Below are 124,289 nucleotides of genomic sequence, written 5' to 3'. Positions count from 1 at the left end.
TATAAATTACCAGCTGGGTGAAATAATAATCACAGTGGTTGTAGCGGGTGCAACAGGTCAGTACCTCGGGAGTAGTGGAGGCTGGTGACTTGAGAAATTGAGGAGGATGGGAGACCCATGGTATAGGCGCATAACACACGGAGATGAGTGTGTTTCAAAAATTGTCAAAGACTAATTATTTTAACCTAAAGCATTTAATAAAGACATTTATAGTACCATACTATGGGGAATGTGAATGAGAGGGCTACTTACACCGTGTTGGAAAGGGATCACAGCAGTGATTGAATGAGGGTATGAGGCATGAGCTGAGGTGTTCAGAGACTTGACCAGCGCAGGACGTTCAACACACTACACAGTTAGACACAAGAGCTAAGAATTACTTAGTCCAAGCAAGGAGTAAAATCATTGATGTGTAATAATGTAATTGTGTATGTGATTGACTCTACATACAGCAATGATAGAAAATGTATAGGGGTACTCACAGTGCTTGGAGGGGAAACATTCAATGTGCCAGTGGATGAGCGGGCACATGAGATGTGGCTTCAGTTCATGTCAGGATAAAGTTTACAAAGGTAGTGGAGTGGAGTAGTCATCACCTCTTAATCAAGGAACAGGAGGGGACTTAGCTGTAAATACAAATAGCAGATACATTCCATTACAGCTGCACCATTGTAGGTCTGGACAATGAGTTTCTCTATGAACTTAAACTCAGACATCTCAAAATTCATAAAGTCAAACAAACACAGGCAGCGCATCTCGCCCACTTGACACATCAAAGTATCCAAAGAAACATTCCTGAATAAAGCCTAGTTACCTGACGATAACTGACAACTGCAAGCAGACTGGTTCCACCATAGGTCCCAGAGCGGTGGTGCAGTTTTCACCCCCTGGGACCTGGAGTTTTCACCTAACTAGGAAAACTCTGGACCCTATAAGGTATGACAGTGATTAACCAGTTGTAAAAGGGTTTAATATGGACTATGGGACCAGTTTTTCCTAATCAGGTCACATATATATTTTTTACTCCTGAAAAAAACTCTTGGCCCTGTCTAACTGCAGCTACCTTATATTTGTTCATATAAATTATTTTTTAAACTAGATTAGGAGGGGGATTTCCTCTACCCAAACACATAGACAACAACTGATAGACAATAGAACTCACAGGGCTGAGCTTGCTTTATGCATGTTTGCATCATGCAGGCCTATGCAACTGTATGCTTTACAAAATATTTACTCACATCTGTCAGCACTATTATGTTGATTCCAGTTAATCATTATCGATTAAAACGTATAGACAGCCTAGCAAGCCCAATTTTGAATTTAAACTAAATTTGATCACATTTTCTCCTGACACACACATGGACTATAAATACATAACCTCACCAATTAGTTTACCTTGACCAGACGGATAGGGGCATAGGCTATATGCAGCTGCTCTTATTAGTAGCCTACAGTTGATCAAACGGAAAAATAGTCTCGTTTTCATCCCACACAGCATGTCAGATTTCTAATGTTTAGGTGTAGGCTAGGCTAGTCCCATTAGTTTTCTTTGTAGCCTCGTTTGAATGTTGCGGTTGTTCACATTTGTACGGAATGGGGTGAGTTTACGTTGTGTTATCATCTTTGCTAAATAAATACCGGAGGAAAGTGGAAAGCCCACTACAGCAAACGCAACGAAATGCGCAGCGTCAAACTCTTTCGAACACACCGACAGCGTCATTGCGCAAAATAGTACGCAGCATCATCTGGATATGTATGCAACAAAAGTTCAACATTCACCTTCTGCTACCATTTCTGTCAAGCCGTCTACCATACAGTTTTACGCACACGTTCGATAAATCCAACGTAGGCACTACAGCGAACGCACTCCAACTGCCTCTGCAACCGAATGCTGCAAGGCAAACGCAGTTTCATTGGCAATGAATGTAATTCTGGTCGGTGTGATAGAAGCGTTCATATTTTAATGGACGATGCGATGGAAGCTGTCAAATCATTCGGAATAGTTTTTGATATCCCAGAAAAGACAGTCGAACTTTCAGCAAGTAAAGCATCTTAGCGTGAAATTACCTCTGCAAGTTCCTTGTAGTTGTCCTTGTTGGCGGAACTTTCCATCTCATCGTGTCCTCTAAAAGCACATTCTTACATGTCCAAAAACGCAGTCAAGGCCAGCAATACAGGCAGCTTGATGAAAGGCTCCCTGTTAATCAGCTATACTTTTGATACCAGGTGATATTGAATGGCCTCACATTTTCATCCTTCTTCATGAAACTGATCTGAGGCAGAGGTCGACCCTCGCTTTTAATTCACACCTTTTCCGTGTACCCGAGAATGAAAGGGGTTCTTCAACAAAAAGTCCACAACATGTTCGGCAGAAAACTGCACACTCCCACTGGTACAGTTAGCAAGGCACATTTTTTAAAATTGCACTAACTGGACACAAAAAGAAAGTTCTAAAACCTTGAAAACAATTTATAATATACCTCCTCAGTCTCCTGTCATTTGAAATATATTTTTTAAATTGAATAATATCCCAAAAATGCTCAACTATCACTTTTCACTCTTAATCTCTATCCAACAATGTCACCATGATACTCAACACATAAAACCCCCAAAATGCTCTGTGGCACAATCCCAATACAACTCAATAGGTTAATTCTCTGATCCTAATTCTATGATTGGATGGACAACATGTCAGTTCATACTGCAAAAGCTTTGATTGGTTGGAGGATGTCCTCCGGAAGTGGTCATAATTACCATGTATGTCTATGGAAGGGGGTGAGGCCTACAAGCCTCCTAGGTTATGTATTGTAGTTAATGTAGCCAAAGGAGGATGGAAGCTAGCTGTCCTCCAGCTGCACCATGGCGCTACGCCAGACAGTGCTGTTGAAGTTACTGCAGGCCTTCGTCGCAAAAAAGTTTTATTTAATCAATTATTTGGTAATATATTTAATATAGTTTTATCTAAAAACGATAACTTTTTTATGTTTCACTATTTTTATTTTTATGAAATTTCACTAAGGAGGATGGTTCTCCCCTTCCTCCTCTGAGGAGCCTCCACTGCTCAGGAGTAAATGTCAGTTGGCTTTTCATAGCAGAGTATTCAGAGGTCAAGACAGCAGGTGTTGTAGAGAGAGTCGAAAACAGCAGGTCCGGGACAAGGTAGCACATCCGGTGAGGGAGCATACTTAAATTCACACAGAACACCAGATAAAACAGAATTACACCAGACAAAACAGAATGCCCCCCCCCCCCCCCCCCCCCCCACACACACACACACACACACACATAGACTATTGCAGGATAGATGCTGAAGGCTGAGACGGTGGTCGGGCTACATTACAAGCCTTATTTCATAGTAATTAGTACTATAAATTATTAATCTTGTGTAGAGATGTCACAGAGCAGACAGTACAAAAACCACCTGTGCAAAATTAAGCCATGCAGGGGCGGGGTTTGTCATGTGCGCAAAGGTGCAGGCGGGTAGTTGGCAGATTGTAACCGTTCACTTCGAGGACGAGGAGAGGAGAGGAGAGAGCTGTCTACATTTCAACTCTGGGAGCGAGGGGACGCCAGCACAAATGTAAGGATTTGTGGAGTGACAGGGGTAAACTCAAGAGAAACTGAGGTGACTTATCGATAAATGTTTACGTCTTTGACCGTGTACGGTGGAAGTGAACCAGCGATAGTGCGCTGCAATATTTTCTCGCAGGACGGGAAAACTGAAATAATTCAGAAACCATTACCTTTCCATACTGTCGAAGTTCTGCTTCCTGCGTTCACTTTCGCCAGATCCGAGCGGAGGACAGCCCATCGAACAGGAGACGAACTTCAAAAAGACAACTGACGCCTACTCCCAAATTCGCTGTTCGTCCTGTGGCTCGCACCGGGCACGTGCGTTTAATGTTGGGTGATGGCGATATCAGGGAGAGTCCGAGCGCTCCTGTCATTGTTATGGGTTTTTCAAGGTAAGCTCATTTTGTTCCACAACTAGTCAGTCTATTTAACATTTTGTTTTTTTGTATTATGTAAACAAGTTTGACACTTAACACTATTTCAAACATTATTGTCGTTCCAGCTCTGCGTCATTTATTTACACATAGGCGGTATGGTCATCAAAGGCTTGTGGTAGAAGTTATTTTTTCACATTGAACTACATTTGAGTCACTCTGTGTAGCTTTCAGAAGATGCGACATTGGAAAATTCCTCAGGCGATGTCAAACATGTCACAAATTGTTGAGCGGGATGTGAGGTAGGCTACCACCTGTTTTATAAACAGGATTGCACCTATGAATACCTAAATCACGTGTGAAGACCTCGCGCTCTAGTCTAGGGTTCTAGCCTGATGAAAAGCATATCTTGGCTCCAAATCTACATGATTAGATATCAACAGATCTATTAGATCGATTAGAAATGTGGGAACAACTGTCTGTCCCAAAACCATTTGCATGGTTTGTTACAATAGTGTTATATGTAATAGTGTTATAGTGTAATCTAGTTTTGTATTTTTTTTTTATCTTCAAAAAGTCAAATTACCCCGTGAGATTTAGCCCCTGAAATTAAGTTATCTAGTACATGGAATAATAAAATATATCCTACATGTTTTTTAGGTTGCAATTATTTGTCTTGTTTCAAAGCACCATTGAACCATGTGTTGGTTTCCTCAATGGTTGAGGGGAGAAAGGTGTGGTTTGCTTATAGCCTACCTATCTAACTGGCTACATAAATTTTTTTAACCTGTCAGGACAGTTGCAACTATCAAAAAGCACTGTGATTCTGATGGTAGAGATGTATATTTGAATCAGGTTTACTCACAGATAGCCTATTGCAGGGATCATCGACTAGATTCAGCTGCAGGCCGATTTCTTTTTCTTGAGCGGATGGTCAGGGGACCGGAACATAATTACAAATCATTTGTAGAGTGCAAATGGATCACAAGAAGCTCAAATAGATATAATATTTGACTAAAACAATCATGCCTAACCTTGCCTATATTTGTATACTATCACATATCTCTCTATTATACGTGAGAATACTTTGAAAAATATTTACAAAATTCAAAGCTTATATGCTGGTGTTTTTAGTCTTTTTAATCCCCCAAAGTAAAATGTAAATGATTTGTGGGGCCGAATAAAGCCACCTGCAGGCCGCCAGTTGGGAAACCCTGGCCTATTGTAACCCATGTTATGTTGCGGAACCCCCATACTAGATATGTGATTGACTCCCAGTAACAGTGAGATGAGCATTGTGGTTGTTACTAAACTGTCCAGACCACGCTGCTGAAGTCAAAGGAAGTTGTAATCCGCTGATTTGCCTTGGCGTTTTAACAAGGACAAGGTATAGCTTCACTGGCCGGCCTGGGTGGTGGTCTTGGCTGATGAGATTAAAGCGCCAGTGATGCTGACTGACTGGCTGGGGACTGGTATTAAAATGGCAAACATGGTGTTATAGAGGGGAAGAATGGAGAAAAGAAGCAGTGGAACTGGCTTAGATGTCCAGATTTGAATTTGAGGGCTCTAGGCCAGGGATTTTCAAACCTCTCCTCGGGGACCCTCAGCTGTTCCATGTATTTGAACTATTCCACAGTTAACACACCTGATTGTAGGATAGCCAAGATTAGGGTGACTAAATCTCAATGGAGGCCAGAAAAAAAAGAATGGTAAAAAATCAGGAAAATACCATTGTGTCAGCTCACGTTTGAACTCGTCATCTTTCTTCTCGAATACAGAGGACATAAAACAATATAGAGGTTAGATAGATATTGATTTTGAGACATTATATTATATTCTTTATATGTTAATGCTAAATTCCTGTTATTTTTCAAATATTTCTCAGAAAAACAAGCTGATCTCTGTGGAATGTCAACGGAGCTTTGAGTGTACGACAAGCCTTTTATTTTGTAACCCTTTTACATTTAATTCAGCTTGTATTATGCTAATTTAGCTTTTGGTTTTGTAACCCTTTTACATTTAATTCAGCTTGTATCATGCTAATTTAGCTGTTTATTTTGTAACCCTTTTACATTTAATTCAGCTTGTATCATGCTAATTTAGCTTTTTGCGACCTGTGGAAAGAACTTTGAAGACGACCACCACAACATGTAAAATCCCCAAAGTCGCTGCGAGAAGCAGGTTAGGTTATGAAATCTGACTTTTTGCATATAATGTTAATGATATGTTAGAGAAATACCCCACTGACAGATTCAGAACATGAAGAATCATATTTGTCTTTGTAAAATGCATTTTATAACATAAGGAAGGGAAATTTCAGAATCAAAACGTGTTTTTACCCACTCTAGGTAGAGTGGGTAGAAACCCTACACCCTCTATGTCAAACCATAACAGGAGATATACTGTACTGTCCTGAAATATGTGCATTTATGTTGGGTACATGTGATCAATTAATCACAAAGTAATCATAGTGCTTTATGGTAGGCAAAAATCTTTATGGTAGGCAAAAAAAGAAGCTTTACTTGTGTTCAGCAGTGTCTATATGTGAAGCAAAAGTGGATTTATTCCATTGTAACAGTGGAGGCGGCTGGAACAGAGGGAGCCAGCGCCTCAGAATTAGCTCCTCTCTCAGCAGAGATCATTATTAGCAAGGCTAATGCCCAGTTAGATGGGACAATTATATATATATATATATATATATATATATATATATATATATATATACCCCCCACAACGCAGCCAGGATGTGTAGCACCTACGCAGTCAATATTTCACCTCATTAACTACTACTGACAGTGAATAGCCGAACATGTTACACTGAGTTGTTTTAATATTTGAATATTTATGGTAGACTCCGTGTTTCTTTCCATTCTGTTAGTTGTTTGAGCTCCCTTCAGAATAGCATACAGTAGCCTTCTTTTATACACTGCCAATCTGTTGATGTGTCTGTCTGAATTAGCAGAAAGACAAAGTAGCCTACAATGGTTGTGTTTTTAATGGGTTGAAAATAGGCCTATAAATAGGCCTGTCTTTGTGGCATGAATAATACTCAGTCGAACATATAGTACTGCGATTTATGTTGTCTGTCGTGTCTACTATGGTACAGTGTAACTCTGGGGAAGGAAACAGAGGTTCTGATGGTGAAGCTAAGTCTGACAATTGAGTGCAGTGAAGCGAGCTGAGGCACACTGATTGACTGCCGTCAAGGTGGCGGTGTTGGTGCTGCCACAGCCTGACAGGAGCCCTTCACCACCACCACATCTCCATCTATATCCTGTCCTCATGTGACTAATGATGCAGTGGAGGGCAGGCAGGCATCAGGCAGGGAGGGGAGGGTGGGAATGTGGGAGAGGGCAGGAAAGGCAGGGCAGTTAGTGCAGGCAGCAGGCAGGGGAGGGAAGGTGGAGGAGGGCAGGCAGGGGAGTTAGGGAAGGTGGGGAAGGGCAGGCATCAGGCAGGGCAGGCATCAGGCAGGGCAGGTGGGAGAGGGTAGGTGTCAGGCAAGGGAGGGGGAGGGCAGTGATGGGGAGGGAAGTGGGGTGGGAGGGAAGGGAAGGGGATGGCAGACATCAGGCAAGGGAGGGCAGGTAGGGAAGGGGAGGGGGGAACGGAAGGCTCAGGTTGCCAGGGAGATGAGTTGAAACACAGGCCAGTGAGGCCATGCCACTATCATCCCACTCTATCAATTACTGACTGAGTCAATGTGCTCCTTGCTTTGGCCTCAATAGTGTTTCAGTTCATTTATTCACCTTTAGGTGTTGATTTTTATGTCATTTGGTTTGACTCAATTTCACTTTTCATACATTGATGTCCAGGGGTTAATAGTATCATATTGAAATGTTGGATGTTCTGGACATGTGACATTATGTAGAGGTAAGATGTGTAGCATGCCACACGCCATAGATCAGAACAAAACCACATTCAGTTGATGTATATTGTTTTGTTTTTTTTGCAATTCATTAAAATCGTCTTGAATCTAGTGGGAGGCTGGGGTGTTCTAGTCTCAGCTTCCTGAATATGTCATTAAGATAGAGGATGTACAACTGTTATTCCCCTCTATCTCTCATGCACCAACACAAACAGCCCTTTGTTAAAACGGAAACGTCTGGAAAAGCATCTTTCACTTACATTTTAAATTGTCTTGCCATTGATTTCCAAGGCAGGTTACAAAGGTGTGAAAACCTGCCTTTATTCTGTTGGCTTTGTTGTACAGTTAAGAGACGGGTTACCGGGTCAAAGAGTAGAGTTTTGTAGTGAGTTGGTGGAAGATTAGTTGTTTGTGTGTAATAGCAGAGGATGGGTCTGTGGTATAGAGCTGGTAGAGTTTGGTTAGCTCTTTAATGGTGAATGACAGGTTTGTAAAGCTAGATGGGTTGGTCAGGGGAAAGGGCAGAAGATGGCTGAGCTTGAATCGAGGAGGGGTTTTGGCTATGGGGAGATGAGAGATTTAGTATTCGTTGAGGAGTGAGAGAGTAGCATGCGTGATCCTCTCTGCAGGCCTCGGGGCCAGGTGGATGGGGTAGATTAGGTGTGTGACCTGGTTTTAGAAGGTGGCGCCTGGGTTTAGATCTTCCAGACCTGGTTTTGTGAGGCTAAGGCCCTTCTAAGGAGGGTTCCCGGGGGAAATCTGGGAGCCTACTACAGGGAGAGAGGGTGAGAGAAAGAGTGTGTTTTACATTTAGCTACAAATTCCCCTCCTGTGTGCTACCTTTCCCCCCTACTAGAATCCCAATACTTTAGTGAAGACAGCTTCTCCATCTTAGAGGGGGAGATCAATAATTTCCAGGGACATGTACTTATCTGCTGTGACCTAAATGCCGGAACTGGATAAGGGGACTCCTACAGTAGGTACACCTATAGCTTATCTCTTGGCATTAGTACTGTAGACTACTTTATCACTGACCTCAACCCAGAGTGGTTGGGTGGCAGGTAGCCTAGTGGTTAGAGCTTTGGACTAGAAACCGAAAGGTTGCAAGATTGAATCCCCGAGCTGACAAGGCAAAAAATCTGTTGTTCTGCCCCTGAACAAAGCCTAGGAACAGTGGGTTAACTGTCATCATTGAAAATACGAATTTGCCCTTAACTGACTTGCCTAGTTAAATAAAAAAAATACTCAGGTGTCAGTGGGCTGACTGAACGCTCTATCAGATCACAGCAAAATAAAAAATCACGGTCTACAGAGCAGTACTCAATCATGAGGCATCAAAGCCAAAGGAAGCATTTCAAAGCTGCAGGCTAAGTTTAAATCTAGACTTGGGTTTCCTCTATTGTAATCGCTCCTCTTTCACCCCAGCTGCCATACTAACCCTGATCCATGCTAGATTACGGAGACGTGATTTATAGATCAGCAGGTAAGGGTGCTCTGGAGCGGCTAGATGTTCTTTATCATTCGGTCACCAGATTTGCCACCAATGCTCCTTATAGGACACATCACTGCACTCTATACTCCTCTGTAAACTGATCAAATCAAATCAAATTTTATTTGTCACATACACATGGTTAGCAGATGTTAATGCGAGTGTAGCGAAATGCTTGTGCTTCTAGTTCCGACAATGCAGTAATAAGAAGTAATCTAACTAACAATTCCAAAACTACTGTCTTGTACACAGTGTAAGTGGATAAAGAATATGTACATAAGGATATATGAATGAGTGATGGTACAGAGCAGCATAGGCAAGATACAGTAGATGGTATCGAGTACAGTATGTACAAATGAGATGAGTATGTAAACAAAGTGGCATAGTTTAAAGTGGCTAGTGATACATGTATTACATAAGGATACAGTCGATGATATAGAGTACAGTATATACGTATGCATATGAGATGAATAATGTAGGGTAAGTAACATTATATAAGGTAGCATTGTTTAAAGTGGCTAGTGATCATCTCTGTATACCTGTCGCAAGACCCACTGGTTGATGCCTATTTATAAAACCCTCTTATGCTTCATTCCCCATTATCTGAGATAGCTGCTGCAGCCATCATCCTCCACATACGACACCCGTTCTGCCGTTAAAGGTCCCCAAAGCACCCACATGACTGGGTTGCTCCTCTTTTCAGGTTGCTGCAGCTAGCGACTGGAAGCTGCAAAAAACAGTCAAACACTGCAGTTTTATCTCCATCTCTTCAAAGACTAAATCATGGACACTCTTGCTGGCAGTTGTGGCTGCTTCGTGTGATGTATTGTTGTCTCTACCTTCTTGCCCTTTGTGCTGTTGTCTGTGCCCAATAATGTTTGTACCATGTTTTGTTCTGCTGCCATGTTGTTGTCATGTTCTGTTGCTACCATGCCGTATTGTCATGTGTTGCTGCCATGCTATTTTGTTGTCTTTAGGTCTCTCTGTTGTGGTGTCTCTTGCATGATGTGTGTTTTGTCCTATATTTGTACATTATTTTCAATCCCAGCCCCCGTCCCCGCAGGAGGCCTTTTGCCTTTTGGTAGGCTGTCATTGTAACTAAGAATTTGTTCTTAACTTCTTGATCCTACTTGAGATGCAGATGTCTCAACTAGGCACCTGGAAATGCACTACGCTAAATGCTAAATGTACTCGTTAAAACTCAAACGTTCATCAAAATACACATGCAAAGTATAGAATTAAAGCTACACTCGTTGTGAATCTAGCCAACAAGTCAGATTTTTAAAATGCTTTTCGGCGAAAGCATGAGAAGCTATTATCTGATAGCATGCAACACCCCAAAATGCCTGAATACGACGGAAACAAAAGATTTAGCGTAGCCGGCGATACACAAACGCAGAAATAAAATATAAAACATTCATTACCTTTGACGAGCTTCTTTCTTGGCACTCCTATATGCCCCATAAACATCACTATTGGGTCTTTTTTTCCGATTAAATCGGTCCATATATACCCAAAATAGCCATCTATGGAAGCTGTGTAATTCAGAAAAAAATTGTTTTAAAACGCAGCGTCATTTTTTAAAATTAAAAAAGTCGACGATATACTTTCACAAAACACTTCGAAATACTTTTGTAATCCAACTTTAGGTATTAGTAAACGTTTATAATCTATCAAAATGATTACAGGGCGATGTGTATTCAATAGCTCCTCGTCTTCAAATCAATGGCCGACAATGTGCACTTCAAAACATCCTGGCGGAGACCGGAAGAAATGGAATCCAGTTAGTTGGATTTACCAACAAAAAACTCCCCGGATAATGACGACAATGGCGACATCGTGTGGAATCTGTAGGAATTGCATGCAGGTCCATAATTAATTTTGTGCCCTTTTAACAATCCATGAAAGTGACGCATGGATATTATTTTTAGCTTTTAGTGAGCAGTTTTTCTTGCGCTTTTCGATGAAACACACGATCTGTTATAGTCACAGCCGTGATTTAACCAGTTTTAGAAACATCAGAGTGTTTTCTATCCACACATACTAATCATATGCATATACTATATTCCTGGCATGAGTAGCAGGACGCTGAAAAGTTGCGCGATTTTTAACAGAATGTTCGAAAAAGGAGGGGGTATGCTTAACAGGTTTTAACTGACTTGCCTAGATAAATAAATGTTAAATAAAAAATAAATTTGCACTCTGCCCACAAAATGAGGTGGAGACTGAGCTGCACATCCTTACCTCCTGCCAAATGTATGACCATGTTCGAGACATGTTAGAGACCCTTCAGATTACACAGACCCACAAAGAATTAGAAAACAAATGCAAATAGTCCGGGTAACCTTTTCAGGAGTCTTATGGCTTGGGGGTAAAAACTGTTGAGAAGCCTTTTTGTCCAAGACTTGGCACTCCGGTACTGCTTGCCATGCGGTAGTGGACAGAACAGTCTATGACTGGGGTGGCTGGGGTCTTTGACAATTTTTAGGGCCGCCTGGTGTAGAGGTCCTGGATGGCAGGCAGCTTTGCCCCAGTGATGTACTGGGCCGTACGCACTACCCTCTGTAGTGCCCTGCGGTCAGAGGCCGAGCATTTGCCGTACCAGGCAGTGATGCAACCGTTCAGGATGCTCTCAATGTTGCAGCTGTAGAACCTTTTGAGGATCTCAGGACCCATGCCAAATCTTTTTTGTTTCCTGAGGGGGAATAGGCTTTGTCGTGCCCTCTTCACGACTGTCTTGGTGTGTTTGGACCATTCTAGTTTGTTGTTGATGCGGACACCAATGAATTTGAAGCTCTCAACCTGCTCCACTACAGCCCCTTCGATGAGAATGGGGACGTGCTCTGTGCTCCTTTTCCTGTAGTCCACAATCATCTCCTTAGTCTTGGTTACATTGAGGGATAGGTTGTTATTCTGGCACCACCCGGCCAGGTCTCTGACCTCCTCCCTATAGGCTGTCTTGTCGTTGTCGGTGATCAGGTCTACCTCTGTGTCGTCAGCAAACTTAATGATGGTGTTGGAGTTGTGCCTGGCCATACAGTCGTGAGTGAACAGGGAGTACAGGAGGGGACTGAGCACGCACCCCTGGGGAGCTCCAGTGTTGAGGATCAACGTGGCAGATGTGTTGCAACCTACCCTCACCACCTGGGGGCGGCCTGTCAGGAAGTCCAGGATCCAGTTGCAGAGGGAGGTGTTTAGTCCCAGGATCCTTAGCTTGGTGATGAGCTTTGAGAGTACTATGGTGTTGAACGCTGAGCTGTAGTCAATGAATAGCATTCTTACATAGGTGTTCCTTTTGTCCAGGTGGGAAGGGGCAGTGTGGAGTGCAATAGAGATTGCATCATCTGTGGATCTGTTTGGCCGGTATGCAAATTGGAGTGGGTCTAGGGTTTCTGGGATAATGGTGTTGATGTGAGCCATTACCAGCCTTTCAAAGCACTTCATGGCTACAGACATGAGTGCTACGGGTCTGTAGTCATTTAGGCAGGTTGCCTTTGTTCTTGGGAACAGGGACTATGGTGGTCTGCTTGAAACATGTTGGTATGTCAGTGAAGACACCTGCCAGTTGGTCAGCACATGCCCGGAGCACACGTCCTGGTAATCCTTCTGGCCCCGCAGCCTTGTGTATGTTGACCTGTTTAAAGGTCTTACTCACGTCGGCTACGGAGAGCGTGATCACACAGTCGTCCAGAAAAGCTGATGCTCTCATGCATGCCTCAGTTTTGCTTGCCTCGAAGCGAGCATAGAAGTGATTTAGCTCGTCTGGTAGGCTCATGTCACTGGGCAGCTCGCGGCTGTGCTTCCCTTTGTAGTCTGTAATAGTTTGCAAGCCCTGCCACATATGACGAGCGTCGGAGCCGGTGTAGTATGATTATACCTTAGCCCTGTATTGACGCTTTGCCTGTTTGATGGTTCGTCGCAGGGCATAGCGGGATTTCTTGTAAGCTTCCGGGTTAGAGTCCCGCACCTTGAAAGTGGCAGTTCTACCCTTTAGCTCAGTGCGAATGTTGCCTGTAATCCATGGCTTCTGGTTGGGGTATGTACAGTCACTGTGGGGACGATGTCGTCAATGCACTTATTGATAAAGCCAGTGACTGATGTGGTGTATTCCTCATTGTCATCGGAAGAATCCCGGAACATGTTCCAGTCTGTGATAGCAAAGCAGTCCTGTAGTTTAGCATCTGCTTCATCTGACCAATTTTTTATAGATCGAGTCACTTGTGCTTCCTGCTTTCATTTTTGCTGGTAAGCAAGAATCAGGAGGATAGAGTTGATTTACCAAATGGAGGGCGAGGGAGAGCTTTGTACGCGTCTCTGTGTGGAGTACAGGGGATCTAGATTTTTTTTGCACATTATTTTTTTGCACATTTAACATGTTCATAGAGATTTGGTAGAACTGATTTAAGTTTCCCTGCATTAAAGTCTCCGGCCACTAGGAGTGCCGCCTCTGGGTGAGTGGTTTCCTGTTTGCTTATTTCCTTATACAACTGACTGAGTGCGGTATTGGTGCCAGCATCTGTCTGTGGTGGTAAATAAACAGCCAGGAAAAGTATAGCTCAGGCAAGTAGTGTGGCATGCAGTTTATCACAATATACTCAACTTCAGGCGAAAAAAAATCTAGAGATTTCCTTAGATTTCGTGCACCAGCTCTTGTTTACAAATATGCACAGACCGCCCCCCTCCCCCCTCGTCTTTGAGTGTGCTGTACTATCCTGCCGGTGCAGCGTGGATATTCAGGTAGCGGGATACATGTCGTCATTCAGCCACGATTCCATGAAGCATAGGATATTGCAGTTTTTTATGTCCCGTTGGTTGGATATTCATGATCTTAAATCGTCTAGTTTATTGTCCAATGATTGCATGTTGGAGAGTAATATTGACGGAATCGGCAGCTTTCCTAGTTGTTTTCTGCGGGTCCGGCCGAGGCATCCGGCTCTTCGTCCTCTGCGTCGCTTCCTTTTGCGAATAATTGGGATGTCTGCCCTGTGGGTTGTTTGGAGAATATCGTGTGAGTCCTGCTTACTGCTATTGTTGTTGTTGAAGAAATCTTTGTCTAATCCGAGGTGAGTGATCGCTGTCCTGATATCCAGAAGCTCTTTGTCTAATCCGAGGTAGTGATCTCTGTCCTGATATCCAGAAGCTCTTTGTCTAATCCGAGGTAGTGATCTCTGTCCTGATATCCAGAAGCTCTTTGTCTAATCCGAGGTAGTGATCTCTGTCCTGATATCCAGAAGCTCTTTGTCTAATCCGAGGTAGTGATCTCTGTCCTGATATCCAGAAGCTCTTTGTCTAATCCGAGGTAGTGATCTCTGTCCTGATATCCAGAAGCTCTTTGTCTAATCCGAGGTAGTGATCTCTGTCCTGATATCTAGAAGCTCTTTTCTGCCGTAAGATACGGTTGCAGAAACATTTTGTACAAAATAATTTACAAATATCGTGGGAAAAAACACATAGCACAATTGGTTAGGCGACCGTAATACGGTGGCCATCTCCTCCGGCGCCATCTTGAATCTAGCACCTGTACATAGCCCATCTGTAAATAGCCCATCCAACTACCTCATCCCCATACTGTATTTATTTATTTATCTTGCTCCTTTGCACCCCAGTATCTCTACTTGCACATTCATCTTCTGCACATCTACCATTCCAGTGTTTAATTGCTATATTGTAATTACTTCGCCACCATGGCCTATTTATTGCCTTACCTCCCTTATCCTACCTCATTTGCACACACTGTATATAGACTTTTTCTACTGTATTATTGACTGTTTGTTTATTCCATGTGTAACTCTGTTGTTGTATGTGTCGTACTGCTTTGCTGTATCTTGGCCAGGTCGCAGTTGTAAATGAGAACTTGTTCTCAACTAGCCTACCTGGTTAAATAGGTGAAAGGTAAAATAAAAAATACCATGTTCTGCAGCCCTGTGTGGGCAAATATCTGTCCGAGACCAGCATGACATGCAAAGTAGCAGGGCAGTGGAGAGGTGAGATGAATCATAACAGAAACATAGGCTACTGCGTGTAGTGGTTGCAGAGAATAGGGGCTTGCTCTCTCACTTCACGGTTCAATGGTTTGGCATTTAAAGATTTATAACTGTTACAAAAACTATATTCTTCTTTAGGCTATTGTTTACTGGTGCACTGTTAAAAAAGAAAGTGTTATAAAAAAAACACAAGATTAAATGTTTTAACATGCTGCCACTATTTTGTGTGTGTTGGGAACCTGAAAAAGTGTTATTACAGGTAGACCTAATTGATGTTCTGTTAAATTGAGTTAATTAAGATGAGCACTTTGGTCATCATGGACATGAAAGGAAGCTTTAGAGTAGTCCTGGGTGATATATCAAATGAATTTGAAGAATCCAAATATATGTTTTTCAATAATACATTTTAAATGTAGTAGGGTGGGTAAAAAATTGTTTTTTTAAACTTGTGCACAAATGCGCGCACACACACAAATCATAACCATGGACAGCCACATGATATTTAGCGCCATTGATTGGACTAAATAGTTTTTGGTATCGTTAAGTTTGTTTTCAGTGTATTAAACTAAGCATTATACAGTAGCCTTTGTTGATTTGATTGTTTAATTTGAAATGGTGCTTGAATAGCGGTGCTCCTGTTTTCTTTGTGCTGACTTGTGGTAACTCTGTGATTCTAGATTGATAGCTGTTTAGTAAACTGTAAGAACATTAACATTGTATGCAATATTTGCTTTGTGGACTTCACAGGACAGATGTTGCTCTCCGGTTTTGTGATGAGAAAAGTGTAGTTTAATTTATTCCGCCACTGTGTGACTGCTGTCTTTTTGTTGTCACGGCCTTATTATATATCACAGTGGCGTATGAACGAATGGGTTATATGCGTTGTTTGCTCTATCACAACAAAGGTTGTAATATGGCTTGTTTACTGGCTTGGCTTGTCTTCATTAGCGATTTTACCCCACGCACCGCTACTGGTATGGGCCAATAATTGTTTTTAGTTCAGGTGTAACACTTGGACTAAAAGTTGAGTAAACAACAAAAAAACTCAGTGGAAACAGTTATTTAATAACAGATTTAGTTTTACAGTGTAGGGGGCTTAGGTGTTTTTTTGTGACAGACTTGTAAAAGTGTGCTTTAAACAATGTACATTTTGTCAAAATACATTGAGTCGTCATAATTTACAGCAACATTTGTTAAAGTTGCCCAAGTTCAGAACGGCTGTCCAGTCAAAATCCACACAGCTCTGTGAAGTGCAGAGCCAGAGCTCTGACATCATGTATAAGTAATGTTACTGTACAGCCACTACATTCCAATTTAGGAGCTTATTACTGCCCAAATCAGCCAATTTTCAACCCGGGTACAAGTGTAAAGGGTTAACCTTTCTAACGATACCCTTTTTATGTCTCAACCCCGAAAATTGATGGAGAGCAAACCCTACTAAAACGTTACTATCAATGCCCAGTTTCTGTTGCGTGCGACACTGCGGTACCATGTACCACTAGCAGTATTTTAGCCACAGACTGTTATGTGCTAGCTGTTTAGTCTGTTTTTATAAATGTGCAATGAGCATAAAAATATGCATTTATATAAGCAATGGCAAATTGTTCTCATTCTGAGAAATAAGCATATTCTTATCCAGGTATGCCACTTTAAAAAACAAAACAAACTGGACAGCCTAGTATGGTGTTTAAACAGTTGGAGATGGACAGGAGGTGTGTTCATAACAGTTCAACTGTTCTGCCTTGTTAGCTAGCAAATGCATCCAAGTTGGCTAGACTTGGAAAATAAAGATTAGCTGGCAATTCACTAGCACGTGGGCTTGTGCTTAAGAGATTGTTTGAGACCAGTGTTAGTGTTCTATAATGCCTGCTACAAGACACTTGATCATTATTAGGGGATGTGCATTGTGCGTAGTTCTGGTAAATTTGTAACAAAAACATATTTTTTATAGACTTGAAAGCCAGATGAGTGGTAATTGCAAAAAAGCAGGTTAAACTATTTTGATAAAATTATAAAATAGTGGAACGTATGGTTGTGGAAGGCTTATATTTACCCTAGGTATAATTTCACAAGCCCTGAATTCATTAGATTATTTTTTGCCTGTTTGATATGCAATGTATTGAGCTTTAATTGTGCAACAACTTTATTTAGAGAAAACGTTAAATGTAGATATATCGTTAATCGCCCATCAGTTTGGAAAAAATAAGATGATTGTTACGCCACATCGCCCTACATTAGAGACAGGAAAACAACATGGTTTGTTTTAGAGACGTGGAGAAAAACTATTCCATTAGGTTTTCAGAACTTATTAGAACAGCCATTTCCTTGAATTTGCTTCAAGGCAGGGATAGACAGGATAGTTTAATCAAATTAGCAATGGCACGAGGTACACACTGTATAAGTGTGCTTGTGTGTGTCTGTGTGTATAGTTCACACTATGTCTTTTGAAGGTAGTCACATGATCTGTTTACATATTCCACTAATACTATTTATTTGGATTGTCTCCCAATCAAATTGTCTGTCCAGACTATAATAGTTAACTATGTATGAACTTGAATGTATTTGAACTTGAAGGTTCCAAGCCAATGTGTTATTTGAATCGGGCCTGCTTTCGCAAAGGTAAACCTTGTAGCGGGGATTAAATTATGGTAGACACTATAAATACAAATGTGGACACCCCATCTAATGAGTATATGTGGATATTTCAGCTGACAAGTGTAGAAAATTGAGTGCACAACCATGCAATCTCCATATACAAACATTGACAGTAGAATGGCCTTACTGAAGAGCTCTGACTTTCAACGCGGCACTGTCATAGGATGCTACCTTTCCAACAAGTCAGTTTGTCAAATTGCTAGAGCTGCCCAAGTCAACTGCAAGTGCTGTTATTGTGAAGTAGAAACGTCTAGAAGCAAAAACGTCTCAACTGTGAAATGGTAGGCCACACAAGCTTACAGAACGGGACCGCCTAGTGCTGAAGCGCATAGGTTGTAAAAAAGAATCTGTCCTCGGTTGCAACAGAAACTACCGAGTTCAAAAGTGCCTCTCGAAGCAACATCGACACAATAACTGTTCTTTGGGAGCTTCATTAAATGGGTTTCCATGGCCAAACAGCCACACACAAGCCTAAGATCACCATGCGCAATGCCAAGCGTCAGCTGGAGTGGTTTAAAGCTCGCCACCATTGGACTCTGGAGCAGTGGAAACGCGGTCTCTGGAGTGATTAATAACGCTTCACCATCTGGCAGTCCGTCTGACGAATCTAGTTTTGGCGGATGCCAGGAGGTCGCTACCTGTCCTAATGCATGTGCCAACTGTAAAGTTTGGTGGAGGAGGAATAAGGGCTGTTTTTCATGGTTCGGTCTAGGCCCCTTAGTTCCAGTGAAGGGAAATCTTACTGCTGTTCTAGACGATTCTGTGTTTGCGGCAACAGTTCCAAGTTTGCGGCAACAGTTTGGGGAAGGCCCTTTCCTGTTTCAGCAGAACAATGCCCCTGTGCACAAAGCAAGGTCCATACAGAAATGATTCGTCAAGATTGGTGTGGAAGAACTTGACTAGCCTGCAGTGAACCCTGACCTCAACCCCATCGAACACCTTTGGGACAAATTGGAACGCCAGGCCTAATCGCCCAACATCCGTGCACGACCTCACTAATGCTCTGGTGGCTGAATGGAATCAAGTCCCCGCAGCAATGTTCCAACATCTAGTGGAAAGCCTTCCCAGAAGAGTGGAGGCTCTTATAGCAGCAAAGGGGGGACCAACTCCATATTAATGCCCATGATTTGGGAATGAGATTTCCCACATGTAGTTTAGTTTGGCCATGTAGTTTAGCTTATTAAACTGGTATCCACGCACCCACCCAGGCTACCAGCAGCCAGCCATGTCCCGGTGCCTAATGCAACTGTGTTGGGAATCAAAGCGCAGCGCAGTGGCCAGATTAAGACGTGTTCTCTGTACGGTTGGGATCAGCCTGTCGCAAACTTCCTGCCTCCCCCTTAAAGCCAGCTTGGGCTGATAATAAGATTAGAGTGTGGAGAGACAGCTTAGTGACCTGTACTAAGATACATCAGCCATCCCTCATCTAATCTCCATGAGTGCCACAGGATTGAGCAGACTGGCTGGGGATGGGTTGGCTCTGAGATGTAGTTGGGGTTATGAGCAGTAAACATCTCTACTCAGCTTTAACACACAAGCATATGCAAATGTTGGCTTGGGCGGTATACTGTGTACAGTCGTGGCCAAAAGTTTTGAGAATGACACAAACATACATTTTCAGTCTGCTGCCACAGTTTGTATGATGGCAATTTTCATGTACTCCAGAATGTTATGAAGAGTGATCAGATGAAATGCAATTAATTGCAAAGTCCCTCTGCCATGCAAATGAACTGAATCTCCCAAAAACATTTCCACTGCATTTCAGCCCCGCCACAAAAGGACCAGCTGACATGTCAGTGATTTCTCTTGTTAACACAGGTGTGAGTGTTGATGAGGACAAGGCTGGAGATCACTCTGTCATGCTGATTGTGTTCGAATAACAGACTGGAAGCTTCAAAAGGAGGGTGGTGCTTGGAATCATTGTTCTTCTTCTGTCAACCATGGTTACCTGGAAGGAAACACGTGCCGTCATCATTGCTTTGCACAAAAAGGGCTTCACAGGCAAGGATATTGCTGCCAGTAAGATTGCACCTAAATCAACCATTTATCGGATTCTCAAGAACTTCAAGGCGAGCGGTTCAATTGTTGTGAAGAAGGCTTCAGGGCGCCCAAGAAAGTCCAGCAAGTGCCAGGATCGTCTTCTAAATTTGATTCAGCTGCGGGATCGGGCACCACCAGTACAGAGCTTGCTCAGGAATGGCAGCAGGCAGGTGTGAGTGCATCTGCACGCACAATGAGGCAAAGACTTTAGGAGGATGGCCTGGTGTCAAGAAGGGCAGCAAAGAAGCCACTTCTCTCCAGGAAAATCATCAGGGACAGACTCATATTCTGCAAAAGGTACAGGGATTGTACTGCTGACGACTGGGGTAAAGCCATGATCTCTGAATCCCCTTTTCGATTGTTTGGGGCATCTGGGGAAAAAAAGCCTGTCCGGAGAAGACAAGGTGAGCGCTACCATCAGTCCTGTCATGCCCACAGTAAAGGATCCTGAGACCATTCATGTGTTGGGTTGCTTCTCAGCCAAGTGCGTGGGCTCACTCACAATTTTGCCTAAGAACACAACCATGAATAAAGAATGGTACCAACACATCCTCCGAGAGCATCTTCTCCCAACCGTCCAGGAACAGTTTGGTGACAAACTATGCCTTTTCCAGCATGATGGAGCACCTTGATAACTAAGTGGCTTGGGGAACAAAACATCAGTATTTTTGGTGCATGGTCCGGAAACTCCCCAGACCTTAATTCCATTGAGAATTTGTGGTCAATCCTCAAGAGGCGGGTGGACAAACAAAAACCCACAAATTGACTAACTCCAAGCATTGATTATGCAAGAATGGGCTGCCATCAGTCAGGATGTGGCCCAGAAGTTAATTGACAGCATGCCAGGGCGGATTGCAGAGGTCTTGAAAAAGAAGGGTCAACACTGCAAATATTGACTCTTTGCATCAACTTCATGTAATTGTCAATAAAAGCCTTTGACACTTATGAAATGCTTGTAATTATACTTCAGTATTCCATAGTAACATCTGACAAAATATCTAAAGACACTGACGCAGCAAACTTTGTGAAAATGAATATTTGTGTCATTCTCAACTTTTGGCCACAACTGTATATATACCGGGGTAGTCCGTCATTGTAAATAAGAATTTGTTCTTAACTGACTTGCCCAGTTAAATAAAGGTTAAATACATTTGGAAATAACCATGGAATGTTTTTTCAATTCCGACAATACCAGTAATTTTTTGTTGACGAAGTTTTTGAATACATTTTAATATTTGTAGCTACTTTTGAAGTAAATACCTGCAGTCATTGCTGCTCTAATTCACTATATACAGTACCAGTCAAAGGTTTTGACAGGCCTACTCATTCAATGGTTTTTCTTTATTTTTGCTAATTTCTACATTGTAGAATAATACTGAAAACACAAACTATTAAATAACAGGTATGGAATCATGTTGCAACCAAAGAAATGTTAAACAAATCTAAATATATTTTAGATTCTTCAAAGTAGCCACCCTTTGGCTTGATGACAGCTTTGCACAGTCTTGGCATCTCTCAACCAGCTTCACCTGGCATGCTTTTCCAACCGTCTTGAAGGAGTTCCCACATATGCTGAGCACTTGTTGGCTGCTTTTCCTTCACTCTGCGGGCCAACTCATCCCAAACCCTCTCAAATGGCTTGAGGACGGGTGATTGTGGAGGCCAGGTCAACTAATGCAGCACCCCATCACTCTCTCCTTTTTGGTCAAATAGCCCTTACACAGCCTGGAGGTGTGTTTTTTTGGTCATTGTCCTATTGAAAAACCAATGATAGTCCCACTAAGCGCGAACCAGATGGGATGGTGTATTGCTCTAAAATGCTGTGGTTGCCATGCTGGTTAAGTGTGCCTTGAATTCTAAAGAAATCCCAGACTGTGTCATCAGCAAAGTATCCCCACACCATCACAACTCCTCCTCCATGCTTCACGGTGGGAACCACCCATGCAGAGATCATCCGTTCACCTACTCAGCGTCTAGCAAAGACACGGCGGTTAGAACCCAAAATCTCAAATTTGGACTCGTTTGACCAAAGGACAGATTTCCACCAGTCTATGTCCATTGCTTGTGTTTCTTGGCCCAAGGAAGTCTCTTCTTCTTATTGGAGATCTTTAGTAGTGGTTTCTTTGCAGCAGTTGGATCATGAATGCCTGATTCACCCAGTCTCCTCTGAACAGTTGATGTTGAGATGTGTCTGTTACTTGAACTCTGAAGCATTTTTTGGGGCTGCAATTTCTGAGGCTGGTAACTCTAATGAACCTTTTGTCTGCAGCAGAGGTACCTCTGGGTTTTCCTTTCCTGTGGCAGTCCTCATGAGAGCCAGTTTCATCAGCGCTTGATGCAGTTGCCACTGCACTTGAAGAAACTTTCAAAGTTCTTGACATTTTTTGAATTGACTGAACTTCATGTCTTAAAGTAGTGATGGATTGTTGTTTCTCTTTGCTTATTTGAGCTGTCCTTGCCATAATATGGACTTGGTCTTTTACCAAATAGGGCAATCTTCTGTATACCACCCGTACCTTGTCACAACACCACTGCTTGGCGCAAGCGCATTAAGAAGGGAAAGAAATTCCACAAATTAACATTTAACAAGGCACACCTGTTAATTGAAATGTATTCCAGGTGAAGCTGGTTGAGAGAATGCCAAGAGTGTGCAATGCTGTCATCAAGGCAAAGGGTGCCTACTTTGAATAATCTTGAATATAAAATAAAACTTTTTTGGTTGCTACATGATTCCATGTGTTATTTCATAGTTTTGATGTCTTCACTATTATTCTACAATGTAGAAAATAGTCAAAGTAAAGAAAAAAAACGTTCAATGACATGGTGTGTCCAAACTTTTGACTGGATCTGTATATATGTATAACTTTATGAGCTGGATTGCCTGTCTGCAATTTGATTATTTTCGTTTGCACTTGTTGCCACATTTAACTAGAAACTCTCTAAATTCTCTATTACTTGTGCTTATTTTGTTAGCATTCTGGTAGTAGACGCCCAATGGGGTTTTATGTTTTTGGCGCACCCTTGTGTACTGAACTGGTAATACCTTTAATTCCGACATAAAGGAAGGAATGTATGAGGATATTAATATCTGGATGGTGCCCAACACTGACTTCTTCACAGATACACCTCACACACATTCTCCCACACTATACACACTAACAACCGCAGATTGTATGCATTCACACACTTGACGTCGACCGATTAAATCGGAATAGCCAATTAATTAGGGCTGATGTCAAGTTTTCATAACAATCAGAAATCGGTATTTTTGGGTGCAGATTTTTTTTTTAATATTTTTTTATATACCTTTTTATTTAACTAAGCAAGTCAGTTAAGAACACATTCTTATTTTCAATGACGGCCTAGGAACGGTGGGTTTAACTGCCTTGTTCAGGGGCAGAACGACAGATTTTCACATTGTCAGCTCGGGGGACCCAATCTTGCAGCCTTAGTTAACTAGTCCAACGCAATAACGACCTGCCTCTCTCTCGTTGCACTCCACAAGGAGACTGACTGCCTGTTACGCGAATGCAGTATGCCAAGGTAAGTTGCTAGCTAGCTAACTTATTTTATAAAAAACAATCATAATCACTAGTTAACTACACATGGTGGTTGATATTATCTAGCGTGTCCTGTGTTGCATATAATATGACTGAGCATACAAGTATCTAAGTATCTGACTGAGCGGTGGTAGGCAGAAGCAGGCACGTAAACAGTCATCCAAACAGCACTTTCGTGCGTTTTGCCAGCAGCTCTTCATTGTGCTTCAAGCATTGCGCTGTTTATGTCTTCAAGCGAGATGAGGCTGGTGTAACCGAAGTGAAATGGCTGGCTAGTTAGTGCGAGCTAATAGCGCTTCAAACTTCACTCCCTCTGAGCCTTGGGGTGGTTGTTTCCCTTGCTCTGCATGGGTAATGCTGCTTCGAGGGAGGCTGTTGCTGGTTCGAGCCCAGGGAGGAGCGAGGAGAGGGACGGAAGCTATACTGTTACACTGGCAATACTAAAGTTACTATAAGAACATCCAATAGTCAAAGGTTAATGAAATACAAATGGTATAGAGGGAAATAGTCCTATAATTCCTATAATAACTAAAACTTCTTACCTGGGAATATTGAAGACTCATGTTAAAAGGAACCACAAGCTTTCATATGTTCTAATGTTCTGAGCAAGGAACTGAAACGTTAGCTTTCTTACATGGCACATAATTGCACTTTTACTTTCTTCTCCAACACTTTGTTTTTGCATTATTTAAGCCAAATTGGACATGTTTAATTATTTACTTAAGGTTAAATTGATTTTATTGATGTATTATGTTAAAATAAGTGTTCATTCAGTATTGTTGTAATTGTCATTATTACAAATAAATAAATAAAAATCGGCCAATTTCATCGGTATCGGCTTTTTTGGTCCTCCAATAATCGGTATCGGCGTTGAAAAATCATAATCGGTCGACCTCTACTTGACACACACAACTTCCACTAATCTCTGCTAATTATCTCTCTCTCTCTCTCTCTCTCTCACTCTCACTCTCACTCACACTCACTCACTTACTTCCCCCAACACACTAGGTTGCTAACTTATCTTCCCTGTTGAACTGTGGGAGAATTAAAGACTTAACCCCTCTGTCGCCAACTGTCAGACTGTCGTCACATAGGCTGTCAGTAATAGGATATTTAATGAACTAAATTTGCAAGCTTAATCGAGACCGAGTAAATTAGTGTTTACAGTAAACTATACTGTAACTCCCCGACCTTTTGGTTATGGCAGGTGCATACATGTTCACTCTGACAGTTGCATATACAGTGCATTCTGAAAGTATTCAGACCCCTTGACCTTTTCCACATTTTTGTTACGTTACAGCCTTATTCTAAAATGGATTACCAAGGAAAACAGATTATTCGACATTTTTGCAAATTTATTTTAAAAATCATCTGAAATATCACATTTACATAAGTATTCAGACCCTTTACTCAGTGCTTTGTTGAAGCAACTTTGGCAGCGATTACAGCCTCGAGTCTTGGGTATGACGCTGTAAGATTGGCACACCTGTATTTGGGGAGTTTCTTCCATTCTTCTCTGCAGATCCCCTCAAGCTCTGTCAGGTTGGATGAGGAGCATCTCTGCACAGCTATTATCATGTCTCTCCAGAGATGTTAGATCAGGTTCAAGTCTGGACTCTGGCAGGGCCACTCAAGGACATTCAGACACATGTCCCAAAGCCACTCCTGCGTTGTCTTTGCTGTGTGCTTAGGGTTGTTGTCCTGTTGGAAGGCGAACCTTTGCCCCAGTCTGAGGTCCTGAGCGCTCTGAAGTAGGTTTTCATCAAGGATCTCTGTACTTTGCTCCAATTATTTTTCCCTCGATCCTGACTAGTCTCCCAGTCTCTGCTGCTGAAAAACATCCCCACAGCATGGTGCTGCCACCACCATGCTTTACCGTAGGGAGGGTGCCAGGTTTCCTCCAGAAGTGACGCTTAGCATTCAGGCCAAAGAGTTCAATCTTGGTTTCATCAGACCAGAGAATCTTGTTTCTCATTGTCTGAGTCCTTTAGGTGCGTTTTTGGCAAACTCCAAGCAGGTTGTTGTGTGCCTTTTTACTGAGGAGTGGCTTGAGAAACATCTCAAGAATGATAAATGGAAACAGGATACACCTGAGCTCAATTTCAAGTATCATAGCAAAGGATCTGAATACTTATGTAAACAAGGTGCGTGTATATATGGGTGTGTGTTTATTATTTACATATTTGTATTAAATTAGCAAACATTTCTAAAAACCTGTTTTCGCTTATCATTATTTGGTATTGTGTGTGTATACCCCCCCTATTCATTTTAGAATAAGGCTGTAACGTAACAAAATGTGGAAGACGTCAAAGGGTCTGAATACTTTTCGAATGCACTGTATGTGCATATAGAAAGCCCTTTCTCCCTGTGAGTAGTAAGGGATTGTGAAAATACAGCACACTGTACAGTATCTTTTGTTTTCTGTATGTGTACATATGCACTCAGCTGTAAGATTACCCTCAGGTGACCCTGTGTCAAGAGTGATTGTGTTCCATGTGTGTGTGGTCTGTCCATCACACCTGTCCATTTTTATTTGATATTAAATACAAAATAGCTTCTACACCCCGTACCATCCGGCTGCTGAATAGCAACCACTAGGCAGCTATCTGCTTCATCTCCTGCCCCCTAGATTTCCATTTACTTCTCTTTTTGACCTGCACTGTTGGAGCTTAAGAATTTCACTGTACCCTGCAATTACATCTGTGACCCTGTGCATGTGACTAATAAACTCCTATCTCCTCAGTGGTGACCTGTAAATCTCAGGTGCCCATGTCTCTCCAGCTCTGGAGTTTGATGGAAAGATGGCTGAGCGCAATTAACGGTTGCCTGCCCAGTGCACCTGCAGTATATTCAGTGCCAGGTGTAGAGTGAAGGATAGGAGATGTGTTTGAACACTTATGATAATAGCCTCTTATTAATAGTCTATAGAGACTATATTCTATATCAGATAGACATGGCTGTTGCTTTATTCTTTCCTCAGTTGTTGGTCTTGTCGACAACTTGTTAACTTGTCTCTAAATCTAAAATAAGATCACAGTAAAATTGTTGGTCTTACATCCCCCAGGATGCTACTTTTACTGTGTGAATGTTTTTTTTTACAAAGTTATTGTTTAAGGTTGCATACATATAGTGGGGAGAACAAGTATTTGATAACCTGCAAAATCGGCAGTGTTTCCTACTTACAAAGCATGTAGAGGTCTGTAATTTTTATCATAGGTACACTTCAACTGTGAGAGACGGAATCTAAAACAACAATCCAGAAAATCACATTATGATTTTTAAGTAATTAATTTGTATTTTATTGAATGACATAAGTATTTGATACATCAGAAAAGCAGAACTTAATATTTGGTACAGAAACCTTTGTTTGCAATTACAGAGATCATATGTTTCCTGTAGTTCTTGACCAGGTTTGCACACACTGCAGCAGGGATTTTGTCCCACTCCTCCATACAGACCTTCTCCAGATCCTTCGATTTTCTATTGGGTTCAGGTCTGGAGACTGGCTTGGCCACTCCAGGATCTTGAGATGCTTCTTACGGAGCCACTCCTTAGTTGCCCTGGCTGTGTGTTTCAGGTCGTTGTCATGCTGGAAGACCCAGCCATGACCCATCTTCAATGCTCTTACTGAGGGAAGGAGGTTGTTGGCCAAGATCTCGCGATACATGGCCCCATCCATCCTCCCCTCAATATGGTGCAGTCATCCTGTCCCCTTGCAGAAAAGCATCCCCAAAAGAAATGTTTCCACCTCCATGCTTCACGGTTGGGATGGTGTTCTTGGGGATGTACTCATCCTTCTTCCTCCAAACACGGCGAGTGGAGTTGAGACCAAAAAGCTCTATTTTTGTCTCATCAGACCACATGACCTTCTCCCATTCCTCCTCTGGATCATCCAGATGGTCATTGGCAACTTCAGACGGGCCTGGACATGCGCTGGCTTGAGCAGGGGGACCTTGCGTGCGCTACAGGATTTTAGTCCATGACGGCGTAGTGTGTTACTAATGGTTTTCTTTGAGACTGTGGTCCCAGCTCTCTTCAGGTCATTGACCAGGTCCTGCCGTGTAGTTCTGGGCTGATCCCTCACCTTCTTCATGATCATTGATGCCCCGCGAGGTGAGATCTTGCATGGAGCCCCAGACCGAGGGTGATTGACCGTCATCTTGAACTTCTTCCATTTTCTAATAATTGTGCCAACAGTTGTTGCCTTTTCACCAAGCTGCTTGCCTATTGTCCTGTAGCCCATCCCAGTCTTGTGCAGGTCTACAATTTTATCCCTGATGTCCATACACAGCTCTCTGGTCTTGGCCATTGTGGAGAGGTTGGAGTCTGAGTGTGTGGACAGGTCTTTTTTTGTTTTAGATTCCATCTCTCATAGTTGAAGTGTACCTATGATAAAAAATTACAGACCTCTACATGCTTTGTAAGTAGGAAACACTGCCGATTTTGCAGGTTATCAAATACTTGTTCTCCCCACTGTACGTAAATATACATGTATAGATTCTCATCATGCATATGAATACTAACATTGTTTTATGTTTCTTGGGTGGCTGCATCTCATCTCCTAACAGAACTGAGTTTTGTCTCAATCCTCTGCTGCCTCACCCTCTTATAGCACATGCCTGTTGATCGATTAAACCATTGCTTGGTGTGGCAAGTTTCCCGATCTTCTCTGGAAAATTACACATGAAATCTAGTTAAAACATATATTTTTGGAACACTTCGCATGTGATCATGTTTTCAAATGTTGTCACGTGTTATCACATTAACTTCACATAAGATCACGTGATCACATGAAAACGTGTTATTTGAATAATTCACGTGAAATTATTTGTTTTTCCTCTAAGGGCGCAGCTGCTATCTTCAGCAGTTTGTAGAGAAAGCCAAAAACACAACAATTAATCACTTTTTGTCGTTGACTACTACAATGGTGAAATAGAATGTGTGTTGCGCACATTTGAAGAATTTTCGACATGTAAAGCTATCACCAAAGGATACACCCGTCAATCAAGAAATGCTTGACTAGCTTTTTTTTTTTTTTTCAAATCATCGATTCCATTATGCATTTTTCAGTGTGTGCTGCTTCTGTCTTCTCCCATCTATATCATAACTTAATGGGTCATGATTTAGTGATGAGTCTGGCTGATTTCATAGCAGGATATCTAGGCTAGTCAGAGAGCTGGGTCTATCCCACCAACTCTCCATCAATGGTTGGTGCAATAAAGGTTAAGGAGTCTCGAGGTCTCCATTCTCCTAATGAGGCAAAAGCTCTCCATTCTCCTAAGGAGGCTACAGGTCTCCATTCTACTACAAAGGCCCTTGAACCCGTCCTCTGTCGACCCACCACCTGGTACACACTTGGGGCGCTATTTGAACAAACCTAACACGATGGGCAATTTAAGCACTGGTGGTAGCGCTATAGGTCCGGGGGGTGGTGTCAGAAATACTTTAGCTATTTTCAGTTATTATGAGCTCGATAGCTGGCAGTAGTTCAGGAAGGCTGGGTTTTGATTAATAAAACAGTTATAGGTGTAACAAAGGCTCAGCCAATCAAGGCATTCAATGGCTTGATACTGCATGCATTTGTCTCAAGATCTGTAGGTTATTGACGGTCTTTGCGTTGTCATCTCCAATTCGGCTGGGGGCATCGAATATTATCATTTTAGACCATTGTGGATTGATACTACAGTTTATTAAATAGCATAGGCTACAGTAATGGGTGATAGCAACAGTAAAAAATAAAATAAACATGAAGTGTTTCCTCTGTTTGGTGTGTTGACAGTTAACATTGTTCTAATTGGCTTCAACGAGTATAGGCCTTTACGCATTGCACTTCTCCTCAAATAAAAAACACTAGGCTCCCGTAAATTGTATTTGTGAGGCACGTTATCAATAAGCAAGATCTAGCCTAGGACTACCGTTGATATGGCGTCATAGACTATTCAAATGTTTCAGTCCTATGTTTGTCAAGAGGAAATTGTCTTTGGTAACCAGAGGCACTCTTTGGAAATGAGGATGGAAACAAACCGAATGTGAATAATGCAAAAGCCTTTTATAGATAGGCTCGTTGGCTAATGCATGGTCAGGAGAAGACACCAGACTCATTGCTGTTGAACCAGCTTTCGTTATAGTAGTGTAAGGGTAGGTAGGGTAAGGGTAAGGGTAGGTAGGGTAAGGGTAGCCTAGTTTTTTTTTTTATCAAACGAAACGGAAAACAAGCAATTGTTACAGGAAAATAACTTAAATGTTTCTAAATACGAGTCACTGTATCTAATCTCTGGTTCTACAATGGGCATATAGCCTACAAAATAATAACAGGAGCTGTTTAAAATAATGTTCAATAGCCTAGATAGATTAAAAAAAGGCATGTCTGCTCACTGTTTTGCTGCTGTCAAACTTGATCTTTTATGAAAGCTTTGGTGATTTAAGATTTATTTCAAAGCGGTCTCACGAGTCTTCACTACTTGGCGAATGCATAGGGTATGACAAAAAAAACTCAATTGAGAGGATGGGAGGCTCTGCTTGGTTTTTAATTAAATTAAACAAAATGGGAAAACATATTTGTTTCTACATACAAGGTTTACAGTCACAAAAAGCACATCTCTTGTTCCATGTGCATATAGGCACTGTGCGTCACGGCTAGACAGGCTTCCACTGTCCAAATCCATGTCATAACCAACCACGTTACTGCTAAAACCAGCTTTCGGTTAGTATTAAATATCCCCACCAGCACATACTAAAATTGGCACTTGAACGCATGTTTTTAAGGACACACAAGCTCATAAAAAACAGATCAATTACCAATCCTGGCTGTAGGGTTTGGAAATAGAAGAGCGCCGGCTTTAACAGGTCGAAATTGCAAATGAGCCTGTGTTTGACAATTGAGCTGTCTTAACACCAGCTGAAAATAGAGCCCTTAGTGTGTCAGCCGGTTAGGCGAACCATAAAGACCCCCAAAGAGGATTGCGACCAAAAAAACCTTCATAATCTTAAGATTTTCACTCTCTTGTCTTTAAACATTACACAGAGACACAAGGTCGGAGAGAGGGAGAGAGCACTTAAGTTTACAATGCACTCTCTCATTCACGTGCTGCTGCTGCAGGTTGGTTAGCCTCAGTTAAAGACCGTGTGAGACCCAAGGGGCTTTAAAAGCCTGTCTCTGTTCATCTATTGCGACAGGGTGTGTGGACGAAACATTTGAATCCATTTAGGCTGTGACATCATCCATACTGATTACACTCCTCTCGCCACAACGAATTACACCGCCACCTAAATTAGTTTGAAAGGCTATTAGGAATTATTATTATCCGTCTCGTCTGTTTACCTCCTTGATTTAAATGTGATAATGTGCAGTCATGGACTGTGCACATGTTTATACAACATACTGTGACTTTATCATGCACCTTTGGTAAAACAGTATGTAAACTTGTTATAACAAACGAAGTACAGGATTAGACCTAGCTTCAATCTTTGATTTAGAATAATCCCCAGTGCCATTTAATGTAAAGTGGTCCCTATGGATTATTCTAAATGGTGAGCGCTGGTCTCTCCAATGAGATGTATTATCAGTGAGTGACATTCCTTGGTGATGTCCCTCATTAACCCCCTTGATTATCTCTCCTCTACATTCCTAGAGCTTGACAGACAGAGCAAAGGTCCTCTTAAATAATCTTTGATTTAATGTTCTTATCACATATTGACAATTAGTTAGGACCTCACCGTGTGTTCATTTATTTCAATATTAAACACTATAAATACAAAATGGTGCTTTGAAAACAGCCTAGGAAACTGGTTTAATTGGGAACTGAGTAGCAACAGCAGTTATCTGCAGGGCTCAGGTGGGGCAATGACTGACCAAAGTATGTCCAGTGTTTTCCAAGTACTAGGTTAAGCACTGTGTTGTCTCTCAGCGTTGGCTAAGCTCCACTGTGGGGGACACACAGCTCCACTGTGGGACACGTGTGTGTGTGTGTGTGTGTCTACTGGATTTGAGTGCTGGCTTGGCATTGATCATGGTGTGTCTGTGTTTAGTTTTCTGCGTCTACTGTGTGTGAGTACTGGCTTGGCACTTACCATGGTGCAGGGCCACCTGAGCCCTGCTCCTAGGGTTTTACTGCCTCCCAGCAGCATCCCAGCTAACTATTCTAGGGAGAGAGACTGTTTTTGTAATGTTCCCCTAATGTTCCAGTGTCCAGTTTTCCGTTAGTTAGGGGAAGATTCTATCTCTGTTAGCAAAAACCTTTAAAAAATGTATTTGCATATTTGGGTGTTAATGTTAGAACATTCCCTTTAATGTCAAGCAGAACTTATCTAGAACGTGGTTTTATGGGATGTTGCAATAACATTAATGTGTCCAGTTTTCTGAGGGTTAGGAGAATATTCCATCAATGTCCCAGCAAACATACACAGTAAATGGTTGCCATGTTCTCATAATATTAGATATTAATGTTGTAGACACATTTCATAAGAACATTGCAAGTACATTTATGTGTAAAATATAAGAGAGAATATTCATCAAACATGTTCTCAGAATATACAATATTAATGTTCTAGAAACGTTTCATGGGAAAGTTGCAAGAACATTTCTGTGTATCAGTTGTCAAGATGTCGCCTGATGGTCCCAAAGAGACGTTCTCTCCCCCCCAAAAATGTTTACACATCACGCCTTGTTGCCAAGCACATCAAGGGAACCACTCATCTATTCACAGCTCTTTTTTCATCCTGTTGGCAAGGTTAGGGATACTCACATACTGCTTTAAACACTGTTTTCAACTGACATATTTGACACACTTTGAGACACCTGATTACATTGTGCATGTTCATTTATACAATAATTATTATTCAGCATGTCCTTACCTGGGATTTGAACTCACAACCTCTTGGTTCCCGCCATTCAGGTCTTCCTGCTACTCTACCATGTCTGTCAGGTATCAGTTAATTTGACTTCTCTCTCTCATTGATTTGATTAACTTCTTTAAACATTTTAAGGGCTTTCTGTATAGTTGTCTAATGTTAGTGGGGCATATAAACCTACTTTAGTGATATTCCTGCATCACTATGATCAATACACGTTTGAGTGTACTTTAACAGAGCTGAGATTTACTTTAAGTGCATTCACCCAATTGCTTACACATATCAAGTTGTTTCAGATCAAAGTGCCTAGGGAGGAGGGGATAGGGTTTCTTCTGGACAGGGCCTAAGTATACTGGCCCAAGAAGTGCATGCCCTACAGATTAGAGGTCGAGCGATTAATCGGAATGGCCGATTTGAATTAGGGCCGATTTCAAGTTTTCAAAACAATCGAAAATCAGTATTTTTGGGCACAGATTTATTTATTTACACCTTTATTTAACTATGCAAGTCAGTTAAGAACACATTCTTATTTTCAATGACGGCCTAGGAACGGTGGGTTAACTGCCTCGTCCAGGGGCAGAAAGACAGATTTTCACCTTGTCAGCTCGGGGGATCCAATCTTGCAGCCTTACAGATAAGGCTCCACATGGAGACTGCCAGTTACGCAAATGCAGTAAGCCAAGGTAAGTTGCTAGCTAGCATTAAACTTATCTTAGAAAAAACAATCATAATCACTAGTTAACTACACATGGTTGATGATATTACTAGATATTATCTAGCATGTCCTGTCTTGCATATAATCTGACTAAGCATACAAGTATCTGACTCAGCGGTGGTAGGCAGAAGCAGGCGCGTAAACATGAATTCAAACAGCACTTTCATGCGTTTTGCCAGCAGCTCTTTGTTGTGCGTCAAGCATTGCGCTGTTTATGACTTCAAACCTATCAACTCCCGAGATGAGGCTGGTGTGACCTAAGTGAAATGGTTAGTTAGTGCTAGTTAGTGCGAGCTAATAGCGCTTCAAACTTCACTCCCTCTGATCCTTGGGGTGGTTGTTTCCCTTGCTCTGCATGGGTAACGCTTTGATGTGGTGGCTGTTGTCGTTGTGTTGCTGGTTCGAGCCCAGGGAGGAGCGAGGAGAGGGACGGAAGCTATACTGTTACACTGGCAATACTAAAGTGCCTATAAGAACATCCAATAGTCAAAGGTTAATGAAATACAAATGGTATAGAGGGAAATAGTCCTAAATAACTACAACCTAAAACTTCTTACCTGGGAATATTGAAGACTCGTGTTAAAAGGAACCATCAGCTTTCATATGTTCTGAGCAAGGAACTGAAACGTTAGCTTTCTTACATAGCACATATTGCACTTTTACGTTCTTCTCCAACACTTTGTTTTTGCATTATTTAAACCAAATTGAACATGTTTCATTATCTACTTGAGGCTAAATTGATTTTATTGATGTATTATATTAAGTTAAAATAAGTGTTCATTCAGTATTGTTGTAATTGTCATTATTACAAATACATTTGTTTATTTATTTATTTGATTGGCCGATTAATCGGTATCTGCTTTTTTGGTCCTCCAATATTCGGTATCGGCGTTAAAATCATAATCGGTCGATCTCTACTACAGATACACTATATATGTGGACACGACTTCAATTTTGTAAATGAGTATTTCAGCAACACCCATTGCTGACAGGTGTATAAAATTGAGCACACAGCCATGCAATCTCTATAGACAAACATTGACAGTAGAATTGTCTTACTGAAGAGCTCAGTGACTTTCAACTTGACAACGTCATACTGTAGGATGCCACCTTTCCAACAATTCAGTTAGTCAAATTTCTGCCCTGCTAGAGCTGCCCAGGTCAAATGTAAGTACTGTTATTGTGAAGTGGAAACATCTCGGAGCAACAATGGCTCTGCTGCGACGTGGTAGGCCACACAATCTCACAGAACGGGACCGCTGAGTGCTGAAGCGAGTCGCGGGTAAAAATCATCTGTCCTCGGTTGCAAAACTCACTACCGAGTTCCAAATTGCCTCTGGAAGCAACGGCAGCACAAGAACTGTTCGTCAGGAGCTTCATGAAATGGGTTTCCATGGCCGAGCAGTGATGTTAAGCTCACCGTTAATGGACTCTGGAGCAGTGGAAATGCTTTCTCTGGATTGATGAATCATGCTTCACCATCTGGCACTGTAACGGAAGAATCTGGGTTTGGCGGATTCCAGGGGAATGCTACCAGCCCCAATGAATAGTGCAAACTGTAAAGTTTGGTGGAGGATTAATGGTCTGGGGCTGTTTTTCGTGGTTAGGGCTAGGCCCCTTAGATCCAGTGAAGAGAAATCTTAACGCTACAGCATACAATTACATTCTAGGCGATTCTGTGCTTCCAAATTTGTGGCAACAGTTTAGGGAAAGGCCCTTTCTTGTTTCAGCATGACAGTGCCCCTGTGCACAAAGCAAAGTCCATACAGAGCCCGGACCTCAAACCCCATCGAACACTTTTGGGATGAATTGGAAAACCGACTGCGAGCCAGGCCTAATAGCACAACATCAGTGCCTGACCACACTAATGCTCTTGTGGCTGAATGGAAGCAGGTCCCAGCAGCAATGTCCCAACATCTCGTGGAAAGAATTCCCAGAAGAGTGTAGGCTGTTATAGCAGCAAAGGGGGGACCAACTCCATATTAATGCCTATGATTTTGGAATGAGATGTTCAACGAGCAGGTGTCCATATACTACATTACCAAAAGTATATCTCTCATTGGGACAGTGGTTAGGGTGTTTGTTGGTGCTGATGGCCTGGGTTCGAAACCTGCTAGGGGAGTCACCCTACTTTCACGTTCTTAGCAAAATACAGTTTATTAGGTACACCCATCTAGTACCAGGTCAGTGAATTTGGATGCCTTTGCCTCCAAAACAGCATGAGTTCTTCGGGGCAAGTAATGTCTGATAAATGCAATTCAAAACAGCAATAGTTACATTAACATACAGTACTGTGCCAGTCAAAAGTTTGGACAAACCTCAGTCAAGGAGTTTTTCTTTACTTTTACTATTTTCTACATTGTAGAATAATAGTGAAGACATCAAAACTATGAAATAGCACTTATGGAATAATGTATTAACCAAAAAAGTGTTAAATCAAAATAGATTGAGATTCTTCCAAATAGCCACCCTATGCCTTGATGACAGCTTTGTACATTCATGGCATTCTCTCAACGAATGTCATGAGTAATGCTTTTCCAACAGTCTTGAAGGAGTTCCCACATAATATGATTCATGCAGTCTCTTCTGAACAGTTAACGCTGAGATGTGTCCGATACTTGAACTCTGAAGCATTTTTTTCGGCTGCAATTTCTGAGGCTGGTAACTCTATTGAACTTATCCTCTGCAGCAGAGGTAACTCTGGGTCTTCCTTTCCTGTGGCGGTCCTCAGGAGAGCCAGTGTCATCATTGCGCTTGATGGTTTTTGCAACGGGACTTGATGAAATGTTCCACATTGACTGACCCCCATGTCTTCAAGTAATGATGGACTGTCATTTCTCTTTGCTTTTTTGAGCTGTTCTTGCCATAATATGGACTTGGTATTTTACCAAATAGGTCTATCTTCTGTATACCACCCCTACCTTGTCACAACACAACTGATCAAACGCTTTAAGAAGGAAAGAAATTCCACATTAACTTTTAGCAAGGTACACCTGTTAATTAAAATGCATTCCAGGTGACTACCTCATGAAGCTGGTTGAGAGAATGCCATGAGTGTGCTAAGCTGGCTACTTTGAGGAATCAAATTTAAACATTTGTTTAACACTTTTCTGGTTACTACATGATTCCATATGTGTTATTTCATAGTGTTGATGTCTTGTAAATTTAGAATTTGTTCTTAACTGACTTGCCTAGTTAAATGAAGGTTAATAAATAATAATTCACTATTATTCTACAATGTAGAGAATAGTAAAAATAAAGAAAAACCCTTGAATGAGTAGGTGTGTCCAAATTTTGACTGGTACTGTATATTGCCAAGAACATGAGAGTAGGGTGACTACTCTAGCAGATCTTCAACCCAGGCCACCAACAGCAAATGCCCTAACCACTCTCCCAATAAGGTATATCTCTAGGGCAGGGCTCTCCAACCCTGTTCCGGGAGAGCTACGGTTCTGTAGTTTTTCGCTCCAACCCTAATCTAGCACACCTGATTCTAATAATTAGCTGGTTAATAAACTGAATCAGGTTAGTTACAACTGGGTTTGGAGTGAATCTACAGGAGGATAGATCTCCAGGAACACGGTTGGAGAGAAATCAAATCAAATGTATTTATATAGCCCTTCGTACATCAGCTGATATCTCAAAGTGCTGTACAGAAACCCAGCCTAAAACCCCAAACAGCAAGCAATGCAGGTGTAGAAGCATGGTGGCTAGGAAAAACTCACTAGAAAGGCTAAAACCTAGGAAGAAACCTAGAGAGGAACCAGGCTATGTGGGGTGGCCAGTCCTCTTCTGGCTGTGCCGCGTGGAGATTATAACAGAACATGGCCAAGATGTTCAAATGTTCATAAATGACCAGCATGGTCGAATAAGTCATGCGCTAGGGCAGGGCTGTAATGCGCTAGGGCAGGGCTGTCTAACCCTCTTCCTGGAGATCTACTGTCCTGTGGATTTTCAGTCCAACCCTAATTTAACACACCTGATTCTACTAATTAGCTGCTCAACAAGACCTTAACTAGCTGACTCAGATATTGCTAAATTAGGGTTGGACTGAACCTACAGGACAGTAAATCTCCAGGAAGAGGATTGGGCAGCCCTGCGCTAGGGCATGTGGTTATTGGGCCAGTATACTTAGGCCCTCCTAAACCCTCTACCCTAGGCACTTGTGGGATCTGAAGCAACTTGATAGATGTGAGCAATATAGTATTTACTTCAAAGTGCATTTACTCTATCAGCTCTTTTTAAAAGTACACTCAAGAAAATATTTTATTTACCATGGTGATTCAGGAATATCGTTAAAACAGGTTAATATGCCCCACCAACATTAGACAACACTACTGAAAGCCCTTCAATTGCTAAATAAATAAAATAATAATAAGTAAATAAGTTATGAGAATAGTCAGATTAACTTGATTTACTTTTAGCGTTTTCTGTTTTAATGTTAGTCTTTAATCACTATGATGAATAAAATATGTTTTCTTGAGTGTACTTTTAACAGAGATTTACTTTGAAGTGCAAGGTGTAGGAATACAGGTGAAATCAGTGACTGATACGGACACGGTGGCGTAGCAGGAACATTTGAGTACTGTGAACTAGAGGTCGACCGATTTTTATGATTTTTCAACGCCGATACCGATTTATTGGAGGACCCAAAAAAGCAGATCCCGATTTAAAATCGGCCAATTTTTACTTTTTTTTTTTTTTTTGGTAATAATGACAATTACAACAATACTGAATGAACACTTATTTTAACTTAATATAATACATCAATAAAATCAATTTAGCCTCAAATAAATAATGAAACATGTTCAATTTGGTTTAAATAATGCAAAAACAAAGTGTTGGAGAAGAAAGTAAAAGTGCAATATGTGCCATGTAAGAAAGCTAACGTTTAAGTTCCTTGCTCAGGACATGAGAACATGTGAAAGCTGTTGGTTCCTTTTAACATTAGTCTTCAATATTACCAGGTAAGAAGTTTTAGGTTGTAGTTATTATAGGACTTTCTCTCTATACCATTTGTATTGGATTAACCTTTGACTATTGGATGTTCTTATAGGCACTTTAGTATTGCCAGTGTAACAGTATAGCTTCCGTACCTCTCCTCGCTCCTCCCTGGGCTCGAAGCAGGAACACAACGACAACAGCCACCCTCGAAGCAGTGTTACCCATGCAGAGCAAGGGGAACAACTACAAGTCTCAGAGCGAGTGACGTTTGAAACGCTATTAGCACACACCTCGCTAACTAGCTCGCCATTTCACATCGGTTACACCAGCCTCATCTCGGGAGTTGATAGGTTTGAAGTCATAAACAGCGCAATGCTTGACGCACGAAGAGCTGCTGGCAAACCGCACAAAAGTGCGGTTTGAATGAATGCTTACGAGCCTGCTGCTGCCTACCACCGCTCAGTCAGACTGCTCTATCAAATCATAGACTTAGTTATAACATAACACACAGAAATACGAGCCTTAGGTAATTAATATGGTCGAATCAGGAAACTATCATCTCAAAAACAAGACGTTTATTCTTTCAGTGAAATACGGAACCATTCCGTATTTTATCTAAGGTGTGGCATCATTAGTCTGACTATACACTGACTGCGTGCAATGAACGCAAGAGAAGTGACACAATTTCACCTGGTTAATATTGCCTGCTAACCTGGATTTCTTTTAGCTAAATATGCAGGTTTTAAAATATGTACTTCTGTGTATTGATTTTAAGAAAGGCATTGATGTTCATGGTTAGGTACACATTGGAGCAACGATACGCACCGCATCGATTTATGTAACGCAGGACACGCTAGATAAATTAGTAATATCATCAACCATGTGTAGTTAACTAGTGATTGATTGATTGTTTTTTTATAAGTTTAATGCTTGCTAGCAACTTAACTTGGCTTACTGCATTCGTAACAGGCAGTCTCCTCGTGGAGTGCAATGAGAGGCAGGTGGTTAGTGCGTTGGACAAGTTAACTGTAAGGTTGCAAGATTGAATCCCCCTAGCTGACAAGGCCGTCATTGAAAATAAGAATATGTTCTTAACTGACTTGCCTAGTTAAATAAAGGTGTAAAAAAAATATTAAACAATTCCAAATCGGTGTCCAAAAATTCAGATTTTCCAATTGTTATGAAAACTTGAAATCGGCCCTACTTAATTGGCCGTGTCGATTTAATCGGTCGACCTCTACTGTGAGCCAGGAGTTTGAGTTCAAGTCCCAGGTGAGGACATGTTAAATAATAATTTTGAGTATTGCATGATGGGCCCTGTAATTCCTCTCAGATAAGAGATCAGCTGAAATCAGATCACACAGCTTCTTAATTACAGGCCTGCATTAAGCTGTACCATGCTCCATGGTGTGATAGGCACATATGTAAAGAAGTGGCAAGGCAGAGACAGACTCCTCCAGCCTGCACTGACTCTCTCTGTCACTAGTCAGCCTGTCAGCATTACGGCCCTCTCACAGGGAAACGCATGACAGACCATGGAGATTAAAGGGCCACAATGTGCCCTCCCAATTATCTCCCCCCCCCACACACACACACACATTAATGACTTATAAATATCTCCTTCAGAGATTTTGTGTTAAACAGCTGCACATGTTTTTGTTTTTACTTACATACATTCATTTTAATCCTGAATGTATTTTTTATTGTCAATTGCATACATTGTCATCTGAATCACAGAGGTGCGTGGGGCTGCCACATTGGACACCCGGGGAGTTGTCCAACGCTCTAACCACTAGGCTACAAATAACCGGAAGGTTGCAAGTTCAAACCCCAGAGCCAACAAGGTACAAATCTGTCGTTCTGCCCCTGGTAGTTAACCCACTATTCCTAGGCCGTCATTGAAAATACGAATTTGTTCTTAACTGACTTGCCTAGTTAAATAAAGGTTAAAAGAAGAAAAAAAATTAAGATGGTTGCATCACTGCCTGGTATGGCAACTGCTCGGCCTCCGACCGCAAGGCACTACAGAGGGTAGTGCGCACGGCCCAGTACCTCACTGGGGCCAAGCTTCCTGCCATCCAGGATCTCTATACCAGGCAGTGACAGAGGAAGGCCCTAAAAATTGCCAAAGACTCCAGCTACCCCAGTCATAGACTGTTCTCGCACAGCAAGCTGTACCGGAGCACAAGTCTAGGTCCAAAAGGCTCTTTAACAGCTTCTACCCCCATGGAAAATGACCCCAAGCATACTTCCAAAGTTGTGGCAAAATGTCTTAAGGACAACAAAGTCAAGTTATTGGAGTGGCCATCACAAGGCCCTGACCTCAATCCTATAGAAAATTTGTGGGCAGTACCTGAAAAATTGTATGCGAGCAAGGAGGCCTACAAACCTGACTGTTACACCAGCTCTGTCAGGAGGAATGGGCCAAAATTCACCCAACTTATTGTGGGAAGCTTGTGGAAGGCTACCCAAAACGTTTGACCCAAGTTAAACAATTTAAAAGGCAATGCTACCAAATACTAATTGAGTGCATGTAAACTTCTAACCCACTGGGAATGTGATGAAAGAAATAAGAGGTGAAATAAATCATTCTCTCTACTATTATTCTGACTATTATTCTGACATTTCACATTCTTAAAATAAAGTGGTGATCCTAACTGACCGAAGACAGGGAATTTTTACTTGGATTAATTGTCAGGAATTGTGAAACTGAGTTTAAATGTATTTAGCTAAGGTGTATGTAAACTTCTGACTTAAACTGTACATTACCTCAATCACCTCAACTAACCGGTGCCCCGCACATTGACTCTGTACCGGTACCCCCTGTATATTGCCTCGCTATTGTTATTTTATTGCTGCTGTTTAATTATGTTACTTTTTTTCCCCTATTTAAAAAAATATATATATATTTTATTTAACACTTGTTTTTTCTTAACCAACAATGCTTTAAAAAGTTAAGGGCTTGTAAGTAAGCATTTCACTTTAAGGTCTACCTACACCGGTTGTATTCTGCACATATTACATAACATTTGATTTGATTTGTAACGGTCATGATCACGGTGATCAAGGGGAAGCTCGTTTCCTTCACGGTGATTTCCATCTCTTATTGGGATTAGCCACAATGCATTATTCAAGTCCAATCCATCTTCCTGTATCTCTGTGTGTGTGGGGGGAATAGTAAGTCTGGCACAGATTTTGATATAGGGAGGAAGACTGTGTCCTAGTGCCACAGGCAGTTAGGAGATTTGGTGAATGGTCCTCTTTCAGTCCTGTATAGTGTTTAAAAGGGCTGTTCTTCCCTCTACATAGAATAGCCCAATGTGGTTTCATAGCTTCATAGTCTCTGAAGCCATATGTCAACATCAATCATGCATCTCACCACATGGGCCAGCAGAAAAATGTGTCCACTTTGGGGTGGCGAAGGTTTTAATAGTCTTATCTTATTCTCCCCATTCCTATGAACACATTGATATATGATACCCACTTCAAAAAAATAGTTGCTTTCTATATTTTTCACACCTTTTATATGTCTTGCTGTATGGGAGTCTATGCAATGCTGTGAATGAAATGCATCAGAAATGTATTGTCAAGTTCAGGAAAATATCAGGGTGTGTGTGTGTAGAAGATCTGCATTGCTCTATTTGCCCTGACCCCTAACCATGAACTAGGTGACGCATTCAGTTGACTTCATTTATTTTAAACCGTCGCAGCAGGGCAAATGATTCAGGGCTGACCCTAAAGCCTGGTCCTGGTGACGTCCCTATAATGCTGTATTCCATGACCTTTTCCTCTCCTAAAACCTACCTGTATCCAACCTCTCCTTAGAAGGGACCTGAACTATTTTGATTTTATCTCTCACTGGCATGAATCTAAAATCAGCTTTGCTGGTGAAATATTTCTTTCTCCCTGAAGTGCTTTTCCTTAAGGTGTTTTTCCATTGATAAATGAATAATGTGATTTAGTGGTATTTGAGAGAGCCTGAGGGAGAGAGAGGTTGTGGGAGTTAGAGCCCATGTGTGCATGCAGAATCAATTTGAACACAATCAAAACTTTAAAGGGATTAAAGCGCCTGTGATGAGATAGCATACTCAAAATGGTTTAAAATAGCTGCAGAGATTTACGCTAATGTAATCCAATTTAAAGGAGCCTCCTTCAAATATTTATTATTTAAGAACCATCTGTTTGAAGCCCCGGGGGTCAGACATGTACAGTATATGCACACAGTCTTCCACAAAGAAGGCTATATTATTGTCCTACATCACTAACTGCCTCCCACCATCCAGAACCCAACTCACCCCCCATATACCTCACTCAGTGGAGGCTGCTGAGGGGAGAACGGCTCATAATAATGGCTGGAACAGAGCAAATGGAATGGCATCAAACACATGGAAACCATAGCTGTGTTTGAATACTCATACTAATGGTACTAACCATACTATTTGTGACATAAATTGAGTATGTAGTATGCTTATTGGTCATAGTATGGATATAGTTAGTATGCCAAAAGTTCCCGGATGTCGTACTAAATTCTCCAAAATACGAAGTATACACGCAGTGGACACTATTTCCGTACCTTTAGGGCCCATAATGCTATTCTTCAGAAAATGGGCCTGGTTTTACAACATGTTAAGAAAATGTTGAGCATTACAGCAGTATGTACCGCTGGTATGTTAAATAGTTACATAATGTTAGTTGTCTACTAATACATCTGGCTATCTACTCCGATTTCCGAACACTCGTCTGAGTGTGCCAGAGTGCAGAATAACTTATGAATTTATGAACGCTCACCACCTGTTGAATATGGCTGGTGTCAGTGAATGTCAGCAAAAAAAGCTTGATTAAATTGTTGCCAGCAGCACAGTTACAGTACAGTCACCAACGCTCTGGATAACATGAAAACAGCCCAACCAGCTCTGCTAGGGTGAGTGAAATGGTAAGAGAAAGGTGTTTTCTCATTTGTGTCTGGAAGTAGCTAGCCGATGTTACCCTGTTGGCTTGGGTGTTTGTCTACCTTTGTGAGGTCAGAACGCTCGGATCAACCCTACTCCTCGGCCAGAGCGTCCAGTGTGCGCCACGAGAGTGAAATTTACGAACACACTCAAAATCATAAAATGTCTAGCTAGTCATTTGTAATGCTAACAAGCTAGCATGAGGTTGTATTGCAACAGCGTCAACTTCCGGTATACAGGCGAAGCGCTAGAACGCTCAACTGAAATGATACCGTTCGTTTACAGTATACTAAAATATGCTAAGTATGTAGAATACAGTATGTTAGTATGGTTATTCTAACACAGCTCATGTGTTTGATGCATTTGATACCATTCCACTCATTCTGGTCCAGCCATTACCATGAGCCTGTTCTCCCCAATTAAGGTGTCACCAACCTCCTGTACTCTCACTTTACCTTAATCCTCTTTTTACATAGCCAAACACAGGTTTAGCTTTGTGGACTGTCAGGACACGTTTCGTAATAAAGCCTCATATTTTCCCATCATTGAATGCCACTCAGTCTGAAATGTTACATCGGCCACGGGCCATTTATAAACTGTAGCCACCTTGCCACTCATTGTGCTGTCAGTCAGTCTCGCCTAGTCAGTCCCCTGTGAATCCTTCCCTCAGTCTCGCCTAGTCAGTCCCCTGTGAATCCTTCCCTCAGTCTCGCCTAGTCAGTCCCCTGTGAATCCTTCCCTCTGTCTCGCCTAGTCAGTCCCCTGTGAATCCTTCCCTCTGTCTCGCCTAGTCAGTCCACTGTGAATCCTTCCCTCAGTCTCGCCTAGTCAGTCCCCTGTGAATCCTTCCCTCTGTCTCGCCTAGTCAGTCCCCTGTGAATCCTTCCCTCTGTCTCGCCTAGTCAGTCCCCTGTGAATCCTTCCCTCTGTCTCGCCTAGTCAGTCCCCTGTGAATCCTTCCCTCTGTCTCGCCTAGTCAGTCCCCTGTGAATCCTTCCCTCTGTCTCGCCTAGTCAGTCCCCTGTGAATCCTTCCCTCTGTCTCGCCTAGTCAGTCCCCTGTGAATCCTTCCCTCTGTCTCGCCTAGTCAGTCCCCTGTGAATCCTTCCCTCTGTCTCGCCTAGTCAGTCCCCTGTGAATCCTTCCCTCTGTCTCGCCTAGTCAGTCCCCTGTGAATCCTTCCCTCTGTCTCGCCTAGTCAGTCCCCTGTGAATCCTTCCCTCTGTCTCGCCTAGTCAGTCCCCTGTGAATCCTTCCCTCTGTCTCGCCTAGTCAGTCCCCTGTGAATCCTTCCCTCTGTCTCGCCTAGTCAGTCCCCTGTGAATCCTTCCCTCTGTCTCGCCTAGTCAGTCCCCTGTGAATCCTTCCCTCTGTCTCGCCTAGTCAGTCCCCTGTGAATCCTTCCCTCTGTCTCGCCTAGTCAGTCCCCTGTGAATCCTTCCCTCTGTCTCGCCTAGTCAGTCCCCTGTGAATCCTTCCCTTTGTCTCGCCTAGTCAGTCCCCTGTGAATCCTTCCCTCTGTCTCGCCTAGTCAGTCCCCTGTGAATCCTTCCCTCTGTCTCGCCTAGTCAGTCCCCTGTGAATCCTTCCCTCTGTCTCGCCTAGTCAGTCCCCTGTGAATCCTTCCCTCTCACCAGCAGCTTCAGATTAGTGGTTCATTTGAAGTCTCCGTCAGCACAGAAGAGGAGAGGGAGAGAGAGATGGAGGAGGGTAACTTGAACACAAGACCCTCAGGAGATAAAGACTATGGTGAAAAGAGTGATTATAGTGAAGGATAAACCAACTGTCATTTAACAGAACCACTTATCTTCGGCCCCGATGCTGGAGGGTGGGCATGGTTGTGTGTGTCAGCAAAGTACTGGAATCATTTTCATTGTTTTACAGGCAATTTGTATTTTTGAAGGAGCATCCAGGCTGTATCACATCCGGCCGTGATTGGGAGTCCCATAAGGCGGCGCACAATTGGCCCAGCGTCGTCTGGGTTTGGCCGGGGTAGGCCATCATTGTAAATAAGAATTTGTTCTTAACTGACTTGCCCAGTTCAATAAAGGTTAAATACAAAATATATGTTGTACTGATGGTGTTCAAAACGTAGGGAATATTGGTTTGTTGTGGATTTCAGAAGTTAAGCCTATATTTTTAACATGCTTGCTTGGATATAATTTAATTACTATCATGGATTATTATACATTATTGATCATCTAAAAATGGAGGCGCTAAACATTTTGCCTGGCTACCCATCCACATCGCTCCGGGCAAACGTCACACCCACTAACGTTTCTCCTCACGGTGAGTCTGGATTTGATCTCCTCCCCGACAACTCCTCGAATGCGAACACATTGAAACCATTTTGATTGGTCCCTGAAACCGATGGGTTGAGCCAGAACACACGTGGGTAGAGCTGCTTTTAGGATATAGTCATTGGCTTTGATACTCTGATTGGTTAGAGACGATCCAATCGCTGATGACTTGTTTTGTACAACGCTCCTCACTTAGACGTCAGCAGGAAAGGACTTCTATGGTGGCAGTCTAGCGATATATAGAGCAGTGGAATTAAATTCAGTATGCGTTACCAGGCTACAAAACATTGGCCATTGATATCAAATTAATCCACCACATCAATGTGATTCTAGTCTGTTGGTGATTCTTATAAAGATTTGCTGCCCCCTCTTGGCTGCTCATGGTAACTGACATTCTCAGCGGTCTCTTGTTTGAGTTCGACCAGCCTGATGGATCAGGCAACCAGCTCGGCATGACCATGACAGTAATTGCTGAGATATTTTTTCCACAGATTTTAGAATCCTACATTTGACCTTTTTTTTTAAAAATATGACTAAAGGGCCCACTATACTAATGCCTGTCTGTCATACATTTTTGGGGGAATAGATGAGTCTAGTTGTATTTCATAGGCAGGACGCATCTTTACAAAAAATATACCTTAATACAGTATAAAACCATGGTAGTTATTAAACATGCCAGTTGACAGTGATGCCCCGCCTACGTTGTTTTACAGTGGCAGCTTTTCAAGGGTTTATCTGTTGATGGATGTAGATTCATGATGATACACCTTACAGTGTGTCTCATCTCTCTGCAGCAAAACACAACCCAGATGGAGAGTGGAGACCGAGCCAGGGATTAGGGAAGATTTTCCTTCATTTAATAAGCAATTGAATGACAGTTCTGGGGATAAACCTAGTCCAAGAAGAAGCGCAAGAATAGTCACAGGAATATATAGCATTATCCTGCATTAAAGCGGAGTGTATCATTTAAAATAACCATTCATCATTCTAATCTACAACACAGTCCAATACTCGTTCGCATTAGGATACACTGTATTATTATCCACAAAGTCTGGAGGGCTTAGACTTAGCTGCAGATAGTTGTATAGAATTGTTCCCATAGGTATGCAAACTATGATAACAATTCATGTTCATAAAGTATCACTCTAAATACATTTTTCCATAATGACGCAATCCATCCTAATCCAATCACATCTTACATCTATTTTCCCATAGGGTTCCATTTAGAGTCCTCTGTGAAAAATGGTTTTACATAGATAACAAAAGGGTTCTATCTGAAACCAATAATGGTTCTCCTACACTCTAAAAAGAAAGGATTCTTCAAAATAAAACTGGGGGAACCTCTAAGTTCTTCAAAGAACCCCCTTTAATGGTTGCTCGAATAAACTTTTGGGGTTAATTTAAAAAAATAAAAAAAAATCGAGATGAGGTAAACTCCCAGCAGTTCAATCGGTATATTTTCTGGGGTGTTAATGTGTTGATATCCTTCGTATCCATAGCCAGAATGATTTTCTAGTGCTTGGTGATCGAACAGGTTTCCAGTTATATTAATCAGCCATGTAGGGAGGGTGAATTCTAGGAATACAAAAATAATAATTTTACAGACGTGCACACGACAGTATTCATGCAATGGTTTTTGTGGTAAATGTGAATGAAACCGCTGTTCACTTTTGACAACCGTTATCATACACGTACCTGGTCCATAATGTAGAGACCTCTGGGATCTTCATTGAAGAGGTCAGGGATGAGGAGGATGGCTGCTGTGACTGAGTCCTATAAAGTTTTAGAGGAACCAGTGGTATAAAGTACTTAAGTAAAAATACTACTTAAGTAGTTGAGGTATCTGTACTTTCCTATTAATATTTGACACTTTTACTCCACTACATTCCAAATTCCTAAGGCACTCGCACATCTAAGCAAACATTTTGCAGGTCAGTGATACTATCAAAAGCAGTGTGCGGTTTCCTTTTTCACTCCACTACATTCCTAAAGAAAATAATTAACTTTTTACTCCTTACATTTTCCCTGACATCCAAAAGTTACATTTTGAATGCTTAGCAGGACAGGAAAATTGTCTAATTTACACATTTATCAAGAGCGCATCCCTGGTCATCCCTACTGCCTCTGATCTGGCAGACTCACTGAACACAAATGCTTTGTTTGTAAATTATGTCTGAGTGTTGAACTGTGCTCCTGGGTATCAGTAAATTAAACACTTTTTAAACTAGAAAATCATGTTTGCTTAATATAAGGAATGTGAAATTATTTATACTTTTACTTTTGATACTTAAGTACATTTTAAAACAGAATATTTTTCGACTTTTACTCAAGTAGTATTTTACTGGGTGACTCACTTTCATTTCTTTTAAGGTATTTTTACTTTTACTCAAGTATGAAAATTGAGTACTTTTCCACTGAGAGAAACCATTCATAAAAATGTGATAACCTACATGTAATCTGCATAACATGTGACAAACCAATACCAATTGTACATACCTTTTTGTGCGCCTCCTCATCAGTATACCTGCAGAAATAAGTAGGAAGTTCAGTCATCTGGACCCAATGCAGCTATAGCCGTCATCATATTCTTACCACTTTGTTGATTGACATCCGTTGCATTATGTCCATTTCCTGTTTTAGAAATAATTTTAAAAGGGAGGACGTGCCAAACACAGCCATTTGCACAAATATGAAAGATAGAGGGTGTCATCATAAAACAATATCAATTTAGATCATACAAGGTAGAAACCTTACCTTAAATTGAGGCGATCTTAAAAATGTTCTGTTAAGTACCTGCACCTGCTGTTTTCGCAAATTAAAATCTCAATGTTTCAGTTGGGCAGGTAGTTCTTGGGGATTCTTGCAGGAACCTAAGGAGGTTCCTTGATGAACCCCACCTCCTATGGGGTTCTTGGAAGTACCTGGTGGGTGCATTTTTAGTGCCAAAGAACTTTGAGGATCTTAGAAGAACCCTTGTTGAACCCCTAACTTTTAGAGTGTATTGGGACAGGCGAAGAACCCTTTTATGTTTGCACCTTTTTATCTAAGAGTGTAGCACTGCTCCTTTAGAACACACTCATCATTTCTCAGTAAAGATAATGCCCCCATCTCAAGCAGAAAAAATGTGTTTTCATCCCTAACAGGATTAGAGAGTCACGCCAAATCAGAAAAAACAATCCAGGGTCTATTATTTTGTGGAATTACACAATGGCTGATACAATGATGATGCTATTAAACTCATGGGTCATCCACTTCAGTCAGTCTGACAGCATCAGCTTTGATGACTGTTATGGCAAGTTGGGACTTTCATTGGCGTAAGAGTGGACATTGGCATTCTCCATTGGCGCATTGGTTCTCATTTGTCTTGGGAATTTCTGTGGAACAACGGTCTCTAATAAACTTGCAGGTTCAGTACATGAATCAAGTAGTTTTATTTAGGACTATCCATTTCTGTTAGTATACAGTGCCTTGCGAAAGTATTCGGCCCCCTTGAACTTTGCGACCTTTTGCCGCATTTCAGGCTTCAAACATAAAGATATAAAACTATTTTTTTGTAAAGAAACAACAACAAGTGGGACACAATCATGAAGTGGAACGACATTTATTGGATATTTCAAACTTTTTTAACAAATCAAAAACTGAAAAATTGGGCGTGCAAAATTATTCAGCCCCTTTACTTTCAGTGCAGCAAACTCTCTCCAGGAGTTCAGTGAGGATCTCTGAATGATCCAATGTTGACCTAAATGACTAATGATGATAAATACAATCCACCTGTGTATAATCAAGTCTCCGTATAAATGCACCTGCACTGTGATAGTCTCAGAGGTCCGTTAAAAGCGCAGAGAGCATCATTAAGAACAAGGAACACACCAGGCAGGTCCGAGATACTGTTGTGAAGAAGTTTAAAGCCGGGTTTGGATACAAAAATATTTCCCAAGCTTTAAACATCCCAAGGAGCACTGTGCAAGCGATAATATTGAAATGGAAGGAGTATCAGACCACTGCAAATCTACCAAGACCTGGCCGTCCCTCTAAACTTTCAGCTCATACAAGGAGAAGACTGATCAGAGATGCAGCCAAGAGGCCCATGATCACTCTGGATGAACTGCAGAGATCTACAGCTGAGGTGGGAGACTCTGTCCATAGGACAACAACCAGTCGTATATTGCACAAATCTGGCCTTTATGGAAGAGTGGCAAGAAGAAAGTCATTTCTTAAAGATATCCATAAAAAGTGTAATTTAAAGTTTGCCACAAGCCACCTGGGAAACACACCAAACATGTGGAAGAAGGTGCTCTGGTCAGATGAAACCAAAATTGAACTTTTTGGCAACAATGCAAAACGTTATGTTTGGCGTAAAAGCAACACAGCTCATCACCCTGAACATACCATCCCCACTGTCAAACATGGTGGTGGCAGCATCATGGGCGGCAGGGTAGCCTAGTGGTTAGAGCGTTGGACTAGTAACCGGAAGGTTGCGAGTTCAAACCCCCGAGCTGACAAGGTACAAATCTGTCGTTCTGCCCCTGAACAGGCAGTTAACCCACTGTTCCCAGGCCGTCATTGAAAATAAGAATTTGTTCTTAACTGACTTGCCTGGTTAAATAAAGGTAAAATAAAAAAATAAAAATAAAAAAATGGTTTGGGCCTGCTTTTCTTCAGCAGGGACAGGGAAGATGGTTAAAATTGATGGGAAGATGGATGGAGCCAAATACAGGACCATTCTGGAAGAAAACATGATGGAGTCTGCAAAAGACCTGAGACTGGGACGTAGATTTGTCTTCCAACAAGACAATGATCCAAAACATAAAGCAAAATCTACAATGGAATGGTTAAAAAATAAACATATCCAGGTGTTAGAATGGCCAAGTCAAAGTCCAGACCTGAATCCAATCGAGGATCTGTGGAAAGAACTGAAAACTGCTGTTCACAAATGCTCTCCATCCAACCTCACTGAGCTCGAGCTGTTTTGCAAGGAGGAATGGGAAAAAATGTCAGTCTCTCGATGTGCAAAACTGATAGAGACATACCCCAAGCGACTTACAGCTGTAATCGCAGCAAAAGGTGGCGCTACAAAGTATTAACTTAAGGGGGCTGAATAATTTTGCACGCCCAATTTTTCAGTTTTTGATTTGTTAAAAAAGTTTGAAATATCCAATAAATGTCATTCCACTTCATGATTGTGTCCCACTTGTTGTTGATTCTTCACAAAAAGATACAGTTTTATATCTTTATGTTTGAAGCCTGAAATGTGGCAAAAGGTCGCAAAGTTCAAGGGGGCCGAATACTTTCGCAAGGCACTGTATGTCTTCAAAACCTGTGCAGGCTAAGAGACTTGTCTGAGATGAGAAAATACATGTAATTTAATGTAACTAATACTGCAAATATGAGAATCCAGTCATGGCAACAGCTAGCAGCAGAGACGGTTGTCAAAGTGACCATGTGTTAGCCTACCTCATCTCTGTGTCCAGCTGAGCTGTTGAACTTGGGTCACGTGAAGCAAGAGTCAGTCAGGTTTGAATTATTGAGCCAGGGATTGTTTAGGGATTAGTCAATAGGTGCTTCACGGCATAAATTAAACAAGGGCCACCATAGCAATGGGGTCACATGATACCAGGGGAAATAAGTCACTGCAACTATAAGCCCAGAACAAGATGCCAGCACTTACGTCATACCGATGCCCAGTTGCGCCCCCCCCCCCCCCCTCCCTCTTTATCGCTCTTGCTCACTCTCTCACTCTGTGTCACTCTCTCTAATTTGCTCAGCTGAATACACTTTAATTCCAGAAAGAAAATAACCGGGGTGCAGTCACACTAGCTGTTGAGCAGCCCCTAGCCTAGCTAGATGTGTGTGTGTGTGTGTGTGTGCGGACATGTCCCTCTTGCTGAACGTGTGTTTGCGTTTATGGGGACTGGGGGTTAAGACCCTCTTCTTATAGGGTTATTGTTTTTGTGGACTAGGGATTTGAGACCCTTGTCACGTCACGCTGAGGGGGTTGTCTGTCCGTGTGTGGAGGGGATTATTCTGTGTGTGTGTGTGGGACCTAGCTCCAAGCTGGCGGATCTGGAGGACTCAGATTGCTCGGATCAGATGATCCATCTTCAGCTGACCATCTCAGGGGACTGGCCAGCACCCTGTGAGTGAGCCTGCCCACCACCATAGTCTAGTTCAATCTCTCCTCTTTTTCTACTTTTTATCTCTCATTTCACTCTCATTCCATTCATTCAATTCTCATCATCCAATCTTTCTCATTCCAACTCTCCATGCTCCTCTACTTCTCCTCTCCACTTTTATTTTATCATCTGCTCTTCCTCTACCTCTTTTAAATGCTTTGGTTGTAGGCTGCTGGATGATACTTTAGGTTTTATTGCTCTGCCTTATGTCTTTATGATTATCCTGAGTGTAGTTATACAAGTTATTTATTGGCATATAGTCTTGATATTTTCTAGTAGGAGATATGGGCTAGACCTGGTCGTTAAATGAGATCTAGTGAGCAGTTCTCCAACAGTTCAATCAACTAAATGCTTGAGATTATTTTATGCATATCCATATATTTCAATCATTTCTAATGCTTGACATTAGCATATATCTCTTTAGAAATTTCAATCAACACAAATGTTTGACTATCTTATGTATTTTTTTGATATCCCAAATGGTTCAAATGTTTGACTATCTTATGTATTTTTTTGATATCCCAAATGGTTCAAATGTTTGACTATCTTATGTATTTTTTTGATATCCCAAATGGTTCAAATGTTTGACTATCTTATGTATTTTTTTGATATCCCAAATGGTTCAAATGTTTGACTATCTTATGTATTTTTTTGATATCCCAAATGGTTCAAATGTTTGACTATCTTATGTATTTTTTTGATATCCCAAATGGTTCAAATGTTTGACTATCTTATGTATTTTTTTGATATCCCAAATGGTTCAAATGTTTGACTATCTTATGTATTTTTTTGATATCCCAAATGGTTCAAATGTTTGACTATCTTATGTATTTTTTTGATATCCCAAATGGTTCAAATGTTTGACTATCTTATGTATTTTTTTGATATCCCAAATGGTTCAAATGTTTGACTATCTTATGTATTTTTTTGATATCCCAAATGGTTCAAATGTTTGACTATCTTATGTATTTTTTTGATATCCCAAATGGTTCAAATGTTTGACTATCTTATGTATTTTTTTGATATCCCAAATGGTTCAAATGTTTGACTATCTTATGTATTTTTTTGATATCCCAAATGGTTCAAATGTTTGACTATCTTATGTATTTTTTTGATATCCCAAATGGTTCAAATGTTTGACTATCTTATGTATTTTTTTGATATCCCAAATGGTTCAAATGTTTGACTATCTTATGTATTTTTTTGATATCCCAAATGGTTCAAATGTTTGACTATCTTATGTATTTTTTTGATATCCCAAATGGTTCAAATGTTTGACTATCTTATGTATTTTTTTGATATCCCAAATGGTTCAAATGTTTGACTATCTTATGTATTTTTTTGATATCCCAAATGGTTCAAATGTTTGACTATCTTATGTATTTTTTTGATATCCCAAATGGTTCAAATGTTTGACTATCTTATGTATTTTTTTGATATCCCAAATGGTTCAAATGTTTGACTATCTTATGTATTTTTTTGATATCCCAAATGGTTCAAATGTTTGACTATCTTATGTATTTTTTTGATATCCCAAATGGTTCAAATGTTTGACTATCTTATGTATTTTTTTGATATCCCAAATGGTTCAAATGTTTGACTATCTTATGTATTTTTTTGATATCCCAAATGGTTCAAATGTTTGACTATCTTATGTATTTTTTTGATATCCCAAATGGTTCAAATGTTTGACTATCTTATGTATTTTTTTGATATCCCAAATGGTTCAAATGTTTGACTATCTTATGTATTTTTTTGATATCCCAAATGGTTCAAATGTTTGACTATCTTATGTATTTTTTTGATATCCCAAATGGTTCAAATGTTTGACTATCTTATGTATTTTTTTGATATCCCAAATGGTTCAAATGTTTGACTATCTTATGTATTTTTTTGATATCCCAAATGGTTCAAATGTTTGACTATCTTATGTATTTTTTTGATATCCCAAATGGTTCAAATGTTTGACTATCTTATGTATTTTTTTGATATCCCAAATGGTTCAAATGTTTGACTATCTTATGTATTTTTTTGATATCCCAAATGGTTCAAATGTTTGACTATCTTATGTATTTTTTTGATATCCCAAATGGTTCAAATGTTTGACTATCTTATGTATTTTTTTGATATCCCAAATGGTTCAAATGTTTGACTATCTTATGTATTTTTTTGATATCCCAAATGGTTCAAATGTTTGACTATCTTATGTATTTTTTTGATATCCCAAATGGTTCAAATGTTTGACTATCTTATGTATTTTTTTGATATCCCAAATGGTTCAAATGTTTGACTATCTTATGTATTTTTTTGATATCCCAAATGGTTCAAATGTTTGACTATCTTATGTATTTTTTTGATATCCCAAATGGTTCAAATGTTTGACTATCTTATGTATTTTTTTGATATCCCAAATGGTTCAAATGTTTGACTATCTTATGTATTTTTTTGATATCCCAAATGGTTCAAATGTTTGACTATCTTATGTATTTTTTTGATATCCCAAATGGTTCAAATGTTTGACTATCTTATGTATTTTTTTGATATCCCAAATGGTTCAAATGTTTGACTATCTTATGTATTTTTTTGATATCCCAAATGGTTCAAATGTTTGACTATCTTATGTATTTTTTTGATATCCCAAATGGTTCAAATGTTTGACTATCTTATGTATTTTTTTGATATCCCAAATGGTTCAAATGTTTGACTATCTTATGTATTTTTTTGATATCCCAAATGGTTCAAATGTTTGACTATCTTATGTATTTTTTTGATATCCCAAATGGTTCAAATGTTTGACTATCTTATGTATTTTTTTGATATCCCAAATGGTTCAAATGTTTGACAATCTTATGTATTTTTTTGATATCCCAAATGGTTCAAATGTTTGAGGTAATCTTATGTATTTTTTTGATATCCCAAATGGTTCAAATGTTTGAGGTAATCTTATGTATTTTTTTGATATCCCAAATGGTTCAAATGTTTGAGGTAATCTTATGAATGTATTTTATTTATTTTGTATCTGAAAGGTGTCATTTTGTTTGAGGTCCTGTAGGCTATATCATCAATATAACTATGTTACAGTTCAAGTTTACAGCAAACAATTCAGGGTTGTCTGACTACACATAGGAACAAACAGAACTTGGTAACAGTGTACAACATCCCAAATGTGGGTAAATTATTGATTTGTGAGATCTGTGACCTCCATTTTGGTCTCTGTGGACCCGAGTCCAGCTGAATGTTGCCCAGATTACGTAAAAGCCCTCTCAAACAGCTGTGGGGGATGACATAATTTTATCCACTATTAATCAAGGCACTGTAATTATTCTGCTTTTGATCTTATTTTTTTTATATTTAAATGTGCTCCGTCTTCCCCTTCAATTGATCTCATCTGGGCTTTGTAAGTTTACATCTGGCCAGTATTTGTAGTGTTAGGGGGATTACCAGTAGCAGTGTTGAATTATGATAGCTGAATAAAAACAGATTGCAAGAGAGGGCTATACAGATATCAAGATGATTTCAAGGAAGACCTAAATGTGATTTTTGCTCCTGACCTCTTACTGTAGGTTGACTTTCAAGGGCTTCAAGGCTCGGTCATTTATGTGAAGCACCCTGTGACAAGTAGGGCTGGCATAATTACCGTGTCACCAACGGTTATGGATGAAGACAGAATGAAAGTAAAATAGGTTTTTATTGTGGAATGAACAGATGACTGGAGACGGGACATCCAGGCATTTGTGTGGATGAGTCCATTTCTGCTATAACATGGACTCTACAATGTGGTGAAACTTTGTTGCTCCTTGCTGAAAACATGCATGGTGTTGTAGCAAACGAGTCATCCGTGATCTAGGCGACCCCCCCCCCCCCCCCTCCCTGCAACAGTAGCATCAGCAGTCGGGAGCGGAGGAGAGGAGAAAATGTGCGTCTTAATGGTTATTATGGTGACTGGTTATTTGGCTGACCAATAACCGTCATCCACAATTCCATGACCGTCACAGCCCTAATGACAAGTGATGTCATACTTGAATATTTAACTGAACTGACAAGATTGGAAGAGTTTTGTTGACTGCAATTCACCGCTTAAAACAGTTCAATGTTGGCAGATCTGTGGAAGCAATATGGCGGAAGCTTCACAACTAAATCGCCTTTACCTAGGGCTGTGGCGGTCACGAAATTTGGTCAGCCAGTTATTGTCAAGCAAATAACTGTCGATCTCACTGTAATTCACTGTTTATTAACATAAACACATTTAGCATCTCCTGGCTTCCACACATAGCCTACAAGCCACTGATGCAGACCTTTGGAACATCTACATTTTAAAAAGTCTAATAAGTCCATGTAATATAGCCTACACCTTCACAATAAATACATGATTTATTTCAGACAGGTTTAAAGAAGCATGATATGAAGAACATGTAGTCTATTTCAGAAGAACAGAATAGCATACTCTTGAGCTGTCCTGATCTGGCTATGACAAATGGCTTTGGGCTACACTAGTTCATTTAGCAGATGAGATTTGCTTAGAATTCCGGTGCATTATTTTATAGTATGAAGAATACAATTGAACAAAGCTGAATAAAATAGAAAGGATATTTTCTTCAAGCGATTTTAGGGAGTGTGCACATGCGGCTATTCTGTGTTGAGTGGTTAACAAAGAAATAGGTACTTATATATGCTTAATTTAGAGTTACTAATGTAACTTTAGTTGTTCTAATAACTTTGGGCTATAGGTTTAGATTTTTTAATACATTGTAAGGCTGCATGATGCGACTAATAGTGATTTGAAAAACTATGCTTGAAAGGCATGAGCTCTGCTTTTGTTTTTTATGTGCTGTACACACCAGCCTATCATTAACAATTTGACAAGCACTTGGCAATGCCTCCAATTTCACTGCAGCATCCCCTTTGTGGCCGTAATGCACCCTCAAAACATCCATGCCTTCTGCGGCCATAGTGCCCTTGGCCCGGAATGCTGCATTGTACCCTTCTCCCTCGGTGCTGCGTGTTCCGAGGCATCTCTCACTCACATGACTCTCCATTATGTGATCGGGTCTTTCTCACAGGCTACAGGTGAAGACAGACACATTGGGGACGTAACTGTGTGAGTCCTTATCCAATTATGAGGTACATATTGAATATATTTACTTTTCGTCAGCCAACAAGATGAGTAGGCCTAACGAACAGCAAAAGCACTAGCCTATGTCAATCGACAGTCCCCCGTAGTACAAAAGTCAACCTATTCTGTACGAAAAATAAATACTCCAAACATAGTCTGGGACAGTTGTGGGATGCGATAGATCCCAAATGAATACAACCACTAGCATCAAAAAATAACTTTTTTATGCAATGTGGCTGATGCAACAGATCAGAACGTTTAGCTTAAAATGTTGATCAACTATTTCTTCACATTATAAGCACAGCAATGAGCACATGGCAGTAGGCTATATTCGCGAATGTTCCATTAGTGGAAAACACCATTATCAAAAGTGACAGCAAATGTGATTATGCATGTAATGCTTTTATTATAAAGGTGCATTGTTATGATGAAAATGATCTTCCCCAAACTTGACTCACTCGCTGCTTATGTACAGCACCTTGCAAAAGTATTCACCCCCCTTGGTGTTTTTCCTATTTTGTTGCATTACAACCTGTAATTTAAATGTATTTTTATTTGGATATCATGTAATGGAAATTAACAAATTAGTGAAGTGAAATAAAATAAAAAAATAGTTTCAAAAAATAACAAACTGGAAAGTGGTGGGTGAATATGTTTTCACCCCCTTTGCTATGAAGCCCCTAAATAAGATCTGGTGCAACCAATTTACCTTCAAAGATTGCACACAGGTGGATTGTACACAGGTGGACTTTATTTAAGTGTCACATGATCTCAGTATATATACACCAGTTCTGAAAAGCCCCAGAGTCTGCAACACCACTAACCAAGGGGCACCACCAAGCAAGCAGCACCACGAAGACCAAGGAGTTCTCCAAAGAGGTCAGGGACAAAGTTGTGGAGAAGTACAGATCAGGGTTGGGTTATAAACAAATATCAGAAACTTTGAGCATCCCACAGACATCCCACCATTAAATCCATTATTTGGAAAGAATATGGCACCACAACAAACCTGCCAAGAGGGCCGCCCACCAAAAATCACGGACCAGGCAAGGAGGGCATTAATCAGAGAAGCAACAAAGAGACCAAAAACAACCCTGAAGGAGCTGAAAAACTCCAAAGCAGAGATTGGAGTATGTGTCCATAGGACCAATTTTAAGCCATACACTCCACAGAGCTGGGCTGTACAGAAGAGTGGCAAGGGGGGGGTGAATAGTTACTCACGCTCAATGTTAACATTTTTTGTCTTGTTTGTTTCACAATAAAAAATATTTGGCATCTTCAAAGTGGTAGGCATGTTGTGTAAATCAAATTATACTAACCCCCCCCAAAAAAACATTTTCATTCCAGGTTGTAAGACAACAAAATAGGAAAAATGCAAAAAGGGGCTGAATACTTTCGCAAGCCACTGTATGCTGTATGCAAGTTAGGCTCTACACCCCTTGTATAGCGGATTTATGTGCTTTATTTTAAGAAGTTATTTGGCCACTTTAGTTGTGATACAAACCTTGTGAAAACATATAGGCCTATAGGCTAGACTACATGTGGTGATTTGAAAAGTCGCACAAATAGGCATTGTTCTGATGCTGGGCATCATTCACACTTGATAATATATAATTAACAAGTGATAGGCTAGTATTGTTACCCATCAGACTATTCTTGATTTAATCTGGTCTTTACGTATACTAAATAACATACAGTACATTCGGAAAGTTCAGACCCCTTGACTTCTTTCACATTTTGTTACGTTAGAGTTATTCTAAAATGAATTAGTTTTTTGCCAAAATCCCATAATGACAATCCAAAAACAGGTTTTTAGAAATGTTGGCAAATTTATTACAACAAAAAACTGAAATAACACATTTACAGTTGAAATCGGAAGTTTACATACACTTAGGTTGGAGTCAATAACTTGTTTTTCAACCACTCCACAAAGTGGAGTAATTTTTCCAACAATGTTTGCAGACAGATTATTTCACTTATAATTCACTATCACAATTCCATTGGGTCAGAAGTTTTACATTGTCGTGGCAGAATCAGGATTCTTGAGGTAACATTTATAAATAAGATGTTTTATTAATTTTATTGCATGCTTATGTGAGAGATGTCATTAGAATGTCTTTTGGATAATACTGTTTGCAGTTTGCAGTTATCCCTTTCCTGCTAGGGCTAAGTTACATTGGGTTAGTCTTATCTGTGAATGTGTCTGTAAACTATTCCTAAACCATGTGAAGGGATGGTGTGATAAATGGGGAACCAGATAGGTGGCTCCACAATGTCTGTGTGCCAGTCACTGTATCGCTGTGATCTTGTCCAGGAGGGAGTGTCTAAAATGACAATTGATATATATACACCATTGGATGATGTAATGTCTTGTTACTATTTTGTACCTAGAACGAGATAAGAGCTTCGTTTAGGAGACCAAACTGAACAATAATTTATAGCTAAATACTGTCTTGCGATGGGATACTCCTCAAGTAAAATCTTTATTTGTGTAATGTTCTTAAGATCTGTTATTTGTCATGTCGACTAGGGGGGTGGATCTTTGCTATAAAGGATCTCAGTTGCCATTATGTTGACACTCTCAGAGAATTCATTTATAGACACTGAATTGATCTGAGAGTCACATGGTTGTGATGGAGCTCATATAATAAAAAATGGACTTTATGATAACTGACTTGTGTGTGGTTTGCTCTCATGATTTGGTAATACAGGACATTTCCACGACAACATACAGTAAGTTGACTGTGCCTTTAAACAGCTTGGAAAATTACAGAAAATTATGTCATGTCTTTAGAAGTCTGATAGGCTAATTGACATCATTTGAGTCAATTGGAGGTGTACCTGTTGATGTATTTCAAGGCCTACCTTCAAACTCAGTGCCTCTTCGCTTGACATCATGGGAAAATCTAAATAAATCAGCCAAGACCTCAATGTTTTTAATTTTAATTTTATTTTTTTAGATCTCCACAAGTCTGGTTCGTCCATGGGAGGAATTTCCAAACGCCTGAATGTACCACATTCATATGTACAAACAATAGTACCCAAGTATCAACACCATGGGACCACGCAGCTGTCATACCGCTGAGGAAAGAGATGTGTTTTGTCTCCTAGAGATGAACGTACTTGGTGCGAAAAGTGCAAATCAATCCCAGAACAACAGCAAAGGACCTTGTGAAGATGCTGGGGGAAACGGGTACAAAAGTATCTATATCCACAGTAAAACGAGTCCTATATCGACATAACCTGAAAGGCCGCTCAGCAAGGAAGAACCCACTGCTCCAAAACCGCCATAAAAAAGCCAGACTACGGTTTACAACTGCACATGGGGCCAAAGATTGTACTTTTTGGAGAAATGTCCTCTGGTCTGATGAAACAGAAATTGAACTGTTTGGCCACAATGGCCATCGTTATGTTTGGAGGAAAAAGGGGGAGGCTTGCAAGCCGAAGAACACCATCCCAACCGTGAAGCACGGGGGTGGCAGCATCATGTTGTGGGGGTGCTTTGCTGCAGGAGGGACTGGTACACATAACAAAATAGATGGCATCATGAGGGAGGTAAATGATGTGGATATATTGAAGCAACATCTCAAGACATCAGTCAGGAAGTTAAAGCTTGTTTGCAAATGGGTCTTCCAAATGGACAATGACCCCAAGCATACTTCTAAAGTTGTGGCAAAATGGCTTTAAGGACAACAAAGTCTAGGTATTGGAGTGGCCATCACAAAGCCCTGACCTCAAGCCTATAGAAGATTTGTGGGCAGAACTGAAAAAGTGTGTGCCAGCAAGGAGGCCAACAAACCTAACTCAGTTACACCAGCTCTGTCAGGAGGAATGGGCCACAATTCACCCAACTTATTGTGGGAAGCTTGTGGAAGGTTACCCAAAATGTTTGACCCAAGTTAAACAATTTAAAAGCAATGCTAACAAACACTAATTGAGTGCATGTAAACTTCTGGGACCCACTGGGATGAAATAAATAAATGCTGAAATAAATCACTCTACTATTATTCTGACATTTCACATTAAATTAAAGTGGTGATCCTAACTGACCTAAGACATAGAATGTTTACTCAGATTAAATGTCAGGAATTGTGAAAAACTAAGTTTAAATGTATTTAGCTAAGGTGTATGTAAACTTCCGACTTCAACTGTACATAAGAATTTAGACCCTTTACTCAGTCCTTTGTTGAAGCACCTTTGGCAGCGATTACAGCCTGGAGTCTTCTTGGGTATGACACTACAAGCTTAGCACACTTGTATTTGGGGTGTTTCTCCCATTCTCTCAAGCTCTGTCAAGTTGGATGGGGAACGTCGCTGTACAGCTATTTTCAGGTCTCTCCAGAGATGTTAGATCAGGTTCAAGTCCGGGCTTTGGAAGGGCCACTCGAGGACATTCAGAGACTTGTCCCGAAGCCACTCCTGTGTTGTCTTGGCTGTGAGCTTAGGGTCGTTGTCCTGGTGGAAGGTGAACCTTCGCCCCAGTCTGAGATCCTGAGCGCTCTGGGGCAAGTTTTCATCAAGAATCTCTCTGTATTTTTGTTCCGTTCATTTTTCCTTAGATCCTGACGAGTCTCCCAGTCCCTGCTACTGAAAAACATCCCCATAGCATGACGCTGCCACCACCATGCTTCACCGTAAGGATGGTGCTCGGTTTCCTCTAGAAATGATGCTTGGCATTCAGGCCAAAGAGTTAAATCTTGGTTTCATCAGACCAGAGAATCATGTTTCTCATGGTCTGAGTGTCTTTAGGTGCCTTTTGGCAAACTCCAAGTGGGCTGCCATGTGCCTTTTTTCTGAGGAGTGGCTTCCGTCTGGCCATTCTGCCATAAAAGCCTGATAGGTGGAGTGCTGCGAGATGGTTGTCCTCCTGGAAGGTTATCCCATCTCCACAGAGGAACTCTGGAGCTCTGTCAGAGTAAACATCAGGTTCTTGGTCACGTCGCTGACCAAGCCCCTTCTCCCTTGATTGCTCAGTTTGGCCGGGAGGCCAGCTCTAGGAAGAGTATTGGTGGTTCCAAACTTCTTCCATTTAAGAATGATGGAGGCCACTGTGTTGTTTAATGCTGCCAACATTTTTTGGTACCCTTCCCCAGATCTGTGCCTTAACACAATCCTGTCTCGGAGCCCTACGGACAATTCCTTCGACCTCATGGCTTGGTTTTTGCTCTGACATGAATTGTCAACTGTGGGACCTTATGTAGACAGCTGTGTGCCTTTCCAAATCATGTCCAATCAATTGAATTTACCACAGGTGGACTCCAATCAAGTTACAGAAACATCTCAAGGATGATCAATGTGCTCAATTTCGAGTCTCATAGCAAAGGGTCTGAATACTGATTTAAATAAGGTTATGCATGCATGTATGTATGTGTGTGTGTATATATATTGTGGCAAACCTCTTCAAGGTTAGGAGCGTTTGTCACAAATTAAGTGGTAAACTGTCACCAAATCACCCAAGAATGAGAGTTCTTTCGAACAGGACAGTACCTGTGTTTTTGTTTCTCCGTCCTGGTCCACCCAGGCCGTAGGCGAGGTCAAGGATAGCAGGGTTCGGTACACAAATCGGGTTCTCGGTAGGTCCAGATCCAAACGCCAACAGGTAAGTCCAAAACAATCCAGCTCATACACGGTAAATCCAGCCAATCTCTATTGTCTCTTTCTCTATTGTTCATAGATCCTTCCAGCACTCTCTCTTTCTGGTTTTTCTTGACCCTTTATCTGTGTGTCGGCTCCACCTTCTGAGGGTTCCCCTTGCTTCTGGGACTTGTAGTTTTGGCGGTCGGCCATTTTGTGAGCTGTAGTTCTGACAGGGGTGGCCATTTTAGTGATCGGGCAGAGCCCGTTTATTAGTTCTGCTCTCACATATCTGCCATTTATCACTCGACCCCCTTCTTTGCCACAATATATATATATATATACACACACACACACAAACACATTTGCAAACATTTCTAAAAACTTGTTTTCACTTTGCCATTATGGGGTTTTGTGTGTAGATTGATGTAATTTAATCCATTGTAGAATAAGGCTGTAATTTAACAAAATGTGGAAAAAGGCAAGGGTACTTTTCGAATGCACTGTATGTGTGAAATTGGTTTTGATTTAGAATGGACCTTTACCATGCACCTGTATTGGAAAAAAAAAAAAAGGTGAGTAATAAATATAGAAGGCTTAGCCTATAGAAAGCTGATGGGATCCTCTTTTTAGTAGAGGCCATCACTCACACAATTGAATAGGCTATTGAATTGTTGCACAACATGTTTTCATGGGCTCTTATGAAGTGTTTGATTAGATTTTCGATTAGATTTTCATTGATGTCACAGTGATTAGAGGGACAATAGAGTGCTGTGTACCAGGCAGTTAGCAAGTTTGGTAGGCTACTAATGACCATCAGCAGCATCAGAGCTTGGAGAAGCCTAATTGCCATGACTCGTGACCGGCAGTGTGGCGGTAATACGGTCACCGCAACAGCCCTACTTATACCAATTCTTCACATATACCAACACTAAAGGATTAGGAGTAGGGAGTGTATTGGAACCAGCTGTGTGTTGATGCTGTGCCAGGTGAGTTTTAGTGACTGTCTGTGTGTTTGCTGTGTCAAGGTGACTCCCAGCGGGTGGAGATGCCCAGGAGAGAGATCGAGGTGGTGAAGGGTCAGATGGTGGTCCTACAGGCCTGGTACAGCCCCACATCTGATATTGGTAGGAACAGCGTCATCTGGAACTTCATGGCAAACGACTCCAAGCAGGTATGTAAGGGATCTCCTCTTGCTCAGACATCGGTTTCCACAGAAATCACTGTTGCTGGATCTTTTCTGATGAACTTTTCCCTGAGGTGTTGTGTCCCTCTCATTGGTGATTTGTTGGTGTGTGGTCTAAAGGAACAGACTAGTGTTGAAGAAACTGTTTATGAACTGTTGAAGAAGCTGGTTGATTATTTCAGGGCTGGGAGCCGTTCTGCTCAGGTATCAGTCAGTTTTAGTTTATTCTCTGAAGTACCGGACCAACCTCCCATTCTCAGTAATCCAATCCTCTTCTTGTAATCCCAGATTTGGCCAGGCATTTTAGCTGTTCAGCCATGCGGCAGGTAGCCTAGCAGTTGGAGGGTCCCACGTTTTTACTGGAAAAATCTGTCGACGTGAGCTGGATGCCATTCCCTGCTATTGAGCAAGGCATTTAACCCCCTACAACAACAGGTGCCCAGTGTGGCAACCTCCTACACCTCTCCAAGACCTGTATGTGTGTCTTGGTTGGGTTGGGTTAAAAGGATCTTGTGTGCAGTTGACCAATAAAATAATCTTAATCTTAATGGAATGTACAGTGCCTATAGTAAGTCTACACCCCCTTTTAACTTTTTTTTAAACATTTTGCTGCATATCATAATTGGATAAGTCTCCACCCCCTGAATTAAAACTTGGTGGAAGCACCTTTGGCAGCCACTAGAGCTGTGAATCATTTTCATTAAGATTCTACCAGCTTTGCACTCTTAGGGCAACCTATATCCATTGTTTTTGTCAAAATTGCTCAGGCTCAGTACATTTGGTTGGGGATCATTGATAGACAGCGATATGTAAGCCTTGTATCTGATTTTTTTTAAAAGCAGATTTAAGTCAGGACTGAGACTCAGGAACAGTCAACACCTCTTGGAAAGCCATTCTGGTGTGTCTTTTCAAAAAACATTAATGAAATTGTGTCGCAGAAAAATCAACCAATCCAAGGGTCTTCAGAAGACTGAGGTGGGTTTTTCTCTAACTTTTAACCTGGGTTTGCTCCTTTCATATTTCTTTTGATCCTAACAAACTCCCCAGTCCCTGCAGGTGACAAGCATACTCATAACAGGGTGCTACCACCACTGTACTTGAAAATACAAAGGGATCAACAACATTGCATTCACTCCATATTACTGGCCTGTATGACAAAGTGAAAAGAAAGAAACCTGTGTTAAAAAATCCACTCAATCATCCATTCTGTTCTATTTTTCAGTGAGACAACAACACACATTTTTATACCAAAGACACACCAGAATGGCTTTCCAAGAGATGTTGAGTGTTCTTGGGTGGTGTAGTCTCAGTCCTGACTGAAATCAGCTTAAAAAGGTTTGAATATCGCTGTCTATCAATGCTCTCCAACCAAATTTAATGAGCCTGAGCAATTTTGAAAATAGATGCATATATGTTGCTCTAAGATTTGTGTAAAGTTGGTAGGATCTTAATTAGAATGATTAGAATTTGCAATTGTAATGGCTGCCAAAGATGCTTCCACAAAGTATGATCTTAGTGGGGTGGAGACTTATTCAATTATGATATTGCAGTTATAGAACATTTTCATGTAAATGTGGAGTAGGTTGTGTAGGTCTTTTAGAAAAAAAATAAAATCTAATAAGGGATTAAATTCAAGACAACAAAATGTGAAAAAAGTTTAAGGGGTGTAGACTTTCTACAGGTATTGTATGTACATAGAGCAACTTTTTTTTATACACATTACAGACAACAAAAGGAGCTTCTTCACACTAGAATATGTAAAGCTGAACAGCTCAACATGGAACAATGCACTGATTGGAGACTACGCAGTTGAAAGCTGTCAGATCTTTTTTCTTTTTTTTTGTGCTTAAATATTTAAGTTTTCACACAAAATGAAAAAATATATGATGAAGAAGATTAATAGTTCAAAGTTGGTTGGTTTGCCTCTAATCTCGTCCACCAGCCGGCTCTCTCTGTCGAGCCGTCTGGTTTCACAGCACCTCAGTGCATCCCAATCTAGCATAACCCTTAGAACCTCCCCCTACATTGGGGAATTCAAAGTGCGTACGCATCTTAGAAAGTGGAAAATCTGAAAATACGCATCTTAGAAATAGTTTTCGCATATAAACTTTATGCCCGAACTCAGAATCAATTGGTCTTCCCAAAGATAACATGTGATAGAACATACATTTTGATTGGTCCCATCTAATACAGCTGTAGCAGGCTCGCTCCCATTCCCACCTCAATTTAAATAACCACACCCCTTTCAAGTCCCACTGTGGCACAGTGTTACCAGGCTCTATGTGCCAGAAATTTGAGCCTGGGGATGAGGTTAGTTTACCTCCACCTTTAGAGTTTAGCTTATTTATATATAAAAATAAATGTAACCATTATTTAAGTAGGCAAGTCAGTTTTAAGAACAAATTCTTGTTTACAATGATGGCCTACACATGTAGTTGTGAGACTATATTAGGATTATTCTCAACATCAAGCCTGATGGCTCCTTACTTTTATAGATCCAGACTAAATATGTGGTAACAATGTGGCCTTGTTGCATGTATGTCCTGTATGTTTAGAAAACGTGTGTGTGCATGTTTCTTCAGTGATAGTCTCAGTAGTTTCACTGGCCATGGCCTGTGAGCTTATCTCTAACAGAAAATCAGTCTAAAAATTCTAACTCCACCATCTGCACATACATATCAGGATTATCTTTATGAAGGACGTTGACTTCTGTTGTACGGTTAATCTGTGTGGCTGTGTAGACTGTCTATAGATGACACCAAAGATCGTATTTCAGCTCAATATCAGTATTGTATATCTAGAGAACCGGTATTTATGTAGTTACTTGCATTGGTTTTCATTACAACAAACTCTCGTGTTGCAAAAATGCTAGTCTCCCTCCTCGACAAGCAACACAAATGCTGGCTCGAAAAAGGCTAACAATATGTAGGGTTTAGATAGTGTGCTGGCGCTACTAGAAGGCTTCTATGGAATCGAGTACTCATCTGTGTAAATAATTGCTGACAGTACATTTGGTTCCTGAATTGCACAATCTACCATTGCGTTCCCTATTGTAAACTATTTATGTCTGTCCATGTCTGTCTGTCTGTCTGTCTGTGCAGGTCATCTCCTACAGTAACGGTGAGCCAGGGATAGGTAGTCCTGAGTTCAGGAAGCGTGTTGGGTTCAGCCTGTCCATGCCTTCGTCCAATCTCTCCATCTACATCAACAACACCCAGGAGTCAGACTCAGGACGATACCTCTGCAATGTCATCATCCCTGGAGCCGCCGGACTCTCTGGAGAAATGCGCCTCAATGTCAAAGGTACCGACCGGACGCCTAGATTCTGGCACTTTCCAAAAAAATGTTTTTTGGGCCAGGCCTCAGAGATGGAAACACAAACGTGTAAACTGTACAGTTTGTACATATGCACTAGGCTGTCTCTATAATATTTTCCCACAGCTTCAACAGATGGATAGTGTTGGCAAATTTCCTTTACCTTAGGCAGTGTGGCCACCATTCTTAGAAATACAATACCCTGTTCAATTGAAATGGATTAATACAATACTTCAGGAGGTCAAAAGGGGGTCAATTGTAGTAGACCAAATCCTTTCATTTGTTTCTCTCTTAACTCTTCTGTTGTTTCTAACTATCTGTTCTCTCTCGCTCTCAGTCCCTCCCTCGCCTCCAGTGTGCACGATGACTGGGTCATCTGTGCTGAATGGCAATGTGACACTAAGCTGTAAGTCCAGTTTGGGCGAACCCATCCCTCATTACAAATGGACCAAGAATGCCCCCATGTCAGAGGTCTTCTTTTCCCCCATGCAGAGTGAGTACTCCATTATCTTTACCAATAATGTTAGCCAATCACATTACCTCTCTGCCTCAGTTACGTTTCATCCTAATACTAAGTAGTCCCAATCAGTATGGATTCAATTCTTAATGAGTTTACAAAACACCTTTCTAATATTGAATTGCACTGCCTTTTGCTCACAGAACAGACTCAATTTGTTGGTGCATGGACTCTACCAGGTGTTGAAAGCATTCCACAGGGATGCTGGCCCATGTTGACTCCAATGGTTCCCACAGTTGTCAAGTTGGCTGTATGTGCTTTGGGTGGTGGTACATTACACACCGGAAACATTTGAGTGTGAAAAACCCAGCAACTTTGCAGATCTTGACACACTCGAACCGGTGTGCCTGACACCTACTACCATATCCTGCTCAATGGCACTTCAATATTTTGTCTTGCCCATTCACCCTCTGAATGGCACACACACAATCCATGTCTCAATCTGTCTCAAGTGACATCAATAAGGGATCGTAGTTTTCACCTGGTCAGTCTGTCATGTAAAGAGCAGGTGTTCCTAATGTTTTGTACACTCAGTGTATGTACTGTATGAGCTGAGGATCACAAAGGATAGCTCACCTCCATCAATCACCAATGTATAGCATTAAACCATGTGATGCAGAGTAGCCACAACTAACTAGCACTGAAAACACCTGCCACTACTGTGGATGGGTGCAATATATTTTTAGCCAATTCAAACTGTCCTCTTCACAGCAGCTCCATATGGGTTATTGTAGTAAGGAAACCTAGTCAGTTGTACATCTGAATGCATTCAACTGAAATGTGTCTTCTGCATTTAACCCAACCCCTCTGAATCACAACGTTGCGGGGGGATGCCATAATCGACATCCACGTCTTCAGTGCCCGGGGGAACAGTGGGTTAACTGACTTGCTCGGGGGCAGAACGACAGATTTTTACCTTGTCAGCTCTGGGATTTGATCCAGCAACCTTTCGTTACTGACCCAACACTCTAACCACTAGGCTAACTGCCGACCTGCCTGTCAATAAGATTGTCAAAATGAGAACTAAAATAGATAAATTGATACGCTCTTTAAGTAATACCTAGCTTCTAAATATCCATTAACATTGACATAAGATTCCGATAATTCCAAATAAATAACAAATATATACTTTCAGAGATTCAGATTGATCTGACAGCGTTTACACAGGCAGCCTATAATTCTGATATTTTTCCACTGATTGGTCTTTTGACCAATCAGATCAGCTCCTTGGCCAATAGAATCAGAATTGGGCGGCCTGTGTAAGCACAGCCATAGTGGCATATTGTTCTTCCATGTTTTTACTGGTAGATGTGTTCAGAAAATGTTGAGGACTAATGTGTGGTGTGTTGGTGCCTGGCGGTGGGATTGCGGATTGTCTTTTATAAAAACATTTCGGTGAGTTTTTTTTTTTCTTTGAAATGCCATAACATGCTTCACTTAATCCTCTTTATAGACTGGGAAACGTCACCACATACACACTGCATGCTCATGTCAGACTTGCAGAGGGAGAAAAATATCAAATTGAGGTTTATTTCTGATACGATACTGCACATATGCCTGTTATATTCTATTATTTTGTGAAGAGTTGTAGAAATACAGTGGAAACAATTATTGTGAAAGCACCAGCTGTTTCTGAGCAATAATGAGGCTTACACTGATTGACCCAAGTATTGGAATAGCTCTTTCTCTGATCTCGCTTCTTCTATAGATCACCCATCTAATACACTATCTGTTTCACTGCCTGATTGACACAATATCAAGGACTATGGGTTTGAATGCACCACCAAACACACACAGACAAATCTGCATAGTCTCTAGGAGTTGAAAACACTCTGATCCTCTGTATTTTTCTCTTTGACCTGGCATATGCTCTCTGTGACATTGAGCCTCCACCCCCGTGCTCTACTGGCATTCTAAAGGGCTCTACTTTTGACTAAGCGTAAGGGGTATTATCAAACGCAAGTGTTCATTTGGATTGTTTTGGTCCAGCAGCAGCAGTAGGCTAATTCTTTTTGCCAAATTTGGCAACTTTCAGTTGTTTTATGGTAATAACTTTGTCAGTGGTGGCACATTGTCTAGCCTAAATTGCCCATATGCCAATGGAACAAGAGATGTGATTTGACATCATGTGACCCGATTCTACCTAGAAGCATTGAAGCAAATAGTCTGCTTGTTTAATTTCATTTGATTTAAAACCAAGCTTATATAAAATATCTTTCGTAATGCTATATCAATGTAACTGCAAATGTAATCATGCTTATAGAACAATTGACATATCCATGCATGGCTCGCACATGATGCAATGCAATTTACCCTACTGTAGCCTATATTAGGCCTTTTCCGTGTACGAAAGTGCTGTGTAAGATAATTCCATATATACTTATAATATACATACATTTCTAACATATTTAGCAAATAAACTAGATACATTTGTTATTACTATTAGGGCCTATTAGGTCACTGTTGGTTTTGAAAAAACTATACTATACTATACTATACACCAATCACAATGGACTAGGACGAACATTCATGCCCTCCACTGAATTGGAATTAATGACACCACACAATGTCAGTCTGTGCATGCCTTGAATCCACCACATTTTATACCATAGAGCATGTTAAAATTAGCTATGGAGTGGTCAAGCCCTTGCCACACCTACAACTTACTAATTAATCAAAAGCCATCCCTTTTATGTCACCTCCAGGTATTGCGTTCCGCTGTGAAAATGGCAACAATATTTCTGACACACCGTGAGCTATTTTGGTTTGTTAAAATAGCGAGCTTCCCTCAATCAATCAGCATGTGTCTCTTGCTTCAATCTAAGATGCTGGGTTTCTATTGTGTTCCCAGTCTCTCCTTCTCTACTACCTCTGTCTCATCACTCTTTTCTTGCAAACTTTTGCAACTATCAACTCCTTTCAACTCCCTTGTAAGGGCTAGGGGTTGATGTCTCTTTTCCCTATTTAATCGCTCTCTCTGTACCAGCCCTTCTTCTCTCCGTCACTGTCTCTGTTACTCTTCTCTCCTGCATGACCACAGAATGGAGAGCCTGCCCCTCGCCCTTGCTTGTTCTAGGGTTCATGGGTAAGGGTTTCACAAATATACCCCCAACCCACTCTAGGATGCAGAAGCCTGTAGAGCCCCACAGCCAATATAATATTAGAGCTCGCCTGCTTGTAGTCCTAAAAAACGGAAGTGAGTTACCTCTGGTTTGTTCAGCCATTCCTATAGGGGAAATGAATTGAGAAAGAATGGGGTTTTGGGATAATTGGTGAAAATAAGGTCTGAGGTTAACACAGGTTTATATGTTTTGATCTATGAGATAATATCAGCCAGTTAACATGACTTTTAGAAATTATGAAGCCTTTAAGTTTGTGTTTTGATTACAACATTCACAAATGTGCTCTTAGCTGACAAAGATTATCTCATAGAACGAACCGTATAAGATATCCTAAGCCTGTGTTTACCACAAACCTTATTTTCGCTGTTTATCCTAAAACCCTCAAAAAGAAAACATTCACCCCCCCCCCCCCCCCCCCACCATAGACTTTGGTAAATGAGCCATAACTGAGTTTGTGCCTACGAAAAGATGCCATTACTATTGCTCTCTATAATCTTGCTGGTGTCACACACACCCCCCCCCCCCCCCCCATCCCCATCCCCATGTAAAACAAAACTGCCCCCCACTAGACAGACACAGCTGTAAAGTTGAACCTTTAGAATAATTTAATATGTTATTCATCCAAAAGCATGTCTGTGTTAATCCTTACCAATGACTTTGCCTTTTATACATCTGCATTGCCCTTATGAGCTCAGTCGATCTGAGATTACATGTCTTTGACCAGGCTGGTTAGACTTGCTTGATAGAACATTTTTCCTTTGGTATGGATCAACTGATACCACCCTTTGGTCCTTAGCCATCTGGCCTGAAGATGAAACTACTTAATAACATAGCAACCACTGAACTGTAGGTTAACCTGTTCATAACATGCTCCAATAATACAATGTAAAAGTATGAAAATCCACAGTAATTAATATACTAATATAAAATAAATGGTACATGACTGTAACAAAATGCGGCGTGTAGATTGCGAAGTAAACAAACGTAAAACACGAATCAAAATACAAACACTACAAAATAATAAACGTAATGAAGGTAAAGGTAGGCTACAATATGAAGGCCATCAGAGACAACGATAAACACCTGCCTCTGATTGAAAGCCCTCTAGAACACCCCACTAGCTACAATCCCCATACATACACACCACCTACAAAAACCCAATGGCCTGACCAAATAAATGATAAACACAAAATACTTTGACCAGGGTGTCCTAAGGTTCCCGAACGCACCTAAAGGGTCCGGGTGGGCGTCTGTCCATGGTTATATACATGTCTTAGTCCCTTCTCCTCGCGTCCCTGGATAGTCCACCCTCGCCGCCGACCATCAAGTCCTCACCCAGAACCCCACTGGACTGAGGAGCAGATCGGGACTTGAGGGGAAGCTCAGGAGTGAGAGGAAGCTCAGGAGTGAGAGGAAGCTCAGGCAGGTTGATGAATCTACCAGATCCTGGCTGGCTGGCGGTTTCGGCAGAGGTCGACTGGCAGCACTGGAAGAGTCTGGTCGACTGGCAGATCTGGAAGAGTCTGGTCGACTGGCAGATCTGTCGACTGGCAGCATCTGGAAGAGTTGGTCGCTGACTGGCAGCTCTGGCTGCTCCATGCTGATCCATGATGACTGGCAGCTCTGGCTGCTCCATGCTGACTGGCTGCTCCATGCTGACTGGCAGCTCTGGCTGCTCCATGCTGACTGGCTGCTCCATGCTGACTGGCAGCTCTGGCTGCTCCATGCTGACTGGCTGCTCTGGCTGCTCCATGCTGACTGGCTGCTCCATGCTGACTGGCTGCTCCATGCTGACTGGCGGCCCTGGCTGCTCCATGCTGACTGGCGGCCCTGGCTGCTCCACGCTGACTGGCGGCCCTGGCTGCTCCACGCTGACTGGCGGCCCTGGCTGCTCCACGCTGACTGGCGGCCCTGGCTGCTCCACGCTGACTGGCGGCCCTGGCTGCTCCACGCTGACTGGCGGCCCTGGCTGCTCCACGCTGACTGGCGGCCCTGGCTGCTCCACGCTGACTGGCGGCTCTGGCGGCTCCTTGCAGACTGGCAGCTCTGGCGGCTCCTTGCAGATGGCAGCTTTGGCGGCATCCTGCAGACAGGCAGCTCTGGCGGCTCCTTGCAGACTGGCAGCTCCTTGCAGACTGGCAGCTCCTTGCAGACTGGCAGCTCCTTGCAGACTGGCAGCTCCTTGCAGACTGGCAGCTCCATGCTAACTGGCAGCTCTATGCTAACTGGCAGCTCTAATGCTAACTGGCAGTGACAGCGCTTCCGACAGCGCTCGAGGCGCACTGTAGGCCTGATGCGTGGTGCTGGCACTGGTGGTTGGGCCGAGGACACGCACAGGAAGCCTGGTGCGGGGAGCTGCTACCGGAGGGCTGGGGTGTGGAGGTGGCACAGGATGGGTTAGACCGTGAAGGCGTACTGGAGATCTTGAGAGCGGTGCTGGCACAGGACGTGCAAGGCTAGGGAGGTGCACAGGAGGCCTGGTACGTGAGACTGGCACCATCTTCACCAGCCGACTGTCTTGCAAACTCCATTCTCCTATATCCTTCCGCGCACTGCTCCATACACTCTCCCTGGGTCGACCGCCCACCTGTCTATCTCCTCCCAAGAAGTAGACTCTGTATGTGAAGGAGAGTCGGACCAAAAATTAAACAAACGTAAAACACGAATCAAAATACAAACACTACAAAATAATAAACGATTGCAAACTAACACTAAGGACACTAAGGACAATCACCCACGACAAACTCAAAGAATATGGCTGCCTAAATATGGTTCCCAATGTCTTACCCTGGCCTGACCAAATAAATAAAGATAAACACATTCTGAAGTGTTTCCTTTCTGTCTTGTACGTAGACTAAGATTGTGTCTTAACATTCTGAATATGTATGAAACATGAGTAGGTGCACAATTAACTGTTGGCATAAATACTGTCAGTTTGTTTGTGTTCTTAGATCTTGGCTGTAGAAATGTTGGTGATAGTCACTTGCTACTGTAGTTTTACTGTAGTTATTTCCTAGTTTGATTTCAGTGTATTTTTATCAGTACAATACATTCTTGGTATAGACCTGTAGGTGATCTGATATCACCAATCTCTATGTCTTTGGATCTTGATTGCAGTGCAATTTAAAAAATCTGCCAAGTTTAAGAATGAGCTGATCTGTCGTTAATCTGTAGCAATTCTGTCTGGTTCCTCTCGTCAGAGTTAATAATGGCAGGTGCCTATTGAACACACCTACAGGCACGTCCATCTGGCACACAAATCACTGTCAGGCCATGTACTTAGTATAGTTGTATTGAATCCTCATTGACGCAAATTATATCTCCCCAATGAAAGTAGGTATTTGTATAGTTTATTATGGATAAATGGGTAAGGGTTGGCAGCAGCTACTCTTCCTGGGGACCAGCAAAATGAAGGCAGTTTGAAGTTAGTAGTAGCACCGTTGCGTTGTGTAGTCTGTGTGCTTTGCGTGCGTAATGATTTGCCCCCACCCTCCCAGAGAGAACAGCAGATGGTGCATGCTGAGTTTATCAAACAAGAATCCCAGCCAGCAGTTCACTCCTAGACTTTGGGACAGGGACAAACAGCTGTTTGTCACAATGACAATTTAGGACAGAGGACATTGTATGCAATAGTTTATTTATAGGATTTTCTAGTCTGGTCATTAGTAAAGGTACTGATATCCTATTGTGAACTTTAGCTTCTCTACTTGAGCGGCGCTGGTTGACTTACTGGGTTGCTTTGATAAACCATTTATGATATGCATCAGGACATATGATGAAGATATATCCATTTGTTTTCCCTCTTGATTCTTTATATTGGTATATATGGGTGGAGGCTCCAGCTGCTCAAGTCAGAGACTGTTCTCTCTGCTACTACACAGCTAGCGGTACCGATGCACCAAGTCTGGAACCAACAGGACACTGAACAGCTTCAACCCCCAAGCCATAAGACTACTAAATAGTTAACCAAATAGCAATGACCCCCCCCTTTGCACTAACTATTTTGACTCATCACATATTCTGCTGCTACTGCTTATTAACGATCATGTTGCCTAGTAACTTTAACCCTACCTATATGTACATATCTGCCTCAATTACCTCATACCCCTGCACAGTGGCTTGCGAAAGTATTCACCCCTGTAGTGGCTTCCTTTCGTCTTTACCATAGCCACTGCCCAAGCCTGAAGCGGGGTTGTTTGGTACGCATACAGTCCACACTCAAGGTTTCCAAACGGCTATACATTCAATGACATCCAGGGATATGGTGCAACAAAAATGTTTATTCTTCTTATATCTAACAAATAAATTATTCTCCAATCAACTTAAAGCATAGAATACTTGATATGGAAAATATATATTATGACCTGTCTGTATGTCTGTATGGTCAAAAAACTATACCGCTCCCGCATCTAGCAAGGACTCCCTCTCCCGAAGGCCCAACTTCCTGCCTTTATCCTAACACACTTACCACAATACAATGAATAGGCAAGGGGGGGGGGGGGGGGACTGTCCCAGTCTCAAATCTCTAGAAGACTGAAACAGGTTTTCCTCAAGGATTCCCCTATATTTAGAGCCATTCATAATTTCTTAAATTCTGACCAGTTTCCCAGTCCCTGCCGATGGAAAAACATCCCCACCACATGATGCTGCCACCATGCTTCACTGTGGGGTTGGTGTTCTCGGGGTGATGAGGTGTTGGGTTTGTACCAGACATAGCGTTTTCCTTGATGACCAAAAAGCTATATTTTTGTCTCATCTGACCAGAGTACATTCTTCCATATGTTTGGGGAGTCTCCCACATACCTTTTGGCGAACACCAAACGTATTGGCTTATTTTTTTTCTTTAAGCAATGGCTTTTTTTCTGGCAACTCTTCCGTAAAGCCCATCTCTGTAGAGTGTACGGCTTAAAGTGGTCCTATGGACAGATACTCCAATCTCCGCTGTGGAGCTTTGCAGCTCCTTCAGGGTTATCTTTGGTCACTTTGTTGCCTCTCTGATTAATGCCCTCCTTGCCTGGTCTGTGAGTTTTGGTGGACGGCCCTCTCTTGGCAGGCTTGTTGTGGTGCCATATTCTTTCCATTTTTTAATAATAGAATTAATGGTGCTCCGTGGGATGTTAAAAGTTTTGGATATTTTTTATAACCCAACCCTGATCTGTACTTCTCTACAACTTTGTCCCTGAACTGTTTGGAGAGCTCCTTAGTCTTCATGATGCCACTTGCTTGGTGGTGGCCCTTGCTTAGTGGTGTTGCAGGCTCTTGGGCCTTTCAGAACCGGTGCATATACAGTGAGGAGAACAAGTATATGATATGCTGCCGATTTTGCAGGTTTTCCTAATTACAAAGCATGTAGAGGTCTGTCATTTTTATCATAGGTACACTTCAACTGTGAGAGATGGAATCTAAAAAAAATCTAAAAAATCACATTGTATGATTTTTAAGAAATTAATTTGCATTTTATTGCATGACATAAGTATTTGATACATCAGAAAAGCAGAACTTAATATTTGGTACAGAAACCTTTGTTTGCAATTACAGAGACCATACGTTTCCTGTAGTTCTTGACCAGGTTTGCACACACTGCAGCAGGGATTTTGGCCCACTCCTCCATACAGACCTTCTCAAGATCCTTCAGGTTTTGGGACTGTCGCTGGGCAATACGGACTTTCAGGTCTGGAGACTGGCTAGGCCACTCCAGGACCTTGAGATGCTTCTTACGGAGCCACTCCTTAGTTGCCCTGGCTGTGTGTTTCGGGTCGTTGTCATGCTGGAAGACCCAGCCACGACCCATCTTCAGTGCTCTTACTGAGGGAAGGAGGTTGTTGGCCAAGATCTCGCAATACATGGCCCCATCCTTCCTCCCCTCAATACGGTGCAGTCGTCCTGTCCCCTTTGTAGAAAAGCATCCCCAAAGAATGATGTTTCCACCTCCATGCTTCACGGTTGGGATGGTGTTCTTGGGGTTGTACTCATCCTTCTTCCTCCTCCAAACACAGCGAGTGGTGTTTAGTCCAAAAAGCTATTTTTGTCTCATCAGACCACATTACCTTCTCCCATTCCTCCTCTGGATCATCCAGATGGTCATTGGCAAACTTCAGACGGGGCTGGACATGCGCTGGCTTGAGCAGGGGGACCTTGCGTGCGCTGCAGGATTTTAATCCATGAAGACGTAGTGTGTTACTAATGGTTTGCTTTGAGACTGTGGTCCCAGGTCTCTTCAGGTCATTGACCAGGTCCTGCCGTGTAGTTCTGGGCTGATCCCTCACCTTCTTTATGATCATTGATGCCCCACGAGGTGAGATCTTGCATGGAGCCCCAGACCGAAGGTGATTGACCGTCATCTTGAACTTCTTCCATTTTCTAATAATTGCACCAACAGTTGTTGCCTTCTCACCAAGCTGCTTGCCTATTGTCCTGTAGCTCATCCTAGCCTTGTGCAGGTCTACAATTTTATCCCTGATGTCCTTACACAGCTCTCTGGTCTTGGCCATTGTGGAGAGGTTGGAGTCTGTTTGATTGAGTGTGTGGACAGGTGTCTTTTATACAGGTAACGAGTTCAAACAGGTGCAGTTAATACAGGTAATGAGTGGAGAACAGGAGGGCTTCTTAAAGAAAAACTAACAGGTCTGTGAGAGCCAGACTTCTTACTGGTTGGTAGGTGATCAAATACTTATGTCATGCAATAAAATACAAATTAATTACTTAAAAATTATACAATGTGATTTTCTAGATTGTTTTAGATTCCGTCTCAGTTGAAGTGTACCTATGATAAAAGTTACAGACCTCTACATGCTTTGTAAGTAGGAAAACCTGCAAAATCGGCAGTGTATCAAATACTTGTTCTCCCCACTGTATACTGAGATCATGTGACACTTAGATTGCACACAGGTGGACTTTATATAAATAAATATGTGTCTTCTGAAGGTATTGGTTGCACCAGATCTTATTTAGGGGCTTCATAGCAAAGAGGGTGAATACATATTCACCCACCACTTTTCCGTAGCTTATTGTTTTCGAATATTTAGAAATAAGTAATTTTTCACTTCACCAATTTGGACTATTTTGTGTATGTTCATTACATGAAATCCAAATAAAAATCCATTTAAATTACAGGTTGTAATGCAACAAAATAGGAAAAAAGCCAAGGGGGATGAATACTTTTGCAATGCGCTGTAGTTATCGTTGTGTATTTATTCCTTGTGTTATTATCTTTCTATTATTTTTCTATTTTTCTCTCTGCATTGTTGGAAAGGGCCTGTAAGTAAGCATTTCACTGTTAGTCTTCACCTGTTTCTCTCTGCATTGTTGGAAAGGGCCCGTAAGTAAGCATTTCACTGTTAGTCTTCACTTGTTTTTTTTATGACGCGTGTGGGAAACACATCTGATGAAATTATTCTCTTGTGACGTTTCCAATCGGATTTTGAGAGGATTTGCTTGATAAGACCTGCCCCACATATGTTTATTATTCTCTAGTATCCCCAGTGTTACATATTTACAATAGAGCATCCCCATGCCAGCTATGAAAAGTGGACCACAGCAACTAGGATTATGTAAACTGAGTCCAGTTGTGAAAAGCCACAGGTTCTGATTCATCATTGTGGAGATTCTTTGTCTGGTGTTTAAACATTTGCTAGTGAAGTCTCTCCATATAACCACATTATTTGTCCCCGGGACAGAAAAGAGAGATATCATCAAAGAGGATCTGTACTGGTATAAAGAACAGCCCATCCCACTGGGCACATTGGTTGACTCAACATTGTTTCCATGTCATTTCAGTGAAATTATGTTGATCCAATGTGGAATAGACATTGAATTGACGTCTGTGCCCAGTGGGATGTGACTCCCTCGGACCAGGATACCCCTCAATACTTATAGCTTCGGAACCAAGAGAGTATTGTACTTGGTAGAGTGTGTGGTCTAATTATGTTTGTATACATACTGTAGCTACCCTTCTGTTACCTAGTGTAACTGTCTACATTACTGTAGATTGAGAGTGTGTTTGAAAGGTTCTGTGCACTGTACATCATCAACATATTAATGTACTGTAGAGGCAAGAGTGTGTAACACTGTCTTTCTCTTTCAGATGAGAGGCAAGGTACCCTAAGGTTGAGTAACCTCACTAAGAGCATGTCAGGGAAATATGTGTGCCGAGCTAGCAACACTGCCGGTTCTGACACTTGCTCTGTCAACCTGGAGGTCTTCACCTGTACGTGTAGGAAAGTAACACACACATTCTCATATTAGTACATACAGACTGCTAATGTTTCCTGTTTGAAGCCTTTCTGTGTGTCCTCTTCCACAGCCTCTAATTCTGGAGTGATTGCTGCTGCTACTCTGGGGTCCATCGTGGGACTGGTAGCCATCATACTCTTCCTCATCTTCATGCTGAGGAGGAGAGACCACGAAGAGGAGATAGCCAATGATATCAAGTGAGATTTTTTTTCTGTGTTTGTGTGTGTTATCAGAAAATCAGGTGCAGTTGTTAAACACCACGGGATGTACAACTACTAGGACTTTACCATGGACAATGCAGGTGTTCTAATTCAATTTCTGCAGGTTGATGGTTGGAGAATGTGTGTAGCATGTGATATGATCTTGTTTGGTGTTTTCTCATTAGCTGTCTGTCTGTCTATCCATCACAGGGAGGATGCCCAGGCACCCAAGCGTGTTTCCTGGGCAAAGAGTGGCACAGGCTCAGACATCATCTCCAAAAATGGCACGCTGTCATCCATAGCCACAAGCCCCCATCCGGGAGACCCCCAGCAGCTCAAAAACTTCCCCTACCCCACTGCACCGGCCTCTGACACAGGCTCTGTGCTCAACGCCTACCGCCTTCGGCCTGGAGAGCTCAACCCCCTGCAGGGCCTCCCAGGGTACATCAGTGGCACACTTCCACCCAGGCACACCAGACCCCTCTGTGTTGCTAACAACATTGATGCCACCTATCCACAAGGGCACAGTCGACCCCCCAGTTCTAATCACATCAGTGGGACTCCACCCCCTGGCCACACCCGGTTCCTCAGCACTAGTATCATTGTTGACACTCCTCCCCATGGGTTCAGTCAACCACCCAGTTTTAACCATGTTGGTGTCACCTCTCCACATGGGTACAGCAGACCCCATAGTTCTAACAACATTGGTGCCCCCTCCACCCAGGGGCACAGTCAACCCCCAAGTGCTAACAATATCGGCGCCCTCTCTCCACATGGGCACAGCAGACCACCAAGCTTGAACCACATCAGTGGCAGCTCTCCACACAGGCACAGCCGACCCCCCAGCATCAGTAGCATGCCTCACTATGGACACAGCAGATCCTCCAGTTCTAATGGTGCCCCACCTGGATCCCATTCCCCACCTGGCCACATGGTCACAGACCCCGACAAGACTGAGGGGGCCCAGCCCCAGGTACCACGCCCTCGCACCTCGCCCATCAGCTCCACCACCCTGGCCCGTATGGGGGCTGTGCCCGTCACGGTGCCCGCTCAGAGCCAGGCTGGATCACTGGTATAGCCCACTGGAGGGTCTCCCGTTTTACTACTGAACACAAACTGAAGCAAATGGATAAAGACTTCCTCAAAGGAAGATTGCATAGAGTAGAGAAGGATTTGCTTGGAATTAAAAACACTTTTTATTGTGATTGTTCAAAATGATGTTCGGAGTAGAAAGAAGAGCTGAAGAAGACACTTGAATCTCCTGTATTCAAGTCTGCACAAGTTCAAAGACTTAATTGTATTATTTTAGCTGTTTTCAAATCTTTTTTTGCTAAATAAATGTTTTTGCTTTTATTTGCCATGCTCAGATTCTTTAAGGTTAAAACAAGGCCTATTCTATATTATTTAAGGCCTTTTATAAACTGGGTGGTTCGAATGCTGATTGGCTGGCAGCCGTGGTATATCAGACCGTATATCTTTTTACTGCTCTAATTACGTTGGTAACCAATTTATAATAGGAATAAGACACCTTGGGGGTTTGTGGTATATGGCCAATATACCATGGCTAAGGGCTATATCCAGGCACTCCACTTTGCAGCTTGCATAAGAACAGCCCTTAGCCTTGGGATATTGACCATATACCCCCCCGGGGGGCTTATTGATTAATTATTCTCTAAAACACCTTTTTTTAGCAAGTTGTTTGCGAAGACGTTGTTGAATTGAGATGCAGTGCATTTGGAAAGTATTCAGACTTTTCCACATTTTATGTTACAGCCTTATTCTAATGTATCCTCACCAATCTATACACAAAACCCCATAATGACAAAGCAAACAGATTTATTGAAATTTTTGCAAATGTATATAAAAAAACAAAACATAAATACCTTATATAAATAAGTATTCAGACCCTTTGCTATGAGACCCTAAATTGAGCTCAGGTTCCATCATATTTCCATTGATCATTCTTAAGATGTTTCTACAACATGATTACCTGTGGTAAATTCAATTGATTGGACATGATTTGGATTGATTCAATTGATTGGACAGTGCATGTCAGAGCAAAAACCAAGCCATGAGGTCGAAGGAATTGTCCTTCGAGCTCCGAGACAGGATTGTGTTGAGACAGATCTGAGGAAGGGTAGGTACAAAAAAAACATTTCTGCAGCATTGAAGGTCCCCATCATTCTTAAATGGAAGAAGTTTGGAACCACCAAGACTTTTCCTAGAGCTGGCCGCCTGGCCAAACTGAGCAAGCAGGGGGAGAACGGCCTTGGTCAGGGAGGTGTCCAAGAACCCGATGGTCACCCTGATAAAGCTCCAGAGTTCCTCTGTGGAGATGGTTGTCCTTCTGGAAGGTTCTCCCATCTCTGCAGCACTCCACCAATCGGGCCTTAATGGTAGAGTGGCCAGACGGAAGCCACTTTTCAGTGAAAGGCACAACAGCCCACTTAGTTTGCCAAAAGGTACCTAAAGACTCTCAGACCATTAGAAACCAGATTCTCTGATGAAACCAAGATTGAAATATTTGGCCTGAATGCCAAATGGAGGAAACCTGGCACCTTCCCTACAGTGTAGGATGGTCATTGCAGCATCATAATGTGGGGATGTTTTTCAGTGGCAGGGACTGGGAAACTAGTCAGGATCAAGGGATAGATGAACAGAGCAAAGTACATAGATCCTTGATGAAAACCTCCAGAGCGCTCAGGACCTCAGACTGAGGCGATTGTTCACGTTTCAACAGGACAACGACCCTAAGCACACAGCCAAGACAATGCAGGAGTGGCTTCGGGACAAGTCTCTGAATGTCCTTGAGTGGCCCAGCCAGACCCTGGACTTGAACCCAATCTAACATCTCTGGAGAGACCTGAAAATAGCTGTGCAGCGATGCTCCCCATCCAACCTGACAGCGCTTAAGAGGATCTGCATACAAGAATGGGAGAAACTCCCCAAATACAATTGTGCCAAGCTTGTAGCGTCATACCCAAGAAGACTCTAGGCTGTAATCGCTGCCAAAGGTGCTTCAACAAAGTACTGAGTCTGAATACTTATGTAAATGTGATTTTTTTTTTTTTTTCAGAACATTTCTAAAAATCTGTTTTTGTTTTGTCATTATGGGGGGGAAACAATATCTATTTTAGAATAAGGCTAACATTACAAAATGTGGAAAAAGTCACGAGGTATGAATGCTTTCCAAATGCACTGTATTTGACAGGTTTGACTTATATACATTGTTAAAATTGTTATGCCAGTTATTGATAAGGGAGGTGTTGTCTGGGAGAGAACATGCTCAAGAACGCACATCACTTCCCATAGAGATGGGTTAAACATTTTAACTTCACGCAAATACCTGATATACAGTAAAGCACACTCCTCCCTTAGTCCTCCTTGGCAGTCTTCTCAGGCCAACTGTTCATGTTGAGTTGTTACAACTCCAGTAAAACCTGCCATACATGCTCTATCCAGGTATTTTATAGAATTTCAATACTGGAAAAGTTTAAAGCATTGACCCATACTTGTACACGTATCTAATAAGAACTTATATCACAGAATATTGTGGTTTTATCACATTCATGTATACTGAGAATATATTAATCCTAATTAGGTAGTTGGAATGTATAATTAATTGATAATGCTAGGCTGGGTTTGTTCAATGGCTGAGATTTCTGGGCTTTAAATATTCTTCCCTTAACTCCAAAAGGCCCAGTGCAGTCAAATGTGATTTTCCTGTGTTCTGAGGTTGGAATAATACTGTGAAATTGATCATGGCCATTCAGTGTAAGAGCAATTATTATTTATTTTTTTGCATCGAACAAGAATTTCCATCACAGGTACATAATTGTTACCCAGATAAGGTCCAATGCAGCCGTTGTAACACTTTAAACATGGTTCTGATCGTAATGTAGTACCCTAGCTGAGAAAATTCACAACATTTAAACTTATCTAGTGCCGTCAGTTTTGAGTGTAAATGACTGACAATCCAGTCACATTTGAGAGCCAAATATTATAGTACACACACAATGCATGAAACTTTACAGTTATCCAACCCGCCTAGATATTTGTTTTAGGATTAAACTGCAATTATCATGAGAACCAAACTTGCTCCTGTTTCAAATGTTATCATCATAACTGAATACACATGAAAGGCCACGATATCAAACTAGCCACCCCAGATGTATCAGATGGTAAGGGTAGCCTCGTGGTTAGAGCGTTGGACTAGTAGCGCAAGTTCAAATCCCCAAGCTGTCAAGGTAAAAATCTGTCGTTCTGCCCCTGAACAGGCAGTTAAACCTCTGTCATTGAAAATAAGAATTTGTTCTTAACTGACTTGCCTAGTTAAAGGTAAATATATATATATAGATGCACTGTTTCTTTTATTGTAAGACAACCAAAAAGCTTCACCCCAATATTTATTAACCACAAAATACAGCATGGAGAAATGTTCCACTTCCATACTGTATCTCTCAATGAGTAACTTATTTAAATCACCTAAATTAAATGTTTACATAACATTATTTAATTCCATGCTGTCATTAGGTCCTGTTTGCAATCTCAAAAACAAAACTGCTATAGTATTTTCCCCCTTTAAAAGACACTTGAGGGATCCAGTCACAGTCAAACGCCACATGATGGCTGCCACCACCATCCCTTCAAGACAGGAGAAAGTCCATTTTGGATGGCCCATGGCATTACATTTATCCAGACTCTGACAGTAAACTTCTGGCAATTATCATCCGCATCACTTCATTTGTTCCTGAAAGGAAATATAAAAGGGTAAAACGTCAGTCATTTGTCAGTGCAACAACAGTACCTAATTTTATAAAGATGTGTGTGTTACCATTCAAATACTGATAACCACCTGTTACAAAGAATTTCAGAAGGACAGCTTTGTCATGGTAAGCAAGGTGTATACATACCCTCCAGTATCTGGTGTACTCGGATGTCCCGGACAAACTGTTGAACAGCATAGTCTTTGAGGTAACCGTATCCACCATGCATCTGGAGTGCCTGGTTACAGATCTGTTGATTGCAGATATACCTGTGTGTGTGAGAGCTGTCCAGCTACATCTGATAGACTACATCATTACCAGTGTGCAAAAGGAGACCACTTACTGTTTCACATTTTAGCAAATAAACACTGGCCTATAATAAGCTCTGGGTCCCCAAAAAGTATAATTAATTGTGTACTGTCTGCTGCAGTGGAATTTCACTGCATTTCAACCTTGCATGTCAAAACAAGTCTGCTGCAGTTTAAGCAAATACACACCCAGGCTAATAGCTAATGGAGGGTTTTACAGTAAATACAGTAAATACTAAAATAAGTATTTTCATAAGAGATATTGACTCACGTTGAAGCACTCGTCAGTGACAAAGAGTTTGGCCATGGAGCAGAGGGACACAGCGTCAGACCTGCTCTCCTGCAGTGCCACGGCAGCCTCGCGTAGCAACAGACGTGATGCCACTAGCTTGGTTGCCATCTCTGCCAACTTAAACTGCAGGAACTACAGAAGGAACCCAGAATCAAATATCTTTCCCAATTCAAAGCCGTAGACTTGATGGGATGCTTACCTGGTTGTTGGAGAGAGCCTCTCCAAACTGCTTGCGTACTAGCAGGTGATCTCTCGCCAGCTGTACACATGCATGGGCCGCCCCAAGAGAACAAGAGGCTGCAGGCAGATAAACCCAATGTAAGTTAATGTAGCTGACACCTGAGCATTGGTTGTGTTTTCAAAACCTGTGAATAAAATGGGTTGAGCAAAAAACGACTTGAGAAAAATATATAGATGGCCATCAAATAACAAACCATTGAAACAAAAGGTAAATCTGGTGACATCTCACCAATATTGATCCTGCCTCCGTTCAGGCCTCTCATAGCAATGTTGAAGCCCTGTCCCTCCTGACCCAGACGATTGGTCACTGGGACGTGGCAGTCCTCTAAGATCACTGCTCTAGTTGGCTGAGAGTTCCATCCCACCTGGAGAGAGAGGAGAGGCCTCAGTTGGAAAATCACTGCATCCCTCAGGGACTCAACTATGGCCCCTGGTGGACATGGCTTCACTTAGTTAATGTCCTCATGTCTACAGACCATGTAGGTTCCTGCTTTACAGTTTCTAAGACATAATGATTGTATTCAAAATTACCGATTTAAGACAATACCAACATCAATCAAATGCCAGCTACCTTCTTCTCCTTCTTGCCAAAGCTGAGTCCTGGAGTGTCTTTCTCCACCACCACACAGGATATCCCCTTGGGACCTTTCCCTCCCGTCCGACACATTACTATGTACACGTCTGTGTCTCCTCCTCCACTGATGAAGGCCTGCAGTAGGACACATACAGAGTGAGACAGGAACTTCCACTTTATATCACGATTTATTCTATCAGCTATAGTATGGAGATGAATTAAAAACAGTACCTTGGAACCATTGAGGATATAATGGTCTCCTTCCAACTTTGCAGTAGTGAGTAAGGAAGCAGCATCACTGCCACTGCCTGAAACGTGAAATGAGATTCAGAAATAAAACTGCTTCATTACCACATTACACAGGTTCATATACTAGAAAGATGAAGACAAAATACCAACCTGGTTCAGTGAGACAATAAGAGGCAAACTTGTCCATCGTACAAAGCTCAGGGCAGAACTTCTCCCTCTGCTCGGTGTTGCCGAAGGTGTCAATCATCCAGTTACACATGCTGCACAGAAATGAGCATCCATTAATGAACACCCCATACTCAAGTTTTCATAACAAATCAGTAAATCTGACTTTTTGGACGCCCATTACATTGCATTCCACAAGGAAACTGCATGGCAGGGTGACCACCTGTTTCACGAGTGCAGCAAGGAGCCATGGTAAGTTGCTAGCTAGTATTAAACTTATCTTATGAAAACAATCCATCTTCACAATCACTAGTTAACTACACATGGTTGATGATATTACTTGGTTAACTAGCTTGTCCTGCGTTGCATATAATCAATGCGGTGTCTGTTAAATTATCATCGAATCACAGCCTACTTCGCCAAAACGGGGGATGATTTAAAAGCGCATTCGCGAAAAAAAAGCACAACCATAAACATCAATGCCTTTCTTAAAATCAATACACAGAAGTATATTTTTTTAAACCTGTATATTTAGTTAAAAGAAATTCATGTTAGCAGGCAATATTAACTAGGGAAATTGTGTCACTTCACTTGCGTTCGATAAAATACGGAACGGTTCCGTATTTCACTGAAAGAATAAACGTTTTTTCGAAATGATAAGTTTCCGGATTTGACCATATTAATGGCCAACGGCTTGTATTTGTGTTTATTATATTATAATTAAGTCTATGATATGATAGAGCAGTCTGAGCGTTTGCCGGCAGCTCTTAGCAATGCTTGCTTCACAGCGTTGTTTATGACTTCAAGCCTATCAACTCCTGAGATTAGGCTGGCAATACTAAAGTGGCTATTAGAACATCCAATAGTCAAAGGTATATGAAATACTAATGGTATAGAGGGAAATAGTCCTATAATAACTACAACCTAAAACCTAACTGGGAATATTGAAGAACTGGGAATACTGAACCACCAGCTTTCATACAGTGGGGCAAAAAAGTATTTAGTCAGCCACCAATTGTGCAAGTTCTCCCACTGAAAAAGATGAGTGGCCTGTAATTTTCATCATAGGTACACTTCAACTATGACAGACAAAATGAGAAAAAACATCCAGAAAATCACATTGTAGGATTTTTTATTTGCAAATTAGGCCTCATCTTTTTAAGTGGGAGAACTTCCACAATTGGTGGCTGACTAAATACTTTTTTGCCCCACTGTATGTTCTCATGTTCTGAGCAAGGAACTTAAACGTTAGCTTTTTTACATGGCACATATTGCACTTTTACTTTCTTCTCCAACACTGTTTTTGCATTATTTAAACCAAATTGAGCATGTTATGTATTATATTAAGTTAAAATAAGTGTTCATTCAGTATTGTTGTAATTGTCATAAATAAATCAAATATAAGTCGGCTGATTAATCGGTATCGGCTTTTTTTGGTCCTCCAATAATTGGTATCGGCGTTGAAAAATCAGAATCCTAATCATCGTAATCATAACCAAAAATCCCCTATAGGCAATTGACTAGATATTAATTTAAAGCAGGGGTCTCTTGAGCAGACCCTTTAGAGAGGTTGAATGTTGTGGTGATTGCTGGCATTGGCCAGGCCTTACTTATGAATGCTGATGTAGGCTGTGGTGCTGACACAGCCTGTCGATAACGCCTCAAAGATGACCGAGGTGTCCAGACGAGACAGGCCAGATCCCCCCACCTCCGGCTGTACATAGATCCCCCCAAACCCCAGCTGGGCAGCCTTTCGCATGGTCTCCACCGGGAAGATTTCCTGAACAATTAAAAAAAGATATGCTTTTACGTTCAAACAAATGCCCTTACACAAAAAGGGGATGAGTGATTGCAGAGGAGGCTGGTGGGAGGAGCTGTAGGAAGTCAGGCTCATTGGAATGGCATTGATGCAAAGGAGTCAAACGTAGTTTCCATATGTTTGATACCGTTCCATTTCCTCCATTGATATGGATGGGTTGAAAGGGAGTCCGATTTTAAAGTGGCTCAAAAATCTAGCTAAACAAGCTGCACTGCACAGTAGTTAGTACCTTTTCATCCCACTCGGCCATGTGTGGAGACATTTCATGGGCTGCGAAGTCAAAGGCCATCTTCTGAAACTCCTTCTGTTCATCGCTGAGGCCATGAGCAGCTGCAAGGAGGGAGTTAAGAATAGTGTCACGCATGGCACATACTGAATAAAGCCTAGTGGTATAAGACAATGATAATACTGTAGAGTAAGGTAAAAATGACCAGAATCCTTTTAAACATACCATTTCTCTTCATGTGAAAAAGTTCAACCAACCATTGAACATGACACACGCCCTTTCTTTACAGCCATCCAACTCAACGTAGGTCAGGCCAGAACAGTGTTGCCATGTTCTGGCCAAATTGGGCTACTTTGAAAACAATGTCGCATGTGAAAATGTATTGTTAGGTTGCAGGTTTTTGGGCTATTTCTAAGTTGCACTGCAGCCACCATGGTATTTCTCTTAAAAACATATACAGTACCAGTAAAAAGTTTGGACACACCTACTCATTCAAGGGTTTTTCTTTATTTTTAATATTTTCTACCTTGTAGAATAATAGTGATGACAAAACTATGAAATAACACATATGGAATCATGTAGTAACCTAAAAGTGTTAAACAAATCAAAATATATTTTATATTTGACACTCTTCAAAGTAGCCACCCTTTGCCTTGATGACAGCTTTGCACAGTCTTGGCATTCTCTCAACCAACTTCATGAGGTAGTCACCTGGAATGCATTTCAATTAACAGGTTTGCCTTGTTATAAAGACCAAGTCCATATTATGGCAAGAAAGGCTGAATAAAGCAAAGAGAAATGACAGTCCATCATTACTTTAAGACATGAAGGTTACCTCTGCTGCAGAAGATGCGTTACCTCTGCTGCAGAAGATGCGTTACCTCTGCTGCAGAAGATGCATTCATTAGAGTTACCAGCCTCAGAAATTGCAGCCCAAATAAATGCTTCAGAGTTCAAGTAACAGACACATCTCAACATCAACTGTTCAGAGGAGACTGGGTGAATCACGCCTCCATGGTCGAATTGCTGCAAAGAAACCACTACTAAAGGACACCAATAAGAAGAGACTTGCTTGGGCCAAGAAACACGAGCAATGGACATTACAGGTGGAAATCTGTCATTTGGTCTGACGAGTCCACATTTGAGATTTTTGGTTCCAACCGGCTGTGAGATCATCCGTTCTCCTACTCAGCATGTGTGGTTCCCACCGTGAAGCATGGAGGAGGAGGTGTGATGATGCTTTGCTGGTAACACTGATATATTTAGAATGGGCCTCAATGGCCTCAATGAAACTGACATTAAATGTGGAGAATTATAAATGTGCCTCTGTTGGCCATAAAGTAGACTATTAATATATATGCCACTATTGGCTACTATTTGATACAAGAAATATGTCGAAATGACAATATCACTGGGGGCATTGCAAATTAATGTGCCACTTGTGTAGCCTACCTGGAGCTGGCAAACCAATTAATGGACATGTTTAGTTAATTAAATTGGAAGTTATCAAAGCTCTATCGCAATTGCCGATCAGTTGTTAGAACGCATTAGATTGATGTTAACAGTAATCTGATTAGGCTACAGGTGAAAATAAATTTAAAAAGTATACATTGGCTGTTGTTGACAAGCATATACAGTGCCTTGCGAAAGTATTCGGCCCCCTTGAACTTTGCGACCTTTTGCCACATTTCAGGCTTCAAACATAAAGATATAAAACTGTATTTTTTTGTAAAGAATCGACAACAAGTGGAACACAATCATGAAGTGGAACGACATTTATTGGATATTTCAAACTTTTTTAACAAATCAAAAACTGAAAAATTGGGTGTGCAAAATTATTCAGCCCCTTTACTTTCAGTGCAGCAAACTCTCTCCAGAAGTTCAGTGAGGATCTCTGAATGATCCAATGTTGACCTAAATGACTAATGATGATAAATACAATCCACCTGTGTGTAATCAAGTCTCCGTATAAATGCACCTGCACTGTGATAGTCTCAGAGGTCCGTTAAAAGCGCAGAGTGCATCATGAAGAACAAGGAACACACCAGGCAGGTCCGAGATACTGTTGTGAAGAAGTTTAAAGCCGGATTTGGATACAAAAATATTTCCCAAGCTTTAAACATCCCAAGGAGCACTGTGCAAGCGATAATATTGAAATGGAAGGAGTATCAGACCACTGCAAATCTACCAAGACCTGGCCGTCCCTCTAAACTTTCAGCTCATACAAGGAGAAGACTGATCAGAGATGCAGCCAAGAGGCCCATGATCACTCTGGTGAACTGCAGAGATCTACAGCTGAGGTGGGAGACTCTGTCCATAGGACAACAATCAGTCGTATATTGCACAAATCTGGCCTTTATGGAAGAGTGGCAAGAAGAAAGCCATTTCTTAAAGATATCCATAAAAAGTGTAGTTTAAAGTTTGCCACAAGCCACCTGGGAGACACACCAAACATGTGGAAGAAGGTGCTCTGGTCAGATGAAACCAAAATTGAACTTTTTGGCAACAATGCAAAACGTTATGTTTGGCGTAAAAGCAACACAGCTGAACACACCATCCCCACTGTCAAACATGGTGGTGGCAGCATTATGGTTTGGGCCTGCTTTTCTTCAGCAGGGACAGGGAAGATGGTTAAAATTGATGGGAAGATGGATGGAGCCAAATACAGGACCATTCTGGAAGAAAACCTGATGGAGTCTGCAATAGACCTGAGACTGGGACGTAGATTTGTCTTCCAACAAGACAACGATCCAAAACATAAAGCAAAATCTACAATGGAATGGTTCAAAAATAAGCATATCCAGGTGTTAGAATGGCCAAGTCAAAGTCCAGACCTGAATCCAATCGAGAATCTGTGGAAAGAACAGAAAACTGCTGTTCACAAAAGCTCTCCATCCAACCTCACAAGAGCTCGAGCTGTTTTGCAAGGAGGAATGGGAAAAAATGTCAGTCTCTCGATGTGCAAAACTGATAGAGACATACCCCAAGCGACTTACAGCTGTAATCGCAGCAAAAGGTGGCGCTACAAAGTATTAACTTAAGGGGGCTGAATAATTTTGCACGCCCAATTTTTCAGTTTTTGATTTGTTAAAAAAGTTTGAAATATCCAATAAATGTCGTTCCACTTCATGATTGTGTCCCACTTGTTGTGGGTTTGTTGTACAGTTTTATATCTTTATGTTTGAAGCCTGAAATGTGGCAAAAGGTCGCAAAGTTCAAGGGGGCCGCATACTTTCGCAAGGCACTGTATATACACACACACATACATACATACATACATATATATATATACACACACACACACACACACACACAAACACACACCGCCTTTGTGCAAGGAGGAGCACTGCCAGAGCCCTGCAAAATGACCTCCAGCAGGCCACAAATGTGCATGTGTCTGCTCAAACGGTAAGAAACAGACTCCATGAGGGTGGTATGAGGGCCCGACGTCCACAGGTGTGGGTTGTGCTTACAGCCCAACACCGTGCAGGACGTTCGGCATTTGCCAGAGAACACCAAGATTGGCAAATTCGCCACTGGCGCCCTGTGCTCTTCACAGATGAAAGCAGGTTCACACTGAGCACGTGACAGACGTGACAGTCTGGAGACGCCGTGGAGAACGTTCTGCTGCCTGCAACATCCTCCAGCATGACCGGTTTGGCGGTGGGTCAGTCATGGTGTGGGGTGGCATTTCTTTGGGGGGCCGCACAGCCCTCCATGTGCTCGCCAGAGGTAGCACGACTGCCATTAGGTACGGAGATGAGATCCTCAGACCCCTTGGGAGACCATATGCTGGTGTGGTTGGCCCTGGGTTCCTCCTAATGCAAGACAATGCTAGACCTCATGTGGCTGGAGTGTGTCAGCAGTTCCTGCAAGAGGAAGGCATTGATGCTATGGACTGGCCCGCCCGTTCCCCAGACCTGAATCCAATTGAGCACATCTGGGACATCATGTCTCGCTCCATCCACCAACGCCACGTTGCACCACAGACTGTCCAGGAGTTGGCGGATGCTTTAGTCCAGGTCTGGGAGGAGATCCCTCAGGAGACCATCTGCCACCTCATCAGGAGCATGCCCAGGTGTTGTAGGGAGGTCATACAGGCACGTGGAGGCCACACTACACTACACTACACTACTGAGCCTCATTTTGACTTGTTTTAAGGACATTACATCAAAGTTGGATCAGCCAGTAGTGTGGTTTTCCACTTTAATTTTGAGTGTGACTCCAAATCCAGACCTCCATGGGTTGATAAATGTAATTCCCATTGATCATTTTTGTGTGATTTTATTGTCAGCACATTCAACTATGTAAAGAAAAAAGTATTTAATAAGAATATTTAATTCATTCAGATCTAGGATGTGTTATTTTAGTGTTCCCTTTATTTTTTTGAGCAGTGTATATCAAACCATCTACCACGGGTAACAAAAAAATGCAATTATGGTAACCAGTTTGTAATAGCAATAACACACCCCAGGGGTTTGTGGTATACGGCCAATATACCAAGGCTAACAAATGTATCCAAGCACTAGGGTCATGTTTAAGAACAGCCCATGGTATATTGGCAATATACTATTCCGCCTTGTGCCTTATCATAGCAGTCAAATGAGTTAAATCGACATCCATTGATAAAAAAATTGTATTTTTCAAATTGTCATGTCATAGCTCACAATAATTATTATTAGTGGTCGACCGATTAATCTGAATGGACGATTAATTAGGGCCGATTTCAAGTTTATTACAATTGGAAACCGATTTTGCCGTTTTTTTATTTTACACCTTTATCTCATCTTTATTTAACTAGGCAAGTCAGTTAAGAACACATTCTTATTATTGTGGGAGAACTTGCACAATTGGTGGCTGACTAAATACTTTTTTGCCCCACTGTATATCAATGATGTCGCTCGCTCTTGTTGCTGGTGATTCTCTGATCCACCTCTACCCAGACGACACCATTCTGTATACATCTGGCCCTTCTTTGGACACTGTGCTAACAAACCTCAAAACAAGCTTCAATGCCATACAAAACTCCTTCCGAGGCCTCCCAACTACTTTTAAATGCAAGTAAAACTAATTGCATGCTCTTCAACCGATTGCTGCCCGCACCCTCCCACCTGACTAGCATCACTACTCTGGACGGTTCTGACTTAGAATACGTGGAACACTACAAATACCTAGGTGTCTGGTTAGACTGTAAACTGTCCTTCCAGACTCATATCAAAACATCTCCAAATCCTAAATTAAATCTAGAATTGGCTTCCTATTTCACAACAAAGCCTCCTTCACTCATGCTGCCAAACATACCCTCGTAAAACTGACTATCCTACCAATCCCTTGACTTTGGCGATGTCATTTACAAAATAGCCTCCAACACTCTACTCAGTAAACTGGATGTAGTCTATCACAGTGTCATCCGTTTTGTCACCAAAGCCCCATATACTACCCACCACTGTGACCTGTATGCTCACGTTGGCTGGCCCTCACTACATATTTATCACCAAACCCACTGGCTCCAGGTCATCTATAAGTCTATGCTAGGTAAAGCCCCGCCTTATCTCAGCTCACTGGTCACCATAGCAACACCCAACCGTAGCATACGCTAAAGCAGGTATATTTCACTGGTCACCCCCAAAGCCAACATTTGCTTTGGCCGTCTTTCCTTCCAGTTCTCTGCTGCCAATGACTAGAACGAATTTCCAAATTCAATGAAGCTGGAGACATCTCCCTCTCTAACTTTAAGCATCAGCTGTCAGAGTAGCTTACCGATCACTGTACCTGTACACAGACAATCTGTAAATAGCACCCCCAACTACCTTATTCCTATATTGTTACTTATCCTCTTGCTCTTTTGCATCCCAGTACCTCTACTTGCACATCATCATCTGCACATCTATCACTCCAGTATTAGTGCTAAATTGTAATTATTTTGCCTCCATGGCCTATTTATTGCCTTACCTCCCTACTCTTCTACATTGGCACACACTGTATACAGATTTTCCTATTGTGTTGTTGACTGTACGTTTGTTTATGTGTAACTCTGTGTTGTTTTTGTCGCACTGCTTTGCTTTATCTTGGCCAGGTCACAGTTGTAAATGGGAACTTGTTCTCAACTGGCCTACCTGGTTACATAAAGGTGAAATAAAAAAAGACAGGGGCATAGTACACACACCCCTGCCTCAGAGAGTTCGAAAGGAGCCATGGCTGACCAATACGAATCAAGTGGCTGTCCTCAAGCAGGCCTGCCTGTTCACCAGCATGCAATCTCAAAATTCATATGGTTAAAATACATCAACACAAAAACAATTTGAAAATCTTGTTTGACGAGGAGTTGCTACAGCAATGATTACTTTATGTCAGTTATGAACAGAAAACAGGGCCTTATACCAGACACGTTTAAAGTGAAGAAATTAAGAGTTGGCAATGAGAAGCAGTTTGGTGCTGTCAACAATGGAGAAGAGGGACCACTGGACCTGCAAGACCTTATAACATTATTCTCACGCAAACTCTTCAATGACGCCCTTCCACAAATTGTCCTAAAACACCAATTATACACAATGGTTGGACCCAAGTGGACATGTGTAACAGTATAACTTTAGACCATCCCCTCGCCCATACCCGGGCGCGAACCAGGGACCCTCTGCACACATCAACAACAGTCACCCACGAAGCATCGTTACCCATCGCTCCACAAAAGTCGCGGCCCTTGCAGAGCAAGGGGAACTACTACTTCAAGGTCTCAGAGCAAGTGGCGTCACCGATTGAAACACTATTTAGCGCGCACCACCGCTAACTAAGCTAGCCGTTTCATATCCGTTACACATGCAGCTGAGTGACTTGAGGGAACAGGGGAGGTGTTGATGTTCCAGCTGGGCTTTGACGCTGAGGTCTTTGGGTTGGTGTTCGCTGCAGACTACAAGGCTAAAGTCCTGGCCAGGGAGGAGGGGAGATGGACACTGGGCACAGTAGAGAAGATCCTGGAGAAAGTGCTGCCCTTCTGCAACAACCTGAGCTTCAACAAATACAAAATGCTCAAGGAGTTTCTCTTCACAGGCTCAGAGAACGCAACTGGTGAAGTCATGGGTTCTGACAGGGATGCTGGCAGCTCTATCCAACTGTCAGATTCACCAAGTACCTAATACAGGGTCGTAAAGCTGTGCTGGGCATGGTTAAGACGTCCAAATATAACTTAGTCTTAAGCCTGGAGGAGAGAAAGACCAACTCACAGATTCAATTCCAGATCAAGTACCACATCCATGACATCATTGGTGCAGAGCTAGTAGAACCTATACCCACAACTTCAGGAACATTATTAAGGTGTGTGGACTAATGAACGCAATTGACTGAATGGATATAACGACCTGTTTCATGGAAGAAACCCTCAGAGCAACTGAACATGATGAGTGGCCATGTTAACAAATGATTTGTGGAAGTTTTTTTCTGCCAATTGAGTGGCCATGTTAACAAATTATTTGTGGAAGTTTTTTCTGCAGTCAGTTACACGTAAACTCACTCAATTTTGTACATCGCATTGGTCCGTACAATTGACCTTATTTTAGCGCCTAAAAAACGTAATACTTCCAGATCAACTGTAATGTCAATACCATTGTAAAGCACACGTTCTCCCCTTTCCAACAAAATAAGTGACATGACCTAAACGCTGCCCGTTTCTGCATGATTCAAGCAGGCAATGAGCCCCGTCGGGTGTTTTTAAAAATGGCGGGTGGGGAAGCAAAACTAATGCGTGATAGTAAGAAGGAGAGATGTTGTGTGGGAAAATTGCTTTTTTCACTCGATCTGTCCAACTTATCGCCTCTAAAATGTAAATAAAACACTATAAAGAGTTTATATAATGTGTGATTACATACCTATTTGAAGGTTTGTGTCGAATTTGAATCTGGTTTTTAGGACGGTGCTAAAGTGATCCTCAGAAGTAAACCGTTTTTTTGAGAGTCGTGATCGCTTACAGTGACGACGCAAAATATGACTAGGTATCCCCCCTTACCCCCGTCACTGTTCGTTTCTTGTTTTTAAACGATGAGAGAAGTGCTACACCTGGAGAGAGATTGTACAGAAATAGTTGCTTTATGCGTGGTGTATGTTACGACATGACACGTCACGATGTAACGGAGGGTCAGTTTTTCAACTTTTCTCCAATACTATAGAGCCATTACCATGTCGATCAACGCATGAATAGAAACGTAGTTCACACCCCCGATTTTGAAGTCAACATAGTCCCATTAGTTTTCTTTGTAGCCTCGTTTGAATGTCGCGGTTGCGCACATTTGTACGGAATGGGGTGAGTTTACGTTACAGTACTCAGCTAACGTTAGCTAGTTTAGATAGCTATTCAGCTCATCCCAACTAAGCCAACGCGTCAGATGGTTAGTAGTGCAAGTCTGGAATTACTCTACCAACGATTTGGAAACCAAAAATGCTTACGGTCAATACACGAAGCTATTCCTCGTCTCTGTGTGCTGTTAAATATTAACCGCCGACTTCTGCCGATGCATGAACTGAGTCTGACAACTCTAGATAACGTCCCCATGGCCATGTTGGTTATTGGTTATATCACGCTGCTACTGTAGGGAAATGTAGTTCCATTACGCAAGATACGTGTAGTTGTTATATTGGGTTGCTTGCTTAGTTTTATTCTATATTTTTTCAGGAAAGGGCACATTTTTCTCGTTATTTAATTAACCACCGAAATATACCTTAAGGTCAATTGCTTGCCTAAACCAGATACATTAAGGGGGCCTAAACAGATAAACAAACTAAAGCGAATTGTTTCTGCATCATATGCTTTTGACGTAAGCCACTAGCGCGGGAGTTCTTCGTCATTCAGTCCTTCTTTTTGCAGCGTTCTGAGTTTTATGGTTCCGACCACTTCGATTTGCATCTTTATAACGTACCAGTAAGTAACAATGCAACCCTTCGCATAATTAACTGATTTAATGAAACACGTTATTTTTTTAAAATTGTAAATCAAATGTCACCTACTGTCACGCACCAATGGTTAGATATTATTGGAATGGGACTTGAAGATTCTAGTTCTTCCAAGCCAACCACTATTGCTTCATCTCTCAGGCATGGCACCTAAAATGAGAACCCGTGGAACCACAAGAACACTACAATCCAGTAAGTAAAAGCGTTAACATTTCTGTGCACTGAATGACATGCCATTGCAAGGTTTTTCAACATCCCTGACACTTTCACACTCACTTTACTACCACAATGATTTGATTTTAGAATGGCTATTAATAAGTGAATGTATTACCCAGGCAACGACGAAGAGACAAAAACTAATGCCCACAGTGAGGACTCCCCATTGGAGGTTGGTCAGGCAGTCAGGGGGAAGAGGAAAGGTTCCGGAAAGACTGGAAAACAGGAGAGTTCAAAGGCAAAAAAATCACCTGAAAGACCACAGTATTGTCACTGGCTGATGAAGTCAGAGCCAGAGAGCCGCTTGGAAAATGGCATAGATGTCAAGGTATTCTATTCTGCTTAATAATAGGATGGTGTCATCTGTGTCAAGACCTGTTGTTGCTCAATAGTGATGTCTTGTTCAGGATAAATGATATCTAGGCTATTCCATGTCACAATTGTTACCAACTCAGAGGCTTTGTGGTTAATGTGTCCAACCTTAGATTGGAAGGTTGGGGGTTCAAAAAATGGAATCTGTTTCACTTTCAGCATAAATGGAATGGATTGGGAGTAATTCCCTGTGACAGACTAGCATCCTATTCTGCGTGTATACTTATACATCAAGCTGCCTAACAATATACAGAAACAAGAGATGGGCTCCTGTACTATGGGTCGTTATGGCTTACTTACTATGTCACAGTTTGGGATCGAGGATCTGAAGACTCTTCCCAACCAAACTGGGTGTTGGGATGGTGTTCGGAACTACCAAGCCCGTAACTTTATGCGAGACATGAAAGAGGGGCAGCATGCATTCTTCTACCACAGCAACTGCAAGGAGCCTGGAATAGCTGGAGTTATGAAGGTGAGCCTGTTTATTTCTGTTGGTAATATACACTGTGTTTCAGGTATGGTGCCTCTCACCTGCTTTCTCTTTTCCAGATTGTAAAGGAGTCCTATGTGGACCACACTCAGTTTGACAAGAAAGATGTCCATTACGACGCCTCCAGCAAGGCAGACAACCCCAAATGGAGTATGGTATGAATGGTTTCATGTTCACATTTGTTTGTGTTCCAAATGGCTTGAGCTCAAGATATATCACTGGTATGTAACAGGCTTTTTATCGCAATCCAATTTAAACTGTACTAGTGCTCTGCTGGCTTGTTTCATGTTTGACTGCCAGGTTGATGTCCAGTTTGAGAGGATGTTGAAGCGCTTCATTCCTCTGTCTGAGTTGAAGAAGATCCACCTGCAGCACAAGGCCAAAGGCGGGTCCCTGAATGGCATGGCTCTCTTCACCAGGGCCAGGCTGTCTGTCCAGCCCCTAACCAGTGGTACGTGGAGATCAGTGACACTGAGTAATATGGTTGTCAAATTGCCACATCATGGTTTACAAAGCTTTTGTGTAAGTAAAATCATACCTTTTTAATTTTTTCACTCAGAGGAATTTGAATTTGTCCTGAGTTTGGAGGACAATGACCCACTGTGAAGATTTTGACAAGATGACCTGGAGAGAAGTTTTCCTGTCTTGTGTATGATGATGCTGCTGCTAATATGTTTAATGTAGGAGAGATCTATTGAACCATTATGCTTGTATTAAATGGAAATTGTCTCAAGGTTTCTGTGTTTGTCAAGAGACAGCCTGGAGTTTATTTCTAATATTAAAGAGGTATTATTGACAGTTCATGTGTTTGCCTTCACTGTCTAAAGGGGATTATTTCAGTCTAAACATGCAGAATTTTCATTTCCAAGAGTAAAGGCAATCAATCATTCCATCAGTCAAATATTTATCAGGTGCACACATTAACTTATTTATATACCAAAATGTGTCTGTGGATAACAAGGCATTTGGCAAATGTATTTCAGTTTTGGGGAAAGGGGCTATAGATTAGCAATTTGCAGAGCACAAAAAATACAGGAAAACCTCAGGCTAAAATATGTGTTAAACATATTGAGGCAACAGAATTTCATTTGCTAGATTGATACACTTAGGCACAACATTTCAAGTCTAACATGGAAGATACAGAAGACTTACTATCAGACCTCAAATACAAGCACTTAAAATCCCTGCCTAACACTATTGGAATGCTTAGGTAAAGCATGTGAATGTAATAGTCATATTGTGGCACCGTCTGAATGCTATTCACTGTATGACGGTTTAACGGCATAAGAGGGTGAGAGATTCAATGGCTCTTATTTGAAGGATTTACAAATTAATGGGTAAGTAATCATTTATCCAGCCCTCTCACTCAACAAAGAAATTAGACAACACTTACAATGCAATAGAAACCTTCCAATGATCTCACTGTGCAATCATTACACAAGGACTGAGAGCATGTGTTTGTGGAGGAGCAATTAATACATATAATCAGTGCAAAGTTAGAATTTCAGATTTCATTATGACAGACCACATCAAAATGTCAGGAATACATTTGACTGGGTATGGAATGTTTTCAAAATGCATCGCTGTTAGTCAGGTCTTCAACTCCCTATTACAATAGAGGTTTGTATACGGAGTTAGAATCCATTCATATATAAAGCTAAAGCTAGAAATATACTTTGACGAAGAAAGTTGATCATTTGAAGAATACCGAGTATAATATTACATTTTAGGGTATCACGCACAGGGGGAGATCTAAACAAGTGGCCGGCTTTGCTTTCACTGGATATGTGTGTTGAGGGAGTTGACCTGCAGCGGAATTTTAGACCCCTGTAATGCCTCATGCAGGCTTCTTTTTCATTGTTCAGGTGTTTACCTACAGTCCTTCCCTTAATCCTTCCTTTATCCCTTTATTCAGCAGCCCTAATAAACAGGGCTACTTTATCAGTGATCATGTGAGTTGACAGGTGCCTCCACTACTTTTCCTTCTGTGAGGAGAATGAGCTTTAGCCGCTGTCCTCCCTCGCCGCCTTCTCCAGAGCGCTCTCTGAACTGGCTGAGCCCTCGAACCGCTGGGCTCCGATGGTGGCCTGGCTCGACATGCTCTTCCTCACCACATCCCCTTTCCTCCACAGTGTGATTTCCTGGAGAAGGAAGTGGTCTTGAGCACTGTCTTAATCATTAAAGAATTTCCATAGGGAAACATTTAATGCTAGATAGGAATGCAATATATAAAAAGTGCAGCACAGTGGATACACCATGTTGAACCTGACGCCTGATAAATTCCCTCTAAGGGCACATCATTTTATCTGGGATCACTTCTAACAATTACCCATCAGAAGCCCCGGTTCCATACCTGCTGTTTGAAGTAGCGTCTCTCCTCCTCATCAATCAGCACCAAGTTAAGGTAGTAACGCACAGAGAACTTCTTATTAATGTCTCGCATGGTGGGAGTCATCTCATAGCCAGCCAGAAACAGCCGGATTGGAATTGACTCTCCTTAAACATAATACAAACACACAGTCAGACCTGATGGGTAGTTGAGCATTGCCATTTTCAAAAGCATACAATCCACTTCACTATATCCTTTACCTCGGACAGGAGCCCCATCCATGATCTCATATTTGGCGATGGTGTCATTTTCATGGTATACACTAGGACCGGTGCCAGTTGTCTCCCGTTTGATGATGTCAATCTCCATGTGCTTTATCTTAATCCGCACCAGCAGGAAGTAGATCTTACCCACAATTACGTCTTTCAGGTGGTACCTGTAGAGGACAGGAGAGATCGTCATAGGGCTGCTATAACACAAAGACAATACATAGTCAAAGGAAAGGTTCTAAACTACAATGGTTTCTGCATGTTCCTGTGACTAGAGGTGGTGGCATTTTGTTATTTTGTAAATTGAGTTTTTAAAAATTAGGTGACTGAGGGTGTGATTTTTAAAAATCTATTTCACCCTTACTTGGATTTGTTGTACTCAAACTCAATGTGGAGACAGTCTTCAATCCCAACTTCCATTTTTATTGATGAGTTGAGCTCTGGGTAAGTGCTGAGTGTGTGCACCACGATATCCATCTCTTTACTGATGTCATTCAGTCTCCTGCTCACCGTAGCACGCAGAAAATACCTGCAAGTACAACCAACAGACACTGAGCAAATCTGCTGTAATCTCAGATGTTATCCAACAGCATATCCTCATTGCATCCTGAGGCTATAAAAGAAGATAGTCATTATCATAACCAGTAATTATGATTTGTGTGTGTAATGCAATACATTTGAGCATGTGAAGCACACAAACATTACTCTTGATGAGGAAGTAGTGCTAGGCACATGACTGACTGGTCAAAGGTGAACTTGGGTTAAAGAGTGAGCCATAAAGTAATAGTTATTTTGACAGAGAATGTTCAGGCTGCATGTTTCCTTACCGCAGCTTCACATTCTGGCCTGTGTAGGTCTCATAGGGCTTCTCAACATGGGTGAACTCAAAATCGAAGGTCTGTGACTGAGTAAGCTCCCCAGGCCTTGCCAGATCTTTCACCAGGGAGACAAACTCATGATGGTTTCCTCTGTCATAGTACAGCTCTGTGAAGAAAGGACAGGTATACACATCGCAATAGAATCACTCCCTCATAGAAGAATGCATCTAGGCGTATTGGCACATATGACACTACTGTTGTTGATCCAAAAAGTCCAACAGAAAAGGGGCCATTGCATTTATTATGATTCATTTGGAATAGATGTCTCGACATTAAACAAAGATGTATACTCACCAATTTGGCCTACAAATTCGATTTTGATCCCTTGATGTTCCAGTCTTTTCCCAGGGTTCTTCAGTGTAACGTTGATCTTTCCAGACACAGTCTCCCCGTCATAAAATAGGAAATATTTGTCCTTCTTCCCATCTTCAGTCTTATGTTCAGCCTTCTTTCTCGTCTCAGCATCAGTCAGAACTACATCAATTTCTGCACTTTGGCCAAAACTGAAGAAACTCATGCTTGTGTTCTTTTCTGTGCCGTTTTATGAACAAGGTTAAGATTTATCGGATCTGAACATGAACAGATCTTTAAAGACCAATGTAGGTGACACTTTCAGTGTCCTATTTCTTACAAAATGTAAATGCAGTAGTTCATTCGAAATGACGGAAAGTGCAAAAACACCAACTTGTTTGTTACCAGAAATGATCATAGAAGGTAGTATTTCCGAGAGGTCTCGAAAAATATGCAAATGTAAGCGTTATTTTACCTTTATATCTCTTCTCAAATTCAATTCAATTACACATACAGCACCATATCTTCGTATCCCTATCGATTAAATAAATAGCCTAAATACTACAAAGCATGGTGATATCTGCAAACACTGAAGAATGTTGCGTTTCCCTCGAACTCAAGATGTATCCGTCATTCATCGAAACCGATTAACAATGTGGTGAGTCTTGATTGTTTCTTTCAGAATGTTAATCGCACTGAATTGTTAAATTGTATCTTTCCTGAAATAGCATAATGTTGCAAGCGATCATTTCCTATGTTTTTGCACTTCCGGGGTTGTCTGGTTGACGGCATTATTTTTCAAAATAGAGGTTCAACTCTTCTGTAGTCAATTGCAAATAAAAAGTCCCAACAATACAGTAAATACAGTTACTTATGTTATGTCTTTATTGACAAAATGAAGTAAGCATATAACAGTATCCATTTCTTGCACTACAACGAATGAACGATTAACATTTTACAACAGTTCCTGAGTAGTGTTATTTTATAAACAAAGAATACCAATGAAAAAATAACTATATCAATAATGTTTCAAAAAGTCATTTTTAACAATTTCAATTTGAAACATTGTTTAATACTTATGATGTATTGTTACTGATAAAAATGTATGTGTAGACATTTTTTTTCTAACAAAGTTGTATTGCCTGTACATCCATTAATATTGTATATTGTGTCCATAAAGAAAATACAGTTAGTTGTGAGTCAAAACTGGACAATATGTCCAATATTCATAAAGTAGGTCATTAGTAAGCACAGAAGGTCACTTATAAACAGAAACGGCACTCTGAAAAAAAAATCATAATTACTTGATATACTCATAATACATCTTTAATTGCAGTATTATACTGGGATTATACTGTATAACTGTAATATGTTTCTTTGTTATTCTGAACGCAGAGAATAAAGTTAGTTGGCTTTATTAAGCACAACAGACTGTTTCATTGTGCCCGTTGACTCTGCATGTAACAGATTATCAGCTTTTTATACATGCCCCACTCACTGACTGTATGTACACTACCATTCAAAAGTTTGGGGTCACTTGGAAATGTCCTTGTTTTTGAAAGAAAAGCCAAAAAAAATTGTCCATTAAAATAACATCAAATTGATCAGAAATACAGTGTAGACATTGTTAATGTTGTAAATGACTATTGTAGCTGGAAATGGCAGGTTTGTTTATGTAATATCTACATAGTCATACAGAGGCCCATTATCAGCAACCATCACTCCTGTGTTCCAATGGCACGTTGTGTTAGCTAATCCAAGTTTATCATTTTAAAAGGCTAATTGATCATTAGAAAATTGCAAAATGGTTATGTTAGCACAGTTGAAAACTGTTGTTCTGATTAAAGCAATAAAACTTTCCTCTGTCCAGTGTTTGTGTTCTTTTGCCCATCTTTATCTTTTCTTTTTATTGGCCAGTCTGAGAAATGGCTTTTTCTTTGCAACTCTGCCTAGAAGGCCAGCATCCTGAAGTCGCCTCTTCACTGGTGACGTATGAGACTGGTGTTTTGCAGGTACTATTTAATGAAGCAGCCAGTTGAGGACTTGTGAGGCGTCCGTTTCTCAAACTAGACACTGTACTTGTCCTCTTGCTCAGTTGTGCACCGGGGACGCCCACTCCTCTTTCTATTCTGGTTAGAGGCAATTTGCGCTGTTCTGTGAAGGGACTAGCACACAGCGTTGTACGAGATCTTCAGGTTCTTGACAATTTCTCAAATGGAATAGCCTTTATTTCTCAGAACAAGAATAGACTGACGAGTTTCAGAAGAAAGTTCTTGGTTTCTAGCCATTTTGAGCCTGTAATCGAACCCACTAATGCTGATGCTCCAGATACTCAACTAGTCTAAAGGCCAGTTTTATTGCTTCTTTAATCAGAACAACAGTTTTCAGCTGTGCTAACATAATTGCAAAATAGTTTTCTAATGATCAATTAGCCTTTTAAAATGATAAACTTGGATTAGCTAACACAACATGCCATTGGAACACAGACGTGATGGTTGCTGATAATGGGCCTTTGTAAGCCTATGTAGATATTCCATTTTTAAAAAATCAGCTGTTTCCAGCTAAAATAGTTATTTACAACATTAACGATGTCTACACTGTATTTCTGATCAATTTGATGTTATTTTAATGGACAAAAAATTTGCTTTTCTTTCAAAAACAAGGACATTTCTAAGTGACACCAAACTTTTGAACGGTAGTGTATATATTCACAAATATATTGACACAACCTTCCTTCATAATAACATAAACCAGTCCATCTTGCATTCAGAGGCTATGCAAGGCTGTTTTTGTAAAACAGGTTTGGTATATTTTGTAGAAATGTTTGGAAGTCAAGAATCATTGTCCAAAAACAGTATGGGGGAATGTTCCAGCATCAGTTTAGATGAACATGTTGGTGGAAGTTCAAATGTCAAAGCTTAAAATCGTACTGTAGTTGTAGTTACAGTAACGACTGAGGACAAAACATATTTGTGCTACAAAAAAAAAAACAGTGTACTAACAGGGACATAACGTTGCAATTGCCTATCAGAAATGTAGAAATAATGATTGATATTTTTCAAGATGATAACTTTGGTAAGCTAATTGTTGATGCGCACCAAAAAAGAATGTGCAATGTTACAGCTTAAATTTCTCACACAAAGCCTTATTATGGGATTTGATGCACTTTTGACTTCAGTGTGTCTCCTCTTCAGTGTGTCTCCTCTTCAGTGTTTCCCCTCTTGACGGTCTTCTATCTCAGATTTCAAATGATAAATGATGATTTGTGCCGGAAGTGACCCTGATGGAAATGGGAATATCAATTATCAAAAAAATACATCCACCTGCAGTTGATATTTATTTTTGTTTGCCATTTTGATTAATACATTGTGATTACATTTTAGCTCAATAATAATATAGAATATGGAAAACAGAATTAAGTTTATTTTATTCACCTCATCTGCTTCGGCATATTCAACACCATCATCTGCTGCTGGCGATTTGTAGCTAAAACACACACGCAAAAACATCCTTAATGTCCACACAAAGACTTACTAAGCAATTCACAGCACGTAGCATGTCACTATTAAACTGGTCCAGCTTTAAAAGCCCTGTACAGTACATTCAACCTATATCGTACTTGGGTTATTATCTATATTACTATTATTATCACTGCATTGTTGGAATGAGCTCTCAAGGTAAGAATTTCACTGTACTCTTTTACACCTGTTGTATCCTGTGCATGTGGCAAATAAACATTGAAACTTGAAACTACATAGCACTACTCACTTGGTTCCTGTGTGATCCTTGCCGGAGGAGAAGCAGCCATGTTTGTGTGCATGATAAACCCCCACCATCACAATAGTGAATCCGGCCAATGCCGCCAACACCTTCAGAAAAATCCCCACTATGTCGACATCATCTGAAAATACAAGCAGGGCATTTTGAGATGAGATCTGGGTGACATGAACCCAAATTGAAACAACTTAAAGCAGAGATCATCAACTAGATTCAGCCGCGGGACAATTTATATTCTTGAGCGGACGGTCAGGGTGCCGGAACATAATTACAAATAATTTGTAGACTGCAAGAAGCCCAATCAGATATAATATTTCTAATATAATATGATAAAGTTTGGGAACCCTGACTTAAAGGAATGACCTTGGAATGCATTTCCATGTCAACCACTATGATTTATGTGCACTAGAGTCGATGCATGTGACTCACAAGCAGGTTTGGTAACGCACAATGGTATGTTCAGTGTGGCAGCGGTATGACACACTGACATATTTAAACATAATACATAGTCGCGGTAAGAATGTCAGTTGGGTATTTAGTACAGCATGGCCTACTCACAGACGTCCATCAGCTGTGCGGGACACTGTGCATGTCCAGCTTCATTCTTTGCCTGGCAGAAATACTCTCCCGCATCCTCCTTCCTCATCCTGCGGAATTTCTGCAGGGAAAAACGCCAAAATCAACCCCAATAGATCATACAGCTTTTCTCTTGTACTAACATCATCCAACAGTTGGATATACTGTCTCATTAAACTTGATCATCATATAGCTAGTGTCCTTTCGACCTCCCAGTCCCATTGATTCCTTACCAGACCACCTGTGTCAGCGTTAATGGAGTAGGTGGAGTTGATGAACTTGGGGCTGCTCTTTGGGTCCTGGGGAAGCTCCTCGTTGTTGCGGAACCAGCGGTACTGTGAGGCAGGGAAGCCCTCGTTCTCTAGGCAGCGCAGCTCAGAGGACGTGCCAACAGTCACCGCCACAGGCACACTGCACCTGGGCACCACAGGCTTTACTGTATAGACAGATGAAAAAGAGGAAAAATATTATTTATTTTTCTAATTGTACACAAAGGTCCAACTGGAATTCGACTTCTGCTTTATCCCGACTGCTCCGGAAGACACACATACACTTAGGCTAAGGGCAGAAGCCATACTACGGCACCCATGGAACAGTTTATTTACAGAGAGAGGGAGCACATACCACAGTCTATACTTAAGCAATAAGGCACGAGGGGGTGTGGTATATGACCAATATACCACGGCTAAAGGCTGTTCATATGCAAGACGCAAAGCGGAGTGCCTGGATACAGCCCTTTGATGTGTTATATTGGCCATATACCACAAACCCCTGAGGTGCCTTATTGCTATTATAAACTGGTTACCAACGTAATTAGAGCAGTAAAAATACATGTTTTGTCATACCCGTGCTAAACAGTCTGATATACCACGGCTATCAGCCAATCAGCATTCAGGGCTCGAATCACCCAGTTTATAATTAGAAATAGACAACAACGCTGAAAAAACATAGCAAACTACTACAGGCTTAAAACTTTACACAGGAATATGAAAATACGTCCTCACCCCTGACAGCAAGACTGATTAGAATTTCATCAAAGTGTTTGTGGTCATCAATGGCAGCGACCTCACAGCGGTACTCTGCAGTGTCTGCACGGCTGGTGTTGAGGATCAGTAGGTTGGCTGGCTGGATCAGCTGGGCTCTGTGCTCCAAGTCCCCTAACAGAGAGGCAAAAACACACTCCAACCTCTCATTCACTTACAGAGAATAATAACAGTTCTGAGGCCAATTTGTTATTGGTAAAGTGCTTAAAAAATAATAATCTTACCTGAAATTTGATTTTGAAAGTACACATAACTAGGGACACCGTTTTTGATTTTCTTCCATTCGATTCTGGGGTTGTTTGTTGAGATGGACTCTATCAAGCAGGTCAACTCAATAGCTGGGAAGAAAACAGTGATACTACAATGTCAAAACACTGGGAGACAACAGAAGAGCCTGAAAAATTATTCTGAGAGAATAAGTCAGTGTTTCAGTGACTTACGTTCAAATTCATTTGCCCACACAGTCTTGTCTGTGGTTCGGAGGATTACCCCACGTGATGGAATGTAGCCTGTAAAAGACAAAAAAGAAGTGAGGAAAAAAAAGAAGCTGATTGACAAGCTTCAGAATTTTCATCCCAGGACAATGCCCGTTTAAACAGATCAAATTAGAGGGTCAAGAGGTGTAGGCCTATCTCTACAGAGAGGGTGAGAATGAACCTTAGGGTCAGGATTAATCATATCTCCGGAAGCATTTCTCATGTATATATATATATATATATATATATATAAGAGGCAAGTGGAGCACATCTCGACGGGAGCACAAGTCTCAATATTAGTCAGTGATGTTTCCTTACTTCTAATTCTACAAAACACTCTCAAATTAAATAATTGAGAGATATACTTAGGGAGGCCTAAGAGTTACTAAAGGAACACACAGTGAGTAATGGAAACAGTCCCTTCTTCTATGTCGGCGTCAGCTGTGTTAAGGACTCCAAATGAGGGGTGAAAACAGACGGTAATGTATTGGAGCACAATTCATCCAAGTGTATAAAATACTTCCAAGGTATAATCCAGACAGATAAAAGCACTCTGCGGTAGGGCTGTTACCGTGGCCATATTACCGCCATACCGGCAGTCACGAGTCATGATGGCAATAAAATTCCATGTGACCGTTTAGTCACGGTAATTAGGCTTCTCCAAGCTCTGATGTTGCTGATGGTCATTAGAAACATACCAAACTGATACTCAGCACTCTATTGTCCCTCTAATCACTCTGACATCAATGCAAATGTAATTGAAAATCTAATCAAACACTTCATGAGAGCCCATGAGCTCATGTTGTGTAATGTTTCTATAGGCTAGGCCTACTATATTTATTTCTAAACTTTCCTAATATTAAGCACATTGCTTATCTTTACAACAGGAGTATAGTCTACCTGGCTGGCATGAAAATTTAAATATGTAAACTTGCGACTTCAACTGTATATACGCAGAGCGTGAGTTTCGAGTTTGACAAAGATCCTTTTCACCATAAAAAATGCATCTTTATAATAAAAGCAATACATGCATAATTGCATTTGAGGTCACTTTTGATCATGGTGTTTTCCCGCTAATTGATTGCATTTTGGAACATTTGCGCGTGTAGCCTACTGCTGTGTGCGCATTGCTGCGCTTCTAATGCGAAGAAATAGTCTAATAGTTTATCAACATTTTAAGCTAAACATTCTGATCTGTTGCATCTGCCTTAAAAAAAATGTTTTTGAGGCTAGTAGTTTTAATAATTTGGGATATATCGCATCCCACAACTGTCCCAGACTATGTTATGAATATTTATTTCTCACACAGAATAGGTCAACTTTTGTACAATGGGGGATTGTAGATTGACATAGGCTAGTGCTTTTACTGTTTGTTAGGCCTACTCATCTTGTTGGCTGACAAAAAAGTAAATGTGGACGGGCATTGGCTAATAAGAATTTAGCTATCTGAAAGAGCCATGGCAGTGAGAGGTGCTTCCAAGCACGCAGCCGGGAAAAGGGAATTATAATTATTATATTCAGTCCAAGGGCACAACGGTCACTGGCTGCAAAACACATAATTTTTTTTAGGGGGCATTAAGGCCACACAAAGGTGATGCTGCTGGGAAATATGAAGCATTATCAAGTGATTGTCAAATTGTGAATGAGAGACTGATGAAGTGTGTGCGCGCAAAAAAACCAAACCAGAGCTCATGCCTTTCATGCAACTTTTTTCAAATCATCATTAGAGTCGTATCATGCAGCCTTAGAATGTATTAAAAAGCTAAACATATAGCCCAACATTTGTATCACAACTAAAGTAGCATAAATAACTCTAAATGAAGCATATAGGAGGACCTGTTTCTTTGTTAACTGCTCAACACAGAATAGCCGCATGTGCGCACTCCCTCAAATTGTTTGGAGAAAATATCCTCTCTATTTTATTCAGCTATGTTCAATTGTATTCTTCATACAAAAAATGATACCACGGAATTCTAAGCAAATCTTGTCTGCTAAATGAACTAGTGTAGCCCACAGCCATATGGCATAGCCAGATCAGGACCTATCATAAGGACAACTCAGAGTATGTTATTCTGGTCCTTCTGAAATAGACTACATTTTCTTCATATCATGTTTCTTTAGACCTGTCTAAAATAAATAATGGATTTATTGTGATGGTGTAGGCTATATTATATGGATTTATTAGACTTTTAAAATGTAGATGTCCGGGCCTCCCGGGTGGCGCAGTGGTCTAGGGCACTGCATCACAGCGCTAGCTGTGCCACCAGAGACTCTGGGTTTGCGCCCAGGCTCTGTCGCAGCCGGCCGAAGCACAATTGACCTAGCATTGTCCGGGTTAGGGAGGGGTCCTTGTCTCATCGCGCACCAGCGACTCCTGTGGCGGGCCGGGCGCAATGCGCACTAACCAAGGTAGCACAGTGTTTCCTCCGACACATTGGTGCGGCTGGCTTCCGGGTTTGAGGCGCGCTGTGTTAAGAAGCAGTGCGGCTTGGTTGGGTTGTGTTTCGGAGGACGCATGGCTTTCGACCTTCGTCTCTCCCGAGCCCGTATGGGAGTTGTAGCGATGAGACAATATAGTAATTACTAACAATTGGATACCATGAAATTGGGAAGAAAAATTATTTAAAAAATGTTTAAAAAATAATAATATGTAGATGTGGCTATTCTGTGTTGAGCGGTTAACAAAGAAACAGGTACTTCTATATGCTTCATTTAGAGTTATTTATGCTACTTTAGTTGTGATACAAATGTTGGGCTATATGTTTAGATTTTTAATAGTTACTGGCCATTCCAAAGGTCTGCATCAATAGCTTGTAGGCTACGTGGAAGCCAGGATATGCTAAATGTGTTTATGTTAATTAATGGTTAATTACCGTGAGGCAGGCAGTTATTAGCTTGACAATCACCGGCTGACAAAATGTCATGACCGCAACAGCCCTACTCCACGGCTGAATTAAAATGTCTCTGGTTAACAATTCATGATCCACATGAAAGCCAAGTCAGCCAGCACTGAGAGTGGAGAAAACATGGGTCCTGCCAAAGTGGAGTACACAGTCATATTAGCACAGCTGTGGATGCTGATGAGATCCGACTCTTAGGTCTCAGCTTCCGTCTCTGCGGCTGACTTTCCCACCCCTGTACATCATGAGCTATTTTTACACCAAACAGTTACTGGCCATCCTGAGAGACACGAGGGGAGCTTGTCCAGCAAATCTTCCCCTGGTAAACAGAGCAAGGACAGCCTATCCCTGTAAAACCACTCATTAACCTTCAATTCCTTTACAATATACTTAGACTTAGATAATATGAACTACTAGACTATAAATAGCTTAAACTACATGTCTCTATCCTAACTCTTCTCCTTTTTTGCTGCCAACAGACAGACAGACACTTATTGTCTCATTGTATATTTTAGGTGTCCAAGCTTTACCCGCCTGCATGAGGCTTTGTTGTCCCAGACAGTTTTTAGAGCGTGGGAGAGAATCTGTGGTTAATTAAGAAGACAATGGCTGATTTGCTATTGTGTGCCTGGAATAAAAGCATTCCATAGCCGAAAGCCCAACTTTACACTGTGTAGCCTACATCAAGAAAGAGATCTATGTGTTTATGTGAAGAATTTCATCAGAACTGGAATGTTGTCAGACAGTAAAATAGATAGAAATGTGGCATATGTTGTTGGTGAATATTAGAGACCATCTCTCTCTCTCTCTCTCTCTAATCCCTTTGTTGTTTTAATACATACAGTATAGAGACAGGAGGCTATACCCTGAGTGAAATGCGCTCTATGTTAAGTAGCTGTTCTACAGTTTTCTTTATGCACTTCAAGCTGAATATGAAAAAACATTACAAAAATAAAAAAACAAGCTGTTGATTCAGTCCATCTAAAAAAAGCAATTTCCCAGACATTCCAGCACAGCCACTGTAAAAGCAGCCAAATAACTTACCAACATTAAAACTGACCAAATGCAGTAGACTAGTATGTGAATAAAACTGTAATGATCAGTCAATACCACACAGAGACTGACTTGGCTATAACGTTATCTTTCTGACCTGTAGTTGCAGCGCAACAGTAATGTTGACAGAAGACAATGTATTCAAAACATAGATAGTCCTAGTAAAGTCTTCCTGAAAAAACTGCCGCTGTCAGAGTGCTACTTTATCAAAGCAAATGTTATTTGTCACATGCTTAGTAGGCAACAAGGGTAGACTAACATTGAAATGCTTACAACAATGCAGAGTTAAAGACATTATCTTTTTAATGAAATAGTGACACAGTGAATAACGAATAAAATAACGAGTAAAAATAACATAGGGAGTAAAAACTAACATGGCTATATACAGGGAGTACCAATACTGAGTCCATGTGCAGGGGTACGAGGTAATTGAGGTAGCTATGTACTGTACATATAGGTAGGGCTAAAGTGATGACTAACAGGAGTGTATGTGGTGAATGAAAGTGTGTAGGTGTGTGTGTGTGTGTGTGTGGGGGGGGGGGGGGGGGGGGGGTGGCATCACTATGCATGTGTGTGCATGTTATGTGTGTGTGGGCGTATGTAGTGTGTCTGTTGTATGTGTGTGTGTTGTGGTGTCAGTGTAAGTATCTGTGAGTGTGTGGGTAGAGTCCAGTGTGTGTGTGCATAAAGTCTGTGCATGAGAGTTGGTGCATAAAGGGTCAATGCAGGTAGTCTGGGTAGCCATTTGATTAGCTATTTAGCCGTCTTGTTTAGAAGTCTTAAGGCTTGGGGCAAGAAGCTGTTCAGGGTCCTATTGGTTCCAGACTTGGTACATTGGTACAGCTTGCCGTGCGGTAGCAGAGAGACTTTACCAGAATAAAATAACTCACACAATGAACTGTAGGCCTACCTGACAGCCTGGATGGAAATAGCGGTTGACATCATCATACTTTGAGTGACAGTTGAAGAGAGCCCAACGTTAGAAGATACAAAAGCAGTGTGTGTGCAACTTGTTCTCTCTTTATTTAAATATGAATGGAAAAACTGCTGAGGAATGTGTGAGCGTTTCAATGTCATTATAACGCATGTATAAATAAATTAATTACCATCTAATAATTGTGTGGCTCATCCTCAGCATGTTTACAGACCTGGACAAGCTATGCTAGGAAGCCCGTCTAGTCAGCGCGATCATTTCCATAACAAAGAATTGCTGTGATTTATTCCATTGTAATGCACAACACGTACCGTTACACTACACCTTATCTTAGTGGAAATGAAAATAACTTACCGAGAATCGAATAAAGGATGAACAAAGCCGTCAGTCGTTGTAACGCCATCTTGAAACCTTGGTAATGGATCGGTAATTCTGGCACACATAAAGCCAGCTAGCTAGCTATCACACTCGGCGCCCCTGGTCAAAACGGGTGAACGGGCTGGTGGATGTTGCCATTGACGAGTTTCCATAGCTACAAGGGCATCAGGGCGGAAGACGGATAAGTCCCGAGACCGGAAATACATTTACATCTATTTTATAATGATGGTATCCAACAATGCAATTTCATTAATGTGCCAAACAAGATGAATTATCCGTAATCCCTCTCTGACATATCACAGCTTTGACCCAGAGAACTAAACAATGCAAATAAAATTTTATGTGAACATGACAGGTTAAATTGAGAGAGACAGAATACATTATTTTCACGCCATTTCGCCCGGTGGGCGGTGCTGTATGTCACGGTGGGCGTGGGTTTCGAAGTGCTTGGACTGTCTGATGCACGTTCAAATTCAACCGAGAATCCGCCTAGGAACTCATTAAAAACGGTTAATTTTGGATGACCTTGGTTTTATTTATTTGTTCGAGAGCCAATGCATGTTACCATATTATCCTGGAGGTATACATACACACCCAGTCTCATCACTTTGCGTGAATGATAGGCCATCTCCAACTTTAAACAATGCAAAATTCGAAAACAAATCAGGTAGTCGTCTGGAATGTATTTCAATTAGAAAGTGTGCCTTCTTAGAAGTTGATTTGTGGAATTTCTTTCCTTTTTAATGCGTTTGAGCCAATCGGTTGTGTTGTGACAAGGTAGGGGGGTAAACAGAACATAGCCCTATTTGGTAAAATACTGAATCCATATTATGGCAAGAACAGCTCAAATAAGCAAAGAGAAACAGTCCATCATTACTTTAAGATATGAAGGTCAGTCAATACGGAAAAGTTCAAGAACTTGAACGTTTCTTCAAGTGCAGACGCAAAAACCATCAAGCCCAATGATGAAACTGGCTCTCATAAGGACCGGCATAGAGTTACCTCTGCTGCAGAAGATAAGTTCACTAGAGTTACCCGCCTCAGAAATTGCAGCCCAAATAAATGCTTCACAGAGTTCAAGTAACAGACACATCTCAACATCAACTGTTCAGAGGAGACTGTATGAATCAAGCCTTCATGGTAGCATTGCTGCAAAGAAACCACTACTAAAGGACACCAATAACAAGCAGAGACTTGCTTGGGCCAAGAAACACGAGCAATGGACACATTTGTCCTTTGGTCTAGAGTCCAAATTTGAGATTTTTGGTTCCAACCACCATGTCTTTGAAAGACGCGGTGTGGGTGAACGGATGATCTCCGCATGCGTATTTCCCACCGTGAAGCATGGAGGAGGAGGTGTTATTGTGTGGGGGTGCTTTGCTGGTGACACTGTCTGTGGTTTATTTAGAATTCAAGGCACACTTAGCCAGTATGGCTACCACAGTGTTCTGCAGCGATACGCCATCCCATCTGGTTTGGGCTTAGTGGGACTATCATTTGTTTTTCAACAGGACATTGACCTAACACACCTCCAAGCTGTGTAAGGGCTATTTGACCAAGAAAGAGAGTGATGGAGTGCTGCATCAGATGACCTGCCTCCACAATCCCCCGACCTCAACCAAATTGAGATGATTTAGGATGAGTGGGACCATGAAGGAAAAGCAGCCAACAAGTGCTCAGCATATGTGGTAACTACTTCAAGACTGTTGGAAAAGCTTTCCAGGAGAAGCTGGTTGAGAGAATGCCAAGAGTGTGCAAAGCTGTCATCAAGGCAAAGGGTGGCTATTTGAAGAATCTCAAATATAAAACATTTTGATTTGTTTAACACTTTTTTGGTTACTACATGATTCCATATGTGTTATTTCAGAGTTTTGATGTCTTCATTATTATTCTATAATGTAGAAAATAGTTTTAAAAAATAAAGAAAAACCCTTGAATGAGTAGGTGTTCTAAAACCTTTGACCGGTAGTGTATGTATTAATTTGTGGATGTCCATCATTCATTTTGAATGATATGTTACTATTTAAAAAATTGTATGAAATGTTATGAATTGCAGTTCGTACAATATATTACGAATTTGTAATACCTATGCCAGAGGAGTCTGGTGGGAGAATCTATAGGAGGACAGGCTCATTGTAATGGCTGGAATGGAATAAATGGAACAATATCAAACATGTGGAAACCAGATGTTTGACTCTCTTCCATTTATTATTTTCCAGCCATTAAAATGAGCCAGTCCTCCTATAGCTCCTACTACCAGCCTCCACTGTTGTTGCTAACGTTAGCTAGTTGGTTAACATTAGCTAGGCTGGGGGTTACGGTTTAAAGTTAGGGTTAGGAGTTAGGTTAAAGGGTTAGCTAACATGCAAAGTAGTTGCAAAGTAGCAAAAAAAGTAGTAAGTAGTTGCTAATTAGCTAAAATTGTCTGTGATGAGATGTGAACACACAACCCTTGGGTTGCTGGACGTTCGTGCTATATGTCTACCCATACACCCTGACCAACCACCCTCTTTAAGTAATCTTTTGTCTTATGTAACCATATCAAGCGTAACATATTTTACTAATTTGAGTGTCTCAGATTTACATTTACTATGTTACATCTAGTCTATGAGACCAGATTGTAAAATAAGATACATTTTCCTTTGAAGAACCACATTTATTGTTGCCATTATCTGGTCACATGTTTTCATCCTCTCATAAATACACCAGGTGGCAGTGTGTGACCAAACATCACTGTTTGTCATTCAATCATTATATCATGTGTTCCTACGAACACACCCCACATACAGACAGCACAATTCCTCTGTAGTCTCAATCAACACCCAGTAAATCATCTGCCCTTGTGCGAATTGGCTTTAGGTCAGATAATATTATTAAGGGTTAATAAGTGATTATTACAGTGTTATTGTAGACCTATAGTTTATAGTGGGGATTAGTTTTATGATTTATATGACTTTACTCATAGGCTATATGCAAATCCATCAGATGATAGGCCTTGCTGACTTCCCCATTATTCTCAACAATCAATCTATGTCATTCATATTAGTGAAGGGCTACCATGGGCTTAAGTCAGGATAATTGCATAAATCTATATTCCCAAATTGGCTTTGGAATAAATGTGTCTTGATCTTATTTGATATCTAGGCCTATACTGGCATTTAGAAATGACACAGATATAGCCATGAACCCATTGCCCCATCTTGTAGAATGGTCATGTGCTGAGGTGATCATGCTGCTCTAGTCCACCTTAGAGCTGTTGCTAATATGGGTTGCTAGGCAATCGTCCACAGCGGGATTCCCCCTTATGGATCAGGACCTTTGTGGCATCTCCTTGGGAATCTGAAGGTTTTATGGCCTGGCAGGAGTTCAGACTGAATTGACGAAAGAAATATCCTAACTATGAACAGTTTGTCTTTCTCAGAGAATACTGGGGGCCTGGGGCCATTCCTATTAACATGCCCCGCACTCAGATTTAAATGTCTTAGTGAAAGAAAGAATATCCCTCTGATTGCGTGGAGGAGATAATGACTGTCCTTGAGATCTATAGCAGGTTGTGGTACTCCATTTCTGGATCTCAGCTGTTCAGTCACGTTTAGTCACATCAAACTCAAATTTGTACGACAAGTCCTGATGTTATATAATTTAGTTTCATTAAAAGTTTCTGTTTGATAAATTATTTATTTAGGGAACTTAACAAGACTAGGCCTATTCTCCAGTGTTTTGTATGCTTGCTTTTCTCTTGTAGCAATGAAGGCACAGTGGACATGATGCCTGAGCACAGGGGATAATTCATTGGAGACCATGGCCTGCACACTATTTGTTTCTTCTTCTTGCAGGGGTTTCATTAAGTATGCATTATGGAAGACTTCAGGAGGCAATCATGCGCTCTATTTCCTCTATTTTCTCCACATTAGCAAGAAAGAGCACGACTGTGTACGACATAGAGTGCTGAATGTCTGGAATAAAACATACTTGCTATGTTATAGAAACACAACATTTTCCTTACAACAGGCTGCAAATTAGGATGGCAAGGGAGAAAGAATGTATTACAGATAAGAACATCAGCCCCAGTGGGGTCCTCAATATCCTCATAGAGGCTAATAAATGTATTATTATGCCTCTGTTTACCAATTTTTGGTTTTAATGCCTCTGTTTGCCAATTTTTTAAAACTATTTTAGATACAGTATGTACCTTGCAAAGGGAATTCAAGAGTGGCTTCTTTAAACAAAAAGAAAACCGCTTTAAAAAAAAGAGCTAATAGCATTGTTGCTTTTCCCCTCCCTGGCCTGCCCTATATCTGTCAGGTGACTGAATGGCCTGTCATGGTTGTTGTCTTTGTTAAATCAGAGGTCTATTCCAGATGAACAGCCCATGGATCAATGATCCCTCTGCACAGTCCAGCTTTCTTGACATTACAGTACATAGATCTCCCATTTATCACCTGGATTCCATTTCCTGAGTTTGAAATACGATCACTGGAATGAAACTGCCATTTTGGCAAGGTTGCCAGGACAAGGTGATGAGAAGATAAGACAGTAAAGCATCCTCATGATACTCTATAGCAGTGTTTCTCAACCCTGGTCCTCGAGTACCCCCAAAAGTACACATTTGTATTGTAGCCCTGGACAAGCACACCTGATTCAGCTTGTCAACTAATCACCAAGCCGTCAATGAGCTGAATGAGGTGTGTTTGTCCAGGGCTACAATGAAAATGTCCACTGTTGGGGTACTGGAGGACCATGGGAAACACTGCTCTATAGGACTCTGGTTGAAATGTTTGACTATAGAATTCTTCCTTTGTCCAGACATAAGCTCTACAACACTACCATACTGCAGTAACCCTCAAAATGATATACTTCCCAGCTATAGAATATATGTATCCATGCTGAAAAATATCTCATTAAAGTCAATATTGTTGAATATATATATATTAGAACTGGAAGACTGAGTTCAATCATAAGGAGGACAAATTCTTGCATTTATTCAAATATCAGTGAAACTGAATCCAGGTGAGAGACTATGCAATTTGACTGCATATGAAAACCTGACTCAATGAATTACTGATGAAATGTAATTTCAAATGACAAAAGTCCTCACCTTTTCATATATCCTTTGTGGAAGCAGGGTTGATTGGGAGTCTAGTGAGCGAGTGAGGCCTTACGCAGGCTAGATAAAGGAGTAGTCAGGGAACCAAGGCAACACACAGATATACAACTGTCCGTCTCTCACCTCTTGGACTTCTAGAGCTGAGGTACAGTACAGCTGTCAGACAGATGGAGTGATTTGTGGCCCCTGAGTGATGATAGGGGTATTTCTTCAGTTACCAAAGGGAACTGGTAACTGTAGGGGGGGACGCATTCCCTCTGGTCCTTAACTCTTGTTCAGCAGCCAATATCTTGCGGACTCAATAAATACTTAATAGAACACATTTCTATTGCATACAGGACCGGTCTTAACGGTAGCTTTTTGTATGTATTCAGGAATCAATCTTGATTGTGCGCTATGAAGCTTGATGGACAGCTACAGTATAACACTAGAGAGCAGTGTGCCCTGCAATGATGTGTTGAAATGAATTGATGACAACCATATCAAATCGCAGGATCAAGCCCATTTGATCATGGCAATATTACAGCTCCATTTCATAACTTTGACCCCATTAAATGAATGTATAATAACCTTGAGTCAGACGGTGGTGTGGCATAAAGGAGCCAACAGGAAAGACCCTTCATTCCAAAGAGAACTTCCATTTCCCCTCCAGCCAATCTCCATACAGTATTTAATTCCAGGTGAATATGTGAGACCTTTTTATAGCTCAGTAATTATGTGACCTGGATCCCCTGAACCTTCTCTTATTTATAAGGCTCATGTCTTCTCCTACATGAAAAGGCTTTTGTTTTGTATTTGGCTAACAAAGGTAATGTTTATTTTTTTCTTTGTGTTTTCTTTTATGACATCCTACATATGAGGGATATTTCAGCTTGAATAGTACATGTATAGACTATTGTAGTTCCCAGGGGAAATGATGGTTCAAAATGAATTGTTAGGGAAGTTTTCAAAGTAAAGGCTGACCTTGCAGTATCCTCATTTAAAGGCTTTGAAATTCCTTTCAATTACTTTAAACCAGGCTTCCAGACTCTCATACGTAATCACTTAAAACTTAATTTACTGTGACAGTCTCCTCCTCTCTTTATCTATATGAATATAATTTGCTGTAATCATTTAACTAAATACTGTATTTATTTATGCTCGATCTCAAGTAGTGCTGACAGGGCTGCATGTGCCCTTTGAGTATTGATATCTCCGGTAACATAGTAGCTGAAAAGGACATTATAATTCCACTGATCCGTATGCTAATGGTAAGCATCTTGGGAAAGTCTGTGCTTGAAATTTTAAGAAAGTCATCGTGGCAGATGCAAAATGGCTCTTAATATCCATCTCTTTCCTCCTACAATAGATCCTTTTGGTTCAAGAGTAAACATAACACTTACACATGAAGATACAAGTATTTTCTAGTAGGCACATTGAATTGGCAGCTTGAAAGCATGAACCATTGTTGTTGCAGCCATTTACTGTACTGTAATGTATAGATAGAGGAAGCTAATCAATATGCTTTGCTGTGGTTATTTTTAAACTGAATTACATTACCAAACCCTGCCATCTGTTGAATCACCTCAGTACTGCTTCACTTCCCTTCTCAGGGTAAACCAGAATAGAGAAATAAAAATGGAGACATAAAAAGGCTCTCATCGGTCAGGGCGTGACATGGGTGCGGATGGGAACCTATAGGGGAAAACCTGAACCTATAGGGGAGGGTCCGGGTGGGCATCTATCCGCGGTGGCGGCTCTGGTGCGGGACGTAGACCCTGCTCTACCTCTGGCTCACCTCTGGTGTGGGGATCCTCGCCGCCGACCCCGGACTGGGGACCCTCGCTGCGGGCCCCGGACTTGGCACCCTCGCTGCGGACCCCGGACTGGGCACCCTCGTTGCGGGCCCCGGACTGGGCACCCTTGCTGGAGGCCCCGGACTGGCCCGCGGAGCAGGCACCAGACTGGGCACCCTTGCTGCGGGCCCCAGACTGGGCACCCTTGCTGGAGGCCCCGGACTGGCCCGTGGAGCAGGCACCGGACTGGGCACCCTCACTGCAGGCCCCGGACTGGGCACCCTTGCTGGAGGCCCCGGACTGGCCCGTGGAGCAGGCACCGGATGAACCAGGCTGGGGAGACCTACTGGAGGCCTGGTCCGTGTAGGAGGCACAGGATGAACCAGGCTGTGGAGACCTGCTGGAGGCCTGGTCCTTGGAGGAGGCACAGGATGAACCAGGCTATGGGGGAGCACTGGAGATCTGGTGCGTAGCCTTGGCACCACTCTTCCAGGCTGAATGCCCACTCTCGCCCGGCACCTCCAGAGCGCATGCACAGGTCGAACCGGGCTGTGGGGGAGCACTGGAGCTCTGCTGCTTGGCACTTGCACCGCTCCTCTTGGCTGCATGCCCACTTTAGCCCGGCACGTGCGGGGAGCTAGAACAGGCCGGAATGGGTTCTCCTGGCAAACTGGGGAAACCGTGTGTAGAGCCGGCACAAGACTCACAGGGCTGTGGAGGCGCACTGGAGGTCTGGAGCGCCGAGCTGGCACAAGACGTGCAGGGCTGGGGAGGCGCACAGGAGGCCTGGTGCGTGGGGCTGGCACAGTCTTCACCAGACTGCTAGCACGCCCCTTAGGACGAGTATGGAGAGCTGACTCAGGTGACATCAAACCGAGGACACGCTCCATAGGGCGAATGTCGTGCCTCATGCACCAACACAGCAGCTCTCTCATAGCTCTCTCCTCCAATCTCCCCATCAACTCCATCACTGTCTCTGCTTCACTACCGTCGCTCCCCTCCAAGTTCACCTTCCTCTCCCAGACTGGCTCTGGTTCAAGCCTCGGCTCCGCCGACCATCTCGTGTGCCCCCCCCAAAGATTTGGGGGCTGCCTCTGCTGGCCAGGCTGCTTGGTCCTTTGGTGGTGGGATGTTCTGTCACGGACGTCGTAAGAAGAGGACCAAGGTGCAGCGGGTTGAGCATACATTTTCCTTTTTATTAGATAAATGTCGCCAACAAACAACAAAACAAAGAAACGACTGTGAAGCTTACGAGGCTATAGTGCCACTAACAAAGATAACCTCCCACAAACACAACAGGGGAAAAGGCTGCCTAAGTATGATTCCCAATCAGAGACAACGATAGACAGCTGTCCCTGATACCCGGCCAAACACAAAGAAATAGAAAACATAGAAATCAGAACATAGAATGCCCACCCACATCACACCCTGACCAAACCAAAATAGAAACATAAAATGGCTCTCAACAGGTCAGGGCGGGACACTACCCTGGTTAGCTTGTCATAACCCCACTGTTTCTTGGCCACAGAGGACTCTCAAGGGGTGGTCACGAGAGTGCTCAGGTAGGTGTTTAGGGGTTTCCGTTGGTGCTACTATGGTGGAGAGTCCAGACCAGGTCTCCACCGTGCGCATTCCCCCTGAATATGCCGATTTGTCTCTCGTTTTCTCTAAAAAGAAGGCGACTCAATTACCACCCCATCGAAGGGGCGATTATGCAATAGATCTCCTGGTAGACGCTGCACTTCCCAGGAGTCACGTGTATCCCCTCTCACAGGCGGAGATGGAGGCTATGGAAAAATATGTCTCCAAATCCCTGCGTCAGGGGTACATTCGGTCCTCCACTTCACCCGTCTCCTCGAGTTTATTTTTTGTGAAGAAGAAGGAGGGAGGTCGTCTGCGTCCGTGTATTGACTCCTGGGGTCTATATCAGATCATGGTGAGGTATAGTTACCCGCTTTCCACTCATAGCCACAGCGATGGAGTCAATGCATGGGGCTCGCTTCTTCACTAAACTAGATCTCAGGAGCGCTTACTCTCCCTCTCGGATACACGGTGTGTATCCGAGAGGGAGAGGAGTGTAAGACGGCTTTCAGTTCCACCTCTGGGCACTATGAGTATCTCGTCATGCCGTACGGGTTGATGAATGCGCCATCAGTCTTCCAAGCTTTTGATTTTCAGGGACTTGCACGGGCAGGGTGTAATGGTGTATATTGATGACATTTTGACATATTCCGCTACACTAGCCGAGCATGTGTCCCTGGTACGCACGGACTGTTCGAAGAACAGGCATATCTCAGCCTTGACATACAGGTCATGGTTGTTGGAGCCATGACCTGTATGTCAAGGCTGAGATATGCCTGTTCTTCGAACAGTCTGTCTCCTTCCTAGGGTATCGCATTTCCACGTCAGGGGTGGAGATGGAGAGTGACCGCATTGCAGCCGTGCGTAGTTGGCCGACTCCCACCATGGTTAAGGAGGTGCAGTGATTCTTAGGGTTTGCCAACTACTACCGGAGGTTTATCCGGGGTTTTGGTCAGGTAGCGGCTCCCATTACTTCACTGCTGAAGGGGGGCCCGGTGCGCTTGCAGTGGACAGCTGAGGCGGACAGGGCTTTCAGTCACCTGAGGGCTTTGTTTACCTCGGCAGTGCGTACACTGGGGCCTCACTGCGTTGACGGTCTGCACTGTTTTTTTGGTGCAGCACAGCCCGCTGGAGATTAACATGGGCGGCTTCGTCCACCGCAGGAGCCTCGGTCTGACTCTGATGCCACGGCGCCAGAACTGGTACCCCAATACGCACTGGAAGGGGGAAGAGGTTGGTGGAGGAGTGGCAGAGCAAGTTCTGAGCCATCTATGCCCAGGGCACGAACGCCGCCCTCTCCCCCGGCCGGTCCTGGCAATATGACCGCAGAAACCTACCCACCTCCTGGTTCACTCTCTCCACCTGCCCATTACTCTCGGGGTGAAAACCTGAGGTAAGGCTGATTGAGACCCCCAGATGTTCCATGAACGCCCTACAGACTCTCGAAGTGAACTGGGGACCTCGATCAGACACTATATCCTCAGGCACCCCGTAGTGCCGGAAGACATGTGTAAACAAGGCCTCCGCAGAATGTAGGGCCATAGGGAGACTGGGCAGAGGGAGGAGACGACAGGACTTAGATAAACAATCCACAACGACCAGGATTGTGGTGTTTCCCCGTGAGGGAGGAAGATCGGTCAGAAAATCCACCGACAGGTGTGACCAAGGCCGTTGTGGAACGGTTAAGGGATGTAGCTTACCTCTGGGCAGGTGTCTAGTAGCCTTACACTGGGTGCAAACCGTGCAGGAGGAAACATAAACCCTCACGTCCTTTGCCAAGGTAGGCCACCAGTACTTCCCACTCAGAAAGCGCACTGTCTGACCGATCCCTGGATGACCAAAGGAGGGTGACGTGTGGGCCCAATAGATCAACTGGTCATGGACAGCAGACGGAAGGTACAGATGCCCGACGGGACACTGGAGGGGAGCGGGCTCTATATGTAACGCCTGCTCAATGTCCGTGTCCAGCTCCCACACGACCGGCGCTACCAGGCAGGAGGCCGGGAGTATGGGAGTCTGATACATGGGCTGCTCCTCTGTGCCATACAGCCGGGACAGTGCATCTGCCTTCACATTTTGGGAACCTGGTCTGTAGGACAGGGTGAACACAAAAGGGGTAAAGAACATGGCCCACCTTTCCTGACGAGGATTCAGTCTCCTCGGTGCCAGGATGTACTCCAGGTTGCGGTGGTCAGTACAGATGAGAAAAGGGTGTTTAGCCCCCTCAAGCCAATATCTCCACGCCTTCAGAGCCTTAACCACAGCCAACAGCTCCCGGTCCCCCACATCATAGTTCCGCACCGCCGGGCAGAGCTTTTTCGAGAAGAAAGCACAAGGGGCGGAGTTTCGGTGGCTTGCCTGAGCGCTGAGACAGCACAGCTCCTATCCCAGCCTCGGACCGTCCACCTCCACTATGAACGCCAAAGAGGGATCCGGATGGGCCAGCACGGGAGCCATGGTAAAGAGAGCCCTTAGGTGACTAAAAGCCCTGTCCGCCTCAGCCGACCACTGCAAACGTACAGGACCCCACGTCAGCAGTGAGGGAATGGCCAAAACACTGGATAAATCTTTGGTAGTAATTGGCAAACCCTAAAAATCGCTGCACCTCCTTTACCGTGGTGGCAGTCGGCCAATTACGCACGACTGAAATGCGGTCACTCTCCATCTCCACCCCTGAGGTGGAAATGTGATACCCTAGGAAGGTGACGGCCTGCTGAAAGAACAGGCATTTCTCAGCCTTGACGTACAGGTCATGCTCCAACAGTCATCCAAGCACCCTGCGCACCAGGGACACATAATCGGCGTGTGTAGCAGAGTATATCAGAATGTCATCGATATACACCACTACACCCTGCCCGTGTAGGTCCCTGAAAATCTCATCTACAAAGGATTGGAAGACTGATGGAGCATTCATCAACCCGTACGGCATGACAAGGTACTCATAATGCCCTGAGGTGGTACTGAAGACCGTCTTCCACTCGTCTCCCTCCCGGATACGCACCAGGTTGTAAGCGCTCCTGAGATCCATTTTAGTGAAGAAGCGCACCCCGTCCATTGACTCAATCACCGTGGCGATGAGAGGTAGCGGGTAACTGGATTTGATTTAGACCTCTATAGGCAATGCACGGGCGCAGACCTCCATCCTTCTTCACAAAAAATAAACTCGAGGAGGCGGGTGAAGTGGAGGACCGAATGTATCCCTGACGCAGGGATTCAGAGACATATGTCTTCATAGCCGCCGTCTCCGCTTGTGACAGGGGATACACATGTCTCCTGGGAAGTGCAGCGTCTACTAGGAGATATATTATACAATCCCCCCGTCGATGGGGTGGAAATTGAGTCGCCTTCTTTTTGGAGAAGGCGAGAGCCAAATCGGCATATTCATGTGGGATGCGCACGGTGGAGACCTGGTCTGGACTTTCCACCATAGTAGCACCAACGGAAACCCCTACACACCTCCGAGCACTCTCGCGACCACCCCGTGAGAGCCCTCTGTTGCCATGAAATAGTGAGGTCATGACGAGCTAACCAG

General features: G+C 41.9%; 5 protein-coding genes and 1 pseudogene across 10 annotated transcripts; 3 read left to right on the top strand and 3 right to left on the bottom strand.

Annotated features, from left to right (window-relative positions):
* Positions 1–3,876: 3,876 nt before the first annotated feature.
* LOC139386208 (endothelial cell adhesion molecule b) lies at positions 3,877–81,162 on the top strand. Of its 5 annotated transcripts, none has more exons than XM_071131687.1 (8): positions 3,877–3,965; positions 63,190–63,335; positions 66,449–66,650; positions 67,000–67,155; positions 70,220–70,264; positions 78,385–78,507; positions 78,604–78,730; positions 78,944–80,086. In XM_071131687.1, exons 1-8 carry the CDS (start codon positions 3,911–3,913, stop codon positions 79,809–79,811), a joined length of 1,722 nt encoding a protein of 573 aa, XP_070987788.1. In that variant the 5' UTR covers positions 3,877–3,910; the 3' UTR covers positions 79,812–80,086. The 5 variants fall into 5 exon arrangements, with proteins under 5 accessions (XP_070987788.1, XP_070987790.1, XP_070987792.1 ...); XM_071131691.1 differs by lacking the exons at positions 3,877–3,965; positions 70,220–70,264 and adding exons at positions 51,080–51,437; positions 64,570–64,682 and having other exon boundaries at positions 63,190–64,322; positions 78,944–80,607; XM_071131688.1 differs by lacking the exon at positions 3,877–3,965 and adding an exon at positions 51,114–51,437.
* A 1,346-nt stretch (positions 81,163–82,508) lies between these two features.
* Positions 82,509–95,925, bottom strand: LOC139386210 (acyl-CoA dehydrogenase family, member 8). Its single transcript, XM_071131692.1, has 11 exons — positions 95,809–95,925; positions 87,376–87,476; positions 86,938–87,107; positions 85,313–85,422; positions 85,145–85,221; positions 84,911–85,048; positions 84,569–84,704; positions 84,299–84,396; positions 84,079–84,231; positions 83,647–83,749; positions 82,509–83,483 (listed from the first exon to the last, which is right to left on the bottom strand). The coding sequence occupies exons 1-11, from the start codon at positions 95,918–95,920 to the stop codon at positions 83,425–83,427; spliced, it is 1,257 nt and encodes a 418-aa protein (XP_070987793.1). The 5' UTR covers positions 95,921–95,925; the 3' UTR covers positions 82,509–83,424.
* LOC139386213 (inactive serine/threonine-protein kinase 19-like) lies at positions 93,729–94,844 on the top strand (annotated as a pseudogene).
* Positions 95,611–98,191, top strand: LOC139386212 (thymocyte nuclear protein 1). Of its 2 annotated transcripts, XM_071131696.1 has the most exons (8): positions 95,629–95,665; positions 96,227–96,280; positions 96,454–96,504; positions 96,648–96,856; positions 97,211–97,372; positions 97,450–97,545; positions 97,691–97,841; positions 97,950–98,191. In XM_071131696.1, the coding sequence occupies exons 3-8, from the start codon at positions 96,456–96,458 to the stop codon at positions 97,994–97,996; spliced, it is 714 nt and encodes a 237-aa protein (XP_070987797.1). In that variant the 5' UTR covers positions 95,629–95,665; positions 96,227–96,280; positions 96,454–96,455; the 3' UTR covers positions 97,997–98,191. The 2 variants fall into 2 exon arrangements, with proteins under 2 accessions (XP_070987796.1, XP_070987797.1); XM_071131695.1 differs by having other exon boundaries at positions 95,611–96,280.
* Positions 98,192–98,277: 86 nt separating this feature from the next.
* LOC139386211 (vacuolar protein sorting-associated protein 26B-like) lies at positions 98,278–101,937 on the bottom strand. Its single transcript, XM_071131693.1, has 6 exons — positions 101,161–101,937; positions 100,816–100,972; positions 100,353–100,517; positions 99,980–100,155; positions 99,744–99,886; positions 98,278–99,531 (listed from the first exon to the last, which is right to left on the bottom strand). Exons 1-6 carry the CDS (start codon positions 101,381–101,383, stop codon positions 99,394–99,396), a joined length of 1,002 nt encoding a protein of 333 aa, XP_070987794.1. The 5' UTR covers positions 101,384–101,937; the 3' UTR covers positions 98,278–99,393.
* An 82-nt stretch (positions 101,938–102,019) lies between these two features.
* On the bottom strand, positions 102,020–112,718 carry LOC139385687 (junctional adhesion molecule 3a). The gene is made up of 9 exons (XM_071130959.1): positions 112,271–112,718; positions 106,994–107,062; positions 106,778–106,891; positions 106,515–106,667; positions 105,744–105,946; positions 105,493–105,592; positions 104,926–105,058; positions 104,592–104,643; positions 102,020–104,437 (listed from the first exon to the last, which is right to left on the bottom strand). The coding sequence occupies exons 1-9, from the start codon at positions 112,317–112,319 to the stop codon at positions 104,402–104,404; spliced, it is 909 nt and encodes a 302-aa protein (XP_070987060.1). The 5' UTR covers positions 112,320–112,718; the 3' UTR covers positions 102,020–104,401.
* Positions 112,719–124,289: the final 11,571 nt, after the last annotated feature.

Source organism: Oncorhynchus clarkii, chromosome 27, assembly GCF_045791955.1.
Source record: "Oncorhynchus clarkii lewisi isolate Uvic-CL-2024 chromosome 27, UVic_Ocla_1.0, whole genome shotgun sequence".
Classification (NCBI taxonomy): domain Eukaryota; kingdom Metazoa; phylum Chordata; class Actinopteri; order Salmoniformes; family Salmonidae; genus Oncorhynchus; species Oncorhynchus clarkii.
The sequence above is the reverse complement of the archived record's forward strand: the minus strand, read 5'-3'. Positions and strand labels throughout refer to the sequence as shown.

Excerpts from the sequence above, each read along its gene's own strand:
- LOC139386208 (XM_071131687.1), top strand. The coding sequence starts at position 3,911 with ATGGCGATATCAGGGAGAGTCCGAGCGCTCCTGTCATTGTTATGGGTT. Across the intron at positions 3,966-63,189 it reads ATTGTTATGGGTTTTTCAAG|GTGACTCCCAGCGGGTGGAG; the intron begins GTAAGCTCATTT and ends TGCTGTGTCAAG. Across the intron at positions 66,651-66,999 it reads AATGCGCCTCAATGTCAAAG|TCCCTCCCTCGCCTCCAGTG; the intron begins GTACCGACCGGA and ends TCTCGCTCTCAG.
- LOC139386210 (XM_071131692.1), bottom strand. The coding sequence starts at position 95,920 with ATGGCCATGGGGACGTTATCTAGAGTTGTCAGACTCAGTTCATGCATC. Across the intron at positions 85,423-86,937 it reads GCCTACATCAGCATTCATAA|CATGTGTAACTGGATGATTG; the intron begins GTAAGGCCTGGC and ends ATTTCTGTGCAG. Across the intron at positions 84,232-84,298 it reads AGGCTCTCTCCAACAACCAG|TTCCTGCAGTTTAAGTTGGC; the intron begins GTAAGCATCCCA and ends TTCCTTCTGTAG.
- LOC139386212 (XM_071131695.1), top strand. The coding sequence starts at position 96,456 with ATGGCACCTAAAATGAGAACCCGTGGAACCACAAGAACACTACAATCC. Across the intron at positions 96,857-97,210 it reads AAAATGGCATAGATGTCAAG|TTTGGGATCGAGGATCTGAA; the intron begins GTATTCTATTCT and ends ACTATGTCACAG. Across the intron at positions 97,842-97,949 it reads TGTCCAGCCCCTAACCAGTG|AGGAATTTGAATTTGTCCTG; the intron begins GTACGTGGAGAT and ends TTTTTCACTCAG.
- LOC139386211 (XM_071131693.1), bottom strand. The coding sequence starts at position 101,383 with ATGAGTTTCTTCAGTTTTGGCCAAAGTGCAGAAATTGATGTAGTTCTG. Across the intron at positions 100,973-101,160 it reads CGAATTTGTAGGCCAAATTG|AGCTGTACTATGACAGAGGA; the intron begins GTGAGTATACAT and ends CTTTCTTCACAG. Across the intron at positions 99,532-99,743 it reads GACGCTACTTCAAACAGCAG|GAAATCACACTGTGGAGGAA; the intron begins GTATGGAACCGG and ends TTCCTTCTCCAG.
- LOC139385687 (XM_071130959.1), bottom strand. The coding sequence starts at position 112,319 with ATGGCGTTACAACGACTGACGGCTTTGTTCATCCTTTATTCGATTCTC. Across the intron at positions 105,593-105,743 it reads ACGCTGACACAGGTGGTCTG|AAATTCCGCAGGATGAGGAA; the intron begins GTAAGGAATCAA and ends TTTTCCCTGCAG. Across the intron at positions 104,644-104,925 it reads AAGGATCACACAGGAACCAA|CTACAAATCGCCAGCAGCAG; the intron begins GTGAGTAGTGCT and ends TGTGTGTTTTAG.